Raw genomic sequence first — 144,179 nt, forward strand, 5'->3', positions numbered from 1 at the left:
TCATGAGGTAGTATGTGTTAATGGCCTCCCTGCTAGTTCCAGATGGAAGGAGGTACGGCTTGCAATGTCTTTCCTGGCGCTCCAAGTGTTCATCTAAGATCTTCTGTGACTAAAGTGAGAAACAAAAATAAAGAAACTGGAAACTCTTTTGTCTTCCCTACATTCCCCACCAAAATCACATTCAGTTGCCCAACATATACCTTATGAAACACAGCAAGATGGTCCATGGCCTAAGCAGCACTGATCTGTGTTTTCGTTTTAGTAGGTTGAGATGGTTGGATATGTAGTAGCAGCAGGAGGAAACATGCCATGTCACTGTCTCACTCTGAAAGAAGTCAGACAAAAAAAGTTAAGACTGGCTGTGTCCTCCTTGTCTCCCCCCTGAGACATTTGACTTTAGTTTGGGTTAAGACACTGAGTATAGTGAATGACCTGATGAATAAAATACTATTACCTGGTTGATAGTCTGATGATTGACCGGTCTGATTTCTGGCAGACCTCAGCAAACTCTGGAGCACAGTGGTGTTTGTAAGGTTCTCTGCTTCTCGAACCACTACGGAGCCATTTACATACATTCTTAAGATGAGCACAGTGTGTACAACAGCTGCAAAGTTTCAAACAAAGACATTAACACATACCAAGCCTTTTATGTTGAGAAATCTTGGAAACATGGAAAGTATGTTGTGCGATTATGGGTTGTGGATGACGATGTCTGTATTCAAAAATCTCCTTCATCTTCTGAAATATGATTTCTTGATCATTGGTGTGGTTCATTAAGGATTCGGCCTCTTTACAACAATCCTCATCCAACTGATAATTAGTCTGATGCAGCTCCCTCTCCTGTCTTGGACATGAAGAAATGAAACATGGTCTCCATTTATAGACTCATTAGAAACCCGATTTAGCCTGTGATCGAATCCCACAATAGCGATTCTTAATTGTTCTTTCTAAGCAATATTATTAATACTGATTGGGTCTCTACAAGTGTGTAACTTGTATTATCAATATCAATGTTATTGATATAAATTGATTGTTTCTCTATTATTATTTTCTGTTGTATTATTAAGTCTTCCATTCTGGGTTGCAGCTTTAAGATCTTGGTCAGGAATTTATGTATTTATATATTTTATAGGCAGCAACTGATTTCTTAAGGGCTCCCTGCACCAGTTAATAGGGTTTTTTATTCTTCTTTGACCTTTGGGGGCCCTTACGTTCCGATAAGGGCTTGTATGGTTGACTGATAATGCCTGGCCTGTTGGGTTACCTGGACAGTGGGGTCCTGTCCACTGCTCTGTTCGTGTCTTGAGTTTCTGGTGCGGTGCTGGCTGGTACTCTTGGGTGCCCTGATGAGTCTACTGGGTAGATTGGGCCAACTAAGACTGGACGTACGGATCCTGGCTGTGAGTCTGGCGGGCTTGGTTTTGCCCCCTTCCTGGTTTCTCTGTTGCACCACCTCTTTCTGGTTGCTTTCTTGCTATGGGGCTATTGGGGGGGATGTGGAGTCCTCCGTGTGGCTGTTCCTAGTTTATCGGTTGCTTACTGCTCCTCTGGGATGTCCTTGGATGGATCCTCTGGGCCTGCCTCTTGCTCTTGCCGGCTCCTCTTGGTGCTGGGTGGGGCTGTGAGAGTGTGGTTTTGGGTTGGTCAAGCTGGTTCTTTCCGACTTGGCTCTCTGGCTTCCTCTCCTTCCCTTCTTTTCTCTTTTCCGTGATCTGCCCCCCATGCGTTGTGCTGGCCTGTGTGGTGCGATTGGGTTGGGTGCCCTTTTGCTTCCGGGATTGTTGGCAGTCCAGCAGTGAGCCTCATTTGGGGCTGGTTGTCTTTTGTGCCTTTGGGGGTGGGCCGTGGCGCCTGGGTTATGCTGTCCGTTGCTTGCTTCGGGTGTGTTCACTATCACTCAGCATCTGCAGTGTTCTGGGCACTTCTCTCTGGCTGCCCTTACTACATCTGTGGGGCTGTGCTGGTTGACTTATACTAGATCTTTGTTTTAGCTTTGGACACTGGCGCAGACTTTCATGCATATTTCTCACACAGCACGCTGATCCCGGCTTCGTGGACTTATGATTGGCTATTGGTTCCGTCCAATCTTTGGCTTCTGGGTGTTCCCGTGATTTGGGCGAGCTTAATGGGGGTGGAGTTGTTCTTACAGCACCACAGTACCTGGTGTTATCTACGCTTGTGCACTCACTGTTGCCTGTATGTTTGGTTTCTGGGTCTCATCAGGGTGCACTTTTAGGGATGTAGTTATTGTTCTAAAACTCCCCAAAGCTCCACATAGTTTAACCTGCTTACAAACTTGCTTTTGTGTAAATCTTAAAGAAATGTATCCGACTTATCACTGAATATTCAGACCAAGTATTGGATGTCATGTCTTAAGAAGTGATTTTTGTGATGATGATGTGAGGCGACGGTGCTGCAGGTTGTATGCGCAAGCTAATATGTTGGCACATAAATTTTACATGTACACCGATGATGTTAAAGTGGCACTTTATCAGGCCTCTTGTATCTCTTTTTTATACGCCTCATTTGTGCTGTAATTACAGTAAAGCCATAATGAAAAAAACTGACTGAAGAGTAACAACAGTAAGAGCTTTGACTGTTACAAAACATGGTGACACAAAGTATACGTCAGACTTTTATAAACACTGGAACAGGTGTCTGTATATTTTGTGATAGTTCCATCTTTGATTTTTGTTGATGATATGGACTAATTCTGTGTAATAGAGCTAATATTTAAGAATAGGTTTTCAATTGAATAGTGAGTTCAAAAGTTGAAAATGAACAGTGTGAAATCTAAAGATTCACAACTCTATTCACTGTTTCAGTGCATGATGACATCCTAACCTCTCTGGCTGAAGAACTTTGAAGTGCATCTTGATCCCTTCCTATTTGTTTGTATGGTCTCGACATTTCACCGTCACTGCTACCACTAGACACAGACAGCAAAATCTTACTGGAAGAGGACTGTGAAGTGGAGGGGTGATGGCTGGGATGTGCTTGAGTCTACAAAAAAGAAACACCTATGACATACTGTGGATTTAATTTTAGAGTTCAACAAAGTTCATGATCCAGCTGAACCCCTGAATGAACATTTAGGATTAAAAATTAAATTGATGGTGAAATTGTACAAACAGCCAACATTTGATCAGAATCAGAATCCGAAGACTTTATTTATCCCCAAGGGGCAATTAACAAACAACAGAGAAGCATAACGTTGAAGATAAGGACAATAAGAACAGGCAATAAGAGTGAAATAATAAATACACCGATTGTAGCATTGTGTTTGTTATCTTAAAAGGATAAAACAGAATTGTGTCACCTCAGGGGAATTGTTCCAATTTGGCAACATGTGATACAGTCATACAATATAGGAATGCAGCTGGTGGATATGCAGTCGTTCCCTTTCTGCCCGCCAGGTCTGGAATTTTACATACTGCTCTTCACACTTCTTATGATGACTGCGATATCTTTGTATCCTAGCAAAGACACGCACTGACAAAACAAAATAATCCTTTTATGTCAGCGACGTAATTGAGTCGCCCATATCCCAGACTAAATATGTCAGGTGCACCAACACAGCTCACTAATATCTCAGAGGTAGTTCCAAACACTAAATACATTAGTACTGTTTCTTTGTGGTTAGATATATTTCTATCATCATTTCAATAGAGAATAACCTCTCAAGAGGACAAAAAATGAACACCAGCCTTGACATTCGCTTAAAAGCTTTCATATACTAATATATTCAAAATAAATTTGATGAGTACAGATCTACTTAATATGTTAATGTTTGAGTTTTTGTCACGATCCTGTGTGTTTTGACCCAGCACTTTGAGTTTTACTTTATTTTGATGTTTATGGTTTATGTTTAAGTTCATTTCTACTCTGCCTAAGTTGTCCGCTGTTTTTTAGATTCTCCTTGTGTCTTCTACCCCTGTGTTTAAGTTTCCCTCGCCCTTTATGTGTTTCCTGTCTGTGTGTCTTATGTTGTCAAGTTCGTGTTGTCACATGCTGTTTCCTGTTTTACTGTGAAAGTCCCTGTCCTGTGTGCATTGTGTCTAGTTTTGCTTCCCCTTGTCTTGTTAGGTCTGATTTGTCCCAGCTGTGTTCCCACCTGTTCCCCATACTCCCATTCAGGGTGTCCAAATTCATAGGCTGCATCCTTGTGAGGACCGGGCCTTCGCAGTCTACATGGGCCGGGTCCTCCCAAGGCCGGGTCGGCCGGAAGTGAGGGCCTGTGAAATTGGACAGTCTAGCCTTCAGTTTTGCGTCACCAGCTGTCTCGGTGGAGTTTAATAAACTCAGCCGTCTGCTCCTTTCTATCCTAAATATAACAGGACACTGGAGTAAATTCTCGATCATCTCACACTTCTGTTTAATCAGTTTTCTGTTTGACGTTTATTCAGCTGTGTGAAAAGTATAACTTTAATCTCAGCCAATCCGATTTACTCACAAACAAATAAAACACTGAAAACAGCCAAACAATAACATTTTTTAGTTATCTAAGTGACTTATATATCATGTTTAACCTGAGTAGTGAAAGACCGCTGGGGGTTTGAAAACAATGTGCAGGGAGTTCGCTGTTATCGCCCCAGCTACCATCAAGCTGGTGGGTAACTGACGTCTCTGAAAATGTCAGAGCGCTATTGCAAATATGTGATATCTTGATAAACCAAGCAGATATTTGAAGTTTACACAGCTACATTCTCGCCTGAAAATATCTTAAAAGTTTATTTTGTGACCCAGAAAGAGTAATAAGAGTAATATTAAAACTTAGTAGCGCCCACCGTTGTTGAAAACTGGAATTGGCAGGGCCGTGCTATGAATTCTGGGATATGGTGGGCCACGAAGGATACACCCGATCCATCCTTCAAATTCGGGGAAAAGGAGGACTCATTTATCGGCTGCATTTGGAGGAGTCTACGAATTTGTACAGCCTTTGTGTGAACGTAGGACGTAATCGGCCTACAAGTGTGGCCTCAGGAGGATGCAGCGTATGGAATTTGGACACCCCTCACATCTTTCTGTGTACTTAAGTCCTCTTTTCTCCTTTGTTCGGTGTCAGGTTGTCTGTTGTTTCTTGTCATGTTTCCATGCCTCCACGCCTCTAGTATTTTCCATGTTCAGGTTTTCATCATGTTCAAGGTTTTGTTCTTTGTCTTTTGTGTTCAGCATTTAGTTTTCCCAGTTTAGTTCTAGTTAGTTTCTCCCCAGTGTGCATCTTGGGCTTCAGTTTTGTCTTTTTTCCCCCAAATTTTTCCATGTGCATTTAGACCCTGACCCTATTTTCAACCGATTCGCACTACAACCTGGTTTGCCTCTTATCTGTAGTTATTTATATTTAATTTAAAAACTGTACAGTACTCTGTTTATAGTAACCATTGTCCATTGTAAATATGTAAGAAAAAATTGTGTATGTTTCTGTTCTGTGTCCTGTGTACTGTTTGTTTGTATATGTGTCTTTCTGGCTGCTGTTACAACCAAATTTCCCCTTGTGGGATAATTAAAGGATTATTCTATTCTATTCTATTTTGATTCTTATTGGACTGTCAGAACAATCTAAAAAACTTAAGAGCGCACAGACTTCCTGTCCTATGATCTAATGTGTGCAAACAGGAAGCGCACTCCTTGAAAGCCTGAATCTCAGTACTAACAAATACTCTTCATCTAGAAAGGATTGGTTACATTATAAATGAATAAATGGAGATTTTGATCAGATCTGGAGGCCACTCTGGAAACTACGGACAAATGAGAACTATTAAGTGGACTTTATTCTAGGCCAGGGGTGTCCAACTCCAGGCCTCAAGGGCCAGTGCCCTGCAGGTTTTAGATGTGTCCTTGATCCAACACAGCTGATATAAATGGCTAAATTACCTCCTCAACATGTCTTCTCCAGACACCTGGTAATGAACTAATCATTTGATTCAGGTGTGTTGTCCCAGGGTGATGTCTAAAACCTGCAGGACACCGGTCCTCGAGGCCTGGAGTTGGACACCCCTGCCCTAGTTTATACCATTGTGATAACACCCTTGGGATAAGGGATTTTTATTTTTTTGTCTGCTCTTCTGGGTATTTTTTACTGTCTAGGTGGTGTCTTGTGGGGTTTTTTCTTGGTGATAAAAATATCAAAATGAAGCATGAAAACTATGCAAAACTGTGCAAAACATGAATCCCCCAGTTTATAAACTGTAAAGATTGAGGTATGACGTGTTTTCTAGGTATGTTTATAACTCTGTGTTATTGCACATATTCTGTGTTATACATACTATTCAATCCAGTCTTTTTTGCTACTTTAAATCTTTATTAAACTGTTATTTTTGTTGCAATTTCTGCTGCCCTATTGGCCTGATCTCTCTTGAAAATCTATGAGAATTTGATATTCATAATGAAAGGATATTTAAAAGTTTACTGCCAAAAACTTCCTGCACTTCATAACAGAAATGTACTAACTGGCTTGAAATAGACTGATATGATTTACGAGAGATATGTTTGTCACATGTTTCACAGACAATAGGCCAACAACTCATTTACAACCTTTTCAATGTCGTAAATCACTTTTTGGACAGCGATCACTTTTTGGCACAACATCGGCTCTGATAACAGTGAAAAGCACATTGAAAAACTATTCTTTGATGATGGACTTTTTGCATTAATTGTCATTATGAATGTCAGATGTCGATCTTCATTTGTTGTAAACTGTTGTGTTAAGATATACATCGGGTGTACTCATGTTGCAGAAAGTGTTGAACTGCATTATGGTTACTGATGTTTAACAGAGAGACAGTACTTCAGTTGTCACCACAAGGAGGCACTGTTTTCACTGTAAGGGCACGTATGCTGCGTCATCACGCCCAAGAGAGAGAAAGTATCCCACAACAAAAATGGCACCCGTGAGAAAAGGTTTTGCCGCGTGTTAATGTGGAATGAAGTTCCCAAAACATTAAGGACATTTTTGCCTCCGTCGTCATTTTCCTTGGAGTTGATCGCTGTCGATGCTGCAATACTCATCATGGTGAATTAATGAGTTTTTTTGAAAAGCATTAAAACGACACACTTTGGCAATATATACATATATTTTTAAAAAGGATTAATAAAACAGTAAAATTAAGAAATATATGTTAAAAAATATGATAATTAGAGGAAATTTCTTTTGAATTAATAAAATTGTTTTTAGGCGACACTGGGAGTCATGGTGATGAGGATCACGTGTTTGAGCTGCAGGTATAAAAGCAGGAGGCAAAATTTCGAATTCGGGTTTCACATTTGAGCGCAAACAGGAGTTTTTTCCCACTAGTGCTGTGAAAACTCGGATTTTTCAAACTACAGCTAACGTTTGAAAATCTTCAAGAAGGATTTGCAAAATGACTTCTGCCAACTTGGATCGCGAGATGCACCTGCTCTCCCTTTTCATTGAGCGTGTGAAAGATCAACGCTATGGTAAGTACAGCAGGCTAATATGTCAGACTGCTAGCGAACAAAAACAACTTAGATTTTTGTCTTTTATTATTTAGTAGGATGTAGGATTTCACGAGTGTTAACATTTAGGATGAAATGTGTTATATTTGAGTAATGAGTACATTATAAAGATAGCGGCTGCGCCATGTTTTTTTTTTAAGATGCTGAAAAAAAAAACCAATTGGTTGCACGCGCCATAGAAACGACGTAGTCATTGGAGGACGCTGACGTCTGACGTCAGTGTGCGGTCCCGTTTTTGCATGTAGAGGGTTTGAGTTGACATGTTTTTGGCTGCTGGCGCTTAATTATACATGAATTATACATAATATACATGAAAAGCACGATGGAGTTTTAAAAAGTTCACCGAGTCGCTGGTTGAGTTTGAGATTGAAACAGTGTGCGCCTCCAATAAGGAGGTGCGAGGTTTCTCACCTAAATGTAGCTGCTTTATTCTCAACAGATTGTTGATCAACTAATATGAAAATGTTAGTCCTTAATGTGAATGCGTATTAAAACCTCAATGAGAGTCCATGCAGCCTTACACCACATGAAAACATTTACCATCTACCACGTGAAAAATGTGAAGGCTTTCATAAACAATGAGTTCTGCTGGGAGCTTCTTACTGTGTGTGGAATAACATATGATGATGTAAAGCCATGTCTTGACAATTTAAATTCAGGCTTTAATTTGTGTGATCACATGATTAATGTAGACGCATGCTTTGTTTCCTCGTAGCTGAGCTGGTGAGTCCAACCATTTCACGTCAGATGGTCGTCATTAACTTGAGGAACCGTCAACTGACCAACAGCCATCTGGACTCCATGTCCCACCTGGTCCTCACTCTATACTACAACCTGGTGACGGGGTCCAAGGACTTTCCTCACATACTGTTTAAAGGATTGTTCCACCGGGACCAGGTGACGACACCATTTGTCCATGTGAGGCTGAGCCGGAGAGAGAACACCACTCCTTCTCCTCCTACGGACTCACCAGCTGGGATGATGCTGCCGCCTGCGGGCTCCAGTTCTCATCCACGCTTCCTGACTCCAGTTCTTCCCGAGAAAGCGGATCTTGCTGTGCTGAAGGCAGACCGGAGGAACTGCGTCCGCACCCTGACTGTCGACGGCCTCCCCGTCACCAGAGTCATCTCCACTGTTTACCGAACAGAGGACACTGAGATGACGAACCGCTGGAGAGTAACAGACTACAGCGCAGACGGCAGAGTTCTCATGTCGGTTCTCTGCCGTTTTCTGAAGACGTCGGCAAAGGGTGCTAAGAGGAAGGCTCCGGAGGAAGAGAACAGCATCCAGAGCCCGACTCCACTGAGGAAGCGCTTCAGAATTTAACATACAGTGAAGCATGTCGAACACCAGCAAGCCTGAACAAAGTGGTAAGTAGTAAATAGTGTTTAAGGTTGTTTCTAAAATTCTGTCCCAAAATATTGAAAATCGTCGAGGTTTTAACTTTTATTCTTTGTTTTCTGCCTCTTGTTTCTAAAAGTCAGGAGAAAGAGTCACGCTGCAAAGAAACTCCACACAGAAGATTCTCCCTCATTAAAATGGTAAATATATTCATCTTGTTATGACGTTTGCTCACAATAACCAGGAGTGTTCCTGTTGTTCTGACGTGATTCACTCTCATTTTGTGTTATTTGTTCCAAAGACAACTGAGGGTCTTCAGAGCAGCGTGAACGGCAGTGACCTGAGAGCAAGAGAGTCCTCGTGCCTTTGTGGATCCCTCCAGGTACTCCGGCTTCTTCCCACGTCCAGAGCGATGCAGTTAGGTTGAATGTGAGTGTGAATGGTTTTCTGTTTCTCTGTGTTAGACTGGCCACCTGTCCAGGTTTTGCCCCGCCTCTGGCCCCATAACAGCTGGGATGACTCCAACCTTGAACCGGATAAGCAGAAGAAATGGATGGAAGGAAGGACCCAAAGAGAAACATGAAAGGCCCTCTCACCAAAAAAAGATAAGAATGCATTTTTACATATGAATGAAGAAATGTTGAAACATCCTGAAAGTTACTTGTTCTGTTTAAAAACTTGTTGAACTGTCGTTAGAGTTTGTTTCAACTTGTTGTTCATTTCTTATTCGGTTCAGCTGTGTTTGTATGTGTCCTTACTTCCCATAATCAGCCTCCTGTGTGTATATATTATGTCAGTCTCCATTTGTCCCTTGTCAGAGTGTTAGTCTCCATCCCCTTGTGTTTCCTTGCCTCAGTAGCTCTGTTTTCCTATAGTTTTCCCCCAGTATAGGTTTTGGTTTGAGTTTTCAGTTCCCTTTGTCAGTCTTTGTATTTGGGATTTCCTCATCAGTCTCATCACTTTCCTCTGCAGAGAAAACAAGGAAACGACCTGAAGAGACGTCTATGCAAACTCTCTCATTGTGAAAGATAAGTATACATCCATCTAATCTGTGACTCTGTCACAACTCTGATCAGCAATTCTTTCAGTTTTGTCTGTTTTGATGATGTTATTAATTGTTATTATCCTTTATCCAGTTAACTTTCAGGAAGGAGCGGAGGGAGGAGCGGAGGGAGGAGCGGAGGGAGGAGCGGAGGGAGGAGCGAAGGCAGCGTGCTCTGTAAACTCTCATTTAAAAAAAGATAAGTATATATTGATTTTATATTTTTATGACAGCTCCTCCTCAGTGAACACTTCCTCTAGTTGCTGAAATCATTTATTAACTTTTTTTCTTCTCGTTTGTCTTTTGTTTTTCAGAGAAAACAGAGAGGAGACAAGGTGACTTAAAGACCCAAGACAGGACGGACTGAACCATTTGTCCCTTAGAGAGAAGATGAGAAGAGTGGAGATCAGCAAGAATGAACAAAGTGGTAAGTAGTAAATAGTGTTTAAGGTTGTTTCTAAAATTCTGTCGTGAAATATTGAAAATCTTCAAGGTTTTAACTTTTATTCTTTCTTTTCTGCCTCTTGTTTCTAAAAGTCAGGAGAAAGAGCCAAGCTGAGAAGAAACTCCACACAGAAGATTCTCCCTCATTAAAATGGTAAATATATTCATCTTGTTATGACGTTTGCTCACAATAACCAGGAGTGTCCCTGTTGTTCTGAAGTGATTCACTCTCATTTTGTGTTATTTGGTGTTTGTCTTTGAAAGGAGAGGAGCAGTAACGACACTGGGAGACAAACAACAGGACGATCCAAAGACAACTGAGAGTGTTCAGAGCAGCGTGAACGGCAGTGACCTGAGAGCAAGAGAGTCCTCGTGCCTTTGTGGTTCCCTCCAGGTACTCCGGCTTCTTCCCACAGTCCATAGCAATGCAGTTAGGTTGAATGTGAGTGTGAATGGTTGTGTGTTTCTCTGTGTTAGACTGGCCACCAGTCCAGGTTGTACCCCGCCTCTGGCCCCATAACAGCTGGGATGGCTCCAACTAAATTGGATAAGCAGAAGAAGTGGATGGAAGGACCCAAAGAGAAACATGAAAGGCCCTCTCACCAGCTTTCATGTATTAAATTTGTCTTTACTAAACAATTTCTGGTGTCTATTTGCATTGATACATTGATAAAATACATGGAAAGGTTTAATGAGTCATCAGCTATTTCACTACAAAGATGATGTGATTAAAGGTTCTCATACATGTAGGTCAGAAGTTCTACATCCTGGATGTTCTGCAAGAACATAAAGTAATTAAAACAAACAAACAAAAAAAAAAACTAGCTGAGATGAGTTTGGAAAATAATTCAGATTTTAATTTGGAAAATATCTTTACTTCTTTTAGCATGCAGTTAGCAAAGTGTAACTTTTCCACACGGGGATGGAGATTTTTTTAAAGTTTGAAATAAGTGGGATGCTGGCTGTCGTTTAATTTGTTTATGAAAAAGTCAAGAAGAATATTTTCTTGTTTATTGGTGAATATTGTTGCACATTGCTCTTACACTTTATTTAAAACTAGAAATAATAAAGCAGTTGACGTGTTTCAGCCTGTGACTTTTAGTGTCTGTTGGTACTTCATCACTTATAAGTGTAAGTCAACACCAGGCAACACTTTCAGTCTTTCCTTAAAACACATGAACAACAGTCCATTATTAAGTGCCATGAAAAATAGAAATACAATTAAAATCCCTTAAATAAAACAGTATCTAGTTAATATGTTCTAAGTTAAAATAAATGAAAATTTACAAAAACAAAAAAAGTATTAAATAAGAAAATATCATAGAAATGCTTCAATATTGTAAATTCATAGACGTAGGTGAAATAAGGGAACATGCTTTATAAATCAAATCCAAAGTTGATTTGTTCTGAAAACTATGTGAATATGTGTAAACACTTTGGTGAAAATAAGAAGAACTACATTTGAAAATGAATGATTGGAATCCAGACTTTTGACTTTTCTGGTTTTCCTCAACATTCAATCCATTTAACATGTTTGTTTTTCAGCTTTTCTGGAGGCAAAATCTTTATTACATCAGTGCAAGAAATCTGATGGCCAACTTTGCTGTTAATACTAATTACTGCCAGTCCACTCAGTGTTTCTTGTGCTGTGGAAGGTCTGTGGTAGTTGTTTAAGTACACAGTGAAGGGCAGATGATGCTGCCGTCTCCCTGTCAGCTGTGTCCTCTCATCTTCAGAAGTCTGGACTCGTGAGCGAACGTGCCAAATAAGAACTATCAAGTATGCATGTACGGTCTCTTTACTTGGTACTGAGAGATGCCATCTAAAGGAATGGACTCTGGACTAAAGCAGTGTTTTAACCGTTTCATTGTTAGCCCCGCCCCCTAACTCTGATGTGTGACTTTGACAGATAAATTCATGATGCAGTGCATCACAGCAACCATGGAAAAAATTAATAATCAATTGCTTCTAAAAATGAATGAATGAGTTGGTTTGAAATGAATTAACAGTTTAATGATAAATTTAATACATTTATTTCCAATTTAACTCATGCCATTTAATGAATTTAACAATGCACTTATTATTTAATAATTGTTTATTTTAATTTTAGCACTCTTGACACTCCATAAATTACACGCTCAACTACTTGCTTGGAGGTGTTTTTTTTTTTTTTTTTACAGTCATCTTTAAAGGAGAGTGTTTCGATTTTAGTCTAAACTGTGAATGACTTTAACCCATCCTGTCTAGATGCCACCTAGAGACGCCGATCCATGCATTTATCACCTCTCGTCCGGATTACTGTAACTTTCTGTTGTTTGGAATTAGCCAGGCCTCCCTCTCACATCTACAGCTGGTACAAAACGCTGCTGCAAGATTTTTAACTGGTACAAACAAAAGCACATAACCAAGTTCTGAATCCAGTTTAAAATTCTTTTATATGTTTTTAAGTCTCGTAATGGTCTTGCCCCTCCTTATCTGTCTGAGCTGCTTCACCCTTACATGCCTCCCGTCACATGCTCTTAGATCAGCTAACCAGGTGCTTTTGAAAGTGCTTTAGAAATAAAGTGAAAGTGACTTCAGCATGTTCACGGGTCTCTGTCTTAATGATGGGGGAGTGCTCATGAATGCTGTTTTATTAAAGATGGTCCTTGAGTAATGCACCCTGACCAATGTTTTTAAAGATGTAAGGTTGTGTGAATTAAAGCACTCAGATACACTCTTTGATACAAACTGTATAAGGAGGAGGAAGAAAAATCGGAAGCAAGCATGTTAGATCAGGCAGCACAGTTTGAAGCTGTTCTCTCCATAATGGAAAAAAAAATACATTTCAGAACAGGAACCAAAACCGTTTGTATGAACTAGAAGACATGGAGTAAAAAAAAGACAAAGATCAGCGAAGCTTTTAGGGGTCAATCTTGCATCAGTTTCTGCATTTCTCTGCCATCTCACTCTGGCCTTGGTTTCTTCCAGGTTCCTGTTGGACTTGTAAATCAGCCTCATACATCGCTGCAGGTGTAAGATGTTTGAGATCAGTTTTTCAGAAGCTTGGTGGATGTCACTGTATTAGACACTGAAGCTGGCTAAAGTTAATTATGTTAGCAATCAGCTTTGATGTCCTCATGGGCCTTTCTTTCCTCAATGTATCGAGGGTGTGCAAATGAGAAACTGCTGTGAAATGCATCTGGAAATATTGAGCATTCAACTTTTCACTTTCTTTTGGTGGTGTTTTGTGTCTGTGTGTTGCCACAGCCACTCAACTATTTGTCCTTTTAATCAACCGTTTTTGGTTTTACCAAAACAAGTGAATTTCAAGTCCTGCTTTAAAGACGTTCCTTGTAAAATGTTGCAGTTTCAACGTTAACATGCTGAAAGAATTCCAGCAATTTTCCATGTGCCAACTAATTACGCATATATGGGAAAAGTGACAGTTTAAACCTTTGCATGGTGCCAGGTTTTAACCGCCACAGACGTTCATGAAATTCAGCAAATCTGAGCAGCAGTGCCCAAATCTTAACTGGTTTATCTCTACCAGTCAACATGACTATTGCTAGGACCACCATATCCATTCTTTCCTTTATGAATACTCATACATATCATATTTTTCATTGAATAATTATGAAGTGAGTGATGGGGGGGCGTTTGACTACTATGTCTACCAGCAGACAGTTTTGTAAGTGAAGCATTAAAGGCTTAAATAAAAATAATGACACCGATCATGATAATGACAGCACCACACAAAACAGGCTTGTGTTTTATTTAAAGACTTGAAATACTACAAGCTACAAATCTGTACAGCTGAAAGCTGGATTGGTGCAAACATTAAGAACACTGCTGCATTATCGAACGTAATTACTAAAAGGAAAAATGTGAAAACCCAGTAAAACTTCCTAAACTTAAACCACTTTTCTTTCTTTTTTTTAATAACTGAACTGACCTTGAAATGAAAAAAACTCTTAAAATAACACTGATGATTATAATTATTTTAATATGTGTGCAACTATATTCTAGGTTATTAATGAATCCCTCACTAAAGTAAATGAGTTGTCATTAAAAACAGGTAACTGCTGTCTGCATCAAGGCAAAGAATAACTCAAAGGAAGAAGAGCTTGTCTGAGAGCTGGATGGCCGGCTCTGAGTGGAGGTACTGGCCAGACAGGAAAGCCAGTTTGTGGGCATATTTGCAGGGTGCTGGAACACGAATGGTGCCGGGCCAGTTCCAGTACAAATGGCACATCTTGAAAGTCAACCTGGCAAGACACCAAATCAACAATGAAGTGTTTTTGAACTGTACACACATTCACAATAAATCCCAATTTGTGTGGAAGATACACAAAAAAGAAATCACAGCAATACTTTGGAAAACAATAGACCCGAGGTAAATACCAGTGAGGCTTAAAATAAAAGGGGGGTGGTTGTTAATTACTTGAAATTGCACCGAGTACAGTTCCAAGATATAAATGTGTACAGAAGCACTCAAACTCCTGACACACAATCTCTACTCACTTCTACTCCATTTGTGTGTTTGCATGTATGGTCTACTACACTGGCAACAGGAAGGTTTCTTCCTTTCAGCAGGAAGAAACCTTTTGGCAGTACTAGGCTCAGGGAGGCTCAGCCATCTGCCAAGACCAGTTGGGGGATACAGGTCCAAACTAAACAGTAGAAGTTGATGTTTGATTGTGCGTCTTACTGACAACTGGAGGTTGGACAAAATTTTGATATCAAAATGTACGATTTTGCTACATCTTGGGACATGATTGGCACCAAAAATCTCTTTTTATTAAAACAAATATCAGCTCTGAACTGACAAACCAGAGTCACTATTTATGACACCTCATGGTGACGCTATAAACTTATTGGAGATCTTAGAAATTATACTGATAGACAAATCTGAATGACATGTACACAACATAATACAGTGAATAAACACACACTTTGAGATTTTTACATACATAGGGCTACATTTTTCTTCTTCACTGTGTATCGTACACAGCTGTATAACAGAGCATCACAGACTCACTGTGTAGCAGAGTTATTTTGCAAACCATATAAAGATTATGATTATATACTGAATTATGACAGACCCTATGGCTCTTAGTCAGATACAATGCTGTTTTGTTATGACAGATGCTCTGCACAGTTCTGTGCGACTATCTTTACTTTTCTTCATGAGCTGCTCAAACTAAACAGACATCATACAGACGTCAACTTTAATGTTACATCGTATTCAGGAAACACTAACTGGAGATTTGATCATGAAATGTAATATATTTAAAGAAAATGTAAAAAACCAAAACAAAAAACAAGCAGCTTATGGGAGATGATATATTTACAAACCAAATGGAGTAAGCTTGTGAGTACTTTTGTGTATTTTCCCCTTTAGACAGAAGGAAGACCGCCCCAAAGATTTTCAATACTCTGTTTTAGTGGTTTGATAAAGGCTCTTGTTCTTACAGCTACAGTGATGACCTAAAAAACAACCTCATAATTCTTGTAATTATCAAATATTAAATCCAGATATTGCTTAGTGGAAAGGAAACTGGATCATACCTTTGCAAATGGTCTGGTGTGAGGTTTGCCGTGTTGTATAAAGAGATGTAGTGTGTCGGAAGTCCGCAGCCCTGACGAATGTGATGTGCCATCAGGTAGAAGTCCACCCTGAGCATGGGGGAAACAATCACTTCGGTTTGGGAAACTTTACACAATCGAAACATTTCCTCATCAAAGTACACATCTGCTACAGCTGCCAGTACATTCTGTCGTAGCAGTTTTGCTGTGCACATGTTTAAATTCACATTTCTCTCTCGTGTATTTTTACAAGATATTTTCATGAAATGCTGTTTACTAGTGCAGCTTCTGGAACAGCACTGAGATTCACATTAGCATCATCGCCTTTAAACTGAGCTGCCAGTGTAGACTATTAAAGCAGGTCACCTGTGCCCTAAGGCTGGACTCAGACTAAAAAAAAAAAAAAAAGCAACAAAAAGCAAACACACACACACACACACAAAAGCAGGAAGCAGGCCTCTCATCTTTAACAGCAGCACTGTGTTTACACATTTTGTAATCATTTCTCACATTTATAAAATGCTGCCTCAGAAACAAACTGACATCCTACAATCCTTCCAATTGGAATCAAACCACTTGCTGTTATCCCCCCGCCCTGGACTAACCAATCTTTCTGAGTGAGGGTGTGATCCACGACAGTTCCAGGAGGGGGAGTGCCAAAGCTGTTTGCAGCCCAGGAGTAGAGAGTGGTGTTAATGCGCTTTTGTACCACGATGAAGACCAGCTTGGGCTCGTAGCTGGGGAAAGTCTCAAAGCATTTGATCAACTGTGGGATCTCGTACTGCTCCACCATTTTAAGCTGGCCGTCTGAGACACCATCTCTGTACACCACAATCTTTTCTGGCAAGTTGTGGTTTACCTGTTAGACATGCGTAATCAAAGTAAAGTTATACAAATTTAATACAGTAAATGAAAATGCATTAAACCCAGCAAAACTTGATAACACCCAGAAACAAACTACACTGTTATTTTTATTATACTGCGTTCACTGATAGGTGAGAATTAGTGGTGGTTTACAGAGAGGAGTACTGAATCAGAACACATTTCTGAAATGCATTTGTACCTCATAGTATTTCTGCAGTGCAGCCAGTAAGCAAACCCTGAAGCCATGGATCAGTTCCTCATTGGGGGTCTGGAAAATTACTCTGGAGTACCAGCGGGTCAATGAGCTGTAGGCAACAACACGCTGCTGTTAGGACGCATGCATAGTGCATCTCACCAATTCAAGGTCAAATAATTTCTCATTTGTGCACTCATATGCAAAGACATGAAAAGGTTTATTTGTCAAGGTGATGCAAAAATGCTTGAAAAAAGTGAGTCACAGCATTGCTTTGCATTGTCTAGTAATGTGAAGTCAGTGTTTTGTGCACACTAACACTTTTTTGTGTGCTTCACATTAAATGTATGTAATAATTCAACTATGGAGAAAATATGAAATCTAAAGAACGACTAGACAAAAACAGGGAAAAATGGTAATGGCCTGTATTTGTATAGCGCTTTACTTAGTCCCTATGGACCCCAAAGCACTTTACACTACATTCAGTCATCCACCCATTCATACACTGGTGATGACAAGCTACATTATAGCCACAGCTGCCCTGGGGCGCACTGACGGAGGCGAGGCTGCCGGACACTGGCGCCACCGGGCCCTCTGACCACCACCAGTAGGCAACGGGTGAAGTGTCTTGCCCAAGGACACAACGACTGAGACTGTCGAAGTTGGTGCTCGAACCGGCAACCTTCCGATTACAAGACGAACTCCCAACTCTTGAGCCACGATCGCCCCTATGGTAAGGGAAGTTTACCTGTTCACGCTCGCGACAAACCCCATAACTGACTGATGAGACTTGCTGGGGTCGTGGTGGACATCAACTCCAACTACCATCAGGTTTTTCTGTTCAGGGGAGACAGGTTTATCATGTTCCCATGTTAAAAGTTCTGATTTCCACAAACCAAAACAGCTCTGTAATGATGTTACGATGGCACTTCTCAATTAAAATACATATGGCAGGGCAATCACAGACAACACATGATGCCACAGTCTAAAGGAACTCAAGTGAACAAGTGAGAAACATAGACGTTGACATCGATCAGACTGGGTTACAAGGCCATTTCTAATATTTCAGGACTCTAATTAAACATGCTGAGTGTAAATATGTCAATATACAAATACATAAAAATTGGAAGACTGAACCTTCACCCCCCCCCCGAACATCATCCAAAGAACTGCAAGCCTCAATCGCCTCAGTTAAAAATCAGTGTTCTCATTCAGTTTCAATTTGCAGGGATCATAAAAACTGGACTCTGGAATAGAGCTGGGCGATATGGATCAAAATTCATATCTCGATATTTTTTAGCTGGATGGCGATATAAGATATATATTTCGATATTTTTTTTAATCCCATAAAGTAAGAACAAAAAGAGAGTTCTTGGTCAAAGGTACTTGTCCCAGATGTCACACATGTAACTTTTATTAAGATACAACTGTAGATGTACATGAAAGAATTGTCAAAAATAAATTGTCAGCATTTATTAAATAATAATGCTCCATTTTTTTTCTTTTCATACATAACAAAAAGCTAAAAATTGTAAACTAAATGTAAAATGTAAACTAAATAGATGCAGATCTAAAATAACAAAGGCAACTTGCTCTTTAAAAAGTGCTTACACTGAAGTAAAGTTTTCTAAAGTGCTTCTTTGTGTGTATTCCTGAACAATCATCTGGTACTTTGTGCAAAAAACAAAACATGTAAACAGATTGAATGAAATTAACAAAATTCCATTCTTTGGTCAGTGGGTCTTTGTGCAAATCTCCAATGACAATAACAATATCGAAAGAACACAAACAATTGGCAAGGCCAACAACTGTACAGCTTACAGATTTTGTGCTAGGAAAACTAATCTGTCAACATTATCAGGCTTCAAGGATGCCCTGTGGCAGGTTACAATGTTTCCACTGCAACTAAAAATCCTTTCAGAAGGGGAGCTGGTAGCTGGCACACAAAGGTATTTCTTGGCCAGGAGGCTCAGTGCTGGATAGGCAACTTCATGTTCCTTCCACTATTTGAGAGGGTCAGCATCACTCTCTACACAAACTGACAACAGGTAGCTAGAAAATTCATTTTCGATTGCCTCCCTTTTTGTGAAACCAGTGTTGGTGGCTGTGCTGTGCTGGAAGAAGCTTGCCAGTGATCTCTTTTTCTTAGCTGTGTGTCCTACTGCTGCTTCTTCACGGTCTGCAGACTCAGGCACGGCTGGATCAGTCAGCTCAGACAAACACGTACCCTGATAGCTGAGCAGAGACTCTGCCTCCAAGATGAGTTTATGTTTTAGTGCATTAATCTTCTCACTTGGGATGTATTTCGCCCTGAACCGTGGATCCACAAAAGACGCCATGTCCAACAGGTCACTGGTGGATGGATCTGCATATTTATTGTTGAGGTAATCCACAATGCGGGTCTTGATGGATTTACACAGCTCACTATCCTCCTCTCCAGGTGCCAGGAGACTAGTGTTAAACACGTGTAGCACAGGTCTGACATATGACAGGGTCACATACTTCTCTCCTGAAAGTGCATCAGTGAAGTCCTGACAGTGTTTGAGAGCTTTCTGAACTGCTTCCAGGACCTCTATATCCTGCCAAGTAGGGACTAGAGGTCTGGTTTTCATGTCGACAGAGAGGACTTTAGAAAGTGTTCTTTCCTGCTCCAGAACCCTCTCTATCATGACAAGCCTTGATCCCCAGCGAGTTGTTGCCTCTGTGAGTAGCTGGTGACTTGGAAGACCCAGCTGTATTTGCACTTCAGCCAGCTCTCTTCTCTTCCTCCAGCTGTAGGAGAAGCTGCTGACGACTTTCTTACACAGAGAAATAGCCCGGGTAATGCGGGCATCATCCATAGCATGTCCTGTGACACACAAAATACAAACTTTTAAAATCACTTTAATTGTTATGTTAAGATGCAAATCACTCAAAGGCAAATTAATATCCATCTCAGTTGTATAGAATGTGATGCATAAGACTTCACAATATTTGCAAAATGTGTCGTGTATTGTATAACCTAGAAATGGTTCTAGTTAAACTATCTTGGTAAAATCACCAGCAAATGATTGGAACTTTTTTTTTTTTTTTTTTATACACCTTTTAATCTCACTATGTATTTAAAAATGTATCCCTGTCTTGTCTCAGCTGTGGTCCTCATTTAGTGTCACAACTCAATCTAATACAAGCACAAATACACCCCAATACGTTTATTGGATTTAATAGGGATAGTTTATTTATTTATTCAACTAACTTTCGATTTCTAAGTGATAGATGTATATGCTGGCTATGACTTATAAAAATATTTGTCTTGTGGTCCATAGGCATGTTTAGCTCTGCAAGTGACTCTATACACTTTTCATTTATTAGCATTTTTTTTTCCAAATCAACAAATTCAGTATTGCACTCACCAATGGCCAGATGAAGCCTGTGACCAAAACACTGGATCCTCGGCCACTTGTTCAGTTGAACCGCCTTGACAATATTAGCCCCGTTGTCAGTTGTTATAGCAACCAGTCCCGTTGGATTGAGCTTCCAGGTTTTGAGCACATCCTGCAGGGCTTCAGCTATATGCTCTCCGGTGTGCTCTTGAGGAAAGTAGCTGGTCTGGAGACAGGCAGTTTTCAGTTCCCAGTCTTCCATGAAATGTATAGTCACACTCATATATGGCTCGCACGTCCTGCTGGACCACATGTCGGTGGTCAGTGCGAAGTGAGACACTTTGGTGAGCTGGGCAGCGAGACTCTGTCTAACTTCAGTATACATTTTTGGCAGTGCTTCTCTGGTGAAGTATTTCCGGCTAGGTAACTGGTATCTTCGGTCAAGAGTTTTTAGCAGCTGTATAAAGCCCTCTTGTTCCACAGTTGAGATGGGGACCATGTCTTTAGCAATATGATAGGCCACTGCTTTAGTAATTTCCCCCCACTTCTCACTTTTTGTATCATATGGCACAGCACGAGTATATGAGTGTTGTAAGGTGGTCTGTTTCACGGCAGGAACCTCGGAAGACTTTGCGGTCTGGGCTACAGCACGCAGTTTCACACACTCTTCATACTGCACTTTATGGCGCAGTTGTAAATGGTGGAAAAGATTAGTAGTGCTCGAACCTTTCGTTGCGACGCTTTTTCGACATTCTCTACAGAATACATTATTCTGCTGCTCATCTGACACTTTGAACCCGAACCATCTCCAAATAATTGAGCCATTGGTTTTTTTTCCGACGAGCTCCTCTTCGCTAGCTCCTGTGTCCATCTTGTCGCCAACTGGAGGTGTAGCGATGGGGGAGGGGGTTTGTGTTCAGTGAGGGAGAGAGGCGGGGCAGACAAACCCAGACGAGAGAGAGGCAAAATAGCGGCTCCACAAGTGTAATTATAACGCAACATAGACTATATCGATACAAACGATATTGTCACATCTTATGTCTTGTATAAAAATATATTGATATTTTTTAAAAAAATCGATATATCGCCCAGCACTACTCTGGAGCAATTTTTCAAAAGTCATGTCTCAGATTTAACCTGCTCATAGTGATAGGCCCATCAGGGTGAGAAGAATGTTAGATGAAGTGATCCCATCACTCCCGTTCACTGAAGCCTTTGATTCTTTTTTGGGTAAAGCCACCTTGAGTCCCTTGAACAGGTATTGTATGAATCTAAGATATTGCCATTATTATGACTAAAGCCCACCATACAACCCTGTGAGAAAAACATTATGACCTGGTGTTGCTTCAGCTGGCAAGATATACAAATTAGCAACATTCTTTGCCTGAAAACTGAGGTCACCTGAACGAGACATCATTTCACACATGGATACTTCACCAGAGTGTAAACTTTAAGCCCACTGAGAATTCAAACAGTATAAATGGCATGTATATCTTGGTCTAGTAGAGTACGCGCAACAGCAATCATGGGAAAGACTGCTGATCTGACAGATGTTCTTTTCTTTCTTTTCTTTAACCTTTATTTAACCAGGAAGATCCCATTGAGATTAAAAACCTCCTTTTCAAGGGAGACCTGGCCAAGATAGGCAGCAGCGGGTGTCTCACAGTTACAGAAATTACTCAATTAAACACAGGCAGCAACAACACACATGCAAAAATAAAAAATAAAATTCAGTAAAATTCAAATAAAAATGTAAAAAAAAAATCAGTTAAAATGACAATTAATCTAATTGAAACAGTTACATGTTATCGACTTGGCCTCAAGGATTCTTAGTTTAGATTTGAAAGCACTTAATGAAATGAATTCAGTCTTTTTCTAGTCGTTCTGCAGTTTGTTCCAAGCCAAGGGTGCTAAATGGACAGAAGCTCTTTTACCAAATTCAGTTTGGGCAAATGGAACAGAAAGCAACAAGTAACCATGCAGACCAGCATGCTTCATTGCAAGCAGGGAACATATATAAGAAGGTAGCAACCCAAGTATTGCCTTATATATAAAACTGTATAAATGAGAGTTCCTCCGACTTTCCAAAGCAGGCCACCCTACCTGAGAGTACACTCACAGTGGTGAGTCTGAGATTTACGGTTAGTGATGAACCTCAGAGAAGCACGATACACAGTATCAACCATTCAAAGACATTGAGCAGAAGCATTCATATATAGAATATCCCCATAATCCAGCACAGGCAAAAATGTTGCAGCAACAAGCCGCTTCTTTGTATTAAAAGAGAAACACAACTTATTTTGAAAATAAAATCTCAGTTTTAACTTCAGATTTTTCACAAGATTCTCTACATGTGGTTTGAAGGTGAGCGAGTCATCAATCAAGATACCCAGATATTTATACGTGTAAACCAACTAGATTTTATTACCTTCAAGAGTGGTTACTGATGGGATTGTTTGGGCCCATATTTAGAAAACAACATGAGCTTTGTTTTGTCTGCATTGAGAACAAGTTGAAGCTGAAGTAATGAGTGCTGGACAGCAAAAAAGGCTTTCTGCAAGGAGTCAATGGCTTGGACAAGAGTTGAACCACAGCTGTAAATAACTGTGTCATCAGCATAGAAGTGCATGTTTGCATCTGGCACATTTAGACCAAGATTGTTTATGTAAATGATAAATAGAAGGGGGCCTAATACAGAGCCCTGTGGCACTCCGTTGTGCACTGTAACAAATTCACAACATAGACCGTCGGATTTTATGCACTGAGACCGATTACTGAGGTAGTTTGAGAATCATGCCACTGCTCTCTCAGAGAGTCCTGACTGGAGGAGTCTAAGTTTTAAAATACAATGATCAACAGTGTCAAATGCTTTTGACAAATCAATAAAAAGGGATGCACAGTGCTGTTTCTTATCAAGTGCAACAGTAATATCATTTACTACACTCATTGCAGCTGTGATAGTACTGTGATTTTTCCTAAAGCCTGATTGATATTCAGATGTTACTGACATGCTGCACAAGGAGGTTAGGCCACAGGAGGTCACTGCTAAAAAGGCTCGCTTTTGTGCTGATATGACCGAAACCTCACAGAGAATCTGTACGGTATTGTCAAGAAGAAGATGAGAAACACCCAATCCAGAAATAGAGAGGAGCTGCAAACCACTGTCAAAGTAACCTGGTCCTCAATAACACCTCAGCAGGCCCGTGAGCTGATCGCCTCCAAGCCACACCACAATGCTGATGTAGTGATTCATGGTAAAGGAGCCCCAAATAATTTTTTAATCGATCTGAGGAAATATTCTAACAATCCAAATTACTCCACTTCTGATATTAAACTGTTCAGCTACTGTCATCTTGTGTGTCATGACACTTACCAGAGGAACATTGACAGTCCACAGCTCTCCTCCTAACTTGCTGTTCATCTGCAGAAGTATCTTCTGTGCCACACTCTTCAACTTCTGTTGCTGGGAAATTGTGCGGACATTGATGGCCTAATGACAAATAGGCGAGAGTGAAACAAACTTTCTTTTTGGAAGAAAATATTTTCAAAATTACTAATTTATGCATTTGTTAAGTTCTAAACATTTCATTCCTTTCCTCTAATGCTGAAAGAAGAGCACAAACATCACAAACCTGGGATGGGATGGGATTTTTAACACAGCACAGCTTCTTGATGGCACTGTAGAGATCATCTCTGTTGCCAAAAATGATGCAAACTACAAGCTGCAAATTGGGCTGCACACAGAAGTGAAAAGCTTGAGTATAGTGATCTTAAACAACATCCACCAAACATCTCAGCATTCACTGGTAATGACAAAGAGGTAAAAATACAGGAAAGATACACCAGACAAGGCACTGTTCTCTTTGATAAATTTGAACGTTTTAAGGTGGAAGCAGTCATCAAAAGATGGGTGCAGGATGGTCATTAAGGGATGGGAATAAAATGATTCTCAGTTGGAAAGCAGTCCGAACTGTGCAAAGAAAATATCCACCACACTGTTACACCACCATCGCTATTAACAGCTGACACCAGACATGAGGGATGCTGTGCTTTTGCCAAATTTGGACCCTACCATCTCAATGTTGCAGCAGAAACTGATAACAGGCAACATTTTTCCAATCTTCTGTTTTCCAATTTTGGTAAGCCTGTGCAAACTGTAGCTCCCGTTCTTAGCAGACAGGAGTAGGACCCAATGTGGTCTTTGGTTGATGCAGCCCATCTACTAGAGTTCAAAATGTTGTGCATTCAAAGATGCTCTTCTGCACAGCTTGGTTGTAACAAATGGTTATTTAAGTGACTCCTGCATTTTTATCAGCTAGAAGCAGTCAGACAATTCTACTCTGGCATTCACCCAGAGAACTGCTGCTCACCAGATATTTTCTCTCCTTCAGACTATTCTCTATAAACACATGAGATGTTTGTGTGGGAAAATCCCGATAGATCAACAGTTTCACAAATATTCAGACAAGTCTGTCTGGCGCCAACAACAACAACTTCACTGTCAATGGAAAATTGTACTTAGTAGTCAGTATAAGCTTTTAATGATATAAGTTTAATTATGATAGAATACTGCATAATAACCTTTTGATGTCTTAGACTGTTGTTACTTGTTCTGTTCTCTTTTATCAGTTCCCAAAGCGATAGTAAGAGCTGAACAAGCAGTTCTGACTCCCTACCAGGAAAAGGAGCTGCTTCCCACAATCTCACACACACACACACACACACGTATCAACATTCCACTAAACAAATGTATTCATTATTGTATTACTTTTCTTGTGTATAAATAAAGACAAGTGCAAGAACAGAGCGCTGATCACAGGGCCCCCACTCTCGTGTGAGTGCTCTGTGACCGCCCTTGCAAGTAAAATCTGCAGCATGTGTGTGTCTTCACTCTTAGACTCTCAGCTGAAGAAGTGTCTTTTAGAATAAATCTCTTGACATTCACCATGGTCAAAGTCCCTTAAGTTACCTTTCTTCCGCATTCTAGTGCTCAGTTTGAACTTCAGTAGGCCATTTAAGTATGCAGAGATGATCAAAATGACCATGGACTCAGGTGCTGCTATGTGATTGTTAAAGTAAATAATTAATAAGCCAATCAGCTGAACAGGGGTACTTCACAAAGTGGCTGGTGAGTGTGTGCACTAGGCAAGAAAAAGTTGGTGTTTGATGTATTTGATAAAGACACGGAAAGTACAACTGCTTGTCTGTTACACTTTATTTGTCCATCATATGCAATAACTTCACAAGTTCTGGTAACGCCAAAGGATACACAAACCTTTTCTTTGAACTGGAATAAACTATAAGGGGTTGTCGTCTAAGGAGCTTGGAAAGAAAAGCGTCTGGACTTCTTTAAGTTGCTTGAAGACGTTTCACCTCTCATCCGAGAAGCTTCTTCAGTTCTAAGGTCAAATGGCCGGGAGTCCCAGATTTAAACCCAGTGGGAGTATCCCCCCAAAGAGGGACAAAGGACCCCCTGGTGATCCTCTATTCACATGAGCCAAGGTGTGAAAGCGGGTGTGGGACCTAATCAGCCAGGGTTTCGGGTGTGCCCATTGTGAAACCTGGCCCCACATTGTCATGTGAATTCCTGAGGTCAGATGGCCCAGGATGTGAGTGGGCATTAAGGCGTCTGGGGAGGGAACTCAAAACTGGATTATAGATGGCAGACAGTTGGTGTCGTAAACCACCGCCTCTGTTCAAAGATGGTCGCTCACAGTGGACATAGATGGCCTCTTTCACTCCTCTTTCAAACCATCTGTCCTCTCTGTCCAAAATGTGAACATTGGCATCCTCGAAAGAGTGACCTTTATCCTTAAGATGCAGATGGACTGCTGAGTCTTGTCCTGTGGAGGTGGCTCTTCTATGTTGTGCCATGCGCTTGTGAAGTGGCTGTTTGGTCTCTCCAATGTAGAGGTCTGGGCATTCCTCGCTGCACTGTACAGCATAAACCACGTTGTTAAGTCTGTGTTTTGGAGTTTTGTCTTTCGGGTGAACCAGTTTCTGTCTGAGTGTGTTGCTGGGTCTGAAGTACACTGGGATGTCGTGCTTGGAGAAAACTCTCCTGAGTTTCTCTGATACACCGGCTACATAGGGGATGACAACGTTGTTGCGTCTGTCTTTCTTATCCTCCCTCGCTGGTGTCTGATCTTCTTTTCTGTGCCTCTTAGGCCCACTCACATCCTGGGCCATCTGACCTCAGGAATTCACATGACAATGTGGGGCCAGGTTTCACAATGGGCACACCCGAAACCCTGGCTGATTAGGTCCCACACCCGCTTTCACACCTTGGCTCATGTGAATAGAGGATCACCAGGGGGTCCTTTGTCCCTCTTTGGGGGGATACTCCCACTGGGTTTAAATCTGGGACTCCCGGCCATTTGACCTTAGAACTGAAGAAGCTTCTCGGATGAGAGGTGAAACGTCTTCAAGCAACTTAAAGAAGTCCAGACGCTTTTCTTTCCAAGCTCCTTAGACTACGATGACCTGGATGACTGAGAACCTTCACAGACATATAAGGGGTTGTCAGTTATTCTATTGACAAAATGTGATACGTTTATAAATGAAAATATATCCAACATTAGTATATGTGATTAGTGTGTGTGTGTGTGTGTGTATATATATATATATATATATATATACACATATACATACATACACACACACACACACACACACACACACATACAGTGGCTTGCAAAAGTATTCGGCCCCCTTGAACTTTTCCACATTTTGTCACATTACAGCCACAAACATGAATCAATTTTATTGGAATTCCACGTGAAAGACCAATACAAAGTGGTGTACACGTGAGAAGTGGAACGAAAATCATACATGATTCCAAACATTTTTTACAAATAAATAACTGCAAAGTGGGGTGTGCGTAATTATTCAGCCTCCTGAGTCCTCCACAGATTCTCGATTGGATTTAGACACCAGACAGGTCAGAGATAAAGTTATTGAGAAATTTAAAGCAGGCTTAGGCTACAAAAAGATTTCCCAAGCCTTGAACATCCCACGGAGCACTGTTCAAGTGATCATTCAGAAATGGAAGGAGTATGGCACAACTGTAAACCTACCAAGACGAGGCCGTCCACCTAAACTCACAGGCCGAACAAGGAGAGTGCTGATCAGAAATGCAGCCAAGAGGCCCATGGTGACTCTGGACGAGCTGCAGAGATCTACAGCTCAGGTGGGGGAATCTGTCCATAGGACAACTATTAGTCGTGCACTGCACAAAGTTGGCCTTTATGGAAGAGTGGCAAGAAGAAAGCCATTGTTAAAAGAAAACCATAAGAAGTCCCGTTTGCAGTTTGCCACAAGCCATGTGGGGGACACAGCAAACATGTGGAAGAAGGTGCTCTGGTCAGATGAGACCAAAATGGAACTTTTTGGCCAAAATGCAAAACGCTGTGTGTGGCGGAAAACTAACACTGCACATCACTCTGAACACACCATCCCCACTGTCAAATATGGTGGTGGCAGCATCATGCTCTGGGGGTGCTTCTCTTCAGCAGGGACAGGGAAGCTGGTCAGAGTTGATGGGAAGATGGATGGAGCCAAATACAGGGCAATCTTGGAAGAAAACCTCTTGGAGTCTGCAAAAGACTTGAGACTGGGGCGGAGGTTCACCTTCCAGCAGGACAACAACCCTAAACATAAAGCCAGGGCAACAATGGGATGGTTTAAAACAAAACATATCCATGTGTTAGAATGGCCCAGTCAAAGACCAGATCTAAAGCCAATCGAGAATCTGTGGCAAGATCTGAAAACTGCTGTTCACAAACGCTGTCCATCTAATCTGACTGAGCTGGAGCTGTTTTGCAAAGAAGAATGGGCAAGAATTTCAGTCTGTAGATGTACAAAGCTGGTAGAGACATACCCTAAAAGACTGGCAGCTGTAATTGCAGCAAAAGGTGGTTCTACAAAGTATTGACTCAGGGGGCTGAATAATTACGCACACCCCACTTTTCAGTTATTTATTTGTATAAATGTTTGGAATCATGTATGATTTTCGTTCCACTTCTCACGTGTACACCACTTTGTATTGGTCTTTCACGTGGAATTCCAATAAAATTGATTCATGTTTGTGGCTGTAATGTGACAAAATGTGGAAAAGTTCAAGGGGGCCGAATACTTTTGCAAGCCACTGTGTATATATATATTATATATATATATATATATATATATATATATATAAATAATCTTCATATTACTGTGATGGCATTCATATATTTCTAATGAATATTTCTGTAGTGAACTAAAAACCAGTGAAATGAGATTTATGAAGATTTCGTCAAACTAAATATTTTCTACATCATACCTGACTCGTGAGGTGCGAGTGGATGGTCTTGACATAAGTCTCGGTCCGATCATCCCTCAGCTCCACATAAATGGGTCGACCCATCTGGACCCCAATAGGTGTGGCCACCTTGTTAAAGGTGGAAACAAGCTCTTCAGCCTGTGCTGTACAGCGTCGAGGGTAGAAGACGGCCCAGGTTTTCAAGGGAATCTAAGGGTAACATGGATTGTTTAATGAAAGAAACCAGTGGTGTAAATCCGCCATATTTGTATTATGGTAAAGTAACTTGTTCACACACTGACACTTTAGGAAGCAGTGTATTAACTGTGTATGCCGTTTTATTCTTTAACTACTTTCAGTTGTTGAGGTTTCGTCTCTTTAGATTTTTTTCATCTATTTCTTATTCCCCAAGTGTCTCCATTTCCCCCCAATCAGCTGTTTGTGTATAAACAGTCCCATCTTTCTCTTGTCTGTTGTGCAGTGTTCAGTGACAAAGGACAATCAGAAGTAGGACTTCATAAACTTTAGCAAACTACTGTCGCTGTTTAACTGTAAAAAGAATATTGCATTGTTTATAAGGCATCCTTAGCTTTATCACATTATGTGGGTACGCAACTCTTAGCAAGCACACATAAAACAAGCTGGCAGAACTACAGATAAAATGTCGCCGTATCCTCAGTCTTTTTTTAGTTTACATTCTGAGGGACATTTTCATGTCATATTTTAAAAACATAGTGATAACAAAATGACTCACTCATGATTTCCAATGTTTCAAATTCAGTTCCCAACTGAATGTAGCTTTTTTATTTTATTTCCAAATTTTCATCACAGAGAGGAGAACTAACAATGTTTGACCAAACAGTTACACGTCATTATGCTTAAACATTAATGGTTTACAGTTGTTTAATTGTTTAGCTGACTGAACACATCTCTGGTAACCACCAGACAAGATCTGGGATTTGAAACAGCACATTTATATAGAGCTCTACAGACAAGCATTCATAACACTTACAGAGCTGATTGAAGCATCCCTCACAACCTCTCTGGACCAAGACACATCAGCACCAGTGGCAAAGGATGAAGACTGCAGGCAGATGGTTTCAAAGGGAAGAGTTCTACCTTTGATCTGCAAAAGAGAAAAATATTCATACTATATTGGGAAAAATAGAGAAAAAGAAACGTCCACAAGGAAAAAGGGCAAACAAGGAAGGAAAACAAAAGGACAAGCTCTTACATCCACTTCAAAAAGAACTGTTTTTGTATGCATTATGTTTACTACCCAAAGAAATTAAACATGGCCTCAAGTCAGTCAAAATTTAGTACAGACATACTGAAAGGCTATAGCATGGCACTGGTTTAACTGCGCATTTCTCAGACAACCCTTGAGGAGAAAATAGCCCACGGGCACTCTGCATCACTGCTTTGAATGAAGGAGTTTTCTAAAGTGACAAAATTCCTACCATCATGATTTCTGTGCCAATCTCCAGTCCCCAACCACCAAGCTCATTCAGACTTTCAGGATTGGTGTTGATGTTCTTCAGAAGTTGCTTTATTGAGTGAGTATGCTGCTCACCACTCACGTTAATGTGCATTGTCAAGTCCTAGAACATGTTAAAAAGAGCAATATTCTCTTTGAGCAGTCAGGTTTCCACAAGGTATTTTATTCATTACCAATTACTTTCATGAAGGTTTTCAGACCAGAATTTGTTCTTGGAAATTTCCATTACTGACAATAATCATAAAACATCTTTGTTCTGACAGTTATGTTAGCAAAGCATTGCACTACCGTGTCGTTGTCAATGTTTACAATGGTCAGGCTCTTTCTCTGCTGTGTAGAAATTAAGTGTTTACACTCAAAGTTTAAACTAGCAAAATTTGAACATTTTAATATTGAACACTCTTAAGACAACTGATTTTTAAAATGCTATATGTTCTGTTTTCGACCAACATACACAGTGTGTATTAACACTAACATTAAATTAGATGGGCAGCTCCTAAGAGTAAGGAAAGCATACTGACACATTAAGCTTACTTTCATAGCTCTGAAGTCCTTCCTCATTTTCTCAGGAATTCCTGTCATGAAGGAAAGCTCTGGGACTAAAAGGATCTCACCAGTGATGATTTGCTGCAACAAATGAACAATTAGTTGTTATAAAATCTTTTAAACTTTCTTTTTTACATCTTCGGTACAACAAAGCACAAGAGTGCATACAGCTGTGTACAGCTCTGCTTGACATGCATGTATTAAGATAAAGTTTTTATTCATATTTTTATTGGTTTTCGCTTAGTTAGCTTCATCCCATCTCACACAGATGTTGAGTCTTACATGATAACTAATCATCCAGGTTGACTAACCTCTAGGGTTGGGCGATATGTAAAAATCTTCCAACAAACAATCAATCGCCGATGGGCGAAATATTCACGCATGCGCAGGCTTTTTGATGGCTGGAGCAATGTAATCATGCACGGACTGATTTGCGCGTTTACAACACAGAAGAAGTCCAAACATGGACGAAGTAATTTCCAAAAAAACATTAGGGCTGTCAGCGATAACGCGGTCATCACGATTAACGCGATTAAAATTTTTAACATGCTCAACCCATCTGGAGCACAGAATGAACAAACTTTGGACAAACTGCCCGAAATGTGTTGAAAGAGACATTTCAGGGATTTTGACTCAGTCTGCGCTCCAGATGGGTTAATTGTTAAATCATTAGTGACGGCGCGTTAATGCTGACAGCACTAAAAAAAAATAGTCGCCAATTTGAGATGAAAGAGGTAAACCTAAGGATGTAACCAAAGCAGTGTGCCAGCTGTGCAGACGTCTAGTGCGAGCAAAGTACTCAAACACGACTAACTTGCATGAGCATGTATGTGTCCACCATGCGGCTGAGTATGCTAGGCTATCACCAGCTTCTGCAGCTCCATCAACAAGCATTTGGGCGCACTCTGAGGAGGGTGCATTTGCTCGTAGATGAAAGAGGCACTATTATTTTTTTTTCTGTTGACTGCTTATGTTAGCTCCATCATTATTAGCAAACTTACTCATGGGCAAATAAATAAATAAATCGCCCTTGTAAAAACGATCGCCGATGGGCTCAGCCTATCATCGATAGTCAATATATTTATCCAATCACCCAACCCTACTAACCCTCTGGTAACTATTTGGACAAACATAAATTAAATAAACGTGAACATGAATGTGAAGGTGCATTCTTAGAAAAACATGTCAGATGACTGATCTACTTTATCGAGCCTGCATAAAAATCTGTCTTTGTGTCTTGAGCTTTTATTAATACTTGCGTTGGGCATGTGGAAATCTTCATTACATATTTAGTACCGACTTTAACAATATCTCCCGGAGACACAAATTGTGTTGTTGCACTGAACTGTTCAATAAAACTTTTTTAAAAACATAGGTGTTAACTGTTTGTGCAAAGTTCATACAGACATATACATATGCTGTGATAATTAAAATAACAGAAGAAACTTTAATTTAAAAAAATGATATGAGCCAACTGATGCTGAAGCGTTTTTACCTTCCCGCCCTGTCTGGACCTCTCCTTTGGCCGATGCAGGAGTAAAGGCTGGTCCATCTCTTTGATTGTAATGCCATAGTTTTTGCTGTTAAACAAAAAAACAAACAAACATGTAATGCAATCACATGAGCGTTGGAGAAGACGGAGAAAACAAAAAAAACAGATCCAACTGATCTTTTCATTGTTGGGTTGGTATGAAGATATTTCACTACACAAACACACACAAAAACAGTTTGCTGTAGTTTTGTTGTGCAGGAAAAAGCAGTCTAACCTGTAATAGTCCACAAAGGTAGTTACAGTGCCATCCATCAAAGTGAAGGTGTCTTTGGGTGATTTGTTCCACTCAATGGCATCGATGCGGTAGGTGCGGTTGTTGTAGCGGGTGATGACAATGCTGCCGACGAGTTCTTTGGTGCATTCATCTTGAAAGTTTTCCTTGCTCTGTTGGTACAACGTGTTCCTGGCAGACAGCCCAAAACAAGTACATGTTTTTCTTTTTTCACACTATGGAACGGCACCTTTATTACACTGTTCTGCTCAAGCCTAACAGGGAAAGCTTGGTCAAAGTTAATAATGCTCGATAATCACTAAAGGCCATTAGAAATGTTGCAAAATCATTTGTGGCTGGAGATACATTCACAGACATAAATCTATCTGCAGCAGCTCGAGCATGTTTGTATGCTGATGCTTTTTGTTGTGTAAACTCACATAACATCCAGCACAGAGTCATTCCGCAAGACTTTGTGAGAGACATCAATACACAGGTATAGGCCTCCATCTGTGCGCTTGATACCAGTTGAGTAGCCTGGCCAAACCTGGAGTCTAGAAAAACAGGTAGACTAGTGAATGAAACTGCGCTGCCTGATTTTAGCAGGTACCCTTTGATGCTACAACAAAGCTCACGACTTACCGGTGTTTTCCAAGAATGACTGCGCTTTCTGGATCATAATGGTTTCTGCCTACCAGCTTTAGTCCAATGATTTTCATCACCCTTGAAAAAACGAGAGGAACACTGTGTCATATCCTGTAATTTAAAGTTCCTTTATAACGGAGAAGGCACAAGGTGGAAAACAATCATTGCTGTTTAGGACTAAATGAACAAAGAACTCTTAACAGCTGTCGGGCTTATTGTGTTAAATAGAAAGGATATAATGTGTCTCTGACATAATAAATACCTCCTGAGCACCACATTGTAGAAGGGAATGCACAGATCTGAGCTTGGTGGTAAAATCTTCGTCATTTGAATTTTGATTTCTATTTCCTGATTATCGGTCCGTCTCAAACTCTTGAGAACAACCACCTGTGCAAAAATAGTATATATGTATATATATATTTATTTTAAAAAGAGCGTATTAAGTTTTAAATTTAGCACGGTGACTGTAACAACTGTGATACTCACATCTTTCAGTTTAACAGGAAGGTACAGTATCGAACCGTCAAATGCCACAACTTCACCTGTGGTTGGACGGTGGTCTTTCATCATGCCAAAACGCATCGCCACTGATTCGACATTAGGACTGGGTAAGAAATGCACATCACAAAATACACATTAGATATTAACACGGGTAACGATACTGAATGAACAAATTTCAAGTTTCTCTGTGGTTCTTCAGTGTAATTTAAGCTGATTCTACATTTTCATTGTTGTCTGGAAAAACGTTAAATCCTAGTAAACATTAAGATTTTCCCAAAATACCTGCATAATTTTATAGACATGGGAAATGGTGTTGGTAATAGGAGCTCTCTGGGTTTCATTAATTGCTCACTTATAATCAACGGACTAATAAGAGCCGAAAGTAGTAGACTAAAATCTGTTAAGGATCATAGACAGAGAATTAGTCCAAATATCACTTTAGTGTAATTTTCAGTTAGTTTGTTCAGACAGGAATGTTAGGCTGGATGTTGAACTGGAAACAATGCACTTTTTGTATGTCAAGAATAACAATATACTGAAAATCAAGTATTTATGATCTTTTGCTCCTGTAATTTTAATTCTACTGTATGTATGAGGCAGATTTGTATGCAGGTAAACCATCTTTATGGTGAACAAAACAGAGCATCTATAGTAAAAAACTGTCTACTGCCCGTCTGTGTAGGCAGTGACCCAGCTACCAGTGCCTACATTGTATCAGAACCAATCCCTGTATTACCTGAAACTATGATTAAAGCTTTCCAACATTTCCTCCAGTTTTTAGACATAAACTTTGTTTCCTTGTATGCAACAAGTGGTCTTGAATGTTATATGATACTTACGTAAATGTAACATGGTACTGATACACCGCTTCATTCTTGCATTGAATTTGGATGTGGTTTGACCCAATATTTATAGGAGCTCCTTTGATTCCAGCCTTATTCAGTGGCTCACTGACGAGCGGAGAACATACATGGACAAAAAGATCAGTTTATGATAAGTAAAACAAATGATCAGTTACTGACCCGAATAAAAGCTCTGTCTTGCAAAATGTTAGATTTGATCAATACAGAACCAATACCACAGTCTGAGCTAGATGACCTTTAATAAAATACACCATTATGTGCTCATAAGAGACAATGAGAATGTCAGAAGACATGGATAAGTCAGAGCTAATGATGTTTTAGAATGAACAGCTAACACCAGAACACTCTCTCTGACCGTTAAAAAGCCCCCAAACCACAACACACCTCATGTTGATTTGTTAGGACTCGCTAAGGTAAAGGAAATAGAGAAAAGCACACTCACCGAACTGCCTCCATTGTCAGCTCCGTCTTTGCAGCTGGACCAGTGGAAAGGTCTGTGGCTTCTTGAACGGTGTGCACAGGGGACACAGTTCCTTTACAGTATTATGCATGTCATTACCCAAAATGCATGTTTCTTCCCCCCACAAATTAATCAAATTAAAATAAAAAACACAATTAAGATTGTATTAGACACATGCAAAAGAAGATGCACATAATAGTTTACTTGGGGTTCCTACACCGTTCTTTCCCTTTCAAAATCACAATGTTCTCCAGTCTCAAGTTTTCAGACAGTTTCCAAATCTAAAATCTAGAATTCCTGCACAGGAATCCCCATCATGCTTCTTGTTTTTTCTTTTAAAAAGAGGATTAAAAACAAATTAAGGTGGTAAACTCTTAGTTTTCAATCCCTTTAAAATTTCATTACCTGTCAGAGAGGGCTGAGAGTATTCTGTTTGTGGCTCAGACATTGGAGAAACAAACACGTCTTGACCTGCAGGAAATGAAGGAAGCAAAGCACGGCCTCTGCCAACTCCAAGCTGAGGCATAGCTGCTCTTCCGAGGCCCACCATTTTCTGAGGGGACAAACCTTGGCCAAGGAAACTGAAAAAGGCAAAATCCACAGTAGGAAGAGTCATATAATGGTTGTTCAATGCAGATAAAATAAGTAAGTGTAATTTGGCATTGGCACTACTTTTTCCATCTCAACCTGGATTAAGTCATACCTTCATAAAGGTTAGAACATGTACTTTGTGCTTAACCTATGTACAATGATTTAACTTCATGGCCATTAGGTATTATATATGGATTTTTTTTTAATTGTCAAAAGTTAGGTGCGACAAAAAACATAATCCAGCAAATAATTTAATTTCCTGCCTGCAGATATTCATTGCTACATGTGGAATTAAATTCCGTGCGTGCAAATTCAACAACCTGCGTGTGTAAAACTCAGCAGCCACACACGTGTGAGAGTCTGATTTGGAGGCATTGCTGCACTTTCACACTCTTGCGGGTGGCTCTCTGTGCTCACAGCTGAATCCTACTCGCTCCAATCAACTGACTTTTGACGAAGGATTTAATAGTGTTCATAAAGCAAGAACAATATTAAAGAGCTGTTTCTGGGAGGTACTTCGATCTTTGATTATTAGTAAAATTATTTTTTACTGTTTCAGTGAACAACTGCTTTGATCAAATCTGATTATCAGCTTTTTACAGTTGTGGAAGAAGTACCTATCCTAAATCCTAGAGCTGGGCGATATAAGATTTTTTCATATCACGATATGTTTTTTTTTTCATTTCAGACGATAACGATATATATCACGATATAAACCAAATAACTATATTTGTAAGATTTAAATGTGCCGTTGCTCACAAGTAAAATGTGAAATAATCAGCAGCTTGTCTTGATTTTACTATTTATTTCCCATAATAAGGTCAACAGGGTAGATGTACTTAAGGAACATCAGACTTTTTCAGATAAATAAAAGGCAAATATTGCAAACTACACAAAAGGCAGCCGCTAAAGCGTTTAAGTTTCAAAATAGAACAAACAAAACAGACTACTAAATTGTCAATTCCACTTAGAAACAAAATATTAATTCTAAAAATAAATCTTAGTTTGTTTTACAGAAGAACAGACAAAATGACTAACTTTTGTCAATATCAAATAAACTGAGAACTAAAAGGAAATTTTCAATCTCTCCTTGTTGTATAGCTTTCTGAACTTTCTGAATCCTTTATCATCCGCAACTGAAAATAGTTGTGGATGATTACTATACCTTTCTAATGTGACATTGTTGTCCCTGGCTCTCTTTCTCTCTCTCTCCCTCCCGCTCTGTTCCTGTGCTACTGTGAGTGTAACTACCGCCCCTCCCCCCTCTTCCCAGCGCAAAGCGCAAGGTTCGTGTGCGGAGTGAAGCGGAAAAAAAGTGCGAGAGAGAGGGTGAGAGAAAGAAAGAAAAAAACCCCCCCACGGGTCGGGATAAGGAGCCGGCTCGCGTCGTTCACGTCAAAGATCCGGCTCTAAGAGCCATTTCGTTCGCAACCGACACATCACTACGAAATACTACTACTACTAATAATAATAATGTGCGGCTTGGCACTTGTGCTGTACGTAACAAGTCACGTGACGTGACGCTGCGGCTGTGATTGGTTCGGCTCTGCGCTACTTAATTTGGATTGGCTGTTCTTCTTTTCTTTTTTTTAAGAGAGCAAGAGAGAGATGAGGTCTATCGCAATAGTTTAATTTTTCTATCGAGAAAAAGTTATTTCGCAATACATATCGTTATCGTTTTATCGCCCAGCTCTACTAAATCCTATACATATATAAAAGTAATAATCCTACAGTACATATACATTCTGTAAAAATGAACTTTTGATGACATAAAAGTACAAATGTTATCCATTAAGGTATATTTCAAACTCTATAGAACTGATGAGTTATTAAAGTGTACGCTTCACAAAGTCATTAAAGCTACTAATTCACTGTAGCTAAATCACACCACAATTTATTAGTTAACTTATATTTCATATAAATCTAATTCTACTAAACATGATTACAGCTTTAAATGGACGGTATGTGCAATTACATGTTTGCTGCAGACTAAGCAACTTTTTATTGGCAGATTTAAATGATGATGGTATTTTGGTTATAAACGTACACTTCCGTTCCTGATTCTCATGAGTTAGATTTTTGTTTTTAATTTTTTAATAATGGTATGGAATATTGTACAACAATATGGGACAGCAGTGAAGATGCTTCAGAATGCTCTGGTTTTAAAGATTTCTTCATCAGTAAGGTAATTTAGTGACAGCTGTCAGTATTTCCACTACTACAGAGGAAACAGCAAGTGTTGATAATTAACTCTGCAGAATTAATTTACAAATATGGTTTAAAAACAGCGCTTATGTTGCTGCCTCGGTGTAACTCGATTTAAGTAAAAGAAACTGTCCATCAAAAGTGACCAATCACATTAGGACCCCTCTTCAAACAGTCAAAAGTCAGTTGATTCATGCGAGCAGCATTCAGCAGCGAGCACAGAAACTGCAGACGCACGAACAAAGCAGGCTCTCATTTAGTCTACTGCAGGTTTCATAAACTACATCAGGCTGAATGAAAATATCTCAGAAACCCTGTTAGTCGAAACACAACACAGTGTCACGCCTGTGCTGCTTACCTGCTGCCTCTGCCCATCATTTCTCCAGATGGGCCGATACTCTGTGGTGTGCTGATGACACCTGGTGGGGCATCTCGCAGTTTCACCTCTCCCACATCCCCAGCTGCTCCCCTACCTGCAACAAAATGTAACATGAATCCATATGATTCTTCTTCATATACATAAACACCAAAATGAACCAACATCTCGCCACTCTGTGGCTTACAAAGCTTTGAGCAGATGAGCACACAATGTGTTGTGCTTAGGGGAACAGAGACTGTTTATTTTCAGTATCTCTGGATTTCTTAGAATAAATACAGACCCAGTGGTGTTGCTCCTCTTCCCAGTGAAGTCGCTGATGGTTCAATGCCCATTCCTCTAAACATTGAGACCAGTGTTGATCCTTTAACATGTGGTGGCTTGCCAATCTGTCAGAAGAAAGCAAACCTGTGCAACTCTGTGTGGCAATTTTACCATTAAAATTAAAACATAATTTATTGCATTTTCTGGTTCGCACCTCTTCTTTTGTCAAAGTAGGGCCTTCTCCCATTAGAGCTGGCATCATTGTTTCACTTGGAGGTGTGGGTCCTTCATGTGGCTCCAGTCTAAGTATGCCTGCACTTCTCGCCACTCCTACCTTTGATTCAACTGCTGGGATGAGCAGCCCTCTGGCTCGACCAACTACTATATCCTGTTGCGCCAACAGCGCTCTACCTCTTCCTACCACAGGTTCAGTAATGGGGACAGCTCCACTTAGTCCCAGTGAGTTATCACTAAAAGTAGGGAAAGCCCTGCCTTGTCCTACAGCAGGTTCTTCTGTAGAGAGCAGCAGCCCTCTACCACGTCCTACAGCAGACTCCCCAAGCTGTAATCCTCTTCCTCGTCCCAGCCAATGGGCACCTATCTTCTCAGTGAGATCAGGAGGCTTGCCTGGATCCATCTGACCAACTTTTACCACTATCAGCTGTTAACAGCAGAGGAAAAAAAAAAAAAAAAAAAGTTTGTAGCACATTTCAATCATACAGTAATAAAGAAAATGTATGGCCAGGTTCAAATACACTTCAACTTTTCTGAATGCTGAAATAACATTTCAGTTAAACTTTTTGAGTGTCTGTTTAATTCAAAGGTGGGTTTTTTCTTCCGGTGCAAAATGAGATTATTATGCAAATTAATACCGTCCCTGTTATCAGTCTTCTATCAGACTACGACTGAATGGGGTCAAGTTGGCAATAACATGCAATCCATTTTTGACAATACAGCAATTAACTGTAACAACTGTTGAAAATCATATATCTGTTACTGTCTGCATACACAGAAATACATTTAGCTATTACATTTGCAGTTAGCAAACATGCTCAAAATGACCGGAATTCAAGAGGCAGGCAGTTAAGCAGCGTCCTCTCACAGTTTGTATCTCATTGACAAAGACTCTTCACACTGACAATTATTTGGAAACCTTCGGCAATCTCTGTGAGAGTCAGGGAACCTTGCAGCACTCTTGTTCAAAGTATTTTAATTTATTTTATGAAAAATAGGGTAATTGGTGTCGCCATAGAAAATACAAGGATTTCCCGCCACCCATACTGCAGAAGGATTTCAGTGATCAATAATGCTTAATGGCACAAACACCTATACAATACTGTACTTCATACGCTTTTCAAGGTGCAAGGCTGTTGCAAATAGAGTTAGTTTTAACATCAATGTCCACCATAGCTTTATTTAGAAATCCCCACACTAACAGAAACTATAGGCGCGCAATATTTGCCTCCTGCACGTGTACTTGTTATCGTCTTTAGGGATAAAGACAACGCTGACGATGTTCAACTGACAACTTGTAACAACACTTTAATATCATTTATTTTGGGTGTGTGCTAATTTTATCGAGCCAAAAATAATGGCGCCTCATTTCACTCGCTAGCTTTTTAAAGCAGCACAGGCGCTTATATTATAACATCTGCCTACTCATTTGCTACCGAATTTAGCTGCCAGTGGCTTGAACTGTATAACTGTTTTTAAAGAGTCATAATATAAACATTTTCCTACGCGCTCCTACAATATTATTGTAAAAAAAAAAAAAAAAAAAGCTAACAGCTGCTAGCTAGCAAAATCAAAAGGTGCTAGCTAGCTTAAACACGTGTTTAAAGCAAGTGCACAGCTGTCAACCACTACAAACTAAATAAGATTAAAAAAATTATCCCAGAAACCCCCGCTGTATTTCAGTTTCGTAATAAACGGAAAGATGGTGTTAGCTCTTAAATTTACAGCAGGAAAACTTACATTTAATTGACGAAAATGCTCCTGTCCTCCCTCACCTATCAGTCTAATTAACCGTCCGACGGAATCCAACGAGTGACAAATGGTGTCCGCCCTGCAGCATCCTGATTGGATAGTCAGTGCTGTCCGGGGCAGGGTATTGGTTTATTGATCCTGTCAATCTTTTATTGAAAGGCGACATCATGCCGACAATTAGTCTTTTCCTCCCCCTAGTGGTTACTATCTGCATACCTCACCTAAGTTGAATTAGAAAAACAATGCCGTTAATGTGATGTAATGAGCAAGTTAAGCTTTCATCTCATCGCATTTCATCTCATCTCATCTCTAGTATCCAGAAGGGGACACTGAGAGGCAGACATCTTTCCAAAGTCAGACTTATACTCATTGGCTGTGAAAGCAGGAGCTGTCATCAAGGGTCGAAAAACCACCTTCTACTGCAGCTACACTATGTTCAACAGGCAAAAATATCAGTAACCACACACAACACACACTAACAACAACAACAACAAAAAGCCTATTTCAGCACATATGATGTAACCTACACCAAAGAAAAGGAAATACAGCTCAATAAATTTCTCACAACCTTACAACAGTGTGTGAGACCAATAAAAGGAAATTCTCTGAGTTTTTCTCAGCTGTTTTTCAGGCTTGTTGTATTCTCTTAGAGAGGGAGCTGGGGAAATTCTATGGAAATAATACTGCATTACTTTTGCAGTATTTGTGCCAAGTTTGAGACATGCATAATTCATGTCTTTTTAAATTTTTTAAAATTCTTTTTATCCGACATCAAAATGTCTTTATGTTCTTCTTCTTCTTCTTATGATTATATTTTATAAAATAACGTTTATTTATTTATTAATTATTATTATTATTATTGTGGGTTTTTTTGTTTTTACAAAAGTCTAGCTTGTAATTTCGTTAACTAAAATATTGTTGTTTCCATCTAGTTTTAGCTCTGAGTTTAGTTTTAGTCAACTTTTTTCAGATGGTAACACAATTTAATCTCTAAGTTAGAGAATGTGGGATCAAATTCTCACACTTCTACTGTTACCACAAACACCAGGATATTTGCATGCATTCTCTCACCCCATTCCTGTTTTCTTATTTGAAAATACTTGTTTTTCAACGTCACTTCTTATTTAAGGAAGGTTAACACTTTGTTGTAAACATCAAGAACCAGGAAATAAATAAATAAATAAATAAATAATAATAATAAACCAAAAATACCTGAGACAAACATAATAAATACTTTTTTGCGGCTAAACAGAACTGTCTTTTACAAACTAGACATTTAATTTTAGATTTAAAATGCACATTAAAAGAAGGCGGCTAAGCAGTCTTAAATATATAAAAGCCCACAGAGGTTTAGGTTTTCAGGTCACTGGTCAGACATATTGGCAATTAGTCTTAAACTAAATTGAAATAATCCCAAAAATGCTCCCAGAGCGTGTGAGGTGATGACTTTGTGCTCACACAAATTATTCAGTGTTATAGAAAGTAGCAAGTTTGTCCGCTCCTTATATTTGCTGCTATAATCTTAAAGTAGATAATCACATAGACAGAAAAAAACCAGACACACATCTTTACGTTTTAAAGGATGTGATGCCATCTATCGACGAATGTAGGAAACTGCAACATAGAAGAAAAGAAGTGACCTTCCCTCATGAATGTAAAAAACCAGCTCCCAGCATTTCCTCCTGTAGGCCAAACTGACAGCTGAATGAAGCAAATCTGACAGGAGGAATTCTCATAGTGTCTGTAATGTTGCAAACATTGCAAAGTAAAAGAATGAATGAATAAATAAATGCAACATTCACAGTGCGTGCTGCATGTTTACTCGCCTTTTCACTGTTTGCCTCTGAAAAAGAGGCTCAGCAAAATGTCAGCGTGAAAGAAGTGGTGCTTATAGCAGTAAGAGGGCTTTGTTATGTTCTAATTAGAGCAATTCGGCCTCTGATGTGGGCTAATCCGTAATTGCTGGCCTTTTGAGAGGAAACTCTCCAACCCAGAGGAGTTTGAGGTATTTTTGGGTTTGTATTCACACTCAGGAGTTATTATTACTTGATCTACTTTAATTAGATGCACTAAACAAGCCACCTTCCCTTTTAGCTGTTCAAGAAGTCATAAGCAGAAACATGTGGTGGATTGTGGTGTTGCCCAGAAAATAGTACAGATAAAACTTAGGAAAGCTTTCTGCCACGTCCCAGGTGTGGACAAACTCTTATTTTTGCTTGATTTTGTTTTGATTTTGTAACATAGTAAATTAAATAATCTAAACAACCATTGTGCAAAATAATCAAGGAGAGCTGAGTGGTATACTTTATACTTGGTCTGGTCGCAGGCCAACTGGTTGCAGCAGATATCCGCCCCTGCCTGAGCCGAGTTCTGCTGGAGCTTTCTTCTTGTTAAAATGGATTTTTTCCTTTCCACGGTCACTAAGTTCTTGCTAAAACTGGTCATTTAATTGTTGGCATTTTCTCTGTATTGTTGTAAAGCCTTTATCTTACAGTATAAAACGCCTCAAGGTGTCCGTTGTTGTGATTTGGTGCTAAATACATAAAACTGAACTGAATTAATGTGCTAGACCTTTAATGCTGACACATAAATTGAGGAGAAGGGAATACCTAGAATGTGTCAGCTGTGTTTTGAGTGTATCTGTACTAGTGCAGATGCACATTTCTGTCTTTTTAATATGGTCAATATAATTTAATCAGCAGTTAATCCTTTTTTAAAGCCTCACTGGTATTTACCTCAGGTTTATTGCTTTCCTAACTATTACTGTCATTTCATTTCTGCATGTCTTCCACACAAATTGGGATTTATTGTCAGTATTTGTACAGTTCAAAAACACTTCATTGTTGATTTGGTGTCTTGCCAGGTTGACTTTCGAGATGCGCCATTTGCACTGGAACTGGCCAGGCACCATTTGTGTTCCAGCACCCTGCAAATATGCCCACAAACTGGCTTTCCTGTCTGGCCAGTACCTACACACGGAGCCGCCCATCCAGCTCTCAGACAAGCTCTTCTTCCTTTGAGTTATTTAAGCAAACTGCTGAGGTCACAGCAAAACAAACTGCTTTTAACATTACTGGAAGACCAGAATTAATATACATACATATCTGAATTCAGCCTGCAAGAAGTTTCTTACTGTTAAAAGTGAGTTTTTCCTCCCCACTGTTGCCAAGTGCTTGCTCAATAGCGGTCATTTGATTGTTGGGGTTGGGTCATTACCTTACAATATAAAGCTCCTTGAGGTGACAGCTGTTCTGATTGGGCACTTTGTAAATAAAACTGAATTGAATTGAACTGCTATGAACTGGTCACCTGTCACAGGCTGTTTCACAAGAAGGTCAGGTGCGATAGGCTTCAACCACTCTCTGACGCTAGAAGGATCAGCAGGTAATAAATATGGATCCATTAAGTCCATGAGGTTTGGCATGTCAAAAAAGAAGGGGATCCAGGTGTATTCTGGCACAGAGTTGCATGCTGATTTGCCAGCATTCAACTCCCAGAGACTCTTAACAGCGTTGGCTGCAGATTTGCACTAGAATGAGGAGTAACTTAGACTAATTTTTCACCAACTGAGAATGAATGTCAGGTCATGAACCTTTTTTTTTGTAACTCTCCTTGAGTTATTTTTAAAAATGACTCGTGGAGTAAGCTGCTAATAGCAGCTGAGAGTAAAGGCCACGTTTGAAGAGCAGAACACAAACCCGAGAAGCTCCGACTGTTGTTTGTTCAGATGAATACGTATCAAAGCAGTGATTTTACTTAATGGGCTTTTTAGGATGCTGCTGCAACTCCCTTTTCTTTCTTTGACTGAAATATGCCCTTAAATGCTTATTCTTGCTTTCTAGTAGTGACCTAGATTACATCCAGATCACAACACACACTGTGAGTGAAGTTCTTTTAGCTATTCAAATCCTGCTCGCAGTGCTGATCAGTTTTTATGTTTTACTGTTTCAATTATTCAGATGTAAACGTAGACTGAACGAAGCTGCTGTATTACTGAGATGACACCGAAACTCATATGCATCTAACGTAGCGGTGCTTACATGTGGGGCCTGCTCAGCAATAAGGACACTCTGTTGTTTGTTGGTAATTCTTTTGGCCTTATTTCTCAAACAAATGTGTTTTCCTGCTCTGCTCCTCACTTACATTTTCTTGTCGTGATGAAATTACCCGCTTCTTGCCCGCTTTCTGCCCGATTGTCTCAATTTATTAAGGTCATGGTCGCAAATCTTCAATTTGCTGCCAGGAAAACCAAGATAAACAATGTCTGACTGATGAAGAGGGACAATCTCCACCTGTCTGCCTTCAGCCATAATCTACATCTGAAGAACAGATGTTGAGCTGACTGGCTGATAGCATTATGCTTGTGCATTTCAGAGGCACAAGTGAATGCCAAGTGCAGTGCGCTTGGACGAGATCGGCGGGGTTACTTTTGGCAGCATGATTTTAAAAATAACTGGCGAGCCGGTGAAATCACAGGTTAAAGTGTAAAAACCTGATGGGCCGCCGAGATTTTTGCCGTGAAAGGAGCATGCTTTCTTAATGTTTTGGTTTCATTAAAGTTCTTACAGCACAGCTAGAAGGGATCCAGCAAAAGTCCCACGAGCTCACGTGGGGGTTTGTTTATCGGACAGAGTCTTAGTCTTTATCTGACATCCAAACAGGCCACGGGGGGATTGTTGTCAGGATGAGAGATCAAAACAAGTTTTGCATTTCAAAGTCACCTTCCATAACTGGTGCAAATTATACATTTGCTTTTGCACTTTGAGCTGTTTTAATGTTGTATCCTGTTGCACCAGGTTTACTCTGGACCTCAATATACGTTCAGTTGTTGGAAGTCATGCAGATTTATCCATGCAAATAGACTGATGCATGGATCCTTTATTGAAGAAAAGCACCAGACCAAAACCTCTTTTGGAAATGGCAGTAAATGTTTCTTGTTGGATAGTGAACTGAGCAACTACAAAGTGACAAAAAAAATAAAAAATAAAAAATAAATAACAACTCCTCTCAGTGCAGGACCTTGAGAGGGGTTCAGACAAACAGTGACACATTGACAGCATGCCTTGCATAAGCTGGAAACCCTGACATCTGCACTAATGTCCTAAGCACAAATGGGTCAAATTTCCCTGACAGCAAGAGGTCTAGCAGAAACTGCCAGTGGTCACTGGCAATAATCTGGTGTGACAATCATTCCTGACCTGTCACTCAGGTAATGGTGAGTAAAAGGCCAAGGCTGTGGTGGTCTGCACTAGGCATAAAAGTGGTTGTGGGGAGGGGACAGCTATGACAGCACAGGCCCCTGCACAGCCAGAGGGGACAAACACACCACAGCTGCTCCTGCTGCCTGGACGGTGATGCAAGCGGCCAAAAGTCCTGGGAAGCTTTCCCACATCCCCCCAGTGTCTCCCAGCGTCATCAGCATTGCTGGATTTTCTCTTTTGATTTGTCTTTAGTGTGGATGCTTTTCTCGGAGCCATGGCAACCAAGAAAAGCATCAGCACAAAAGCACACTGGGAGAAAATGTACCTTTTGTTAAGTGGTTTTGCATTTTGAGTGTCTAATGTGTCCTACTATTAGAAAACATGTTTTTTTTTTGCATGTCGGAGGCACTAGAAGAATGCCCTTAAGTTCATTTCCTGTTTCTTTTTCAGATTTAAGAGACATGTGGGGATGTCTGTCATGCAAAATTTACTGCAGTTTTTTTCTCCCTCCATGAAAGACTGGACCGTTAAGAGCTTTAAAATAAGCAGCTGGGTTTCAAGTCAGCTCTTTCTGAAAGCAATATTGTTTAGAAGAAAGTAAAGTTGCATTGTTTTCCAAACACGAACTCAAACAAATTCTGTTCATAACATTTGTACATCGTGTCTTTTTGAGGGGGAGCCCTGTGGCTAGATGCACCAACATGCACATCACTAATAAAGGTTTTTCATGCTCTAACCTCTCTCAACCCACCGCGAAACCACTTCTGTAGGCTTATGTCCATATGCGTCAAGTTCTTAGGCTGTCTCTGCGTCCTAGCACACGCGTCACATTGATAGGTGCGGTTTGCGCATCGCAACTCCCCAAAGAGGCAAGTCCATATTTGTCGAGGTGATGCACTGAGCAGCAGGCATTTATGGAGTAGCTATATTTAGATTCTGCAACTTTTTTCTGCTCCCTTCCTGATTGATCATTTTGGAGAAGTTATATTTCCCTATAGGGATGTACCACGTGTCCGCATAGCACTTCTTGAGACGAATCATTGATAAACAGAAGCCAGTTAAGAACCCTGTTGAGGTGCTGGCAGCTCCGATGTGGTGCAGCTGCAACACACTCGATGTAAAACCGCTGGATAGGAACCGACAGCAGGTTACACACATCCAAATATGCGCGTAACTGGAGTGCTCTGGCGAGGCCACCCTTGCACCCCTATCCGGATAACATTGTCGTGATGTTCAATATTTCGGGGATTGAGCCCACTTTTAACAAGAAGGAGGACAATTCCGAAGTTATCAATGGCTCTCTGCAGCTTCTTCTCGTCACCATCAGCCCCACAGCCATGTGGAACGAGTCGTGCGGGGAGCAGCTGCTGGATTTCACTCGCCCGGAGAAGATCGTTATCGGGGTGATGCTGGCGATCATCACGGCGGTCACAGTGATGGGAAACACGCTGGTGGTGATCGCGGTGTGCGTGGTGAAGAAACTGAGACAGCCTTCAAACTATCTGCTGGTGTCTTTGGCGGTGGCTGACCTGTCAGTGGCCATAGTAGTCATGCCGTTCGTGATCGTGACAGATCTCACCGGGGGCAAGTGGCTTTTTGGGGAGGTGTTCTGCAACATCTTCATCGGCATGGATGTAATGTGCTGCACTGCCTCCATCATGACCCTGTGTGTGATCAGCGTGGATAGGTAAGTTTCCAAAAGTTTTCAAAGCACCGTATCAGAGCTGCTTTCGTTACTGCTTTGATGACTTTCGTTATGCACAGGTACAAAAATTACGCACGCAGCGCGCAGCGCGTTAACTGAAGCCAGGAACAGATCAAGCAGCAAATGAAGTAATGATCCACAAGCGGAGCGAATGAAATAACGGTGTTGTTCTGTGAGACATTCACACGCATTTGCGTAGTTATTTGTGCAGTTGAAGCCACTGGAGCAGAAGATGAGTTCATAGACTGTGAAAGATGTACAGCAGGTCTTATTAATTTGCTTGACCGGACCACGGCAGCAGCATTTCCTGTATGCTTTGAGGATCAGCGCCCATTGACCTTACAGCGGCTATTTCCTTTATAGATGACTTACCAATATCCTGCATGTCTGCTCCAGTTCATGTAGGTTGCCCCTTCTCACTGTTAGTCTTAACAACAAGAACAAAGCAGCGGGGAAAATTCCCTTTAAGTGCATGCAGCAGTACACAGTGCAAATTTCATATTAGAAATCTGAACTGTTTTTTTGTCACACAAAACACACAAATATGATCTTTCAAATTCATTTTTTTGCCCATTTTCTATTTGTCCCTATTCATGAAACTGAATTCCCAGTTAATTCCTTTACATTCCACTTTAAAAATGGGGAATGTAAGACCCGAGCTCTCATCCCCACACACCAAAATCCCACTGCGCATCTCAGGTATTGGAGTGACTGCTCACAAAACCTGAGCTAACTCTGCTAGTAAAGAGAAATGAGAATTTTCCACTGCTCTCAATACAATCCACACTGTGATAAACATCAGGTGATTGATGTAACCGATCTGCCTCTGTAACCATAATGAAGGAAGAGGCTCATGGTTGTATTGATTAACTGATTATTTCCCTTGACTTTCCAATCAGATGTTATTACCTCAGGGTATTATGCTCAGAATTATGCATGTTTCCTGTGTGTGAATGAGTGAAGCACGTGGGGCTTAAGTACGCTTGATAAGCTAATGATATTATGGGAGGAACTGGCTCACAGATATCACACTGTGATACTGTGATTGCACCAGTCAGCTGTAGTAAAGCTGACAGAAGTATGAATGTGTTTTGGGTTGGTTGATGAGTTTGGACAGAGGCTGAGGGTTATGTTTGGCCACTCAAATCCCATTTAGGGCTTGAGCAGGCCCCCTATGGAACCACGTGGAACCAATAACATGTAATATTGCTCAAACGTTTGAAGCCACTTTAAATAGTTCTTATTTTTGAAAAAAGAAAAGAACTATTGAATGGATCAAGGCATTCCAGTTTCTTTTTAAAACGGAAGTTCTAAAAAAATGTAGGCCCTTGCCAAAAACCTAAAAATTTGACGCAAGATTGCATCCAGCGGTGTAAAGTACTCCCCTGACAGAACTGCCAACCTGCACAGCTGAGCAACAAGAGAAGTAAAGCATATCTCTGGTTTAAGAAACAGATGCCTCATAGATTCTCAGCTCTCAGAGGCCTCTCTTGGATGCTAAGTTTGACTGCAGAGCAGTGAAAATAGGAAAACAAAAAAAAGTGCCACAAAGAGGAAATATTTCAAACATGTCAAAGAACACAGATATGGGACAGGTGGTGAATGGAGGTTTCAGTTTTTAGACCAGGAAGAAGAACATCTGTGAGATGCAGAACCAGTGAAAGGTTTGCTGTAGGTGCTTGATGTCATTTGTCATGTCCGCTGGAAAAAAATGGGATGCCTTGGTGGCACATGTTTCCTCCATTACTTTGCCATATTCTACGAACATGACTCGATAAGAGCCGATCTCTCCCAACAGTACAACAGTACGCTCATGCAAAGCACAGCTCTAAATATGAAGAACTCTTTAGAGTAGAGGCAGTTAGCCTAACCCTATTGAGCCGTCCTGTGAACAGCCTGACTGTTTGGTGCATATGAACTGCTCAGGAAACCAATTCAGCAAGTAGGAGGTACATCAGGAAGCATGGGGTTAATGTCTCTAGATTACCTCAATGAAAACAGAATGCCAAATGTCTGCTGGACTGTGGTTTCTGCAAATGGAATGGAAATCCTTTGAAAAAAGCAAAATTTGAAGGACAAAAAAGAATGGTATTAGAAATCATAACTGCCTTTTACAAATCATTTAATGACTAAAAGTATGATTAAGAAATTTTCTGTGTGAACTCAAACTTGTACATGACACAAACTGAACTCGTCGGAGCCAGTCTGAAAAGGATCAGAGAGACTGTGGCTAAAAGGCTTTGCTGATCTTAGCCACTTGCTGTGATTATAAATGTGGCATGCTCATACTATACACTCAAAAAGGACAGATGGAGCCACCTTTGAGCAAGCGTGTCTGTAAAAACACAGTGTCTAATTGAATCTGTAGCCGTGAAATCAAAACCAAGTCACAGAGCCACCAAGACTGCTTTCTGCATCTGTCTGACCTTCCCCTAACAAACGGCTGAAAGAGAATTTCAGCTGACGTTGTATCAGTTTAGGTTTGTTTTCATCCCTAACACCAGCTCTACAGGCAGTTCCCCTGAAGTGTTTGTGTCGATCTCCATGAAAACAGAGTCAGTTTAATTAAACAATGCAGTGTGTGTTGGGCATATGATTCACAACAGGAAGTGTAGAGATCACTCATTAGGATGAGAATTACCAATTAGACGCATGATTAGCTGTAATTAAGGGTCTCTCGCAGACGTCTCAGAGTCCCAAGGACATGCTTTCTAAAAAAAAGAGAAGCTCAAGAGCAGTGCTGCAAATTGACCAGATGTGTCTGCAGCGATTATATGCTCCCTGAAGCCTAGGTGTTCCACAACAGAGAGGACTATTGATTTTCTCTCAGAGCTCATTTAGATTTAAAGGGGAGAGCGTGCGATGTATATGCCAACATAGAAGGACTGTCTCTAGTGTAAGTGGTTGATTCATTTATGATCCTGGATTTGACAGAGTTCAGTGGTGGTGTTTAAGTGTGATCGCTGTCATCCTGGTGGAATACAGTATCTCCATAAGGTCTTATCATTCATCCTGTTAGAACTGTGGCACAGGAATGAAGCTGTGCTGAAAGAAGAATCAGACAGTCCTTGAAGCAAACTTAATGTCACATATAAAAACAAAAGTGTGTCCCTTTAATAATTCTTAGCCCGATCAAAGGCCCATGCTATTGTATTTTTAGTCAGTAAGGCAATTTACTGGTGCACATTCATAAAGAAATATGTAATTAACTAAATTACCAGCCAGCAAATTAAGCCTCGGTCTAACTCTAAGGTCTCAGTCTCTCACCACTGCAAATTGTGCCTTCTAAAAATGACTTGACAGACATGACACTTGAGCAGGAAGCATTTCCTGTTTCAGCGAACAATATGAGAGAAAACGTTCTCACTGTGACTTCAAAGGGTTTCAGTCTTCTCACATTAGCACAACAACATCATGGTGTTAATAAAATGACCAGATAGGAACTTTGTGTGTGTGTGTTTTCTCATCTAATCCAGCAAGTTAAATAAAAAAAAAAAAAAAAATCAAACTACTAGAAAAGTTTTAGCAGCAGACAATCTGGCAATCAGAATTGCAGTTTCAAGGCAGAGGGCCAGTAAGAGACAAATAAGGGTTATTTTGAGTTGTGGCTCATGCAAAGCTACATTAACAGAGTCCAAGAACAAAAATAGAGAGCTGGAAACGAGCACAATAAAACTACATCCATGATGTGTCACTTCAAATAATTAGCTCTGATCTTCTTTGTTTTTTCTTTGCTATTTTTCTCCTTTGAGTCTCTGCTTCACCACAAGTGACTTATGTTTAGATAAAACTCATTTACATTTCATTAGGTACATCAGTTCAACTGCTCGCTAGTACAAATATTTAATCAGCCAATCACATGGCAGCAACTCAGTTCATTTAGGCATGTAGATTTGGGCAAGTTGACCACATGTACATACCAATTTGACGATCAAATTGAGCATCAGAATGGGGAAAAATGATGATTTAAGTCATTTTAAATGTGGCATGGCTGTTGGGGCCACACGGCCAGAAACTGCTGATCTGTTGGGATTTTTCACATCTTACAGAGAATCTGAGAAAGAAAATCAAACATCCAGTGAGCATCAGTTCTCAAGGCAAAAACACCTTCTACGATGCCAGATATCAAAGGAGAGGCCAGACTGCTTTGAGCTGATAGGAAGGTAATAGTAACTCAAATAACTAATAGTTACAACTAAGATATGCAGAAGAGCATCTCTGAATGCACAGCACATCAAACTGTGAAGCTGATGGGCTACAGCAGCAGAAGACCACACCGGGCGCCACTCCTCTGAGTTAAGAACAGGAAACTGAGGCTATAATTCACAGAGACTCAGCAAAATACAACAGCAGAAGATTGGAAAAATGTAATCATAAACAACATGAAAGCATGGATCCATCCTGCCTTGTATCAACAGTTCAGGCTGGTGGTGCTGCAACAGTGTGGGGATATTTTCTTGGCACATTTTGAGTTACCTTTTTCATGACCACAGTGTACTCATCTTCTGATGGGCACATGCTGGTTAACACATACCCAGCAGGATAACACCATGTCACAAAGCTCAAATCATTTCAGAGCAGTTTCTTGAACACAGCAGTGAGTTTGCTGTACTCAAATGTCCTCAACAGTCACCAGATATCAATCCAACAGAGCACCTTTGGGATGTGGTGGAACGGGAGATTCCCATCATGTATGTGAATCTGACAAATCTGCAGCAACTGTGTGACAATGTCATGTCACTATGGACCAAAATCTCAGAGGAATGTTTCCAGTGTCTTGTTCAGGCTGTGGCACAAATAATAAAGGCAGTTCTGAAACCGAAAGCTGTCCAACCCAGTACTATCAAGGTGTAACTAATACATGAACTGGTGAGTGTATTTGATTAGTGCCACCACGAGGAGTCATGTTTTAGAGACTCTGGTGAGTCAGGTATGTGGCACAATCCTTTAGGAGCACCTATATACAACAGTGTAATAAAACATATTGATATTTGGTGCTAAAGTAACAATAATTGTATGTATATTGCTCTATCAATATATGGAAATATATCAAAACCCTCATTATTCCATTGACTGCACTGAATTACTATAATTTAATTAAGAAATTATTATTAATCTTTCTAGAAAGATTTGACTTTCATTTAAAAAAAGCACCGTCCGTTGTTAATATTTCTGTTCTAAATATGTATATTCTAAACAAACAACCTGCTGCTCTACTCCCAAAATACCCAGTAATATAAAAAGCTTCAGTTAGTTTGTACTGTTTGTGCAAATGGAGACTTAGAGTTTGACTGTAAAAGCCCGTTCATCACCTCCAGCCTCTTTAAATGGAGATTCAGTAGTGCAAATCGAAGCTAACACACCAAAGCATGACCCAGTCACAGCAGAAGAGTCAGTCTCTTGATGTGTTGTGAAGTGAAGAAAAGTGAAGTTACATACCCAAGGCCTCCTGCCCGAACTAATGTAGGCCTGCTCCTTCATACAGCGTTCCAGCATGCACTTTCAGTAGCAGCCTTCATGCCCACTTCCCTAAAAAGTTAGTATCACTTTAGGCTACATTCAGTTTTTACCTTCACTGAGAGTAATATGTTGTACGCTCAATAATTCAAAAGTCAAAGATGAATGATTTATTCACAACAGTGGGAAGCGAGGAAAGTCCTTTTTTCTGTATAGTTCCCCAGAAGTCTAAGAAAAGACGACTCTGAAGGAACGGAGGAGTGGGGCTTGTTAAATTTGCAAATCAAATGGCTTAACTGTCAGTGAACTTGTCTAAGACGGAGGGGGATGTAGGTCAAGAAAAAAAATATCACAGGAATGCAGCGAAGTAAACTTTTCCATCAAGGTTCAGTCTTAGTGCAACATAGGTGTGATCACACCTGTAAGCTCCTGCAGGGAGTGCGATGGATGGGGGGAAGTATGTCAACCGGTTCTCCGCAACTGATAATATTTTTTGTGAAGGAGGCGTGCACTTTTGTCCCAGGAGAGACTTCCTTTTCTTAGAGCAGCTGGGAAATGTCCACCTGCAGCACCACACACAGATGACTTGACCTCTGTGATGTTTCCTGTGGTAATAAGCCACTTTCCCGGGCACTGTCCGCTCCCCGCTTGTTGGCCACCTCTCCAAAATCTGAAGGAACAGACATCTCAGACGAGGCCTGTGCAATCAGATCATGCCCATAAAGATGTGCTTAATCAGTAAAGAAAGTGTGTTTTGGGATTAAACAGGATGTCACAGTGAATTTTTAATTCCTGTGGACCCAACCAGGTTAGAGAAAGTGCTAAATTTGAGAGGTTTTAGAGACCACACGAGACCCACTTCCTGTTACAAACCTCTACAGCTTTTCTTTTACTCCGAGAAGATAAACCACTCTTGTGTTTAAGAGGAAACAGTATTTACTTTTAAAATGCATCACTGTTCCTGCCCTGTAAACAAACACTTCTTCTTCTAAAGCAAACTGCTGTCAGTGAAAAACATTTCAGAGCAGCATTAAATAAAAATACTGGGAGCAGGGTTTTTTCTTTCTTTCTTTTTTTTTTTTAGATCAAGTTAATCATTGATAAATCCTGCTTACACAACGCACCATAACCATCCTGTTTGACGGTCTGTTTGAGTTTTATTAGAGGGGCACGCAAAGTGAAAGACAAATTGCACATTGATCATGTGACAGGGTGAGGTGTGTGTGGGAATGGACCTGTAGGGGTTTAAAATAACTGAGAACAAAAAAAAAATCAAAGAGAAGAGAGTGAAATTATAAAAATGATCACATTGTTGTATTGCTGTTTGAAGGCTTTATTTTTCAGCACATGATGCAGGCAAACATTATCATTATCCTTCTTGTTAGTTATATGCTTTCCACAGCATGTCTTTTAGCCTGTCTTCCTTCTCTCATGGCCGCCCCTTCCTGAGCCTGGTTCTGCCGTAGATTTCTTCCTGTTAAAGAGAGTTTTCCCTCCCCACTGTCGCCAAACTGCTTGCTCATAGCGGGGTCATATGATTGTTGAGTTTTCTCTGTATGTATTATTGTAGGGTCCACCTAACAATATAAAGCCCCTGTGGCGACTGTTGTTGTGATTTGGAGCTGCATAAATAAAACTGAATTGAATTGAATTGAATTATAGCTAAGTCAGGTCCAGTACAGGTCAGTCACAGTGTGTCATGTGCATTCATAACATTTGGAAGTTACATTAATGAAGAGATTTCAGTTTGTTGATTGAGATTTGTCATTAAATGCACTTAAAAGCAATAAGGACTGATTTCAGCATTGTTTCAGGATTGATATGAATTCATAAATGAAGAAATTAAAACTCAAAACAGTGGTCCAATACGAGAATATAAGGGAGACTATTGCAGTGACAGTGTCTAATTTTACTGTATATACTGTTGAAAACTGCACAAGCCACACATATGAAAAGATGTGAAACATGAGTGGTGGTTGAGGTTGAGGCAAACCTAACCTCAAAATCTGGGTCTTTACAATCTGCACGGTAGCGTGCGCTCTGCGCTTTACCCTGATCAATCAGATCAACCTGCAAGCAAACAAGCTTATTAACAGAGAATGCCACTAAAAGAAAGTGACACAGATTATACCAGCCTGACCCCATCACTATCATCTGACATTTTACAGTTTTTGTATATTCTTTGATTTTTGCATAATACATTTAGCAGGTGGTGTTACCCTTTTCCCTGGGGTGGAGAGAAGCAGACTGCCCCGACTCGGCAGCAGCAGGGAGGCCCCACATTCCACACCCCAACTCCTCCTCCTAGCCCCCCCGCTCCAACAGGCTGCAGAGAACGGGGGTGTAGGAAGACTCCAAATTTTTAATGCATTTAAAACCCTGGAGGGCATGGAGCTACCTGCCAGAGAGCAGCAGGTAAGCGCATAACCCCTCCTGATAGCCCTCAATGTCTACATGTATTTAAAATTGAGAGGTGGGCAACGACGCCAGGGGTGAGGTGTACACCCTGATGGTCTTTTGGATTCCGTGTAGCGTGCCCACCCCCAAGATCCTATATGTATGTGTTATGAGAGTGTGAGTAATGTGAATGTCTAAGTTGTGGGATAAAATTGAGGCACAGGCAGCCAGAAGGGAACAGAGGGGGGGATGCCTCCCCTGCACCCTGGTGACACACCTTTACCCCAAGGCCCTGCATGTGTGGGTGATTGTGGTGGAGCGGGAAGAGGGAGGCAGCTGGAGATGGGGAGGGAAGGAAGGGAGGGGCAGTGACCCCTCCCTGGGGCCAGCTCCCCCGCTGACCCCAGTAGGCACCCCCATACTCTGCAACCCGCCAGGGAAAGGGGGCCCAGGCCCATCCGGACCGGGGCCCAGTTCAGCACAGCCGCCTGGCCCCACAGAGCCCGGGACCGCCCACCCGACCCCACCACAGAGAAAACTGCACCCACCCCGTCATCCACTCATCTTCCAGACTACACAAGACAATAGACGCCCAGGCTGAGATTTTCCTCCACCTCTCCTATATCTCCCCCTCCTGCAGAGTGAGTTCCTGAAGAGAGGAAAGCTCCTGCAAGATGTAACAGCCTCCCCCACCAGTTGAAGAGCCCCCCAGGTGGCTCGATGCACTGGCGGCACCCTGCGCCAGGGCTGGGCCCCCATACACCCACCCGTCCACAACCCTGGCAACACACCAACCAGGACCCAAGCCCCTGAGGCCCGGCCAGGGCCCCAGCCCAGAGACGGAGCACCCCCAGAACCCCATGCCCGTCCCGGACCCACCCAGGGGCAGCCAGGCTACCAGGTCAGTAACCCACGTCCGTCAGCACAGACCCTCCCCTAGCCCCGCTGCACGCAGCCATGAGGAAACCGTCACCTAAGAGCCAACAGAGCCCCTAATAGGCCATGACCGCAACCCCGGGTTGTGCCCCCCAAGGAAGATGCTCCTGGGGAATCCCCCGACGCCCCAAGCCTGTCCCTACCCCCACACCAATCACAACAGCGAAGGTGGGACCAAACTATGACCCCCCACCCCCACTAGGTGATGGAGCTGATCAAAGGAGCCCAGAGCAATTGATCTGATGTGGTGGCAGAGGCTGTATCAAGACTAATGTAATCTAATAGATCATTTCTATATTGGTTAGAATTAAGATTATTTTTATTTTTCCAGTTCATGAGGACTGTTTTCTTGGCTATGCATAGGGCAGTGAAAACCATATGGGCTATATTCTTTTCTGAAGTGACATTATCTAAGCTGCCCAACAAACACACTAAAGGGGAAGTTGGAATGTTACATTTCAGACACTTCGATAAGTCTTCACATGTGTCACAATCTAAAGCCAAACTCTTGTTTATGTTCTGTGCAAGTTTTTTGGAAAACCAAACCTGGTTATCAATATCATTTTGAACTCCATGTTCATGATGCCGAGTAACAGAAACAAGCGTTAGCATCCTGGATGTTTTATCTGTTTGTTGATAACTCACTTGAGAAAACTGTGTATTTTGGGTAAACCTTTGTGGGAAAAATAGCATACGTAGCGTCTGAAAGCAGTAGCTTATCTTGTAGTTACCAAAAATTGGATGTCAGTCCACGAAGCATTGTGTATCAAAATACTTTTCTAATATAGTCTACCTGGTAAATGAGCGAAGGAGACCTATATACCATTATAAAGGTCACAATATAGTTGTGACCTATATGATGGTTTGAACACATCATGCAGATTTAGTTGATACAGCAAGTTCTTTTTTTTTTTGTTTTTTTTAATCCCCTTAAAAATAACTTAGCATGCAAAAGGGATCACAGAAAGCTTCTGAATGATCTGCATAGCTTATTTCTTATTTTAGTTCTGCATTTCAAAGTATGTATTTAATGCATAATTTGTGCTTATTTTTAATCAAATCTTTATGTAATTTTAAGTATTTCAAAGAGATCGGTACTGGAGTTTAGCTCAGGCTATAAAGGCTGTGGTATGTGTCACGGTTTAGATTACACAAATAAAATGGGATAAATAAAACACAGACATGTTCCACAGCCAGTGGATATTACTGAAATGTAAGATGGACTTGGTCAGGGCCAGTAAAAGTGGTTCCAGAAAAAAAAATCAAACACACTTTGATTGAGGAATGACCACAGAGACACACATGGTGCAGAATCTTCTTACCCCTGTCCTGCAGTCTGCACGCTGACTCTTCTCGCTGGTGTGAACAAAATGTGTGGGCTGAGTGTAATTACAACTCTGTCAAATAACTGATACTCTGAAGTTGTTAACATGAAAGTTAAAAGGAACTTGGAAATCTGAAAAATCCTCCCAGTTCACAAATAGCTCAAGAGCAATAAGCAAAGGGGATCTATGTAAGAATTAACTAAATGTATGCTTAAACAGAAATAAAAAACATCAATTGAGGACAATAATTTTCAGATTTTGATGTATGTTCTGTTGGCTACATGACTATGTTTTTATTGGAGTGAAACTACTAGGTTATAGCTAAGACACAGGAAAGTGCTGAAGTCTTTAAGATACCGACACCAGAGGTAAAGCAAAGCACAGAAATGTTTTTCATGTCCTCTAAGGTCAACCATATGGAAAATCGAATTTTGCAAAAAAAATCAATTTTATTGCTAAACTGATTAAATTAACAGACATTGTGGCATACTCGCTAAACAAAAGGAGCTAAATTATTCCCATTGCAAACTATGATTCATCTGAAACTGTGTGTGTGTGTCTTTGGGCAGGTGCTTCTTAAATGCCTGAAAAAGCACACGTGGAAGCTTTGTGATTTATTGTTAGGTAGCTTTGGTTAGAATAGTCCCAGAAACACGAATCAGACTTTGCCACATTTAAAAATGAATGACATGTTCCGAAAAAAAATTCAAACTGCCCTAAATAGTTTGTCTGAAGTCAATTTGGAGACTAAAGAAACACTTCGATTCAGGGAGAAACTGGAACAAACCACTTAATAAAAGTTTTGTATCAACCTAAATACATGCTCTGGATCTCAGAATTATGGGTTCCTTTCCAAAAGCTCATAACTTGTCCAAAGCTTCATTTCTTCAGTTCTTTATTCACTTTAACACCTACATTGAAAAAAACATTCAATGCACCCGCTCTCATTCCTGTCTTTCATGAAAATGCTGCACGAGTTTGAAAAGCACAAAGATTCATGCTTCACGAACATGATCGCATGATGTGTCTGTTTGATTTATTGTGTCGATTTGGAGGTTTTCTATGTTGGAGCCTCCTAGTCATTGAGCTTTAAAACCAGATTCGATCTCGACCGCCGGCGTTAATACAGAAGCAGCAGTGCAGCTTTCATGTGCAGCGACACAGAGGATGATAGATCGCTAACCAGACCACGGATAGAGATGTGAGTTTATTTTGCTATTCTTGGTCTGTCACCTTATTTACCCAGCAAACTCTGGGGACAGGATGCAGAAAAGGGCAAAGTGCTGAGTGAATTTAGTGTGGTATAAATCATGCTTTGTGTTATTTGGTATAACAAAGGTGGGGTCCATTACTCATCAAGGCCGAACAAAGCACCAACAAGAATTTACTAAGCAGTGAGATAATGGGTTTCTTGTTGATGGAGCTGAGAGACTGCAAACATACACGCACATACGCGCACACACACACACACACACACACACACACACACACACACACACACACACACACACACACACACACACACACACACACACACACACACACACACACTGTGGATTGCAGATAATATATTCAGGACATCAGGACATTTAACATATTGTTGCTCTTGCAGAATAACTCAAGCTGACATTCAGTTCATTTGTGCATGTGAACTGAATATTTATACGGTCCACTAAATGCAGCAGTATTAAAGATCCTACAAACAGTGATTGAGAAGTTATCTCTGATAATTCAGTGAGCAATCGTGTGCATTACTCTGTGTATAGTATGTTGCATGTCTAAACGTACTGTCTGCATTGGAGCATATACTGTAACGCTGCTACAGGTGACAGCTTTTAGCGGCAATGTCTTCAGACATGCAGACTTTAATTAACTCCTGCATGTTACTTTAACTGATACATCGTTCTTCATACATGCTCACTGCTGTGCATCATTAAAATATACTTGTCAGCTAACAATCCAAGAATGTTTTATGATGGATGTGCTTATTGGCTATAGTTCAATGTGACTTTACAGCAGATTTGTTTTCCCTGTTATTTGGGTCAGGTAAATGCTGGGAAGTTAGTGATTTAACTCCCGGCACTCGACAGAGTTTGTATTCCAGCTGTGAAATAGCAAACTGAGTTATGGCACACCCATCACTGCCAAACTGCCCTTCAGCAAGACACCGAACTTTAGAACTGACAACTAACTGGGTCAGTGCACTGTGTGCTGAACTTCACTCTTTGAAATGTCTAGTGTGGAAAAGGGAAAATTCTAGCAAGAAGCAACTGCAAAAGTTTAAAAACAGCAGTAAACAGAAACATTACCAATACAATGTTGCGCTCTTAGCTGATTTTGAGTATTCAGGATTGCTCAGAAAAACGAGAATCTCAACACTGACAGATTAGCCTGGCATACAGAATAGAAAGCTCCTGTAAGCTGACAATCAGAAGGCATTTCAACATACAGCGAGACAGATGTGCTGACCACATAAATTCTTGATTCAACTCTCTCTAGATCTGTAGCTTCAAATCTTGCAGAAAAACACACTGATTCTGAGTACTGACAGTTTAGTCTACACACAAAAAGAACAAAAACATAAAATGTAATTATACAGTCCCGAACAAAAGTTCAAGACCACTTGAAAAATGGCAAAAAAAAAAAAAGAAACCATATTTTGCATGGTCGGATCTTAACAAGGTTCCAAGTAGAGCTTCAACATGCAACAAAAAGAAATGGGACTGAGACAGAACATTATTTTTGAGCATGCAATTTATTGAAAACAACGCTTAAACTGAAACAGGCTGTTTTACAGCTGATCAAAAGTTTAAGATCACACCTCCAAAAAAACCTGTAAACCACCCCCAAAACAGAAATCAAAATTTCAAACATGAACTCAGTAATGAGTAGCTACACTATTGTCCATTTTTGTAAACTTCCCTTGCCATCCTTCCCCAAAGGTTCTCATTTGGATTTGGATCAGGGGAGCATGCAGGATGGTCCAAAAGAATGATGTTGTTCTCCTGGAAGAAGTCCCTCGTTCTGCGGGCATTGTGTACTGTAGCGTTGTCCTGTTGATAAACCCAGTCGTTACCACACAGATAACAGCCCTCAGTCATGAGGAATGCTCTCTGCAACATCTGGACATAGCCAGCGGCCGTTTGATGCCCCGGCACCTCCACTGAAGGAAAAAGCAACCCAGACCATTATGGCTCCTCCTCCACTGTGGCACATAGAAAACATCTCAGGTGGGATCTGCTCGTCATGCCAGTAACATTGTAAACCATCAGGACCATCAAGGTTGCATTTTTTCTCATGAGAGAATAAAACTTTCTTCCACCTTTCAATGTCCCATGTTTGGTGCTCTCTTGCAAAGTCCAAACGGTCAGTTCTGTGGCGTTTAAGGAGATGAGGCCTTTGAAGATGTTTTTTGTTTTTGAATCTCTTCAGTGTCAGATGCCGTCTGATGGTTACGGGGCTGCAGTCGGCACCGGTAACGGCCTTAATTTGGGTGGAGCATCATCCAGTGTCTTGATGGACAGCCAATTGGATCCTCTGGCTCAGTGCTGGTGAAATTATTTTGGGTCTTCCACTTGACCTTTTTTGTTCCATATCCCTCAGGATCATTTAAAAAATTCTAAATTATGCTTATGCAATTCAACAACCCGACCACATTCAAAAAGGGAACGTTTCTTTTCCTTTGCCATCAGAACATCATGACAGTGTGACTACCTGATAGAAAATGACAATGAATCCACATTTTTACACAGATTTGGCCTTTTAAAGGTGTGTGGTCTTAAACTTTTGATCAGCTGTAAAACAACCTGTTTCAGTTTGAGCGTTGTTTTCAATAAATTGCATGCTCAAAAAAATGTTTTGTCTCAGTCCCATTTCTTTTTGTTGCATGGTGAAGCTCTACTTGGAACCTTGTTAAGATCCAACCATGCAAAATATGATTTTTTTTTTGCCATTTTTCAAGTGGTCTTAAACTCTTGTTCGGGACTGTATATATAGGGTCACTCCTTCTCACTCTGCCTTGTTCCCAAACAGTAGCAGCGGTGTCAGTATAATATAGCTGTCAGGTAATTATCAGAGAATGTTGTATGATGGATGTCCTCAATGGCTGTGACTTTATAGCAGATTTGTTTTCCTTGTTATTTGGGTCAAGTGTTATTAGATGGTTATGGTCCGGTACTATAAATCAAGTTCGACGCACCCCGGATAGTTTTTATCTTATTCAGTTAAGATATGTACACACATACACGGGTGTTTTTTATATCAGCGATTTTCTGCTTTAATTAAAACAAAACAACTTAAAAATTGGAAACAAAAAAAAAAGAAAAAAAAAAAAAAAAAAAAAAGTGTTGTTAAGATTGTGCCAAAGCAACAGGCGGTGATATAACAATCAGAGGATCAGGCAGGTGCACAGGCAGGCATAAAGCAGATAAAGGCCCACACTGCTTTTTCTTGTTGATGCTGATAGTAATGGTATTCGTGGTAGCCAGAAGCTGTTTACGATGAAACATTTGAAACATTTGTTTGTGTCTTTTAACATGGTTTGCTTCAAAGAGGTAAAAGACCATATTTATCTCACATTTGTGAGGAAAACTTTTTTAAAAATGATATCATAATCATCAGTGAGTAAGAAATGTGCCCCTGATTATAATGACTCACGAGCTTGTAGGTGCTCAGATCAGCGGTTCCAGTGTTCATGGATTGAGTGGGCGTGTCTGTGAGAGCACAAAAATATACATCACCTGTAAGAAAACAGATTGTGCGCTATATTTATTGCTGCTCTATGCTTAAGTTCAAAACTGCATATGGTTTGTGGAAGTTGTAGACACCTCTTAGAAAGAACCACAGTTTTCCTCCTTTAGCTCAAATGATGGAGCTTAAGCTCGGCATAACACAGGAAGGATTTCGCTGCCACTCAGTTTCCCAAATCTGATTGAATAAACCCCAATATGAATAATTTCATGATGCAAATGAACAGGACGCTGGTGCATATGCAGTCAGTCTACATTAAAAAACACACCGTAGCTGAATAAGCCAGCTTCATTGTTCGTACACATTCCTCGCTGCACAGCACTTTTTCTTAGAGTGACAGTTTTTCACCTATAATTATGTGCACTGCTTCTGCAACACAATGCTAACCTCTATTTTGCCAGATCACTATTATCACTGTTATTACCTTGTTGTCACAGCTGTGTTTTCTCACCTGCAATGGCATTTTGTCTGTCTGTCTTTGAAATTAGGCCGCGCTGAGACTGGGGATGTACATGGATATGTACAACTGTGATTAAATATGGGTTTTCAGCAAAAAGTTAAGACAGCTACTGGTTCCATAATTGCAGGTAAAAGAAGAAAAACATAAACATGAATAAGTGAGACCTTGAAAAGAGGATCATTTTTCAAAAACTAATGTAAATTTATGAGGAAAACAAAGCTGTGAGGTTGATTGTGAAGCTCCTAATCAGAGTACAGCTTACTTTGCACTTCTTTTTTTTTTTTTTTGCAGTGTATTTAGACAAAAAGAAGTGAGGATGAGGTGACAGCTTTTGTGCATTCAACACAATGGACCCATGCAAGTACGTTACTGGTTAAATCATCAATATGGCTCCGTACTCGGCTGTCACAACAATTTGATCCAGTCTTGCAAAGTGAATCAGTGGCAAAACACTCCACATTTTTGGGAGTTAATTAGTGCTTTTATAACATCAAATACTATTCAACATTTTTTCATAATGTACCACTTTGTTCCCAGAAAGTATCTAGTTCTTTAATATAAATGTAAATATGTGACATTATGAGTTTTTCCTTGGAGTACGTGTAATTAATTAATTAATTAATTTTATTACATTTTTATTTTGTTTTACCCTAAATTTCCCCAAAAAGTGCCATCAGACGCAGGTGAATAATTGATATTTTTTCCCCCTCGCTCGCCTTAGATGAGATTAGCAAAATTCTTGCTATAATGAATATTCCTGTCATTAGTCATTTCTTCATCTCTGGGTAGTGCACTGAATTTGACCTCCACGTTTGATGTTCTGATGTGTGTCATCCAGTACAAAATCAAATTTAATTCATTGCTTTCTTCTGCTGGAAATTATTAATATCAATCTTGCTGAACTCATGTCCTATCTTTGCTTATGTCATTACCTCTGGCTGAACATACTTTTGTCATTTATTTGATCAAAATTTTTCTGTAGATCCACTGAATCGTTTAAAAGATTACAATCCCCCCTCAGATCTCCTGTGCTCCTGATTGGGATGAGAAAATGATCACATGAATAAATGAGCAACGTTTGTACATAAGATTCTAAAAAAGAGAACACCTGCAAATTTTTGTTTTACCAATCATGCTTCGTGTTTGAAAGCACACAGATGAGCTATTGTTCTATATAGATAAAAATAAAGGGAGAAGCCTTTAGTGAATGTACTTGTATAGCTCCTTTTAACAGCAAGGTCATTTGAATTTTATTATATGAGACAATCAAAAGGAACAATAACAACACAGGACTGCAGAAAATACATATAAAAGACTTTATATAGCTTACAATATGTATGTATATGTATATATATATATAAAGTTTGATTTGGTACAGTGATGGTAAATAGAAAGTACACGCTGTCAGTTCTGAAGTTTTACATATCAGGAAATAATAGAATCCTTTACCAGGTTGTAACCTTATTTAAATACAACCTCAGATACACAACAATATATGACATACTGCACTATACCACTGCTACAACAGAAATGAAGCCAAAAGGAAAATGCAGTGTGTGAAAAACTGAGCACTGCCCATGATTCAATAACTCGTAGAACCATGGAAAAAACATGGAGTAAATGTTTTTTTTTTTTTTTTTTTTTTACTTTATCAGTGTCTCACATTGTTGTGGAAGACTTTGGCCCACTCTTCTTTACAGTGCTGTTTCAGGTGAGGTTTGCAGACATTCATTTATGGACAGACCTCTTGAGGTCCCACCGCAACATTTCAGTCAGGTTGAGGTCTTGACTTTGACTGGGTCAGCACAGTGATTCTTTCTTTTTCAGTCATTTTGCAGTTTATCTGCTGCTGTGCTTGTGATCATTGTCTTGTTGCATGATCCAGTTTAGTTCAAGCTTCAGCTGTTAGACAGATGGCCTGACATACAGACGGGTTCATGTTTGACTCGATTACTGCAAAGTGCTCAGATCCAATATCTGCAAAACAAGCTCAAATCATCACCCCTGCACCAACATGCAGACAGCTGGTGTGACGTATTTGTGCTGGTTTCTTGTGTTTAGTCTTCGCCAAATGTAGCACTTTGCATTGTGGCCAAACGCTGATTTGGATTCGCTCTTGTCTGTCCAGAGGACATTGTTCCAGATGTCTTCTGGTTTGTTCAGATGCAGTTTTGTAAACCTAAGCATGTATATGTATATATATATTTTTTTTGAGAAACAAGACTTTCTTCTTGCAACCCATCCAAACAACCCATATGTGTTCAGTCTCTTTATAATTGTACTATGATGAACATTAACATTTCATATACTAATCGAGGCCTGAGGAGGCTGAACTGTAGCACTTGAGTTTTTTGCATAGCATTCATAGCACAGTCTGACCTTGGGGTAAATCTGCTGGGGAAATAGACAACTGTCTTGAATGTTTCCACTTTTTAAAATCTAAGCTCATTGCTGTTGTCTTCCCTCCTTGGCATTGTGTTATAACACACACCTGAATGCTCCAGACCAGAAAAGTGCCAGAACTTGTGGTAGTGCTTTTATAAAAGTGCTCACACATGCATTTGATCATTATACCTGGCTGCTGCTTACCCTCGTAATCCTTATGGAAGTGATAAGACTGTACTTGATCTTTTTTTTTTTTTTAAATGACACAGTGTAATACATCATGTTCTGTTGCTCATCTGAGATTGTATTTACCTAAGAACCAGATTATTTTTTTAATATATGTAAAATCTTATAATTAATTTATTTTTACAACAACTTTACAATGTCTTGTTTTCCCCTCACATGGGTTATAGCCTTTAAATATATCCTCTTGCTCTTAGCCGAGCTTTTTAATATCTCTGATATTTTCATCTGCCCAAAATAAAAGGTCAGTAAGAGGATAAGAGATTGAAAAAAAAACAGCACTCAACAGTTGCCTTTATGTTGCATGGTAGTGTTGTGACTCTGGAACAAGTTGGCTACAGCTCCTCCTCACTGTCCTTTTCCATTTGCAGAGGCATGAAATGATGGCGTATAATGGGGCGCGCAGCTACTTCAGCTATACCAACTGCTGGCTAGATGCCAAATTGGAAAAAAAGTGAGTCGGTTCAAAAGAGGAGCTGTCTGTGGTATCCTTGGTAACTAAAATTGCTTAACATTTTTTCTCAAAGGTCAGAAGAAAAACGGGAAGAAGTGGAGACTTGGATTCCTCCCCCACATCTGAGACTTCCTTTAAGCTTATTTAGTTTTCAAGGTGTCCTTTGAGAGGGAGAGCGACAGAACCAAAGGGAAGGTGACAAAGATGGAGGGGCTCTTCACCCTGGCTCTCTCTCATCATCATGACAGGGAAAAAAACGGAAAGGAAGACAGATTTGCTGGCACATACTTATTCACCTTCCAGTACCAGACTTTACTCGTTGTATAATAATGAAGAGAAAATGAGTACACTCTTTAATATTTAACGTAACATTTTGGGAGCTCGCATTTGAGACTATTAGTGAGATGCTACTCACAGCTGAAAGTGTATATTTAGGTGGCCAGTAAGCGCAGCACAATGACAAGCATGCACATGTACAAATGTAATTTCCTTTGGAGAGCCAAAAGCCTCTAGAGGCTTTGTAGCTGCATTACAAATCAGGTCGCCATGGCTGCCACCATAAAGGAACTCCATTAAATAATTGACAGGGAGCAGAAAATGGCTAAATGCATAACAAGCAGGCATAAATCCATTCAGGAAGGAAAAGTAGATTGTGTGACAAGATGGAGCGATTTACTAATGTGACAGAGAAGAGAGAATGGTCTCATTTCTAACTAAAAAACACAACATTGAGGTAACTGAGAAAAAGTTTTTGTGGACTGAGGAGCTTCCTAACAGTGCTGGTCCAAATCAAAAGGCTCCATGCATACATAAATTCTGTCTTAACCTCATTATTTTTTACTTACATAATAGTTATTTATAGGTGAGGCTGTGCAGCTGAAACAAATTGAGACCAGTTTGCCTCTGTTACATGAATATTAATTAAAAACAGAAGAAAGACATATGATCTGAACCAAAAATTTATGAGACTGCAAAACAAGTAACTTAACAGCGATCACTTGGAGAGCAACCACAAGGATCAGAAGGTAATGTCATAACAAATACCACGATTGTTAAGTTCTAACGCCAGGTAACAAAGTTATCACTAAATTGCTTCTGAGCTGTGAAAATGCAATTGCCATGGTATTAACAAAACAGCAATAACTAAAACATTGCTACAAAGGTAAGCCTATTAGCTGCTTAACACCTAAATGTTGTTAAACAGCTAATAGGCTGTTAGCTATGTCAGCGGTCTCTGTCAGCTAGCATCTATTAGCTAACAGAGGTCACACGTGCCGCAAACTGTCTCATATGTGTATTAAAGTCACAATTATTGCAGACATGCTGAACACGTAATTCTAAATATTACAAATGATACCAAAAGGAACCAAAAACTGAAAGATAAGGAGGACTTTCTGCTTATTAAACAGCTAACAGACTAATTGAACCTCGATGAAACCAAAGCTTAGATGTAATTTGTCTAACCTCTACCAGAGATTTTAAGTAAATGCAGTACGACAGATAGATTACATGGCCATAAGTACAGGGCCACTTAAACATTACACTGACAGGAGCTGCTTAGCCTTGGAAGCTTACAGCATGAAGCTCTTGGTACACAATTTCTGTGCTGATGTTAATGTGAGACAAGTTACTGAGTCGAGAGAGTTGGACACTTTTACACATTATGGACATTAGCACGTGGCAAGCCCGTTCTGTAACTGTATATGGTCTGTTGCTGAGTTGCTGTGGTCCCTAAACTCTTCCATCCATCCATCCATCTTCTTCCGCTTATCTGGGGCAGATAAGCAGGGGCAGCAGCCTAAGCAGAGAAGCCCAGACCTCCCTCTCCCCAGCCACCTCCTCCAGCTTGTCCGGGGGAACATTCCCAGGCCAGCCGAGAGATATAATCTCTCCAGTGTGTCATGGGCCTACTCTGGGGCCTCCTTCCAGTGGAGCCCGTTCTCACTCCCGAGGCGTAACATCCCGACGTTTTGTCACGTCCTGCGGCGTTCCTGAGGAACGCGAAAGGTGACCTTCCACGTTGTTATGGTACGCGGCGGTTTCCAGCCCTGTACTGCAGCCCTAAACTTAACCTTATCACTAAGCCTAACCATAACCTTATGCCTAACCTTAACCATAACCTTATGCCTAACCATAACCTTATTCCTAACCTTAACCATAACCGTATCCCTACGCCTAAACCTAACCTTATCCCTAAACCTAACCATAACCTTATGCCTAAACCTAACCATAACCGTATACCTAAGCCTAAACCTAACCTTATCGCTAAACCTAACCATAACCTTATTCCTAACCTTAACCAGCACTTTAATGAGGTGAAATAGTGTTTTCTAAAGCGATTTTAAGGGAAAAAGCGAAGATGTGTAGATTGAGTCCAAACGGTTCTCATGTGTCCGCAGTTTTCCGATGTCGTGACGTAGGAACGCCTTGGGTGCCCGAAAACGTAATATGTTGACGATTTGTCACCTAGCGTAAAATGTTACGATTTGGGAGTGAGAACGGGTTGTCCAGTGGGACATGCCCGGAACATCTCACCTAGGAGGCTCCCAGGAGGCATCCTTATTAGATGCCTGAACCACCTAAAATGGCTCCTTTCGATGTGGAGGACCAGCGGCTCTACTCTGAGCCCCTCCCAGATGGCTGAACTTCTCACCCCATCTCTAAGGGAGAGTCCAGCCACCCTTCGGAGGTGCTGATTCTCATTCCCAGTGCTTCACACTCGGCTGTGAAGCCCCCTAAACTCTTCAACTTTGTGAAATTACAGCTCACAGTTCATTTGGTTTATCTATTTGCTTGATTTTGTACATCTGTTGCAATGGGGTTGAAAACACCTGATATCAAAGATTAAGAGGTCTGGCCCACTTTTTTCCATATAGTGAAAAACCTGTGCTGTGTGTTGTTTGAAATTTTTTTTTATAGCTATTTGTATTTTCTTTTCAAATCAGCTTCTTTACCCAACAGCCAAACAACCAGCAACAGAAATTTCTGAGCCATACATAAAATGTCTAGTGTGTGATAGATTGACCAACAAGCCATGATGCACAGAAAGATGCTTGGGAACTAGCCCGAGGAGCAGAAGAGCAGAAACAAGTCCTCTTGGGGCTCCATTGTCAGGAAGAAGAGATCAGAAACACTGGCAGGAGGTCGGAGTCGTATGATGTTGTCGGGGTCTGATGGGACGAAGAGTCGGAGGAGCATGCCGAAAACAGAACCGTGTTAAATAATGTGTGTGATGGGAATTGCTTGGTTCAAATAAACTGCAAATACTGCACTATGGCAGTAGAGTAATGTAACAGTATAGATAAAGGCAAGATGTAAGTGGTGCGTTAGTGCTTGTGATGCAGCACTGACCAGAAATAGCAGACAGCAACAACATCAGCAGCAACAGAAAATGGTGGCAGCAGTGGTTTAAATCAAATAACGTGACATGACAGGAGCAGCAGCAGTGAGAGACACATGAGGAAAAACATAAATGGTATTATTGACCTTGAAAATGGCGCTTTAGAAAAAAAAAAACTAAAGGAAGTGGAGCTTGTTAGTTATTTGTTATGTAGCACTAGCGGCAGGTGTTGGTGAATTAGTCGAAACAGTCTGACTTTTATTCATTCATTTTTTAAATTTTACCCAAGTAGGTGCTTTGGACTAGAAATTTGCAACATTTTGCTCTGAAGGCCTTTGAAGAAATTAAGAGTCACTTTTCCGTACTTTAGTTTTATGTATGTTTTGTTGCCACGTGTTTCTGCATGTAGAGCAACACTGATGTTGGATTTAGGGACCATGCAGTGCCTCCTACATTTTCCACATTTTTGTATGGTCACTGACTCTCACGCCCTCATTATAAAGGGAAGATCATCAAACTGACTGAGACTAGCTGGAACACCAGTAAAAACTTGCGTTGGGATGCGTATATTCCACCCTTGAGTCTCATTGGTGCACTTTCCTCAGATACTTTAATCCCAGCTGTTTTGTTTTGTCACCGTTCTGGTTTAACTCAATGCTTTTGTGTTGCAGATTTTTTTTGCCCAGCTTTTTAATTCTCCTTTATTCCTGTACCCTATTATCTACCCCACTCAGCTCTCTTCTGTTCTCTGCTTTTTTTCCTTTGTTGTCCAAGGACACCCAGCTCTGACTGGGAAGGACACAATGACTGTTGGAAGTGGATTTCATTTATCACTGTGGCACTAATAGCTGCCCATCATCCCTATTGCCGTGAGAGCCCTTAAACCTCCAATAGTGACAGGTGGTGAGTTGTGTAGGAAAGGCCATAAAATATCCACTCAGAGGGTTTACAACAATTAGGAGGAAGTAAAACAGACATAAAGGATTTAAAGTCTGATGAGGGGAAGTGCTTTGTGAAGCTAGGTGTGTCTTGTAAGTATACAGGATGACTCTGTAAATAGGTCACCAATAGAAAATGGTTTTCATTGCTACATAATTAACAAAATAGAACAAATCCAACAGATTTTAAAGGGTCAGGGATGTTATCGGTGAGCACTGAAAACCAGGATTGTTTTGGGACCCCAAAGCAGGCCTGAAGTATTGAATGTTGAGAAGGATTATAGATCACTTTTGTCTCAGATCTGTCCTTGAGCTGTGTTCAGCATGCCCACATTTCCCCGTGGTGCCACATGGATAGTTAAGTGCTTACAGGACAATACAGTAGTAATCAATCTCTGTTAAAATCTCCCTTGTTCTGTGGAAGGTGGTTCCAAAATAATATTTTTCAGACTTGCCTACACAGAATAATTCAACGTTATTCCCGCTTTATTCTGTGTTTACTGTGCTTTTTCAAGTTAGCGCTTTAATGATAACATAACTTTGTGCTATAGATAGCAGTACCAGTCACAAGTCTGGACATGGGTGGTACTGTATACACATGTGGGTAACAGTTTGATTGCAGCTGTTGCAATATTATAACATGGGTCAGTGTGGCTCCTTCTAATGCAGCTGAACTGGAGAAAAAAATAAATGCTAGAGGGGTATAAGTTTAACATTCAGTCAGATTAAATGAAGTTATATAGAATCACTTACCACTTTATTAGGTACACCTGGTCAATTGCCCCTTAACACAAATATCACAGATATCTACTAGCAACTTGATGCATTTAGGCATCTAGACTTGGTCAAGAAGACCTGCTGAGTTCAAACTGAGCATTAGAATGGGGAAGAAAGGTGATTTAAGTGACTGTGAACATGGCATGGTTGTTGGTGCCAGATGGGCTGGTTTGAGTATTTCAGAAACTGCTGATCTGGTAAGATTTTCCCACACAACTATCTCTAGGGTTCACAGAGAATGGTCCACAAAAGAAAAACTAACCAGTAAGAAAAAGTTCTCAGGGAGAAAATGCCTTGTTGTTGCCAGAGTGGTCAGACTGCTTCAAGCTGATAGAAAGGCAACAACAACTCAAATGACCACTTGTTACAATGCAGAAGAGGAATGCAGAAGAGCATCTCTGAATGCACAACATGTTGAATCTTGAAGTTGATAGGCTACAGCAACAGAAGAGCCAACACGTTCTCACTCCCAAAGCGTAATATTTTACGCTAGGTGACAAATCGTCAACATATTACGCTTCCGGGCACCCAACACGTCCATAAATGACGAGATCAGAAAAATGAGGAAACATGATAACCGTTTGGAATCAATCTACACATGTTCGTTCATTTTACTTAAATCGCTTTGGAAAACACTATTTAACGTCATTAAAGTGCTGGTTAAGGCTAGGGATAAGGTTAGGGTTAGGGCTGGAATACATGGCTGGAACGTTTATTACCGCGGGACCATCATTCTACTGGATTTCACCCATAACCCGGCGTGTAGCATAAGAACGCAGAAGGTCACCTTTCGCGTTCCTCAGGAACACCGCGTGAAACATCGTCGGGATGTTACTCGAGAGTGAGAACAGGCTGGAAGACCACATTGGGTGCCGCTCCTGTCAGCTAAGATTAGGCTACAACACAGGCTCACCAAAACTGGACAAAAAAAAAAAGACTGGTAAAACCGTGCCTGGTCTGATGAGTCAACATTGAGATGGGGTCCGAATTATATCAACAGTTCAGGCTGGTGGTGATGGTATAATAGTGTGAGGGATGTACTTTAGAACCAACTGAGCATGGTTTAAGTCCCACATCCAACTCTTTAAGACCACAGTGGGCCCATCTCCTGATGGCTGCTTCCACGAGGATAACGCACCATGTTACAGAGTTCAGATCATCTTAAACTAGTTTCTTGAATATGGCAGTGAGTTCACTCAAAAGGCCTCCACTGTCACCAATCCAGCAGAGCACCTGCAGTAGAAGTTCACATCATGGATGTGGATGAACTGTGAGATGCAATCATGTTATTATGGGAAAAAAACCTCTGAGGAATGTTTCCAGAACCTTGAAGATTGCAAAGTGTTAGGTTGACAGGTGAAATAGAAACTTGCGGGATAAGATCAAAATGTAGATTATTGTCAAAATGTGTGGTCGCAAAGAAACTATTAATGTGTAAAAGTTGTCTAAATGTTTCAGGTTGGACTAAAGCTTCAGTCCAGCATTGCCATCTTGTGTGTGTGTGTGTGTGTGTGTGAAATGCAAAAAAACAAAACAAAACAAAACTGCAGTCACCCCCTCAACACTTTTTTGTCTTATTAGTTTAAGAAAAGGAAAATTAAGGTGTTATGTCTGTTGTCAGTAATTATAAAGTTTGCATAAATTTGGCTTATCAACTTTTTTTTCTGGTAAAAAAAAAAAAATCATTGCCTTAAGTAGCAATTCCCTCCTCGATACGTTGGCTGAAATAAAATAATAGTTATTCACAGACTGGCTGGAGGTAATACACAAATCTGAGGGAAGAAGTGTGTCTGTCCAGGGATGACTCAGTTTGGCTTATGTAAGAGTCTAAATGTGATTAAAGAAACAGCTCTATTGTTATTTTACTCACTCATTCTCACCTCACCAGAAATCAGGCAAGAGAACAGAACCTGACCTAAACAGGTATAAGTGTGTTAGAACAAAAATACTTAATTGTGTGTAAAACCCGGAAAAAGACGAGGCTGCTCCTTTGCGTTCTTGTTGAAAATTCATGTCGTGCTCTGTCAGAAGAAAAGCAGCTCAATTTCTGTCTTATGGTGCTTCCTCAAATAGAGCTGAAGCGCTCCTTGAGGACTTGACTCGTTGTCAGATGTCGGAGAAATGTTCCAGAACTCTCACTGAACACATCCGTTGTGCTTCAGTTGAAGAAAGCTCAGAATAAATAAATGCATGTGTTGAACAACTGTACTCTTATTTTCTTCTTTATTTTATTTTTTAATTATTAATTTTTTTATCCAGAGGTCAAACCTTACATTTGTTTAGAGCTAGTCCAGCTCATAATACCTTTATTACAACACGGTGTACTTAACAAATCAATAAGCAAACAAGCTTTTCTACGATATATCTTGCACACAGCTGACACTCGAGTGAACACTGAACTGTGTTTTCCGAGATCTTCCCATTTTCAGCACTCTCGTTCACTTTAGATAAATCAAACCAAGCGTGAAAGCGGCCAATACTCACAAAGCAATGAAGCTGCGTTTCTCAAAAAACGGTTTAATTTCAGGTGACGTCTGCACCTCTCTGTCCGCTCGCTTAAATCACACGCAGATGAATACAGAGATCTTCCAAAAACGGGCAACACTTAAAATTCTTAAACTCATGTTGAACCCCTCCCCTGCACATTTGTGCTTTGACATAAGAATTATAATGGCTTAGTGAAGGGACTTCTGTGGGAAAAAAGGTATTCTGACAGACACAGAGCTCCAAATTTACCACCCTGTCTCTCAGCCAATGGCTTGGATAAATATTTCACCATGTTTCCCCTCTCAGAAGTAAAAGGTTTGTGAGGTTCTCCTGGAGATGACTGACGACTGTTGCACAAGAGGGCCAGTTACAGTGTTTCAGAGCAGAAAATAGCACACTATATTGTGCTCTATGGGGTAGCCTAGTGGAGGTAATGGAATTCTCCATTAGCTTGGACATTCTGGTTGCCTATGGATGGGTAATTCCTGAGGGCCGCTGTATCTACCAGAGATGTGAATAAAAAAAATAATTTAAACATCACTGACTGTGTTCAGGTCACACTGTGTTATAGGAGGTGATTATAACCCACTGCCACTGTGTATTTAGCTTGCGCTTTCATCATAATGCAAGGTTCAAATATGGTATGCATTTTGAAAAATGCTCTAGATTTCTATTCAGACTTGTAGATGGTCCAGCAATATGTAAGTCTTGAGCCACCTCTTGTTTATGTTTTCCTATGAACAGGAAATAGATGCAGCAATTTACTTATAACATGCAAATGGAGAGGCTGTTGCTTGGGAGGTAAAGCAGGTCATCGTTTATTCAGAAGTTTGGTGGTTCGAAGTCTGGTTGCTCCAGTTGTCTTTGGGCGAGATCTTGAACCTGGAGTTCAAGATCATCCACATTCATTGGACTGTGAATGTTTTATAGAAAACACTTATATGAAGTAAAAAGCATGAATGAGACATGTTGTATAAAGTGCTTTGAAAGCTTGAGTAGAAAAAGCACTATATAAGAACCCTTTTAAATAACTGGAAATACAGTATATAAGGCACAGAGTTTGCACAATTCTAACTTGAAAGTCAATATTTGTTATGACCACCGTTATTCTTCAACACAGTCTGAACTCTCTGAGGAAAGCTTTCTTGTCATTTCTTTAAGGAGTCTTCTGGAATAGTTCTCCAGGCTTCTTGAAGGACATTTAAAGCTCTTCTTTGGATGTTTCTGCCTTTTGTTCCCTTTTCTGTTAAGATGATCAGGCACAGCTTCAATAACGTTGGGGTCTGGCTTCTAGGGAGGTCAGTCCATGACTGACCTCCTTTTAGTGCATTCACAGTGTGTTTGGAGTCATTGTCATGCTGAAAAAATCGATCTGTTCTTGTGTTATTAAGCATACCTTAGCCTTTCTCAATGCCTCCCTTCCTTAAGAACGGCTTCTTGACAGACATCCTTTCACTCAGACCATTTCTGATGAGGCTTCAGTGAACAGTAGATGGATCAACGGAAGGGCCACATTTATCTCTCAGGTCATGTGTCAGGTCTTTGCTGGGTTTTTTCCTATTTCTTGAAGACATGACTTTCAGATACTGTTCATCTACTGTAGATAGTTTTATAGGCCCTCCATCTATCCAGTTTGTTGAGATAAACTGCACACCATGGCGAGATATACCAGGTTTTTTGATAATAGCTCATTGGGAATCACCTTGCTGGTGCAAAAATACAATTTTGTGCCTGTCAAACTATGTCTGTCTTTGGCATTTTTTATAGATTCAGCTAAAGAAACGAGAACATATGATATATTTTTAAGACAGACTGCTAGTAACCAAGTGCATAAAATGCTATTTGGTTCTTGTCTGTCTAGAGACAACACAGGTTTATCCCTTTAGTTAGGTAACTTTTTGATGCTTGAATGAGTGACAGGTCAGTGTTAAGTAGCTTAATAAAAAAACAAAACAAATTCCAATATCTTGACTGCAAATTTGTTAAAAAGAAGCCAGTGTCTAAAGAAAAACTTTGAAAGAACACCAGGAAGCTTGCAAAAAAATAAAAATAAAAATGAAAGTCTGGGTCCTTGGTTCAAGACTTTTGCACATCCCTGTGTATGAAAATAAAATTTCTGCAATCAGTATTTTAATATCAACATTGGATTAAGTGACTGTGTGTAATGTGGGAGACATCCCTTGTAGCGATCCTGCTTGGTTTCTCAGCTCAGTTCTGTGGCACACTTATGTTTTTTGTCTCACACTGACAGTGCTCATAATGTGACAGCGTGTCAGTGCTGGGGACTAACTGTGTTCACCTGGTGAACACAGGAGTTAGTGGAGAGAGGGAGAAAGAACAGTATACTTTTATTTCTGAGCTGAATGCATGTTTCTGCCATATTAACCTATCACTGTTACGTTGTACGCGGCAAAGGGAAATACACTTACATGTACATGTTTTTTGCTGTTGTTATTGTTTCTTGTTACCCTGCCTCTCCAGGGTTAGTAAAGTTCAATTTTTAGAATGCAAAAATAAGAATGATTAAACCCACAGATGTTTGCATCAGCTCATCCTGCTGCAAGATATGCAAGAAGCAGTGTAATGAAGTGTTAAAATGCGTGCTCTCTTAGCCAAACCGGCAGTCATTTGTCTCCAGAAGGACGATGAGAGGATTGTGTGTCCAATGAGAGTGTGCCTGGAAACAGCTCTGCCTTCTAAAGGTCTGAAGATGAGTCATGGTGGCAGAGAACTGCCCTCCACCCCCCACTGACAAACAAATATCCCCCCAAATAAGCACCACAAACACCATCTTCATTACTGAGTAATGGATTCAGAGAGGAGTGTTGCATTACTGCGTATCTATTATGAATTCCGTAGAAGCATGGCATGTACTCATCTTGGCTCTGTTTCATATTTATTTGACATTGTTGTCTGTGTGTTTAGTCTCCCCTGTGAAACTTAAGTACATTTTAAGTGAGGGGTGTAAACTACTCAGATTAGTGGAGGGATTAGAAGAATGAACACAAAGTAGTTGTTATATAACGTCCACTGAGGACGGATAACCTGAGCTGAAGGATCTTGGAGTCTGACAGTGTGATGGTGTGTGGCACATGAGTTTACATGGAAACTGAAAAGTTACTGTCTCGTATAACCAGTGACAAAGGTAACCTACACCAACGCAACTATCAGTCGCCAGTTGTAGCTGTATCTTTTTCTTTCTTTCTTTAGTGTCGCAGTATTTTATGCCACCGTCAGCCCACAAGACCTGCCATGGGCGACAACATAATGACACCTGTCTCAGATAAACGACTGACGTTTCATTCGGCGTGGCAGTTCTGATACGAGGCGTGTGAGGCTTTTTAAAGCCGATTAAAAAAAATCTGATCTGGGTTAGATGTCTGTGTGTGTGTGTTGGTGGTGAGGAAAGGGTATAATAAAGCGCTCCTAGCAAAGCGCTAGTTGTAGCCCCGGTGTCCATTCAGAGTCATTCTGATTTAGATCAATACCACTTGCATTATGTGTTGGCACTAGTTAATAGGCACCAGTGTGCATCAGAGGTGCTGGACTAGAGAGCATTTTGACATTTTGTATACCTTCACTCAGATGTGTCTTCAACCAGCATCTCTTAAAAACGCACTAGAAATGATTTCTGAGGAGTGTTATAATGTTATTTGACAGCCAAGTTTGTTAATGTCCATACTTAATCTGAATGTAACAGAAAATGAGCTGCAGATGGCAGCGAGCTCTGTAATATTTGTGACTAGCATAATACTAAGCTGTACAAACACTGGAGAAAATGTTTAGAGATGAAGTCATATTTTAAAACTACACCTGACTTGAAAGAGCTGAACTTTTAAAAACCTGTCAATAGAGTAAAGACCCAAGTCGAAAAGCACTGAATGTAATTTGACCGTGAATCACGGCGATCCTTAACATTTTTTTAAATGTTAGAATTAACAGCAAAGCAGAAATCAGATAAATAGCCTGGAGAGTGGAATATAGAGTTTTCATCAATGACGCATCTGGTGCTGATGAGTGCTGCGGGCGTACCGCCAAAACATGCTGTGTTGTACACACAGATTTATCATTTTGTGTGAATAGTGGCTATTTTCCCAGTTTTGTACAAATTCGAGCCTTTCGCACCTCATTTTGTCCTTATTTTTTTTCCCTGACACCTCCAGCTGCTATTTGAAACCACTGAGCTGCCTGTTTGATTGATAGCTCGTTCTCTACTTACCAAGCTCAAAGAGCCAAAGAAAAAGCAGCAAATAACCCTCCGGGCAATGACAGAGCTTAAGACCTTTCATTCAAATGTCTGTCTTTGAAATGAGTGGACGTTTCTTTGATGCTACCACACTACAAGCCTAAAAGGGTCCGGGTGGATTGTAAATGATAAATGAATAATAAGATTTTGTTTTTGAGATGACAGAAAGAATATATTAGATGAGGAGTTTAAAACAAGATGTCAATGTGACATCAAATGCTTTTAGTACTTTATAAAAAGATCTCTGCAACTGAGCAGTGATGCTTCATTTGTCTCCTTTTCTCGCAGGTATCTGGGGATCACACGGCCTCTCACCTACCCAGCCCGGCAGAACGGTCAGCTGATGGCCAAGATGATCCTGGGAGTCTGGCTGGTGTCAGCATCCATCACACTGCCGCCTTTCTGTGGCTGGGCCAAAAACGTCCACACAGCCGGTGTGTGCCTCATTAGCCAAGACTTTGGCTACACCATCTATTCCACAGCTGTGGCCTTTTATATCCCTATGCTGGTCATGCTGGTCATGTACTACAAGATCTTCAGGGCAGCTCGCAAGAGCGGCGCCAAGCACCGCTTCACCGACCTTTCACGACGTGAGCGTCTCGAAACAGTGGCTAACGAGGCTCTCCGAATGCAGGGCCTGAAGCCGCCCGGCGTGGCAGAGGAGTGTGCCGCATTGTCCCGTCTGCTGACCCGCGAGCGCAGAAACATCTCCATCTTCAAGCGGGAACAAAAAGCGGCCACGACACTGGGGGTGATTGTGGGCGTCTTCGCCGTGTGCTGGCTGCCCTTCTTTATCCTGTCCACCGCCAGGCCCTTTATCTGCGGAGTGGAATGTAGCTGTGTGCCCATCTGGCTGGAGCGCACGCTCCTGTGGTTAGGTTACGCCAACTCCCTAATGAATCCCTTCATCTACGCCTTCTTCAATCGAGACCTGCGCTCCACTTATCGTGACCTTCTCCGGTGTCGGTATCGCAACATCAACCGTCGGCTTTCCGCCGTGGGTGTACACGAAGCTCTCAAGGTGTAAGACCGAATGGTTAAAGTTGCTGCTCTTGTACACTCGGTGCTTAAAGGGCGACACGTAAACAGCCGGCCTGCAGACAGACACGGCCTAACGGGATAAAAGTCAGTGTTAGTGGCTCGCTGCAGACAGCACAATCACTTCAGTGTGTGAGTCAGTCATTCTATTTTTGGAAAGAAAATCACAGAGCGTACTTGATGGACTATTCAAGTCGACACTGCTTTTGTGCATATGCCACAATTCCATCCTGTTCCAGATTTATGATGGAATAATGCCGTAACAAAGGAAATGACATATAAACACAATCAATCATTCTAGGGCTTTCAAAGAGACCATAAGGCAAGCAGATTTCTGTATATTAACAAAATTGATGTTTGATAACAAATAACGTTTGTTTCGTGGCTTTCTGAGCATCTCCCTCTCATCGTGTATCCACGCAAATCCCCGATGATTATTTTTCAAACGGGAGGTAAACACTTTGAGGGGTATTACAGGACTGAAACTTATATCACGCCATCTAAAGTCAGAGCCTTCAAGCTGGTCCTCCGACTGAATTTATTTTGAGCACCCTAGATGTCACCCAGTTGTTTAAAATCTGGTGATTCTAAGTAGAACAAAGTGGGGTGGAAAATGCTGATTTAACACAACATAGTGAGAACTTCTCAGTGTTTGAAGGTAGTTTGTTTTGTGTCTGCATGAAACATATTTTTCTTACATGCCACTGTATACATAAATCAAAACAGAAGTGGTGGCAGTGGTGTTTCATGGGTGACCCAGACACTGCATCGCACAGAAACCATGATACTGTGGAGCTTTTCACTTTTCTCCAGGCATACTTGGTAAATAGAGCAAACTAAACGTTTCCACTTTAATAGTTAGAATTTCCACGTTCTTAAGACTCGTTTTCCTCACTGGTTGTTGACAGTGTTTTTATCTCTCTTTTCAATCAGGATGTGTGCCCCCCCTCCCCCAATTCAGTACATTTCCTTTTGAACTCCTCAGTGACTTGTACGAACCCATGTCCGATATCATCAGTCGAGCAGTGTGTGCTTTTTTTCTACCTCGATTTTTTGAAATGCTCTACATTTCCTCCCCCCCCAAAAAGGTGTACTGCTGTATCATTTTGTATCGAAATGCTATTTTTTATTGTGTAAAGTCAATCTGTCTACAGCTGTGTGCGAGCGCTTTGAGCGACCACTCTGTTATTACCTTGAGAAAGAAGTTGGGGAAAGCGGTAAAAGTATTTCATCACTTTGTAAATAAAAAAACACCGAAAATGTCACTGTGGCCTAGATTAGTGTGAAAGCCATTCGTGCAAAGTCAGTGAAGTTCTTGTTCTTTGGACTGAGATTGCAGTGATTTAGGAGACAATCAACATGGGTCTTCTTGCTTTCTAGCCCCCACGGAGCATCCTCAAATGCTTGATGCACCCAGTATGTCATGCATAGAAATAAAGACCAACCTTTAAGCCCATTAGAAGTCTTTGATACATTTGTGACCTTTCTTAAAGCAGTATCGCCAAGACTGTTGGGCTACAGCTAAGATTCTTAAGGATGGTTGCCCCTCCCGTCTGCCCCAGAAATGCCTTTGTGTTAAATCTGCTTTGAGCAAATACTTTTATTCAGAGTCTGGGTGACAGCTGTCTGCTTACTCCAAGGGAAAAACAGTGACGAAGAAGAGTAAAGTAGGATGTGTCTTGTCTTGTGGTCAGAAGGTATGTCTCAGTACAGACATATTTGGGTTGTGTTTGTAGAGGAGTGTCACTGTATCACAAGCAAATCACCACTTCAAATATATTTAACACATAAAGACCAACTTAGAAGACCAACAACATGGCTTTCCAATCATATTATTAAGGCTGACACCAAACAAGCCTTTTTATTTTGCGTGTACTTAATATATACATATTCTTTCACTCACATACACATACATACTGTTTCATCAAAATTACTTTGCACATCACAGGTATGATACGGCCAAACTCATTTATTTAAAAAAATATTCCAAGCACTTGCCGATGAACCCCTCCCCCTATCCAGTGTATAGTGGTGCTCTTTATAGGTGTCTTTTGAATTAAACTTAGCGCTGCTCCTCATGAGCAGTTTGCCTCAGGAGACCATACCAGGGGCAAATGCATCATAGACAACATACTTGTGGGATCACTCAGACATGCAAACCCTTCACCTTAAAAAGGTCGGAGAAAGAACATAAAAGTAATACTTTTCATTTTGCAGACAGGTGCTAACTTACGATGGGTTTTTCAAAGCTCTCTCCTCAAAATAGTTACTTGCTTTGGTTGAAGAGCTGTTGTGGTAAACTGTGAATTGTAGCAACTTTGACACTTCCTGTCATTGTCCAATGCAACAAAAGTCATTGCAAGTTTTCCTGATTTTGCCAAGAGAAATTAGGCTAGTTTTATTTAGTCCAGAAGAATGCTGTTACTGTTCATCATGACACAACTGCAGCGACATACAATCCCAACACAAATGTGATTTTTCGAAATGTTTTCAACTGATTCCTGTATAAAATCTCTTGGACAACCCTTTAAATGTGCCGCTTTTAATATTATTACTGTTATTACATGAGTCCAAAAATAAGCCTTGGCGAGACATTTGGCCATTTCCTTGATTTCACCGTCTGTCAAATGGTTTGGTGGGATGGTACCCAAATCTAACATAAGGACATTCCTAATTATACTCTTTCATTTGCACTATGAGTGGCTCTCCAAGTCAGTTGAACAATGTTATGCAATTCAGCCCTGCTGACAACAAGAAAAACCCATATGATGATCACAGGGGATAAAATCTAGTTAACCGGCCCTTTGCAGACTAAAGTCTATTTAGGGTTCAGAGTAAAAAAAAAAAAAGACTTTCAAATTCCCTGGAGTAAAGAGCAGCAACACAGCCTCAACCCGCACGCTGACATTTTGTTTCAGCACACTAATAGGAGGCAGCGCTGGTGGATCTTGTGCGCTGCCCCTAAGACCTTCAGACTCTCGGCACCCATGTCAACGGGCGTTACTCTCGGGGAGTGAGCATCACTGCGCCTGCAAGGAGCGCCTGCCCTCTCGGTCACCGTGTCTGGCCTCCTGTGCTGGCGCCTGATGTGTGTCATCGCTGACGGTGAACGGGAGGAACTATTTTCATTTGATGTAGTACATTCATCTAAGGGAGAAGGATAGTAGCAGAGAGTCTTTCACATATGCTGCCCAAAGGCTCAGTTGCCAGCTCTGACAAGCTGTGGGGGTTGATGTGGGGACTATTCACTCACGCTTTGCTATTTTTAATCTGTCCCAGCAATTAAACGAGGAAGCTCTGATTAAGCATTGGGAAAAAGGAATTTAAAGTACTGTGATTTTGCTATCCTTCCATGTACCCTCTGCACATGCAAATAATAATAATAATAATTATTGATTAGGAGATAGTCTTTGATACTGCATAGGACAATTATGGTGACCAGGAACTTGTAGTATTAGCTTACATTTCTATTCAACTCACTTAATACATGATTAGTCCACATTTATTGTGTTTAAAATACAGTTTGTGTTTCTTTCAGTACATGACAAAGTCAAGTTCATTTATATACAATATGTTTTGTAGCTGAGGACACATCACATGTTAGTGCAAAAACTTTTGGAAAGTATGAGTCTGACTTTCAACAAAAAACGAAAAACAAAAAATGTGTGCATTAACATTTACACTGCGTGAACAGAATAAAGTACACAGCTGTGGTTTCCAACATGTCAACGGAAGGACTGGATGTCCTGAGACGATTTTAACCAGGTAAGAAATAAGAAATAAAAAATTGTAATAAACTTTATTATTATTATTATTTTGCTTAATTTTGTGAAATGCCACAGTTTCCTTCTTAAAGCCCCTAAAAACGGTGCAGGTGGTTCCATTAAGTATGGAAACACCTGCACCTCATACAAAATTTAAGGAGCCATGTGATATTTTCACTGAATGTGCATTTAGGCTTTCATTTAATATTTCTTAATAAAAGAAAGCATGCATTAAACTATTTTTCTGTTTTTGTAAGGTGAATGTTGGGTTTTTCATATTGTACATTGTTTAAGTGTGTGCTTACCTCTAAGCATCATCACAGTGAGCTTAATAGCATCATTGTCATTTGCACTGAAGACTCTGTATGTAACAAATAGTAAGACAGGGTAATTAGCACAGGAAGAGAGCTTAATTAAAAGATTTATTTTTTACAGTTATTCACTGTGGGAACAAAATAATTAATTTAAGAAAATCATACATTAAATATTATTAAATATTCTCCAATGCTTCCCTTCTCTAACAATAAGATGGATATATGGTAGTTGCTGAATTTCTATTAGAGTGCATTTACAATTTTCGATTTTTAATGTAACACACTAGTTATTTCTTTTACCTGTAACTTATCAAAGCCACTCTCAGATAATTCCAAACACACATCGATGTAAATCTGATTTCTAAGATATTTTGGGCACACGTGTACCCGGATGTTACATCCTCAAATATAATCAGGGCCATAAATGTAGCCTCGTTTCCCACCTTCTAATTAAAAAGGGAAGCTATAAATACACCAGTAAACATGTCAATTATGTGTTAATCCAATTTATGTGGTGCGTCCTGAAATATCAACTTCCTCCCACGGCCACCACCCATGGCCAATCACAGCACGAGAGTCTGTTCTTTGTCTATGGGACTTCCTGCGGGGATGGGCCCGTGGCAAATGCAGACAAGTTATCTAAGTGTCACCAAGAAGTTTTCTCCCCTCATTTTATTTTGTGGAGGCAGCAACCTGTAATTAGGTTTTGTCATAGAGCTGGAAGGTAAATGTCTGCTTTTTAAGGTTGCAAGCATCAAAGAACCTGCGTATGAGGGCAGCCTCTCCTGTACACTTCAAAGTGAACGAAGTAGATATAACCCTTCTTTTGCATAGCAGTTTTTTTTTTTAAACTCGGGTATGAGAGCATGGACTTGATGCCTTGTATTTGCACACATGTTCACAGTGCTGGCTGCCAAGAAGCCCTCCTACACGGCTTGTATCGGATAAGCCTGTCGATTGTTCTGCACTGCATCTTTGAGGCCAATCAGTAAGAGTGTGAATGTGTGTGGAAAGGCCCCCATATGGTCTAATGCTCCACGTTCCCTTAATATGTTAAGCATATCACAATAGTAGCACTTCCTAAAATCATCCGCTGTTTTTTGGGACTTAAAGACTTTGCAGACATTGTGATTAACCTACAAGCCCATTCACATGGAGGTCTGATATTTTTGCATCTTCCCATTTCAGTGCCAGGTTTTGTTTAAATGGATTTTCTTTTATAAATAGGCTACAGTATTTGTGGTGGTAAAAACATATTGCGAGCCACATTTTTCAGACAGACTTAATTTTCCAGAATTAAAACTCCCACTTGGAACAGTGTGACATAAAATAATAAGAATTAAAAAAAGAAAAAAGAATAGAACAGAATCTGCCACATAGAGTTATTATTAGGCTTACAATCTTATGAAATAACCTATCTCATAAAATATTTTAGGATGCAAAGAAATGTCAGCAATCGATTATTTAGTGGATGGACAGACTTGAAATGATTAGTAAGATTAGAATAAGTTTTTTCTTTTATCAGACTCACTTAAACATATTCACCACACATCAATTGTCTGTCGTTTTGTTCGTATACATCTCACACAGTGACCAGGAGAGGTCAGCTGCTTGTCATCTGCTCAACTAGCTTAATTGCTGTCTCGCTGCCTTTTGAGAACAGTGAAAGAAAACAGCAGTTTGGTGAGATTGAGGATAATGGGCTGCCTTTTGCAACCAGCAGCCTATGAAATGACAGTAAATGCCTCAACCTGCAAAGGCCACCATTTGGTGTGAATTAATTCTTTGTAATTGTGTGCAAGACGCAGATTTAAAATGCAGTTCCATTGTCGGACTGAGGAACATTAAGTAGCGGGCTTTTATGCAAGTTAACAAAGCACAAAACATTAGATATATTAAAGCCACTGTGAGTTGGTTATTATGCGTTCAATCAACTCAGTCGCTTTGCCATTTAGTTTCATTTTGTCATTATGGGAAGGAGGATTTTGGATAAAACTCCTCCATTTATCCAGACTTGGAACCGACATTAGAAGTGCTGGGTTGTGTCTCTTCCTGGAATCAAACCAGAGATCTTTCACATGCAAGGTGAAAGTGTTAATCACTATACAATGGAGCGACTAAATAAAGTTTATACACTGTAACAAAGAAAAAATCCATAGAATAGACTGAGGTCTGACCAGAAAATTACCAGTGCAATTTCTATTAACCTTATGGGGAATTCCAGCATTTGTAAAACAGAACATTTTATAATTTTAAAGAACTGTGAAATGTTTTATTAATCGTTTCTGTAGTTAATGGGCACTTTCATCTGTTCAGTTTTGTATCCTTTATGTCAATAATGGACATTTCCTTCACTGGTCAGAAAATTCAGTGTACATCATTAATCATATAAATTGAATAATTCAGCATATCTTCATCATTTGCCAGAAATGTACTTAGCACTAAAGTTTTATAATGACCTAATCTAGCCATTAGTAGCCCACAAATTGTGGTAAAAACCCAGTTAGTTTCCTCACCCTTAAAATCATATAAAAATAGATATAAATCACTAGACTAAAGCGCTATACAAATACAGGCCATTTAATAGAATATAATGCTTCTAATTACTAAACAGAAAGATGATCAAACAAAGTTGGGATATATAAAAACTAAACATGATTTCTGTGTGCATTGTATAGACATTCTCTTGCCTGTGAATATTATAGTTCTGTGCACCTGTGGACCACCTGAAGTAGCGCGTTAGTATAGTATACAGTCGATGGGTTTTTCTTTCATTTTTCTGAAATCTTGAATATTCTTCCAACCCTCAGCATATTCAGCATTATTTAACATTATATGGTTTCCTTTTTAAATCACGGGCATATTTGTATTCAAAAAGAATTTGAGTGAAATGCAACTTCGGGTGGCTGACGTGAGGCATCCGCTGAAAATCACGGGATGTAACGGGAGCTTGATGAATGTGACAGTACAAGTTTAATCTGCATTCTTCCACTAAGTGCACAAAAGTTGCTCTGTGTGACTATGTGCGAAGGCAGCCTGAGACTTGAGTGAAGTCGTGAAGTGTGGGTGAGGTGGGAACTAAATTGCACAGCTTGCCTATGTCAGTTTGTTAAGTCTCTGGCAGTGCAGCAGGGTGCAAAGTGAAGACTGACAGCAGTTGGTCTGTGAGTGTAGACTCAAGCACAGTCAGGTGTTCCTGTGCTGTCTAAGCCAGTTGGAGCAGCAGTCAATCTCCACCTGCCTCTTGTCACTGCACATTGTTGTTGATCTGTGGGGTCGAGCCCATGCAAGAATTTCTCATCATGACACCTTACCTGACTGCTCTCAAATCTTAGCTCTGTTTTCTGTTGTCAACTCCCCACAGTGTACTGCCCCACAGTCACTCAGATTTGCTGTCAGTGATGAGTAGCACAAACAGGACAAGATGAAGGACTCCAAGGAATTTTTCTAAATTGAGTCTATCAAACGGTTCCGTCCTGCTGGGAAGTAATATGCCAGATTGAGTACTTGGCCTGTTTTGTTTCTGAAATCATCCTGATCCATGATCCAGAGTCATGATTCCAGTGTTTTGTGTTTGTTTATGAAGGCTACTGTATATTTGTGATATTATCCCAGATCCATACATCCATTTTTTTTCATCGCTTGTCCAATTCAGGGTCGATCACCAGCCTATTGCCCATTTATGCTCCCATTCGTAGCTAACACCTATTTAGAATCATCAGTTATACTAACAAGAATGTCCTTGGACTGTGGAGGAAGCCATGCAAGCACAGGCAGACTGTACACACCAAAATGCCCCAGCGAGCTGGTAGATTCGAATCCAGACCCTTCTTGCTGTGAGGTAATGATGTTAACCACTGCACTGTTGTGCAGCCACCAGCCCAGATCTTTTCCAGAAAAAAAGATGCTGTTGCCGAAACAAATATGTTTGAGTGTCTTGGGTGGTGCAATAGGACCATCCATCCATCAGTCTTAACTGCTTATCGACTTCAGGATCACAGAGAGCTGGCAAGGCAAGAGACGAGTCTCCAGTCTGGGCAGTTACTTATACTGTATATACAACCACACTGCTAGCTCTGTGAGGTTGTATAACTATACAGAGATAGTTTGTGTAACAAAATGAACTTGTTAGCAGCAGCAGCAGCAACAGCTTCCATTCATGTCTTAAGGCCATGTCACCCCATGCTTTGGCAGCACTCAGATGCCCCCTGTAGACAAGCCATTGCAATGTTTCAACAATAAAATGCCTACATTAAGAACTTTATATGCTAATGTTCAGCAAGTAACATTCACCATAATTTTTGCCATCTTATTTCATCAATTTAGCATGCTAACATTAGCTATTTAGTACAAAATAAAACAGACATATGAGGTAAAGGGAATTTTGATAGAACAAAGTCCAGCTCAGTAGAATGTCTGTACAGGATACTGACACTGACTTTATTTTGGACTTGGAGGAAAAGTAATGATATCTGTCCTCTGGGTGACATGAATGAAATATTTGTGCTCAGAGAAAAAAAATCAAATAAAAATGCACAACTGGAATACCATCGGGAGAGATGTTATATAGGAAGCTCTCCATTTACAGTTCTCTAGATAGAAGGTTCTATTTGCGTGTACTCACATTGATGGATTGTAGAGATGGACCTGGTTACAGAATCAGAGCTCCAGTCTTGCTTTTGCAGTATGCACAAGCCGTGCTGTGCCTGGCAGGCTGCAAAAGTTGGGAGGAGCATGACCGATGTGCAGCCGTCCTTGTGCAACAAACAGAAGCATAAGCTAAGAATCAGAGGTAGTAGCCGATGTTATGCATGTATGTAAATATCCTCTAAAACACCAGTTGGGTAGCTGGAGGGATGAGGGACATTTATATCATTTTACTTTCTTTTGTAAAAGATAATACTCATAATAATACTTATTCACTTATTTTCAGGAGATGGAGAGGAGCTGGGGGATCAGTGCAGTGAGGCAGGGTATTTGAAGATTAATGCTTTCAGATGTGTCATTTAATGCAGACATTTTTCTTTATTGATTTTTTTTCCTCTGCGTGGTCCTATTCCATGCTGAGATATCACAGATGACACACTGGCTCTGTGATATTCGTATAGCATTCATGACCTTTATGTGGGCAGCAGTGCTTTGCAGAGGCTGAATGCAACTCAAGCAGCCCAAATGGCCTTCACGACACAAGCTTCAAACAGCATCACTGGTTGCTGCTTCCATCTTGAGATTTCAGCGCTCACTAACTCACTTCAGCCATCGAGTGGCATCTCCCACAACTGTTTCTTCTGTGCTTACTGATTTGTAAGCAATATCCACTCAGGATAATGAACATGATCGCCCTTTGTTTGGTATTTTTTTTCTTCTGTAAAATAACAGATTGTCATTGATTCACAGTCATGATGGAAAATCACAAATCGTTGCATCAAATAACATGCAAGTTGACAGTGTTTTTTTTCTCAAAATCAGTAGCGTTATAAGCCATTATCTCTAACACAGGCTGTATAGTTTTCTTTTTTCTGTGAAGTATTTTTTAAACCTTTTTATAATCCTTTAAAGTAATGCAGACATATATAAATTCTGAGTGCACTTTAGACTCTCATCACAATTCATAAACAAATCGGGACCTCTTACATAAATTCACTCAAGTATCTCAAATATGTATTTTTTGGATGATGAGGTATTAAAGGTACAAAGTTGTTCTCTGAATCCTGAATTTTTAATTTGTGGACTGTGTTTAATTATGCCATGAAAGAACACACACACACACACACACACACACACACACACACACACACACACACACACACACACACACACCTACACACACACACACACACACGTGTAGATATATATGTATATACTTGCAGATGTTCCACTTCCCAAACCTGACAAGTGTGGGGTAGGATTGTTCACACCCTTTACTCACAATATTCTCAGAAGTGAGGCCTACGCAGGGTCAGTTAGCACAGGTGGCAACTCCTATTTTTGTCCAGGTTAAAAAGTCAAAAAGCCCAGCCAAGCCATGCACCATTGTGCAATTTCAGGATTTATTTAGGTTGGAGTCGTTTCCATTCGCGACCCTGTCTGCATGCAGGCGACGAGTGAGATAGAGCAGATTTAGTAGTTCTCTGCTGATAGCTCCGCTTTTATTACTCATCCTCCAAAGGACAGCAGTACTGCTTGACTGGGTCAACCGACTTGTGCATAATGCATATTTGATAGACATCAGTGCTTTAAAATCAACTAATGTGAATCCTGTTATGTGGGAGGAATTAAACACAAGATACCATGGATACCACTATGCATCATTTGATTTTTTGATATCGCATAATCATTTGTTCGTCTTCTTAGAAAACGAGCGTTATTGTGATTAGCTTCGAAAATATGACAGGGCACGCATGAAAAGCTGGCCTTCTCCCCTTCATTTTGGTCCTTTTTAATATGCAAATAACATACTTACCAAAATATATCGCACAAAGGAAATATGCTAAATATGCACCAAGGGAACACAGATTTGCCTGGGGAAAGTCATGTACTCACACAAACAGGCTATAAAATGCAAAAAGGGAAATATCTGTGATAGTACGCACATATAGGATGAAACTATGAACGTTTGTGATTTATTCTCTGAATAATTCTGTCATTTTGTTATTATTAGTTTCTACTCCTTAACACGTTGGGTTTTTCAATTTTAAAATTGAAATCTACTTTTTCAGTCCCCTTTCTGCAACATAGGCTACCTGAATCTATACTGAAATGTATTAAAATTAATTCATGAAAAATACATGGCCTATAAATTATCATCCATGTTTTAATGTTGATTTATTAAAAAGAAATGATAAACTATCATAGCTTTGGTATAATGTCTAAACAATAGTTTTCAAACGTGTTCAAGCATGTCCCACTTCAGAAGTCAAACAAAGTTCACACCCCGCCCCCTGCAATTTATTATCATTCATGTGGAAGTGTAAAAAAAATAAATAAAAAATCTAAGTTTACCTGTATTTGAATAAAGGTTAATATCAGCAAGCCCTTGTTTTTTTTTTTTCCATAGAGAAATCTGATTTATTCTTCTTGGCTTCACTTCCTGTTTGCCCTGATCATCTCAGCTGCAGCTGCTCGAAGCCTGACCAGTGGCGTCCAGCCAACAGCTTGAGAGTCTTTAAAGGAATCAGGGGTGGGCTTTTTTTCTTTCCTGAGGGTCATATTGGCTTCGATGCAGTAATCCAAGGGTCACAGCCTGGAAAAGTAATTTGAGACATTACACACACAGTGCTGAGATATGTTAAACTGCATGAGTTTAGCAGCTATGACCGATAATTTGTCATTATTTGATTTCAAAAAGAAAAAACAGTTTTGCAATGATCAAAATGTAATTTAGCCTTTGACCACATGTTTACAGTCAGTGAATGAAGAAATGTCTATTCACAGACAACAAATATGAACACGGCTTTCTGTAAAGGAACTTATTTTCTAATCTTTTATTACTCAATTAACTGTGCGAGACTGCTTTTTGCTTCTGTGGATGAATGCCACTCTGTCATAAAATTGTCATTTGTTCTAATAGGAGCTGTTAAAATAGTCACCCCTCCTTGCAGGTTTGGCTGATGCCCAATGCTGAAATACAAGGGGCTTATTTCATTATCTGTAAGCTGTCAGTATGACTTGTGGTAGGTCATCCGAGAAAAGGTTTTGTTCACACATGTAATAGAGTCGTATACAACGAGCATCCACTGTCTATGAAGGCTTGGAAAGAGTGTTTCTTCAGGGAGCTGCGGAGTTTGTCCAGTGTTAATGGACTGAAAATTTGTTTGAGAGGAGTGTCACAGTGGATCTCAGTCAGTTGTAGTTACACATCTGGGGGGTGGGGGGGGGGGGGGGGGGGGGTGCTTTCTGGCCCCTGAGCGCAAAGCTCCAGATCTGCATGAGTTTTTGAAAAGCCAGTGAAATGCCAGCTGAACTCAGCGTGGAGTCCTGGATGAGTAATGGTATATTTGTGGATGTGACAGGGTGCCACATCAACATGGCGTTAGTTTGATTGCACGTGTGAATATCAGCTCATGCACAAATACATTCTTCGCCTGCATCTTTGGATTGAGGTCGTTCACTTGGCCCATTACCTCCACCCTGATTGCCACTTCACACCTCCAGTCTGGGTCTTACAACCTTGTAAACTCATTAGCTTTGTTGATATATTTTGCCACTGTGTGTTCTAGATGATTACCTGCAAGTCGTCCCTGTGCTATCAGAAGAAATCTTCAAAACCACATTTCATTCCATGTTTCATTTATATTCCAAGCTTACTTCTTAATTTTATTGTTTCAAAATAACAAAAAGAAAGGTGTCTGAAGTAAAAATATAGGAAACCTGGTGACACTTGGTGACACTCCCCATGGCAACTATTACAGTTTGGAAATGCTACTTGTAGGAGATGAAAGTTTTTTTTCTTTTTACAAAGGCCCCTTAGATCTTTAGATAATTAAGCTGTTGTACATATACTCCTCTTTTAAAGTCCAGCCATATATTTGTTATGATAATTAGTTCAGGCGACTGTGAGGGTCACTGTGAAACTTTGAGCTCGTCCTTTTTGAGACAGTGAAGTTTGAAGTCTGTTTTTTAATCCTCCTCCTGTTGTAGTAACTATCCTATTTGCAGTTAATGGGGATAGGTTAATTGGAAACTCTAAATTGCCCATAGGTGTGAATGGCTTTCTGCCTCTGTGTGTTGGCCCTGCGACAGACTGGCGACCTGTCCAGGGTGTACCTGCCTCTCATCCTAACACAGCTGGGATAGGCTCCAGCTCCCCCGTGACCCTGAGAAGGTCATAAGCAAAAGAGAATGGATGGATTATTTTCAACTATTCCCTAAACTAATGAATTATCCCTGTATCATTATCTGGTTGAAATACCTCCATGCTTAAGAATTACAAACAAACTTTCCACCCCAAAATACCTTTGTACATTCAAAAAGTTTGTTTTAAGCTCCTAAAATCCACCAGGACAATGGCCACTTCATACTGGACACATAACATTTTAGTTTAAATCATCTGGAAGCTTCACATTTTTACTGTTTATTTTATTTACAGCATGTTTTCACTCTTTTTTCTGCCCGGTGGGCTCACTTTACAAGTGCTCTTTAAATCACAGTAACTGTTACTATTTGTGCAAGAGACAAAATTCAAATGGTTTATTATATTTGACGAGCTTTATGTCGATACTCAGTGTATCACAGTGGCACAAAGGATTTCTCTTATTGCTGTAATTTTATTATGTTCATCTCAAACAGGTCTCTCTTCTAAATAAGACATTGAGTCTTTACCAACCTGTATAGATAAAAGCTTGCTGTCTGAACACAGACAAAAAAATTGTGCGCTTCACATTACTGTAACTCCTCAACCTTTTTGAGACAGAGAGAAAATTCCAATGGTTCCTGAAGGATGAGGATTATTTTGTAATTTTACAGCCAAAATTACAAAAAAAGTCCAGGCGGCCTGGGGGAATATGTGTACGTTATTAAACCACACGTTATTAAAACCACTGGATGAAGCACCGGATTACCACTGGAACATTGTCATACTTGATTTTAATCTGCTGCTGATTCTCTTTTACACTCTTGTAATTGCAGGAACACAGACACACACCAAGAATATTTGTTTCAATCAGTGAAACTGAGTTTACTTTGATCAGCCATCAAACCTTAAGTCATTTTCCACTTCTCCTTTATCATGCTGTAAGCTATAATGTTTAAAGTTTGCAAGTTCTGATGTGCTGCCATCACCTTAGAAATAAACAGCAGCATCGTGAGTGCACTGGGCCATAAACTAATTAACTTGAATTAAAATGTTTATTTTACCCCTTTGTGCACTAAATCACCAAATTAATGATTTTCTGCAACATTAATCTCTTGTCTTATTATCAACAGTCCTATATTCACTGTTATACTTTTTATGCTGCTTTGGAGATCAAGTTTTATCATTATTTTTATCACCATCATCTGATAACATCTCTGATTTTAATAGGCGGCAAAGATGGATCTTTTCTGCAGAAAAAAATGCCCCTTTTTATGTGAGTATTTACCAAACCCGAAGCAGAAAGGCCAACCTGACAGAGGAAGTTGATAACCGCTGTTGTGATACCTGTTATTTCCAGCTGGAGTTTTAGGTTTTGTCAAGCGAGCTAATGCGAAGAAAGCCTGGCTGTGTTGAACTCAAAGTACGTCCCTCAGGTGGACGTTAACTCCCCAGGCCATATGTCCAAAAAGAATTCAGTTTGTGTGGATGATTATTTGCAAAAAAGCTTTTGTTCTGATGACTTTGTCTGTGGTTGAACAGTAACATATTTGACCTGCTAAATTCTTGAAGGTCATTTATAGTGTTTAATTAGCCTTTATAGTAATCGTATCCTATTCAAAAGTTTACTTGGTCTTTGAGACTTAACTTGTAATTTCTCACATAAAAAACTAATAAAATGAGTGAAAACACATTGCTGTTTTCTAACTATCCTCCTCCTGCTTTGGCACAATAATGATGGTGCTAGGTAGCTGCCTGTGGCTGCTGGACAGACGGCCAAGATTAAAGAAGACATTTGTAAATGTACTGGCATTCATACGTGTATAGACAACTTAAAGTAACTGAACCTACAAGCCATATCCATCTTCTTCCTGCTCCCTTTAGGGGTCGCCATAGCGGATCATTGGCCTCCATCTCCCCCTATCCCTAGCATCTGCATCTGTCACACCAACCTAATGCAGCGGTTGAGTGGGTAATCTACTAATTGGAAGGTTGATGGTTAGGATGCTCCACTCTTCACACCAAAGTATCCTTGAGCAAGATACTGAACCCGGAGTTGGTCTCTGATGCATCCATCGGAGTGTGAATGTTAGATATTAAGCACTAATACGTAGCAAAAAGTATTTGGGTGAATGAGGCATGTTGTATAAAGCGCTCAGTGCTCTATAAGAACCAGTTCATTTACACTATGTAGTGCTTTATCTCTCCACTTTCAGTGGTTTAATATATTAAGATGTAGATCAAGCAGCAAGGGATCAAACTGCTGACCTCGGGACTAGTTGACAAACTGCTCTACTTTCAGGTCTTGTTTCTACTTAATTAACTGCTCACTGCAAAGAACATTTTGAGCACGAGAGCTCAGATTTTTGCACTTCACTTCACTTTCCTGAAAAAAGTAAACAAAAAGTTCTTCAAAGACAAGTAATCACATTTTAGACTCATGGTTAGTTTTGGAAAATTCCATCAGCGAGAAAATGTTAAGATTAATCAGCCAAATGCACAAATTTAATCACAGTGCTTAACATTTGTTAAGATCATTTAAATTCACCAAAAAATTAAAGCATATTTGATGCGTGTTTACTTTAAAGAAAAGATAATATCTGTTGCTTCCTGCTTTACACTGCTGAGGTTAATCAGCGGCAAGGACCAAGCAGCAACAAGCGACGTCATATCATGCCAGCAAAATGATGTCATGCCAGTCCACGCTTGAGGGCGTTCTGCTGGCATGGCAAGGCTGGCTTGCATTGTCTGCTTGTCCACTTAGAGGGACGGGTCACTTTGAATCAATATAAAGTTGTCCTAAGTGACCAGCTAAGCTGAAAGAGAGCAAGAAATGCCTGAGGGTCCCGGACCACTAGGGATACTGAAAGCCTTTGCTGGATATGAAGATGACTTTGCAACATCTGTCTAGCTTCTGGAAACTCAGTGTACTTCCCAGAATTTAAGAAGTTACCCCCAGCCCTGGACTAACAAATCCTAAATTTATGATATTTGTTATGATTGTGTTGGGACTTTATTGCATTCAGTTATTTACAGCAGCTGATGCTGCACATCCAGCTGTGTGACTACACAACATCTGGACTGTCTGTTTCTTTTTCTTCTTCTCTTTCTTTCTTTCTAGTGACCCATCACAGTAAGAGGTTCTTTGTGTCATACAACGCTGTGCACATTTTCCAAATTCTAAATTATCACTGAGCTCAAAGAGAACAAACAAAAACAGTTCTATGCAAAATATCTCAGGTTTCTACAGCCAAAAAAGTGAAAAGATTAAGAAAACAATGAGTTCTTGATGAGTTTGGAAGTCAGTCAGGCCACTCATTGTCACAGCAGACACTTAGGTACTTCATGTTACTCTAATTCTCACATTGTGTGCTCTCACTGGATTCACATTACAGTAACAGAAGAATATGAATTCCATTTTTGACTCTTTAATGGTTTTTACTGTAACTGCTGCCCCAGATTATTTAGTTACACCCATAGTAAACAGTGTGTGACTCATAAAGTTTCAACTCTTCAACTCTTCTGAAATGCAGAGTAGAAACAAACACTAAGCTCTTCGAGCGAGGGGTCGTTACCTCTCGATGAAACAGGCGAGCTCAGATGTTTGAGTGGAACATGTTGGAGTTACATCACGAAGAGACTCGCAGTCAGGTTTAAGTGCATTTTGCAATAAAGGTGCATTTAAAACCCAAAACAAAAGTGAACAAAAAGAAAGAAAACAACAACAGCAACAATGTTTTATAAGAGATACACAAATTCTCTTTTGATAGACAGTTTCCCATTCCTGATAGTGTTCATAGTTTTTACCATCTTTCTCAGAGTAGTTTTAAATCAAAAAGCCATTAAATGGGAAAACACAGGTGTCGTTTATTGTGAAGTAGTCACATGAAATACAGTGTGTAGAATTTATAAGTATGGTTAGCGAGCAATAGAGAGAAGACAGTGACACTTCTCACTCTTTCTGCTGTGTTTTCGTGTTAACTGGGAAACTATTGGCCACTTAAATTAGAATTTTGATAGTGCCAATGCACCAAGTGATCTGTTAATAACAAAAAGAAAACATCTATTATTTAGGCAGTCACAGAGCTGTCTAAGTTGTGTGCATTTGGTCTGAATGGGCTATCTGCCTGTCTAATTCTCCATGCCTAACGTGTATGTGTTCTGCTTGTACACTTTTTCTCATTCCCAGTTTTCTTCTACTATTGTTTTTGAACAGCAAAGATTTTTTTTTCCTGACACGCCTCCTTCCTGACACGGTAGTTTTTCTGTGATTGTCTGTGAAGGTTGTCAGTCATCCAGGTCATCGTAGTTTAAGGAGCTTGGAAAGAAAAGCGTCTGGACTTCTTTAAGTTGCTTGAAGACGTTTCACCTCTCATCCGAGAAGCTTCTTCAGTTCTAAGGTGAAATTTTGGAGAGTCCCAGTCCTATACAAATTGGGAACTGTTTATAATTTTTCAGATTTTTTTTCCTGTATTGGCATGATTTCTTTCAAATTATCTGAATAACCTAAGGGCCTTAAATATCTTAGCAGGATAACAGCACACCACTCAGGGACTTAAATGTTAGAGATTTAAATAAGACAGCTCCCATCTGTCATTCTCTCTATTGGTGTTGTGAATTTTAATCAGTGACAAATTTTGGTGTGTACTTACTTTTTGACTTCCACTTGTTTTTTTTAAAATAAATTACAACAATGAGAGAAAGCATACGATGTCCATACTTTTTCACACGACTGTATTTTTAGAAGAGACCCAGTGTAGGCCATGTCCGAGCCTATGCAGCTTAATTTGTGAATGTAAAATACGTCATTTCGTGTGCATTTATTCCTAAGATAATTAGGGCTCCTCGTGCGATGCAGCTTGGAATAAAACTTAATGTCTGTGGGTGAAACAGAGTAACAAAAGTAACATTTATTAATAAGCAAGAATGTGCAATTAACACTTTGAAAGAAGGCGCTACAAACCTTGGCCTTTCACTACTAACTGACTGATCCTGGTTCCACTGATTTGGAGCGAATGCAATACACACAATTATCACACAATTTCATGAAAAAAAAACAAACAACAAAAAACCCAACACCTCTCCGTTTGACACCCTCAGTTTTCACACTTTGTTGTTTGTAAGATTTGAAAGCAGCATAAAAGCCTCACAGTTGGTTTTCTCATTTGTGCATGAAAAGGTTTTCTTCCTCTCACATCCTACAGATATGGATATTGAAAATGTACAGATCTTAAAACACACGAAGAAACTGTCATGGAGAAAAGAAATCCAGTTACAATGAAGAGTGCAGTGGAAAATACTTAATTATGTTCAAAACACATATGCTAATAATTGATGAATATGAAAAAAATGTGTATAAATGCAATTCAGCTCAGCAGACTATCACAATACAAATACATGTTAGTCCTAAAAAACGAATTAAATGTAGCTAAATTGATGAATTGAACTGAAATTTGTTCATTTCTAAGAAAAAAATAGTTCATCCTGAGAAGAACTAACTATTGGTTAATACATTTATTCAGGCCTTAAAATTAAAATGAAACACACACCACTGCTTGACCAAACAATAATAATAACAATAATGGATTGCATTTATATAGCGCTTTTCTAGGCACCCAAAGCGCTTTACAATTCCACTATTCATTCACTCACCGGTGGAGACAAGCTACAGTTGTAGTCACAGCTGCATTGGGGCAGACTGACAGAAGCGAGGCTGCCATATCGTGCCATCGCCCCCTTTGGCCAGCACCAGTAGGCGGCAGGGTAAAGTGTCTTGCCCAAGGACACAAAGACCAGGACAGAGAGAGCAGGGGGATCGAACCGGCAACCTTCCGGTTACAGATGAGCTTCCCAATCCCCTGAGCCACAGTCGCCCCCAAACCAGTTATCACATCTTACCAAATCACGAATGCGGATGACCCACCACCTAAAAAAGACTTGTGTACATACTCTTCTACTTTATAATACGCCTTATATGTTCTTGTGGACAGCTTCCAGCAGCAGGAGCGTACATATTTTTTTATGATTGCAATATTAACAATGGAATTTTTGTTATTTTGACATCAGACACCATTTTAACATTGTGTATGATAAGGTTTTCTGTATTTAACAAATCTTAAATTGTTATTTATTATTTAGATTATTATCATTTATATGTGAGAATGAATTTTAAGTCCTGGTTAATCATGTCAACCATTCCGTTCATTACTCTCTAACTACTCTATGTGCTGTACTGTTGCTGGAAATAGTAGACGGGACAATTTAGGGCTGAAAAATGCCACCACATCCTCACTGCCCTGCCAGATGTTTCTTCATGCTGTTTCCACATCTGTTCATGGAATTCTTAGGCTCAGCAAGATCATGTTGTTTCCCACCAGTACACCAGACGTTTCTCAAGATAACAGCTCAAGATGAAGTTAAAAAAGCTCTGTCACAACATGTTTCTTCTTCCTCCATGTCCTCCAGTCAGATTTAATGCAGTGACTCTTCGAATGTATGAATAGAGCTAGACTATGACCTCACTTAGTTCTACAACATATTTTCATTGGTCAGCACAACTAAACACTTGTAAGTACTCTGTGTACATGAATGCCTTGAAGATATAAACATAGTGCACATACCATCATACAGCTTGCCTCCTAACATTTACCAGTTAAACCATTTTCTTGGTATAAGTAATAATAATTCATAATGGGATAAATTTGGAGAAACTAATCATTAATCATTATTTGTCCAGCGATTTGTTTGTCCTAAAAAAACAAACAAAACAAAACAAACAAATACATTTAAAAAAAGCAGTTAATTAAAACCCGGGTGGCAGGGTCTATTATAATAGCAGGGGGCTTAGGAAACACAAACAACTAAGGCCCTTAATTACATGCCAGAGAAAAACAATCCCGTCTAGCTGTTGGGCTTGCCAAAGCTGCGAGACTTTCTGATTTCAAACAATCTTTTGTTTGGTTAATTTGATTTAGAATAAGCAATCCAATAACAAGAATTGCTATAGTTTCCTGCTTCATCCCTTACTAGAAAAAAGTTTTAAGAATTAAAAAAAAGTCGTGACTGCATTAGTTAATCAAACCTAACAATCCTGATTATTTCTATTTCCAGCTGCAGCTGGCTGCTGCAGCCTATAAGCTGCCATCTGTGCAGTGATGCCTCAAATTCCTCCTGCAGTCAGTGTCTAAGAAGCAGTTTGAGGAGACGTTTGAAAGGGAAACAAACTAAAAAAAATGCTCTTATTAAAAATCTGAAATCCCACCGATTTGAAAAGACAACACTTATAGTTTCCATGGATCTTTTCCCCATAACCAGTATTGTTACTTTAAGCCCACTGAAAAGCTTAAATATTGTAAACAAAGAATGCTTTCAGAAATATAAATGATTGTTTATTGGCCCCAAATGTATTCTTGCAGCAGGAGAATGGCCCCACATGTCACAGGCTGGGTCTCTGACCCAGCGTTTTGAGTTTTATTTTGTAATTTTGAAGTTTTCATGTTAGTTTGGTGATTATAAGTTTGTATGTTATTCTTATTTAGGGTTTAGTGGAGGTTTAGGTTAGCAATTATTTATGATCTGTCTCCTTGGTTTCTGTGTTTGGTTCCTTGTCTAGCCTGTCATGTGTTTTAGGTCTGTTAAGCTTGTGTTATGTCCAAGTCTCCATGTTTCCTGTTTTATTTAGAAAGAGTCTGGTGTTCTTTGCTCATTGTATTTAGTTTCACTTCCCCTGTCCCGTCATTAGGTTCATGTGTGTCAGCTGTTTCCCCAGATGCCTCCACTTCCCCTGATCACCTTGTGTGTATTTAAGTCCTCTGTCTCCCTTTGTTCTTTGTCACGTCGTCTGTGTATCTTCCCCTCGTCATAGAACTCATAGTCAGTTCATAGCCGTCATAGTGTCTTAGTTGATTCATAGTTTTCTTTGTTAGGTCATGGTTTGTTTTTCGCTTTGATTTATGTTCCACGTATATCAGCCATAATAAAGGCTTGTCTTTTGTTTAAAGTTCAGTTCCGTCTCCTTGCCTGTGTCTGCTCCTGGGTCCACCTCACTCACCCCACCCAGGCTGCCCTGCAGACCGTGACACCACAGTCATTAAGAACTATCTTCAGGATAAAAAAGAACAAGCAGTACTGGAAGTGATGGTATGGCCCCCACAGAGTCCTGATCTCGACAACATCGAGTGTGTCTGGGATTACATGAAGAGGCCAAAGGTTGTGAGGAAGCCACATAAGCTCTGTGGTTAGTTCTCCAAGATGTTTGGAACAACCACCAGCCGAGTTCTTTTAAAAACTGTGTGCAAGTGTACCTAGAAGAATTGATGCTGTTTTGAAGGCAAAGAGTGGTCACACCAAATTTAGATTTCTCTTTTGTTCATTCACTGCATTTTGATGATTGATAAAAATAAATGATTAACACTTCTATTTCTGAAAGCATTCTTTGTTTCCAGCATTTTTTCTCACCTGCCTAAAACCTTTGCACAGTACTGTAAACCTTACGGTACATGACCACAAACTGGCATAAATCTCTGATCTGATGAGGACATCAAATCTTTCTTTTAGTGTTTACGTTTTAACATGCAGCTGACAAGTCTAGGTCACAGAACGCTTTATTTCAACATTTTTCTGACAACAGTGATTCTGCTGTAGATTCTACTGTAGAAACAGGCGCGTGTAGAAATAGAGGCTACAATGACACGAGGCTGACTGCTCTTCTCTGGTTTTGTTACTAGTTGAAAATCAAGGTTTGGCTACTTGGTTGGTCTGAATACACTCTGCTTTAGTGCGTGTCCAGGTCCCAGGTTATATGCAGCTAGCTTTGTGTTAGCATCTTCTTTGAAGGTTTGAAAGACATGCTGCTGTGTTAGCGGTAATGTTTGCAGCTGCATTCTCGTCCACATCTCTACTCCTCAAAAGCTGTAGACCGCTCGACACGTTTATTTCTTCGCAGGAACTAAATTGAGCTGATTTTAATGCAACTGTGCAGGAAAAGTGAATAAGTGAATAACTTAAATAATGCAAGGAATGACATAACTGTTTGATTACTTACTGTAATATTATTAGTGAATTTATCACAGTAAAGGTATAGAAAAATATGTAGGTGATACTTTGGAGCACTTAACATTTACAACAAATTTTGTGAGAATTTGCATTGTTAGACAACGAGCTGAGGGAGCTGTAAGTAAGCTATACTTACACCATTTGGCTGGAGCTTGAAATTTTATCTACAGTAAGTGGGTTTCAGCTTTGGAGGGAAGGACGTTTATTAAGACTTCTGCTTAAGCTTTACTATTTCCCTTTTCCAAATTCAACATTCAAGCACTTGTCAGGTAAATCCATCTTTCATTATATATAGTTAAATATTAAAATCCTAATATATTTTACAATCAACAATATGATAAGCAGACGCTGAAAGTTTCTCATTCATAAAAAGGGAGACAAAAGTACTGCGCTGCATTTAACAACCAGCACTTCTATCCTTAAGCCTTTACTCAGAAGGAAGAGTTTGTTAGCTCTGCACGCACGTAAAGCGTACAAAAAACAGCATTTTTATTTTGTTGACGCTTAGTTGACAAGAAGTGTGGGATTCAGACACTTGTTGTGGGTTGATGCTGCGAGCGAGCAGTCAACTTGGTCCACTTCATATACTTCACATCATGATAAATTTATTTCTGTATACACAGCCCTCAGCAGAAGAGTTTGGGTCTAAAATGAGGCATCCTTTACTTTGCATGAAAAACTGACACCTACTCTTGCAAAATTCAGGGTACCAGATCACCACAATTTACTGCATTGTAGAGAAACACTGAACTTCACCAGCCAAATAGATGTACAGTGAAATGTATTGGAAACAAGTATGTCTGTTCCATTTCAGGAGAGAAGCTTTCTCAGTATCTTTAGTCCTCTTGTCGGCATCCTCAACATTGACACTAATTCACACTTACATCTTAGTCATTTCGCAAGGCTCTTATGCAAAGCAACTTATAATCAGTGCTACTCAACTAGGAGAGCAGCTGTAATCACAATCACTGAAAGCAGTTATTAAAAGATGGGTCCAGGAAAATAATAAAATAACCGTATGGTTAGTGGTTATGATACTACATTTGCAGTAACAGCTGATAGAGCATGCGTGCCAAAAAAATGCAAAGTAGGATCATGCATTAAACAGATAATTCCCTTCAGGGTCCATGCGGCTTTTGTTGCAAAAATTCACATTATTTCCTGACTTAATAAGGGTTAACATCTGAGCGGCGAGATATGCAAATCCTTACCCCAATTGTCCTATTCATTTCCCAGGCACAATTATATTCAACTTGCACAAGAATATTCCGCTGAAGTCCCGAAGCCTAATAAGAAAACATGATTGAGGTGGCCAGGCAAGGTGGCACAAGTGACTGGAGGAACAGCTACTCTGTCACCAATTCAGTTCTGTAATCACTGCTGGATGATGCATTTCAATGCTTCAGGTATTATTTTGTGTAGGCAGAAAATATCAAACGGTGCACACCCAATAGAGGCATGGATTAAGTCTCGATTTGTGAGACAAAAATATCAGTACACTGCATCTCTGTGTGTTTTAGAAAATCAGGGGATTTATATTTAGTCAACAAACCCGTGTAGCTACTGATTGGTTATGTCCGCTTCACGTTATGCTGTGATACTGTAGCAAACAGGTCACAGGGAGGTAGTAGGGGTTGATGGTGGGTTGTTGGCCCTGCATGCAGTTAGGTTTACGCTCATAGTGACACCATGTTGTTGAGTTTTGAGGTGTGAGCGACACAGTTCACTCATGGGCCTTTGACATGCAACATCACACATTATTAGCAAGTGACCATAGCCTGGTTAGTCCTGGTTTATACAACTCCATGCCGAATCCAGTGTAACCTGAAACTATACACCGAGGCTGTAAACATATTAGATAAGAGTTGCAACCAAAGTCACAGAAGAAGTGAGCCAAGGGCAGTTTTCCCATAAACTTCTACACAACCAGAATTGTGTGATACTGTCAGTGATACACCTTCATGCTTGTCTATCCTGTGCTCCATCTTGGCCTAACGAGAGCCCATGAAACCTGAAATTCTTCACTTGCTCTAAAGAAATATCCTCTTTGGCAGCTTCCTTCCTTCCCGTGTTATTTTGTAAAACTACCTGAACCACGTTGTCACATAATTACCATTTAACAACATAAACCTACAGGCTGCAGTCACACACACCAACACAAATCCCCATCCTAATGGCGACACACATATGACCTTTCTCTTAATAGTTAAGTATGAACACAAAGTCAGCAACACAAAGCAAAGATGAAAACCAGCAGAAAGAGACTTCAAAGCGATCGCCGCAGTAATTCTACTTTAGCAACATGAACAGGTAGAATCGGAGGCTGCAGCTGGACTGCTCATTGCTGCTTTTGTTATTTGGTGAAGTTCAGTGTCTGGCGGCTGGGCTTGGGTCGGCATTCACTCAGCTAACATCACTGTGGGTTCTTGGCAAACTTTGAGTTAGGTTGTATAAGTAAGTTGTCTCTGTCCTGGATGCAGTTTCCACTTTACCATCACAGTTTTGTTCTTTTGTGCAGTAAAAATAAAAGTAATGTCCATATCAATGCTGTAGACTGTGACACTATTTTGCTACTCCAAAACACGAACTGAAATCAGCTGATTGTAGTGGAAGTGGAACCTGTAAGCAGAATCGATAGGCAGGTGTGAATGACAAGTGTTGAGACAGTAGCACAAAAAGTGTCTTTAAAAATGCAAAGAAAGATTTGCACATGTACAAATAATCTTTCAAGCATGGAGCCAGTGTTTAATACTCAGGGATTTACCTATCTGTACAGAAAAAGATTAAATAATGATATTGTAAGAAAATAGGTTCATTTTTCATTCACTAATTCACTAATATCATTTATTTCAGAGGATATATACAACATTAACATATGGGTATTCCCCAAAAGGAAAGATTAAACACACTATAAGCAAATTCATTCATACTGCAGAGTGCATTGGTTGTCAAATGAGCTTAAACATGGTCACAGACTGCTTGGAGGCTCCACATAGCTGAGACTGTAATAAAAGTGTAGAAATGTCTCCGTAGCATTTGAGTGTTCCATTTACAACGATCCTACTAGTCCTTAAGGAAGATCAAGTATTGCATTGGAGTGACAAGAGAGCCAAGACCCGGGAAGGGGAAGGATTTTTAGCTGCGTGCACATCATTTGCTCTATCTGACCATGAATGAAAACAATTCATGTGCAGAAAGCGTGCTAGCAGTAGAAGAATAAATCCATGCTCTTACAGCTGGTCACATTTAGGTACTGGAATGTTTCCTAAATATTGGATTAAATGCTTTTCCTGATACTGTTTTCATCATACTGTGTTCAGTGACAGCAGCTGTTTGAGTCTAGGCTGAGAGTTTCCCATCTGTTGTATCATGTACTACTTCTAAGCACTCAGCAATGGCAGTGGAGGGGTCAGCAGAAAACTGCTTTATGCTTTATGCTCAACGAGGGAAGAGTCATAGTCGACTTTCCCCACGCAGATTTTCTCAGCTGGTGTGGCAGTTCAGTTTTGACTGCCAACATCATCACAAAGCAGCAGAAAAACAAGTTTTTAATGGCAGAACATCATGTTTTTGTCATAATACAGAATGGGGGGTTTTCAATAAATAAAGAATAAAGTGTCAAGATTTAGCTAGACCAATGGTTTGACTAGCAAGCACAAACAAAGCTCCATTTAACCCAATCACACAGAAAAAAGCATAGCAAAAGGTCTATTTAACTGTTAACAAGTTGAATATACAGTGAGTTGTCAGTTCTGATTTGCAGAAATTCATGCAAAAAGACCACTGAAGAAACCAATGTGACCAGCACTTATTGTTTTTAGCTACAAAAACATGATTGGACCAGCATTAAACGTGGACGTCAGTCTTCAGAACTGTGTGACAAATAAAAATAAAAGGTATGTTTAAACATATTCACTCTTTATATTAAACTCTGCTGTGCAAAAAGCAACCAGGCAAGTGTAATTTTGATAGCACTTGCATGCAGTTCACTGACGTCAATTATGACATATTCTCTTGTTTCGGCTCCATCAAGGACATTTTATTTGTTGTGTTCTAGGTGTTGACTGTGATTACGCTTTCACAACGGCTGTGAGCAAGTCTTAAAATGCAGAAGTAATATTCATGCAGTGCGTCTACATTAAAGCGGGGAAAGGAAAGTTCTGTTTTTCCCATAGTTGAAATGCGAGAAATGTATTTGCATTCTCAGTTCCTTTTTCTATCAGAGTATAATTGTGTGCTCACCTGGACTTCGCGCAGGGAAGTGGCTTTTATCCAAAAGGTTGCCTCTGCAGTGGCACGATCCTCCACCCACACCTCTCGCCAAGGGGCCTCGCCTCAGGTTTTATCTGGGATGCCAGCCCCACTCTTCACACTGTACAAACAAGCACCGGCACACATACACTCACTCAGAGCTGTAATTACTGTCAGGGCAGCCAGTGCAGAGAAAACGGGCTGCAGCCAACTTGCTATAAAGTCTTTCCAGCTGGCTCGTTGTCCATGTGGATTCACTTTATTCCGGCTATTTTAAGAACAACAGGAATCCGCCTGATTGGAGATCTGTTCAGGGATTGGATTGTTGTCGCAGAAAAGCCTGTTATGACGTTAACATCCTCATTTATTTGTCCCATTTATGTTTCCTGCCATTATTAGGAAGTTGTTTTGCAACAGAGACATTATGTCACATCTCCAACTTCTGCATCAATCAGCCCTCTGTTTCTTTTCTGAGCACACCGGAAGAAAAACTTTCCAAAACACGGAATTCTGATTGGTGAATGAATGAGGAAAAAAATACTGGTTAATCTTTTTCAAGCTCACATGTCCAGTGGTACCTAATGGACAATTAATGATGAAGTAATGCTTTAGTACTGAGTAAGCACTCAATACAATGAACCACTCTGCTTCACAGTAATGATGAGATGACGATGATGAAGTGACGAGGGTCCACTTCGTTTTATATCTCACTAAACGGGATGCTCGAAAACATCAACACAAAAAAAGCAGTAGACATAGAGGCTTCACAGATAACGATGAACTGATCATTGGAAAGGTACTTATTAACAAGTCATCAATTCTCAAGGAGCTCTGATTAATTCCTAAGCAATTCCTTATCTTTAAATAACCATGAATATTTAATTTGAAGATACTTATTAACTAACAATAATTATCATTTGTCACTGGTTCCATGCAAATAATCACGATTTTGTCACTTTGATCACATAAAATTTTATTATTACACACTGCATGACCTGGTGTGTTCCCCCATCTTATAATGTCTCCCAGTATAAACCAGGACAGGAAACTCTTTTCTTAGAGAGATGACTGTGAGTGTCACATTTGTGTTATCACCTGGAGCACACAGAGAACGTGGCTGTCACAACTTCTTTCATCTTCATATTTCAGGTGATGGTCACTTTGCTTCTACTAGCAAAAAAAAAAAAAAAAGCCTGTCTGTCTTTGTGTGACAGCATAAATGACAGTCATAAGTTGCATGATGTGCACGGAGTCATAAGCTGTATGCATTCTAAGTTGCATACATTTTAACTACAAATTTTCATACTGGCATCTTTACAGTTAATGAAATCACAAATAAGCAGTCTGAAACTAGGATGCCAGCTTACAGCAGTTAGTTGTCATAGTTACACAACAGTCCCTCAGCAGTTATAAATAGTTACTGTCTAAGCAAGTGAAGAAAAGATTTGTCACTGTAAACAGACCTCAATGAAATGCTGACACACATCAGCCCTGATCGTAGTTTGACACACCTGAGTAACAGCAAGCCAAAAGGAATCAAACCAGATCTGGGTTACAGAATTTCCTGAAGAGTAGAAAACTTGCAGTCCCACACCAGAGTAACTCATCCACGAGGAGAAACACAGCATCCCTTTACTCCAGCTACTCGTCCACATTTCTTATTAAATGAATAAATCCATAACCACTAACTGCAGATGTGCTGATAATAACTCTGGAGTTAACATCAGCACAAAAACTGATTGAGTTTCCTTGTCTCCTGTAGGTGTAATGTATACGTTGCTCTGTACTTTTGCCCATGTAGTGTACGTTTTGTTCACTCTGTGGAAATCCTCTGTCTGACCACTTACATGTACAAATCTGTGATTACTCCATGCACATCAAACCTTATAAAGAAAGCATGTATGAGCTTCTTTGTGAAACTCACCTCACTTTTTTGTTCTCGATGAGTCGAGGCCAGAGCCCATACACCACACAGCAGAGTTTTTAGTGGAAGAGGAATTTAACTGACCCGGCTTTTTAGTAGTTTAATAAGTTAGATTAGTAAAAAGGTCCATACAGGAAGAATATTGAGGTGAAGGCAGAACCTGTTTTTAAGTGAATTTTATCCATTTGATCATATTTTGGCCTTTTTGCCACTATGAGAAAAACAGGCCACTCTATTAATTACACGGTACGCTGTATTGAAATATCATATAATCTCCTGGTTTTGGTTCAAGAATTCACTCTATCTCTGAGTTTATCTGAAAGGGCCAAGAAAAGTAATTCATTGATGATGTTACAGCTTACATATGGGGCACTGAATATATGAGAGTATTTGCCATGCAGTAAATTATATCTGCTCTAAGCTGAACAACCTTCCCTTGACGGCTTTGTAGAGCTGCAGGGCAGTGCACACTAAACCAATCAAAGTAATAACAAGAAAGAAAGGGAGGATATAAGAGGGAGGGAAGAAAGGAGATAGATACAAGCAGCTTTTGCTGATGAGGGTGAGCCAGTGGGCCGCTGGCTGTTTGTTCCACATCAGAATGTCAAGCAGGGCAGCAGCAGCCTGAGCTGAGTCACAGAAGTGAAAATAATGTTGAGTGTTGGAGAAGTTTGAGTCTTTTAAGACTCCCAGGACCCACAAGTCAGCCACAACTCAAAAGGAGTGCAGATAAGGCTGAGTACTGCCCACACTGAATCGTCACAGCTAGGATTTCCTCCTCCAGGAAATGCGTGTGTGCTTAGTTGAAATAAACCTTGAGTAAACAGAGCTCGATGCATTCAGTTCTTGCTTTCTGTGAATGTAGCCCAGTAGGCTACGGACGAGAGGCTGCAATAATGCTTTGGTGTTTTCACACCATAAACCATAGGAGGAACCAGCTGTCAGGTGTGATTTCAACGAGCACAGACACATTTACTGGTATGTGATACTCACCTTGTGGGAAAGTTGTAAAACTAAAGTTGAGCAGAGCAATGAACAGGAGCAATTATGTATCTGTTATTACTGCAAATCCTGCTCATTGCTACACCACCACTGGCACTAGCCTACAGCTGGCTCAGATCAGCCACCCAACAGCACGTACCGTTGCTGCTGTGGGTGGTGTGAATATTGTCACTCCTCAAGGAGTCCAGAAACCTGGACTGGATCATTTTTGTGTGACAGTATCGAGTCTCTCAGCAATCCATGGCAAAAGTGCCTAATCCAATCAGTCATTGTCAGCTCATATTGAGGCCTGCATTTGTAGTGTAGCTCCCAAGAACACCAAGTGAAAAAATCAGGCGACAGGGTGCATGAATCTGCATTTGTTGACACTGATGCAGTCTGAGTGCAGGGCTAAGGTCCTGCTGCTGGCTAAGCAAGGTATATGAAAAATAACAGGCATTTGTATGTTTTATATTTTAACAATCATGCTTACAGTATATTTAAACATGTAAGACACAATAGATGTCTTAATCCAGGATAAATCTGCATGCTAGCAACTTATGCTAACACTTTCCCAAAGAAAATGAGCATGTTGTCTTAACAAATTTAGCATGTATGTTTAGTACAATGCTAACATTAGCTAATTACTCCTTAAAGATATTACAGTTGAACCTTCTACTAACATACATGCTAAACATAAGACAAAGTTTGAAACAATGTGTGTTATTGTTCCATGCACAGTGCCAGATGTTGTGTTTTAAAGCATGAGTGCTTTGTCCAAATCTTCTCAAGGAAAGCTTTCAGTTTTCAGCCTCAAGCTTAGTATATGACAACGCTACCTCAACAAAGGTCATGGTTAAGTCTAATATGTTTTCCTCTGCAATGTCATTAAGTTAACTCAATGACAGGTTTGCATTGGTAAGGTAAAATGCAGAAGCTATAAAGCAATACATTAATTTCTGTGTTGGTTCCACCCTTGGGCTTACATGCACCTGTGCAACCTAAAGAGCTTCACATTCAGGTTTTGTGATAGTTTTATGGGTAAGTTCAATAAGGAAGCTCTACAGTCTCACAGAAGCACAGGCCAAGGGGGCGGTGTGGCAGCAATTTTTCACACCAGCCTATTAATCAACAAAAGACCAAGACAGACTTTTAATTCATTTGAAAGCCTGATGCTTAGCCTTGTCCACCCCAGCTGTAAAACTCAGAAATCAGTCTTACTTGTTATCATCTATCGTCCACCTGGGCCTTACACAGAGTTTCTGTCTGATTTCTCAGACTTTTTATCTGATTTAGTGCTCAGCTCTGATAAAATAATTATTGTGGGTGATTTTAACATTCATGTAGATGGTAAAAATAACAGCCTCAACATGGCATTTAATCTGTTATTAGACTCAATTGGCTTCTCTCGAAATGTAAAAGAACCCACCCACCACTTTAATCACACTCTAGGTCTTGTTTTAACATATGGCATAGAAACTGAACATTTAACAGTGTTTCCTGAAAACCCTCTGCTGTCTGATCATTTCCTGATAACATTTACATTTACAATAATTGATTACACAGCAGTGGGGAGTAGACTTCATCACAGTAGATGTCTTTCTGAAAGCGCTGTAACTAAGTTTAAGAATATAACTGTTAGCCACTGTTAGCATCTTCAATGCTCTGTACCAACATAGAGCAGAGCAGCTACCTGAACGCTACTCCAACAGAGGTCGATTATCTTGTTAATAATTTTACCTCCTCACTACGTACGACTCTGGATACTGTAGCTCCTGTGAAAACTAAGGCCTCAAATCAGAAGTACCTGACTCCGTGGTATAATTCTCAAACACGTAGCCTAAAGCAGATAACTCGTAAGCTGGAGAGGAAATGGCGTGTCACAAATTTAGAGGATCATCATTTAGCCTGGAGAAATAGTTTGCTGATTTATAAGAAAGCCCTCCGTATAGCCAGAACATCTTACTATTCGTCACTGATTGAAGAAAATAAGAACAACCCCAGGTTTCTCTTCAGCACTGTAGCCAGGCTGACAAACAGTCAGAGCTCTGTTGAGCCAACAATCCCTTTAACGTTAACTAGTAATGATTTCATGAACTTCTTCACAAATAAAATTTTTATCATTAGAGAAAAAATTACCAATAATCATCCCACAGATGTAATATTATCTACAGCTACTTTTAGTACCCTTGATATTCATTTAGACTCTATTTCTCCAATTGATCTTTCTGAGTTAACTTCAATAATTACTTCCTCCAAACCATCAACGTGTCTTTTAGACCCCATTCCTACAAAACTAATCAAAGAAGTCCTGCCATTAATTAATTCTTCAATCTTAAATATGATCAACCTATCTCTAATAATCGGCTATGTACCACAGGCCTTCAAGCTGGCTGTAGTTAAACCTTTACTTAAAAAGCCATCTCTAGACCCAGCTGTCTTAGCTAATTATAGGCCAATCTCCAACCTTCCTTTCATATCAAACATCCTTGAAAGAGTAGTTGTCAAACAGCTAACAGATCATCTGCAGAGGAATGGCTTATTTGAAGAGTTTCAGTCAGGTTTCAGAGCTCATCACAGCACAGAAACAGCTTTAGTGAAGGTTACAAATGATCTTCTTATGGCCTCTGACAGTGGACTCATCTCTGTGCTTGTCCTGCTAGACCTTAGTGCAGCGTTCGATACTGTTGACCATAATATTCTATTAGCGCGATTAGAGCACGCTGTAGGTATTACAGGTACTGCACTGCAGTGGTTTGTATCATATCTATCTAATAGACTCCAATTTGTGCATATAAATGGAGAGTCCTCTTCACACACTAAGGCCAATTATGGAGTTCCACAGGGTTCGGTGCTAGGACCAATTCTGTTACATTATACATGCTTCCCCTAGATAGGATCATTAGAAGACATAGTATACATTTTCACTGCTATGCAGATGACACCCAGCTCTATCTATCCATGAAGCCAGGTAACACACACCAATTAGTTAAACTGCAGGAATGTCTTAAAGACATAAAGACCTGGATGGCCGCTAACTTTCTGCTTCTTAATTCAGATCAAACTGAGGTTATTGTACTCGACCCTGAAAATCTTAGAAATATGGTATCTAACCAGATTCTTACTCTGGATGGCATTACTTTGGCCTCCAGTAACACTGTGAGGAACCTTGGAGTCATTTTTGACCAAGACATGTCCTTCAATGCACATATTAAACAAATATGTAAGACTGCTTTGTTCCATTTGCGCAACATCTCTAAAATTAGAAATATCCTGTCTCAGAGTGATGCTGAAAAACTAGTTCATGCATTTATTACTTCCAGGCTGGACTACTGCAATTCATTATTATCAGGATGTCCTAAAAACTCCCTGAAAAGCCTTCAGTTAATCCAAAATGCTGCAGCAAGAGTACTGACAGGGACTAGAAAGAGAGAGCATATTTCTCCTGTTTTGGCTTCAGTTCATTGGCTTCCTATTAAATCCAGAATTGAATTCAAAATCCTACTCCTCACATACAAGGTCTTAAATAATCAGGCTCCATCTTATCTGAATGACCTTGTAGTACCATATCACCCTATTAGAGCACTTCGCTCTCACACTGCAGGCCTACTTGTTGTTCCTAGAGTATTTAAAAGTAGAATGGGAGGGAGAGCCTTCAGTTTTCAGGCCCCTCTTCTGTGGAACCAGCTTCCAGTTTGGATTCGGGAGACAGACACTATCTCTACTTTTAAGATTAGGCTTAAAACTTTCCTTTTTGCTAAAGCATATAGTTAGGGCTGGACCAGGTGACCCTGAATCCTCCCTTAGTTATGCTGCAATGGACGTAGGCTGCCGGGGGATTCCCATGATGCATTGAGTTTTTCCTTTCCAGTCACCTTTCTCACTCACTATGTGTTAATAGACCTCTCTGCATTAAATCCTATCTGTTATTAATCTCTGTCTCTCTTCCACAGCATGTCTTTATCCTGTCTTTCTTCTCTCACCCCAAGCAGTTGCAGCAGATGGCCCCGCCCCTCCCTGAGCCTGGTTCTACCGGAGGTTTCTTCCTGTGAAAAGGGAGTTTTTCCTTCCCACTGTCGCCAAAGTGCTTGCTTATATAGGGGGTCATATGATTGTTTGTTTTTTCCTTGTATCTATTATTATACAATCTACTGTACAATATAAAGCGCCTTGAGGCGACTGTTGTTGTGATTTGGCGCTATATAAATAAAATTGAATTGAATTTAATTACAGTCTCACATCTGTCTGCTCCCAGGTGTTGCCGGCTAAATCTAAGCTTCACATCACTTCTACTTGTCAAGCTGTTTGTGACATCACTGGTCTAGTCCAGGGTCTCCTGCTCTAATCTCTTTCACAGGCGGGGTTCTGTTCCACCGAGACGGGCCATCGGCATCTAACCACCAAACATCTATATTTAAATTCTGTACATCAATAAATCTTGTTCATTCTTTCTAATGATGTTTCCTTTTTAAATTTTATCAAACGATGGAGAATTATGGGATTACATGTTTGGGAGTATTTTGATTACAGAAATGACAATATTGGGGGTCGGTATCAAAGCAAGGTCTGTTTGGACTTCATTTATGGAAATGGACTGGCTTCTGTATAATGCTTTTCTAGTCTTACTCACCGTAGAGTGAAAACCAACAGAATCATAAATTCACACAGTGCTTTATTTTTTGCAGTTTAAGGATTTTATCTACCCGACACTTAACATAACATGCATTTCTTTGTCGCTCCAAAACCCTTAGTTTTAGAGCAACATAATGTCTCCTTAGTGTCCTCAACCTTTTCCATGATCTCTTGATGTGTCCAGAAAACCTCACCTGGGATACATCCAGGACGCATCCTAGTCAAATTCTAGTAACCACTTCCTTTAGATGTGGAGGAGCATCAGTTCTACTCTGAACTCCTTACCCAGCACTAATGTTGAGTTCAGACACCCTTAAGAGGAAACTTTTTTTTCCCCACTCCTTGTATAAGTCATCCTAATCTTTCAGTCAATACCCACACCTTGTGGGCAGAGGTGAGGTTAGGAAAATGAATCAACCAGTAAATGGATAACTTTACATCAGCAAAGCATCTCTTGCTGCACACTAGAGCACCACAGTCTCAGCATCCCTGCTTATATTACACCTATCCATCTATCATTCCCCTACTTCATTCTTTCTCCCACCGATGAGCAAACCCCTAAGACACATGAAGTCCTTAAGGCAGGGGTCAGCAACCTTTAAGACCCAAAGAGCCATTTGGACCCGGTTTCCACGGAAAAAACACTGGGAGCCGCAAATACTTTTTGACATCTAAAATGAAGATAACACTGCATACATTGTTTTTTTTTACCGTTATGCTTTGTATAAACAACTATAGTGTGTTGCTTATGAAATTCATGAAGTGCTAGAAAGAAAATGAAATTTTATTTATGTAATGAACACATTTTGAACTCTTAAAAAAAATAACAAAAAAGAAAAACATCCAGTTGAAGGTCACTTTTAAATGAATTAAAAAGCTGAACTTAAATTATCCATATAGTCAACAAAAACTGAGCCGTCATCCTTATATCGCCTTTGGGCTTTCGGAGCCTGAATTTTAAAAATAATTGGAAAAAAGCACTATGCTTCTAAAAAATAAATAATAAATATTCACAAAATATTTATTTTATTATTATTTTATTTATATTTATTTTGGCCTGCAGTGCCGCTGCAGGAGATGTGGTCGCACCTGAGCGTCATCCGCACTCACGCCTCGCCGCCTTAAAGTCTGTGCTCTCCTTGCTGTTGTGTTATGTGTCGGGCTGTGTGCTGGAAAGCTAAAGCCAGCTGCATGCGTACAGCAACCGTGTGTGAAAAGTGGTCAATAAAGAGAAGCTGTAAAGCATGTTCATGCAAACATCGTCGGGTCTGCCGTGATATGTTTACAATGGGACTTCTGCTCCTGAACCTCTGCGCACAGCATCTGCAGACCGGGGCTGTACGAAGTCACTTTCATCTTTGCGCAGGACTGTAAGCTGTCGTCTGTGAGGCGTGAGCAGTTTTTGTTTTTAATCATAGTTCATGTTGGGGAATAGCTGCTCAAATACTTATGTGGATCAGAAGATCGACACTTCACAAATTAGCATACTGGTAGGCCGCTCTTGTCATAAGTAAATGCAAATAAATCTGCCCATGCATCATTAAATGTTCTGTTTTCTTCAGATATTTTTCTTTTCTTGGATTTCTCCATACTTGGCCTACCTGGGGTTGAAAGTCTCGATAAATGCACGGCGTTTCGGCGGGTATACCGGCTTCCACGAGTGTGACTCTTATTTTGAGTGACGAAAAATAATAAAATATCATTTTATTTTTATATTTCAAGATCACGATAATCTTCCAATTTAGAACTACAAGTTAAAAAAGAACTAACACAAATAAAATACACTTCAGCTAAATACTTTTACAATTTATTTTCCCAAACCACGGAGCTGCAGGTTGCCGACCCCTGCCTTAAGGCAATAACTTAATTCCAACTTAAACTGGGTGATCCACTCTTTTTGGTTGAAGACAGCGGCCTCAGACTTGGAGGCTCTTAACCAACCATTTCACACTCTGCGTCAAACTGATCCAGTGGCCGCTGGTGACTTGCTTGATGAAACCAACAGGACCACATCATCCTTGGAAAAAAATAAGCAGTTTTTGAGAAAAACATATGAAACACATATGAACAATGGTAAGACATGGACAGTCTGAAAATCCACCGGATGGGTCTATTTTTCCCAAAGAAGTCCTCACAGACAAAGTGCAAATGGCCACTCAAGTATCCTTTGGAGCTGGTCCAATGTCCTGTAACCAGATTGAAAATGTCTCCATGAGGAAACTTTAACGAATTCAAGGTGAATCTCATCCATCCCTGGATTCCTGCCACCAAGGAATTGTATTAAATACCTCTGTAATCATAACCCAATGATGAGCCAGTTGTTTCCCCAGATTCAGTTGTGTCTTCTCTTTTTAGGCCATCAACTGGATTTAGTAGATCGTCAAGTATTCTTTCCACCACTATGTCCCAAGTTAGCAGCACTACCAAAGCTGCACTCTGCTTTGCCTGTCGGTACCTGTCAGCTGCCTTCAGAGGCTTGACAGGACTCTTCATCTCAATCATTCCCCATCTGGCTCACTGCTTGCTGATGCAACATGCACCAACAACCTCACAGCTCAGTGCAGCCTCCTTAGCAATAAAGGTACACATTATGTATTTGTGTGCACCAGACCTGGTACCATGTTTTAAATAGGCCACTTCATTTTCAGAGTGCAGGCTTACTTGTTGTTCATAGACTTTTCAAACTCAGAATGGGACACAGCATTTTTAAATAGAAGGCTTTTCTCCCGTGTTACTAGATTTACTAGGGCTAAATCTTTAATTTTAAACAAGCTCATAGTTAGAGCTGGCTCATGTGACTCTGAGGTAGCATAGTCATTTGCACATGCATTTCAATAGATGTAAAGATCCTTACAATAATCTTTTGTTTTTGTTATACATGATGTGTTTATTCAAAATTCTAATAGCCAGATCTTTGATTTGACATCAATGTAGGAAACAAAAGAGAACAAAAAATGAGCATTTTAAAATTATATAAATCACCATTATTACCTTTAAGGTAGCAAAAGATCTTCCATTTACAATCATCAAAGAAAAGAGCCCTTACCTTAATAACACAGATTGTGCATATGCCTATTAATAATCATCTATAAGTACAATTAAATGCTAGACTGACTCTGGGGTCACACACTCAGTGACGCACCATAGACCTTCTTTGAAAGCATACAAATGTTTAAGTATATACACGTTGCTGTATAATTACAAACATTTGCAAATGATGGAAATACATATTCAGCAACCAGTGTCATTAACAACTGGAGCTGCTTTTACAGCCCCATCCTTTAAAATCCCTTTCAAGTACCCACTTGAATATTGATTAGTGAACCTAACTACTTAAAGTTGTTTGAGAAATCCCCTTCTTGTATTCATCTAGTTAAATGACTGCATACATGCGTAATTAACAGCGCCTTTGAATGTTACTGCTAAAGAAGACATGCAAAGCAGCTTATGCATACTGGGATTCAGTGCTTTTCCTGACAGCCCATTCTTATGCTTTGGACACAGAGCCTTGTTTGCTAAAAGCTGTTAAGGAGTCATTACACAAAGCTTTTGCTATAATTTATCTCTAAGTGCAGTGCCATTAAGTCAAAACGTTGTGATATGCAGAGCCAACCAGGCCTGCAAGTCTATTTATATCTTACTATTGTCTTTTTTATTATTGCTATTTTACTTGCGAAGGTGTAGACCAGTTGGCAAACCACAGAGCCTGTCAAACTGTCAGCAGTTATAAAAGCAACTCACAGCAATCAAATGTCAAGCTACCAGTAGGATAGCATAGAGGGAGCAGAAAACAAAAAAGAAAAGAAAAGGTAATTACAGTGCTGAACAATGCAAGATAAAAGTTTAATGCATTATGTCAAGAACAAAACTGTTTTTTCTTAAGCTTTTTAGTTTCTTGTGCAGCAAAATAGGAAGAAATTCTTCTAATGCATTATTTTTTATTGGGTTTTCAAAAGTGAAACCACAGTAAAGTTCTGACATGCAAAACAAAAGGAAGGCCACTGTCAATTTTTTTAATGCTGATATCTTGAGATCAAAAGTTAATAATATGGTTACGCAAGCTTGGAAAAACGTAACGCTAATTGTCATATCCTTATTAAAGTAAATTAGCAAAGGATAACCCTAATGCATGAATCATATATTAATACTTGCTACATTTTGAACATGATCCACAAAATACACAGAAAAAAGCATGTGTCCATATTTCAGGGGATTTCTCCTTGGCTGCTATTTAGTTCTCATCTTTCTGAGATATAACTCCTAATGTCTGATAACATTTCTTTGATGAATGAATAAAATGTTGACATTAATTCTAACTTTAATAATTGCAAGTTCTTAGCTTCCTTACAAGAACGCCTTTAAAAACATGTTATTGACCCAAGAGTGAAGTCAAAGGACAATAAGGTGGTATAGACTCATTGAAGCACTGCAGATCTGTCTGTTGCTGCTGGTACTGTGTACACACGTCTAACTTACTTATTGTGACAGTGGTACAAACACACACTTCATGACCCGAGCCTCATTCAGATAAAGGTCAAAAGTCTTTACTGAGCAATGATTTGGTACACAAAAATGTATTCTAAGGCTAAAGCAGAGCGAAAGCACAAGGCAAAGGAAGAGTCAAAAACATAAAAGCTTGATTCGGTAACCCAAGGAATACACTGGGAGTAATGGCTGGACCACCAGACTCAGAAGTAATAAGTTGACCTGGCACAGGGGAAGGGGAACAAAGAAGCTAAATATCACAATGAGGAGGATGACTGGCACAGGAAAAACTAATTAGAGTAGGGCAGAGATCCAAAAAGGTGGGAAATACAAGGATAAGGCAACGTATCTGAAACAAAAGTTGAGTAATTTAAAACAACCAAAAAAAGAATTAATGAAAAGCATAATCTTTTACAGCAGCATGCAAGAGCATGTAGCGCAAATCCTCTATATAGTAATACATGGGTGTCAAACATAAGCCCCAGGGGCCAGAATTGACCCGGCAAAAACTGCAATATGCCCTGCTGCCTGTCTTTGGAAAATGTGTAGGAGAACAGAAATTATGGACTTGTAATTGTATTGTCATGCATTTTACAGATTTTCCTGCTAATAAACCTCTCCCCTATGGCCAGTCATGTTACACCAAAGTAATTAAGTTATAGTTTTAACATTGAATCCCAAAGAGTCATGCTGACGGATTTCTTTCTGTTGAAATAGCACTTCAGTCGTTAAGATATCTCAGGGATTAAAAGTGTAGTTAAACTCCTGTACACAGACAGAAAGGGCTGGCCCCGCCCACATAAACTCAATGTGGTGGTCCGTGATATTAAAGGAGTTTGAAATCCTTGAAATAATGAACTTATATCTTCTGTACTTTAGTCTATATCTACACGTTATACGTGTTGTGCTTTCTGCAGATAGCAGAACTATACAGTTGTGCTCAGACAACCATGGGCATGAATGTCATGGTAATTTTGGACTTCTTCTTTGAAATGTTCCTTTGTCAGGAAGAAATGACTGCACAGTATACACCCTTAGTGACTTAAAAATGCAATAGTTTGAATTCATATAGAACTTTATCAGATCCACACATGATCAAAAACTAACATTCCTGCACATTATGAGTGCATGTGAGCTTTCTGACCACAGCTGTACCAGCCTTGGAAATTGCAGAGGTATGCTACAGGCTCTAGGATAAAATCTTGTGCATTAAACCAGACTACTCATTATCTACTACCTTATACTAAGGTATGCTACAATATTGAGCCATTACTAGATCTGCATTTGCATATCAGCAGCATCTGGTGAAATGAATTTAAAACAGAATCCACTGAATGTTAGGTAATTTAATGCCCATGAAGTCTTCCTGCAAAGCCTAGTAAATCCAGATCAAAACACAAAAGTTTCACCTGAAAAGTTGAGTTGATACAAGTAGCATAAAATGGAAATACTCTGCGCATTACTCGAGCTAATGCCATTGAAAGACACCGCTGTCTATCTTACATATAAGTAGAAGGTTATTTAGCATTGTGATATTCAACCTCACTTTTAGACACACTCTCCCTGACTGGGTTGTTGTGCCTACTGGTGCTGCAGAATCCAAAGGCTTCTCCCAACTCATGGCATGCTGTGTGAAAATCAGTACATTACTTACTAATGGACTGCATGTACACCATTTGGGGACCATGCAGGCTTTTCTCTAATAAGTGAGAATTATTCAAAAGCATAAAAACTGGGAACAATAATAATAATAATAGTTTGTTGCTTCCACTGCCTATAAATTTGTGTCTGAGTCTGTGGATTTTCGTGGGAACTTTTCTAACAGATTAACATGCTGGGCAATAACAGATGTTATTTTAGATATGCACAAGGGGTTAATTAATACAAGAGTTGCCCTGCTTAAATATTCCTTAAATACCTCTCTTTGAGAGGACCTCACACGTTTGGATCACTGGCTCAGACTTTTAAAAGGAGTCACGCTGAGAAACCCGTGTCTCACTTCATCTAGCTGCCTACTATGTGGAGATTTCAGCGGGAAGTGAGTCATTCCCTCCTGTTTCTGTGCTGCTGGTGAAGAGATGAGCTACACGACCCCGGCGCATGATTAATTAGTGATCATTATCCCATCTCCGCTCCTCTCAGTGGGTGGTGTGCTTTTGTCCTTGCATTTATTAGTATAGCTAGCTACACAACCAGCCGCCTTGGGCGTGACTGTGGGGCATGGGAATGTGCGTGTCACAGAGGTCTGGCAGAGACTGTCCGATTTTGCGATCATGCGCCTTTCTTTTATTTTAGTGTTGCGCTTTTCTCTGTGAGATCAGGACAAAGAGGGGAAAATGAGGAAGGAAGGGAGGAAGGAAATGTTCAATGGGGTGACAGCCAGGGTGTCATTAGACTCCTTTCAGAGTGGGGTGAGAGGCAGTGTTAATGCGCTTGAGCTAAAAAGCAGCTCATTCATTAAAAAATAAAACTGAACAAAGTTTCAAATGAATGTTCATTCACCCAAAAAAAAAAATAAAAAAATAAACATTGGCTTGGACATTTTGAAGAAATGTTGCTTGCCTTCAGTAAAGGTACTGGATACGTGCGCAATCAGGTGCCTCTTCTTTCTGTGCTGATTATAGCGCAGTATAATTCAGACTACTACTGTAATGTGACAATTCTGATGATTATTTCACCCAAATAGCTCATTTGAGTACGGCGTAATTACCCAGTGACATCATGGATACTGCACCCATATTCTGAAATGTATTCAGGATTTAAATGACTGGCTCACCTGGGACCAAGGCCTACAACGACGGCTATTACCTCAGCAGGGCCTCATTTAAAATTATTTTGCGCCTTACCTAAAAAACAAATGTGAAAAGTAAAGCCTGGATTCAAATTAGAGATTAAAAAGATTCTAAAACATACCAATTATAATGTTTTCATTTTGTTTTGCTACTGTTGATCTGCTCTTGCGTGTATTCTTCCACTGCATTCAGAGTTCACTGAATGTGTGCGTGCCTCTGTGGATCTGCTTTAGAAGATTAGATTTTTTTTAGCTGTCTCATGTTTTCCTCTAAGAAACAGTCTCATTAGAGTAGATCTTTAAAAGGGGAGAAAAAAACACAAGTAATTTTATAAATGATAGAAATTTAGTCGAGATTTAAAAGGATTAAAAGAGTGACTTCACTCCTGACTTTAGCTTTAAAATTTTTAGGGCAGGGTTGGAGTAGTGCAGCCTTGGATGGATTTTTTACCTAACTGAAAATGAATATATGTATAAAACATAGATATTTAAGTTACTGTGGTATTAACATTTATAGTGATTTTTGTACACTACGTCCTCTACAATTTCACTTATGGAAAAGATAAGCTGTGCCTCTAATTTGTGAGTGCTCTCAGTCCAGGGAGGGCTACTCCATAAAAGCAGCCCCGAGCCCTTAAAGCTGACCCTTCTCTTAACACCTACTCGGACAGACTGCACACCTTCTGATTACCTCTCATCTGGTGTGCTGTGGCCATCAGACTCTTCAATTACATCTGCTAATGGAGCAGCCTCTCTTCCAACCTGGCCTTCCATCTAGTTACGTGTGAGGGAGCAAATGTGAGACAAGAAAAAGCAAGATTGCTAGAATTCAGGAGAGAGGTACTTGTTGCTTTATAATACTCGTTTCCCCCGAAAAGGGATGAAAAAAAGTGAATTTGCAATGAAAAATCAGTTCACACAGTTTGGAAGATGGTTATGCACAGTTGTGACAAATAAAAAAAATGTAGATGCATTTAGACCCCTAATAGGAGTTTTGGTTTCCTGTTTGCAACTTCATGACCCTAAAAAAGCCAAAATATTTAAAAACAACATAACATATTTAACCTCCTAGGACCTGGTGTCCACATATGTGGACATCACATTTTGGGTTATTTAGACCAAAATACTCAATTTTGCTCTACAAGGGCCTGATATCCACTTACAAGGACATTATACTGCTACTGTTCTATTGAAATTTTAAACAAATATCCTCATATGTGGCTCTCATTTTTCTTAGAAAAAAAATCAGGTAAAAGAAAAATCTGGTAATTCTTTGTTTTTACATTCATCGGGCCCCAATATGCCCAAATATCAAAGAGAAATTAAAAATGCATGCCGTGGAAGAGTTTGGGTCTTAGGAGGTTAAAGATGTGAAAGGATATTAACCTGGTAATAATACTGAAATCATTCCTTTTCCAAAGGCAACAGCTGTGGCAGGTCTCAGCAAGACAAATCCAAGTGACTTACTTTCACAAATTATTCTGCAGTGACTCACCAGCATTTTCTGGTTACTCACTGGTAACCAGATTCACAATGTTGGCCTTTTGCAATATGCCTTGTGACTCTAAGTTGCTGCACTTGACCACAGAGGGCACTTTGAGTAAACAAATAAAGGCTGTGGTGATATTGAATCATATGCAGCAGTATCTGCTGTCATTGCTTTGACTGTACTTTTTGAACTGTCAAGTAATCCACACACGCCGAAGCTTGACATGATGTGAACACACAAATTGCTTTATTTGCTACCACTGCTTTACAGCATATTGGGTTAGAGGTGAGTGAGGCCCCTCCGGATAATGTCAGTGGCTTTTAACATGACACTGTAGCAGCACTCACGCAAATAATGAAACAGCCTTGCTCTGGGAGGTTAATATAGGGCCAAAGCTCTCGATGCGGCAGAGACAAATAACATGCAATATGCAGTTAAATCTTAAAGATCTTCTGAGTGTGTTCTGTAGACTCTGTGGATGCAGGAGCTCTACATACACTATTCAAAAACTAAATAAATAAAGGAATAGTTTGAAAACATATCAGATCTTAATGGGAAAAAAACCATGCTGGAAATCTACACTGATATGGACTGACTAATGTGTTAGGAATGAAAGGATGCTACATCATTTGACAGAAATTAAAATTATCAACCTACAGGGGGCTGAATTTAAAGACCCCCCCAAAAGCAGGTTTTATCCATTTTGCAGTTTTTGTTTGCAGCAGCTCGAAATGTCACTCAGTAGTTTGTATGACCCTGACGTACTTGTATGCCTGACAACTTCAGGACACACTCCTAATGAGATGATAGTCTGTGTTCTGGATCTCCTCCCAGATCTGGATCAGGACATCACTGAGCTCCTGGAGAGTCTGAGGTGCAGCCTGGCAGGATGGACATGCATAATGTTGCAGAGGTGTTCTTTACATTACAATGACAATCTTTTGCCTGTTTGCTAAAATGTCACAAGATCTTTGCTGTTAACCCTGATATATGACTGCAGGCTACTCTTTGACGCACTATCACATCACTAGCTAAAGAAAACCTGGTAAAACTTTGGAATATGGCAGGAAACAAATAAATAATTATATTTTAAGTAAGCAGCATAAATGCCGTATTATGGAGTGTTCTAATCCTCATTGTTTTACATCTTTATTTAACAGTAATTTGATGTGGATAATGGATGTTCTACTCAGGTGTTCTTTTATTACACCAATATAAATGTGATAAAGGCTGTTATTACAATCAAAATTTGCAGGACTATGTGACCTTATAATGACGGAGCCAAGTCGGACACAATTGTCTGTCTCTCACAATCACTGTTTAAACATAACTTTCAAAAACATGTGCAGGAAAGGAGTATCTCATTTCCTGTAAAATACCTGGAAGTCAGGCAAGGTTAAGCTACTACATAAAACGGCCTGAGCCCCAAAATGTATCGCGTTGTTACAATGTATTGTGGGGAAATATTGTGTGCTTAAAAAAAAATTACAGGGAAACTGTAATTTTCCCTGTAATTTGTCATAAAATTTATGAAGTTATGTGAAATTACTTCCACAATACTTAAATTTAATTAAATTATAATTATTTATTTGTTTCCCCCTTAATCCAGTGTTCCTATCTTAAAGTACTGGTAGGCAAATCTAATTACATTATAATTTCAAATAAAATACATTGAAATTCCTTTTAAAAACAGGGGAATTATGCCCATTTGTTGGACGGCTGTATTATGAAGTTTCCACAAAACCCCAAATTAACAAAAATCAGCACTGCACTGCTACCTTCTAGCCTCCCTTCAGTGCCTGTGTGGAGCTGCTCTTCATATGCTTACACAGTTTGGCTTTGTGAGTTATCTACTCCAGCTTTAAAACCCTGTGCATCTGCAGGCAACAGGATATCCTGCTGAGAAATGTGGCAGGATAACAGCTGCTTCTGATTTCTCTGGGCTTGCTCGATCATGTCCGATGGCAGTGAAGCTTTTAGAGGACTGTCACGGAGCAGAGTGGGGCCATTATACACTCTCTCCACCACTCTGATGGAAAAAGGGTTGAGCCCATCAGAGCGGTGCTGAGAGCCTCTATGCTGACAGACCGTGGCCAGACAAAGGGGAATCTATCTGCGTCCGAGCCCTCCACGGGAAGTCTTTGACATCCCCAGCCAGCTGTGCTGCGGTGGAGAGCTTCTTCCATCGTGTTTATCGACTGAGAGCTGTCCTCTAATTGAAAAGAGCTGGAATGGAGACTGTCACTTTGACTCCCTCTTCATGAATAACTCATCGATAGCTTTATGAATAACTAATCAATGATCCCGAATCAAAGATCAGACGCGCGTCCCTGCAGAACTTAGTTGGAGGAAAACACTCCCGACTTTGCCTCATTAGACTGAAGTGTAAATATCACCTTACCATCTGTCCATACAAGAGGCTGCAATTATCTACACTTAAAAATAGAGACCTACATAAAATGGGTTCCATCCAGCCACAACACCCATTAACCTGAACCATGCATTTTCATTAATACATGAGATTGCATGTTGGACGCCTGTGGCTACGTATCTTGGAGATGCAAGGTGAAAACACCAGCAGCCATTGCTATTGGTTAAAATCTACATTCCTTTAGATAAATAAACTTTACTCACTCGATTGTGTCAGGAGTTCCCAAACAATAGTCGGAGTTTAGGAGTTAAATACTACAGATGGGCTTGGCGTGACCTTTGCTGAACACTGCTTTGATATCATACATTCTGGTGAGTGAGTCTGCAATTGGCGTGAGCCGAGCAGAAAAAGGTCAAAACAGCATTCAGCTATACCTTATATTTAGGAAAGTGGATTGTTTCTTGGAAGTGAAAGGCTACTTCATCCAGCAGAACTACTCCACTACATATACACACACAAAAAAGGTTGAACCCTATAGTTTTTAGAGAGAACATTTCCCTGTTTTCAATATATGTTAACAACTATTTTAAAGGTTACTGGAATAAAAGGAGAATACATGAGAGTCTATTATCTATAGACTAAACTTGAGCTTCCTTTTATGCTTATTGTGTTTGGTTAGTGAAGAGTCTGGGAAGGTCACATTTAAATAAAAGATGTTCTTGCTAAATACTTCGCAGCATGTTGGCCCACATGTAGTTTGCTGGGATCTACCCTGGGTGGAGGGTATTTTGAGCACTGAAGAATGGATAGAGTCTGAGATTGTTCATGTCTTAAGTTGTAGCTTTGTGTAGTAATCATTTGTTTTTCAGTTCAGGTACGTCCGCTCACTGAAACATCCTTTCTTGAGCTACAGGTCTCTTATGACACTGAAATAGCAATGTCTTTAATTTTTATCTTATTCAATTTGATATGTGGAGTTACTTTATTAAGTACATCTTGCTCTCAGGCAGTTCTGATGGCATCTTTTGGCCTTACACTGTTACACAACCACCAGGAGCCGGAGCTGTTGATACAAGGCAGGATGGACATTTAACACGCACATTTAATGAGCTACATAATTTTGTAATTACGTCCATGTTTAAGTAACTTGACTGAAAATTCTATGGTCCCAGTTTCCTTCACATGGAGGAAAAACCAACTACACCTAGCCTGATTTCAGGTAAAACTTTAATCAAACTGTGTTTAATGGCTGAAGCCAGGAAAACCTCGACCAATCTATACTGTCTTTTCAGTTATAAAAATAATACATAAAAACTGCATGCTAACTTTAATAAATGTTTTTTTTTTAAATAAAACTCGTGACAGCCTCAGTAAGGTTGATGGCAATGTCATTACATTTGCAGGAAAGAAAGAAAGAAATGATAGTAGATAAAGATGTACAGGAGTATCAGTATTTTTAGAAATCATCTAAGGTACGTCCAGTATCTGCAGTAAAGTTCAGCAATCCATCAATAAGTGTCAAGAGATTTCACTCAAAACACAAAATGTCAGCCTCATGGTGCTGCTAAAAAAAGGTCAGGGCTACGTTTTAGGGTTATAATCCGGACGCCTCGTCTGGGAATGTGGCAATGCATCCATCCACTTCAACTCTGTGTGTGTGTGTGTGTGTGTGTGTGTGTGTGTGTGTGTGTGTGTGTGTGTGTGTGCAGTCTGAGTTCTGAGGGTGTCTAGCAGTGGGTTATTATGCACTAGGCTAGAGTTAGTGTAGCGCTTAACACAATCACTTGACAAGCTAAAGGTTGTCAACACAAATCCCATTTGGGATTGTGTCAGGAAGAGCATCCAGTGTAAAACTCTGCCAAATCAAACATGCTGTGCTCCCTGCTGTGGTGACCCCTTGAGATGAGAGGGCAGCTGAAAGTAGGATTATTATTATGTACTAGCAGCCATATGGAAACTTTGAAAACCTTTTATTCACTCACTGGATAAGATTTTGCATCGTATTCATATGTGGATAATTCCAGTTTCGTGACCTTTCAGAAACTGTCTGGACATCCATTAAAACTCAGATGTAATTTTAAAACTGTTTGGCTGTCAGAAAGTCCTGAAAAGTAGACTTATAAGAGATGCAAGGCTTTTGTTAGATGATGGCAATAAAGCTAGAGTAAACAGCAACAGAGTGAAAAGAGCAAGAGCTTGATTATGGCCAACAATGGCTTATTATTGCATGCCTAAAGGGTACAGACTGACTGGAACAGCCACAGAATTACAAACAGTTTATGATAATTCAGACTTCCAGTGAAGTACCTGACAAAATGTTATGCTTTTCTGCTCTTTGGATCATAAGAAAAAAAAAAAAGAGTATAAACAGTCGTCACTTGATAGATCTACGTCACGCTTAAATAAATTGTATAAACGCTTGCACAAAGTGACTAAATCGGGGTTTCCGGTAGGTTGACTGCTTTTTTGCCACGGTCACCAGATTCAGGTTGGGATGTCTGTCTGTATGTGTGTAGAGACAGGTGAAAGAGAGACACAACAAGATGAAGTAGACTCACACTGAGGTGAAAAGCAGCATTTATTTTATATTGCTTATGTTAAAAGAGAAAAACAATGGAACTGCTGGTTGACAACAGATATTATTTATGTTCAGGGTAACTAAAGATATTTTTCATATTCGGCATACACACATAAGACATGGGCACCGTTTCTACAACATGACTGACGAAGGATCTGCTGTGATATTGCACTAACGGAAAGAATTTGGATCGGCGCCACCTTTCTCCCCGAAAGGCAACTAAGATGCTCAAGCAGCACTGACACAATAACTGGTTCACATGGCAACATTTTGACCTTTAACTGTCACCTGAGGCGCTCCAAGCAAAAGCAACACATATCCAAATATCACTAGATAAACCAATGAGGGAGAAACAAACCAGTTTCCCCGTTTCATTGTACTACCATAATGTTATAAAACTGTTCTAAATAAAACAAGTCGGTAACAACTGCTTCAGTAACAGCATGGTGAAGATACTGTGCCACCATGTGGCTCAGTTGCAAATATACCCTGGCCTACTCAGACTGTGTGGGAAGGAGGTCTGTACGAGACCCACAGATAGATCAATAAACACATGCTGTGAGCATACGGCAAAAAAAACGAAGAGTTTGATACAAAGGGGAGTCAGAATAGCTTGACACAACTTCCTACTGACAGCTGATGGGAAGCATTTGGATGTGAAAACCATGCTCTCCATAAAGTAACTGACAACAGAAAACCTGGATGTGTTGTTCAGTGGATGAAAACTGCTGTCACTGTTTGATTAAATAATGCGCAGAACAGGACATGAAAATGATCACCATAACAGGATCTCACTAATGATAGTCCGACAAGTCTCACATTACCAGCATGAATGGCTAAATTAACCACGAGTAATCATCGTGGCCTTTTTTCCGGGTTGAAGAGGAAAAGATAAAAAGACATTAAAGCAGCATTAAAAACAGCATTGAAGGGGAATACATCACATTCAGCTTTATTCAATCTTGGCCTCAACTCCAACCCAACATTTTGCTTCCAGTTTTACAAACCACAGATCTACTGAAAAGGACGGAGTTTTGATCCAACAATTAAATAGATTCCTACTTTTATTTACAAGATGATGATTATTGTCATTATTCTTCTTTTATTGCTGCTCCTGGATCACATCACTCATCACTACAGCTGTATTTTCTATTACAGTGACCCTCGTTCCACATGAAAAGTGCTTTGCAATTTGCATTCAGACATGTCAGAGTCCCTTGTAAATAACAACACACAAACAAAGATTGCTTTTAGAGAAGAGTGAAGGTTGTGTTTGGGGTTCAGGAGCTCCAGTTGCTGGCGCTTTCTCAAAAGCTCTACAAAGTTTTGGTTTTTAAAACAACGCGATAACTGTGCCACTTGCCCTCAGCTACTCTTTGGACTGGCAGATCCAAAAGAAGCAAAAGTCTGTTTACTGAGGTAATATTGCCACCTGTAGGACTGCTCTAACAGTGCCACGAGAGATCTTTGTTGTCTTAGACTCGCGTTTCGTTTAGTCGTCTCTCCTCAGTGAGCAGGCTAAGGTTACCTAATTCACAAGAAAAGAGGTCAGGTAAGAGGAGTGGAGAAAGGACTGAAAAACAGAAGAGTGTGATGTTGGCGAGAAATAGTGAGGCCATGAGTGTGCTTTTAAAGAGGACCTATTATTTGTTATAATGCCACAGTACTGGATGAAAACATCAAACATGGCCATAATTTCAAGTAATGAGGTCAGTGTGTGTAGAAGCAATCCCCACGACCAAATGCTCAGGCATTTTCTTCACAAGAATAAAAAGGTCTCTTTTAGGCTTGAGTCTAAAAATTGTGCAATAACTGTTGTAAATGAATGAAAAAATATCCTAGCTACTCCTACTTTTTGGAAATGAAAACATTAAAATGGCTTTAAAATAGTTTTGCAACACTGTTGCTCAACACTCTCAGTTAAACCTGAAATTCTACAATTCTAATCACATCACCAGTGCTTTCAAACCCACTGTGGTGGTGCGCAGCGGCCAAATTACAAAATTATATCCCTAATTCCATCACCAAATGCCTGTGAACCTTACAGTTACACCATGGTTTGTTGCCATTTACAGAAGAGCTGATTTTACATCTAAAAACATGCAGTAGACATTTACATCTTAACGAATTTCAAATGAAATATTCTTCAAAATGCTCCTTGGGAGCAACAACTGTACATGAGTAATACATAACTACAGGATCAAATGAGGTATATGCATTCTCGTCTTACTTTCCAAGGTAAGAATGCAACCAACCACCTAAAAAAACAAAAACAAAACCCACAAAACAACAACCACAACAAAAAAAGTTAATTCGCCATTGGAAAATAAAATGTGAAATATGAGTATCAACCAAAACAAAGTGACAGTTACTTCCATTATAATCTGACAGGGATCAATAAAAACGACACAGGTTGCAAAATGGAAGTGGAATTGATTTCCAATAGTAAAACTTCAATCTTCTGTTTTAAAGAGTAATGCAGTAGAGCGTGCACAACTGTCTGATTCTGCCTCTTTTTCTGGACACTGCTACTCCTGAAGCTAAAATTCCTTGTGTTTGCTGGACACTTTGCTATCATATAAGAACTTTTGCAGAACATACGCTGTGTGTGACTCAACAGCATCAAAGTGAAGCTGAAATATTCCTTCCAGAGTGTTGGCATAATATGACTGTACAGTGATTTAGATGGTTGCTTTTTTTTTTTACTCCCCCAAAAATCAAAGATTGGTGTAAAAGCTTATTTGGAACTCGAAGGATTACCTTCATCTGAAAACACACAGTGAAGTTCCCAAACATCATCATCATATGGAAGTCAGTGGTAGGGTTATGTATGAATCCTTTACAGCAGGTAGGATCATTTGGTGATTTTAAAATGGTCTTTGCTTTGTATTCTTCTGAAACAAGCTGTCACAGTGCCCTTGCGTGCTTTTCAAAGGAGACTGACCTCATAACTCTAAATATGTTGTAACTGTACACATGACGTGTGTCCTTTAAGATAAGCATGCTCAGAATAACTCCCTGTCTGGGAAACTAGGTTTAAGAAAAGCATGTCTGTCTGCTGCCTTTTTCAACTACACCTCTAACACTCTCAGAGTCTCAGCTTGGCAAGTTGGAACGCACTGTGGACAGAGCTTGGAAGAATTATCTTTTCCTCAGTGGTCCACAGATGGTGTTTAATCCAGAGCAACCTCTGATACGATGGGTAGCATGAAGGTTGTGACTTTCTTTGATTCCTTCATCTTGTCCAGGCCGAAGAGGAGGTCCAGCTGAGTGACTGGTCGCAACCGCTCCTCATCCACAGGTCTGGAGCCAAGGACACAAGAGATCAGAGGTCAGGCACAGAGGCCTAATAGCAGGTTTATACTTCTATACTGCACACAGCGTACGACATGTACTAGAGTCGCAGGAGAAATTTTATGGATTTCCACATGAATATGACCTAAAGCATCAGATTTCCACACTAAATCCTAAAAGTAGAAAATTGATCTCTCACATTGGCACCATCAGGGGAAAACCCAGCAACAATGGTGTGCATGGCAGGGCTGCAAAGAGAACACTGCTGCCCGTCAGCAGTTTGCTAAAGATCACACAGACATGCCAGAAGGCTTTTGGAACAATGTTTTGTTGACAGATGAGCCCAAAATAGCATCTTTTGGGGCTCAAATAAAAACCCCCCATCTCTTCTGTCAGAAGAGAGGAAAACACTGCATTCCAACATAATAACCTAATTCCATCTGTGAAGCATAATCATCCTGTCATGGTTTGTGTCTGTTTTGCAGCATCTGGGCAATGATGAAGCAACACATTTTGAATTTCAATGTCAGATTGTAATGGAAAATGTCAGGACATCTGTCCGAGGTCTGAAGAAAAAGTGGGCCGCGCAGTACGTCACCAACTCTTAGCACGAATGTACTTCAACCACAGACTGGTGAAAGAAGTATAAAGTTTATGTTTTGGGACGGCCCGAATCCAACTGCATTCAACTTAAAAGACGTGGAAGGCGTCTGAGCAGCTGTGAGAAAACCACAACCCCGAGATGAAGCTATTTGGGGTGTTTGAATCGGTTCAATTTCCTCCAAGTGGAAGTGCAGGACTGACTGACAGTTACCAGAAATGGTTTGCTGCAGCTATTTTGAAGAAGGGCGTCATATCAAATACTGAAAGCACGCATACTTTCACCCCTCACAGATCTGTAACAGTGGATCATTTTCCTTAATAAATTCAAAAATAATTTGAAATGTGTTGTGTTTTTCTAATTTTGTGACTTTTGTTCAAATCTCATGTTTTAGGTCATGGAAAATTCCAAAGGTTTCACAAACGAAATGTAGACACTTACATATGCTCTCTTTGCTATAAAATAAAAAATAACTATAAAATGTTTTGTTTTTTTTGTTTTTTTTTTACAATACATACAGCTCAGTTTGAGCTGAAGTGGGCCCCTTTCTGTCAGTGTAAAGAAGTTTAACTGCACCTTTATTCCCAGAGATATCTTTATAAAGGGAAAAAAGGAAAAACCTAAACCCCAGTTTAACAGTATAGCTCTGTTTTTCTATATAATACAGAAATACTGCTGTTGAAGGTTAATGAAAGAGCACAACTCTTTGGGCTTAAACTGTATGAAATACATGTGTAAAATCACACTAAAATTTCTGATAGCTCATTCCTTTAATTATGAAGCAGAAAATGTTTGTTAATTTACAGAAAATCTCCTTTTATTATTATTATTATTATTATTTATTTATATATTTTTACTGTGGATCCAGTGTAAGCCCCCCACTCCCATCTGAATTCAATTAAAATTCAATTTAAAGTCCAAAATGTATGCTCTCCTTTACATTTCCCAAAGCCTTCCAGTGGGTTGGATTAGAGTTTGCTGGGCCAATTCTGCACCCCAAGGCCTGATGTTTCACTCTCTTGTTTCACAAAATCTGTCACTGATTGTAAAACATTTATCTTACAGGATGCAAACTGACTGAATGAGATAAGATGTAAACTTCTGGTGCAAACACACTGCATACTCCACGTACTAAGAATTAATGTGCACACTGAAACCGGAAGACCCCTACCATCCTGTGTGAAATATGTGATTTCACTATCGCAATGATTACTGAGAACTACAGTGATGCAGTTCAGAGCCTTCACCATTTGCTCTAACCTTCAGATTCTTCTCCTTGGTTTTATAATTGGAAAGAGCCTATCCATGAATGCTTTTGCTCAGAGTTCTCAACACTTAAAAGTTAAAAATACTCTTTCAGCAACAATGGCTTGCACCAACAGTGGTTTCAGTAGTCGCTTAGCAACAGCTGAACAAAGGCTTATCCAGATCAGATATTTTCACAAATCTTTTCTATAAGTCTTTTATATATGCTCAGATAATAAAAATCAGTCATCCATTTCTAACAGTGCCTAGTTTAATAACAGTACTGTGCGATGCTGACAGTTGTGTATGTAAGGAATCGGGATTAATCATTTTAATTAAGATCATCCTTCCTTTTATGTCGTATTATAATCACTACTATTGAGCGGTCTTGAAGTGTGAATATTTGTGAAGAAAACTGGATGTAATGGTATAGTTGTGGGAATATGAAGCTGAATGTGAGGCTGTGTACCAGTACAAACATCACTTAATGTAATATGTGCTTTAAAAAAAACCAAACAGCCTGGTCTAGTCACAAACTGTCACTGAAGCTCAGTGAACACAAGTGCTATGAAATCTTGTGGGTGTCTGAATATGAGTCATACCTTTCCTCCTCCTGGCAGTCCTGCAGCTGCTGAGCGATCTGCCTCATCTGCTCCTTGCGGACATAGTCCCGTACTCGGTACATGGCAGCGTCGCGGCAGAGCTCCCGGAGGTCACTCCCAGAGTAGCCTTCTGTCTTCTCAGCAATCTCCTTCAGATTGATTGCGTTGCTCAGCTGAGCAGAAAAGACGTCAAGCAATGTGAGATGATTATACAGAATTGAGCTGTCACTAATCTTTGAACTGTGCTTGTTGCTGCCAATCAAATGCCAACTAATCATGGGTGATCTGATTCATTTTAACGTGAAGTGACAGTGGAAATACAGGTGTGAAATGAGTCTATGATAATGGAACAAGATAACAGCAGAGCTGAACAATTTCTTCCGCTGTTGATAAAGATAAAAAGAAACCATCTTACGTTTTCTCCTGCCAAGATGAGTCTCAGGATGTCTTCTCTCTGCCTTGTGTTCTGCAAAGGAGAGGACAGTCGTTCATATTAGGAAAGTAAATTGCTGTCTAGCAGGGGGGTCAGCAACCTTTAAGACCCAAAGAGCCATTTGGACCTGGTTTCCATGCAAAAGAAAACACTGGGAGCCGCAAATACTTTTTGACATCTAAAATTACGATAACACTGTATATTTTTTTACCTTTATGCTTTGTGTGAACAACTAAGGTGTGTTGCTTATGAAATCCACCAAGTGCTACAGAGAAAGTTACATTTTATTTATGTAATTAACACATTTTGAACTCTTAAAGAAATATAACAAAAGGAAAGACACCAACATGAACTAAAATGATCCATGTAGCAAACAAAAACTGTTATGAGCCGCTACCCTTATATCGTCTTTGGGCTTTTGGAGCCTTGACCTGACTTTTGAAAAATAATTGGAAAAAAAGCACTATGCTGCTAACAAAAAATGAAAAATAGATATTTGCAAAATTCTGCCTAAATATGTATTTTACCTGGTTAAGGTGTGTGGCGGGGCGTGGTCTGCAGCGCCGCTGCAGGGGAGGCGAACGCACCTGAGCGGCACCCGCAATCACGCCTCGCCGCCTTAATGTCTGTGCCATCTATGCTGTTGTTGGTGTGTGTCGGGCTGTGAGCTAAAAAGCTACAGCCGGCTGTATTCGTACAGCAACCGTGTGTGAAAAGTGGTCAATAAAGAGATGCTGAAAAGCATGTTCATGGAAACATCGTCGGGTCTGCCGTGGTATGTTTACAGTGGGACTTCTGCTCCTGAACCTCTGCGCACAGCGTCGGCAAATCGGGGGTGTACGAAGTCACTTTCATCTTTACGCAGGACTGTAAGCTGTCATCTGTGAGGCGTGAGCGGTGTTTGTTTTTAACATAGTTCACGGTGGAGAATAGCTGCTGACATAACGTGGATCCGAAGATCCATAATTGGCCTACCTGGGGTTGAAAGTCTCAATAAATGCACGCCGTTTCGGCGGGTACACCGGCTTCCGCGAGTGTGACGCTTATTTTGAGCGATGAAAAAATAATAAAATATAATTTTATTTTTATATTTCAAAATCACAATAATCTTCCAATTTAGAAGTACAAGTTAAAAAAAACATAAAGAACTAACATAAATAAAATACACTTCAGCTAAATACTTCGAATTTATTTTCCCAAACCACGCGGATCGGCACTATAAGGACTAAAGAGCCACATGCGGCTCCGGAGCCGCAGGTTGCCGACCCCTGGTCTAGCCTATCATCATACATCTCCTGCATAAATTGAGGAATGTTTGCATGTGCTTCCTCTGCTGTTCTCCAACTTTGACAAGTGTTCATCTGATCCATTTCAAACCTGGCAGAGGTACAGCTGGAAAGCCGAGTAAGTGCAGTGTTGAGTTTGAGGTCTCCAGTGAATCCCTAGTGGATATTACATGCGCTGGTTTTTTAGGTACAGTACCCCTCAGGCTCCTAGTAGATTCTCCTGTGGTGTTCACAAGATTATCAGAAAGCTTGGCCTCTGGCCTTGATCTTGAGGTCAGTGAAATTCAAACTTGTCTGAGATTTGTAGTAGATGGACCTAAAGTTTGAATTTCAAAATCCTACATTGCCTTATTCAGAAATTATTGCACTCACAAACTTGGGTGTCCACCCTGCCTACTTGCCTGTTGGGGTGACAATTATCCCCTATCAGCCTTTTATGGTTGAGGGGTAATAACTGTAGACAGAATAAAGCCTCCTTGTGTATTTGCACACATCTTACTGGCAAGCCGATATGAAAAGTTGTGGGCATCCTGCGGAGAATGGCTGGATCCACGTCCTGCGGCCTGTTTGTGGCTCCCATCACCATAACCTAAATTTTGAGAATCACAGTTTTAATACATTATTTCACAGGAACTACCTGCTGCATTGCAATTTTTTCTGGTAATTGCATTACAGTATAAGAAAGCATTCTGGTTGTGTTACCTGGGTGGTTGATGAGGTGTCCAGGCCATCCCATAGGCTCATGAACTGGGCTTTCATCATGGCTGTGGCCTCGTGGTCCATGCTGGAGCGATTCCTTAGAAATGATTCTAACATGCAGCACATAGAAAACATTTACACAAGATTAATCTTGCTAATTTGGCCAGCTCTGCAGCAGTGACTATGACACAGTATGTGGGGCCAATGAGTGCCTAGGACTCGGCTAACGTATAATTTAAAGACAAGATTAACAAAAAGGCAAGATACATTTTAGATTCTGTTTAAATTACAGCTATTGTGGGTACTGCAATATCGATCACAGGGTCAAATCCACTTAGAAACCATGGAAAGAATGTAATGCATATTAAACAATATCTGTCATATCTGAATGAATGAAAATGAAGCTAGCTCACATCCACTAGTGCAATAAACTAACATTCTACACTTTTGACATGCGTCCTGCAAATGAAGCTTACCAATCTCATCGATGAAGATAATACAAGGCTGAATTTTGACAGCTAACGAGAAGACTGCCGCAGTCAGCTTTTGTGACTCGCCGTACCACATGTCAGTCAGCGTGGAGGCCTGAAGGTTGATAAACCTGCATCCCGACGCTCTGGCAGTTGCCTTGGCAATCATAGTCTTACCGCAGCCCGGCGGACCGAATAATAAAACACCTGTGAGGACGAAAAGTAAAGAATTAAAATACAGTGATTCTCATCACATCTTGTAATGTCTGAACAAAAACAAAACAGATTTTTACTCTCACTTCTGCAGTTTATAGACTTTGTAATTTTAACTTGACTCGTTTTAACCTTCACTGGCAACTGCACTGACATTTGCAACACGTGTATCAAATCTGGCTCGATCTCTTCCCAGAAGCATTTTTTTCCTTTTGGTTTGTTTTAAATGATGTGATACAAACAAAGCCTGAAGTCTAGAGACTGAACTTGATTCCCAAAGCAGCTAATTTTGGAGGTTGACTCATCCTGAAGCTATGTGTAAAGACTATCCACAGAAAGCAAAACATTCCTCTTAGTGATCCTTCACTGTCACGCTGCCAAGTGGATAAATCCTGCTTTTTTTGGCAGATTAAAATCGCAGTGCTATTCACTGGGTAGATATTTTGACAGTGATTAGGCAGAGGATGGCAAAAATACAAACTTAGAAAATTATAACCACAGTTTTAGAAGGTAATTTCATGTTAGCTAGTTTTTGATGCAAATCCACATTAATGTTCATGATGGGGAAAAAGGACATTTAAAATCTAACAGTAACTTTGTTCTCATTCTTACTTAAGGATCACCTTAAGGGTAATTTGAAGGTTTTTAAACTTGAAAAAACCAAATCCCATTCACATGGCTCAGTCACACCACAGCAGAAATGGGATGGCAACCTCCTTGCAACTAAGAAAGCTTGGTGTTTGCTTAATGACTACAGTGAATTTTTTAGCATTTGGGGACCAATTGCAAGTACTTACAGTGACTGCTTTTGATTGCAAGGGTTTGCTCAGGTCGCTTGGTGGCCGATTTCCAAATAATCGCAGTCTGACTGCAATCACTCTCCGAAAGATTGGCAGAAATGTGCAAATAACTGTGTTCTCATATAGGCTATAAAACTAGATAGACTGCCAATACTTTGAAACCAGTCTGCGCCAGTCTTCACTGATGAACTCAACTTGTCTGAGATGTGTCTCTCTGCATTAGGGGGTTTTGACTCAACTGCTTGCCAAATTGTCATTTTCTTCAACTCACACAGCAAAACTGAAAACTCACAGTGATAATCCATTATACTTTGGAAAATATCAAAACTCCACAGAGAATTTAATTTGATTTTACCTGAAAACAAAAATATAGCTCTATGGTCTCTTTTATTAGTCACTGTCAGTCCTCTCGCTACAGCAAAACTGAATGTCAGGAGGTGGAGCTCGGCTCTGTTAGTTAGCATTAACCAATGACTTACATAATGAACTAGCTTTCCACTCCCAAAAACTGATTTAAAAAAATTTATCTAATTTTAACTGTTTTAACCTTGTTATATTTTATCTCTGTATGTCAAATTTGAACCTTCTATGTTCCTTAAAGGGAACATGAAGATTAAATGTCTCTGCAGCTGGATCACAGACACTACTACAGTAGCACTGTATGACACAGTTAAAAATAAGCCTTATTTATCTTATACAGAATCTTGGTGCAGCCCCTCAGTTCATCCTTTGTCAGCACTTATAGCAGTATTTAGAGAAGTCTGAAGGAATGCTTGCATGTACACTGTCCTTATCGTCAACATGACAGGAAATAATACAAAGCATAAGAGTTCCTGTTTAAAGAGTCAGCGTAAAATCTGATCAGAACAGTTCCAGATTAGATTAGATTTTACGCTGCGGTACCTTTGGGAGGCTGAAATAGTTTGGAATTCGCCATAAGGTGTCTCTTCTGAAAGGGCAGGATGACTGTATCTTGAAGCTCATTGATAACTTCATCCAGACCTGCAATATCTCTCCAGGATACCTGCAGGAAGGTAAAGTTATTCATAAATCTCTGAGCAACATAAAAAAAAGACTGACGATTACAACCGTTACCTTCATAGTTTGTGGATCAACTAGATGAGATGCAATGTTCATCTCATATTCTGTAAGTCTGACCCCCTCAACACCAATCCTCTTCATCAGCTGCTCTGCCTGAAGGGTCAAGAAACACTTCTTAGCTGAAGACACAAAACGATAACAGACATTGTGCACAATACTGAGCCAATCTTCCTTTTTATCTCAAAGCATCTTTACATCATGCTTTGAATGTACAAGAACAGATAGTGCTCGCTGCATTATAAGCCAGGAAAAACGTCTGACCTTGGCAGCATTTCTGTAACACTGTTCAATAACAGCATCAACCTTGAGCTTACGGTATTTTACAGATTGCGTGTTTATAATGTGTGCTGATGCATGACATACCCTCTTCTTGGCTTGGTTTTTCTGTTTGGAGGTAGGATCCATTGCATCTAAGACCCATTTGATGCTGTAGTACGTGGCGGCACCAAAGACGGTCAACCTGAACAACATGCCAACCACTTCATTCCTAGATAACGGCCGCATCAGGGCCTCCCTGGGCAGATCTTTCAGCAGCATCTCTGATGGCTGATGTCAATCCATTGGCTGGATAACGAGGTGGAAATATACAAACGAAGTTATTACAACCACATAAGGTCAATTACAGCTCTCACCTTTTATAAGGCTAAACGTGCTCTCACTTGTATTAGGTTTATGATGCCTAAGCTAGGACTGCGGGTCATGTTTATGCAAACGCAATGTCGCTATTTCAGTAAATAAACTACATTCGTGATTTACATTTTTTATTGGAATAAATGAACTCAATTCGCAGGTTAGCTTCTCCGGGGAAGCTAAAGCTAACATGCTAGAGCTTCAACTTGAAAGCAGCAAACTGTGTTTGTAACATCGTGAAATTTTGACCTCACGCGAAATAAAACGTCTCACCCTTGCTACGTGTGCTGCTACGCTTAAACGTAACCTCTACTATAATATAAAAGACAAAATAGTGACACTTACAAAACGGGAACGTAACGAAAATGCATTCACGGTGCAACAACCTTTGACGTCCGGGTAGGAACAAACACTTTAGTTCCAGAAAGCACAATGAGGAGTTCACAGAGTTAGCCACTGGATGGCAGAACGTCCACACAGTTATTTCACGCGTCAGTACCATGGACAGCATTTACAGTGCTGCAGAAATAGTAGTCCTTATTACTCCCCACGGGAAAGGTAAGAGCCTTGAAATAACATTTATAGTTTTGACAAGTCAGTTGTGGACATGTTGATTGAACTGAGTAAAAGCTTACCTTTATAAAAGGAATAGCTTTACATATATTTTGTACAAAAATGTCAGCAGCATCATGGAATACTGTAGCTAACATAATTTATAATAACCAATCACATAATCTCTATTTTTCACGATTTTAAAATGCTTTTCTTTGTTTTTTTATGTTTTAAAGTCAAAGACTCTACAGTATTTTTTGCTCTTGGGTGAAATGCTTTTCTGTGGGTGTCTGGGATCTGTCAGAAAACACTGTGATTGGACACCCAAACATGTCCTGGGGTATGCTTCATGCAAATGTACCCTAGTAAAAGATAGGACAAATCTCAAGCCGTAATCTGTGTTTGGTCTCCACTCATCTTCAGCACGGTCTGATAATGGATAATTCAGTCTTCTAAACAGCAGTCTCAAAGATAAGGCTGTAACAAATGGCCTTCTCCTACAAGCAATTTATCACACATGCGCCTAAGGGATTGTTAATTGTCATGGAGTCCAAGCTAAATTTGATGATGCTTTTGGAGCTTTTGTACAAACGAATCCCTGTTTTTCATCACCGTATTACTACTAAGAAAAATATAAAGTATAAAAGTGTAAAAAACTGTTTTAATTATGTAAGAACTGCTTAATTTACAACATTTTACATCAAATGATTTATTGAACACCCAGATTTCTGCAAGACACACAGCTCCTGCTTTAACCTGAGATCCAAATAAACAACAGCCTGGCACAGCTTACCACACCATTTGGGCATGATTAGTTACATTTTGTATAATGCTCCAGAAAATGAGAATTTGTCTTTTAAAGTTACTTTTTTTAAATTCCCCATTTGAGTTAAGTAAAATCTTACAAAGCCTCTACCCTGTATAGACCAATTAGTTGCCCAAATTGGATGCAGAATTAAATTCTGCACGGTTACAGCTTTAACCATCCAGTGAAGTTAAGTCCACTTTTGTTGTGGAAAATGGCGCACAGGCTGCTATTCTGCACACCTTTGGCTGTGAAAATGCTTCATGAAAAGCTTCAATCCCCCTGTACTGCAGCAGCAAGTCCCAGGAGATAGCAGCCTGACTCGGCCATTTTGATGGGTCTGGGCATAAAAGCGCAGGCTTGTGTATCTGCAAAGTGCAGCCGGGGCTCTACATTCCCACAACGCCTTGCACCTTGCCCAAACAACCACTCTCAAGCGGGTGGGAGTACAACAAAAGAAGAAAAAAAAAAAAACGAAAGAAAGAAAAAACATATTCAGCTCCCTGTCAAACCTCCACGATGCGGAGGCTGAAGTAAAACTTAAAGCTAGCTGCTTGGAGCTTTCACATGCCAAAATTGCGTCCTTTGGAGAAAACAGTCTGGCAACTGATTGTTTTGCTGTTAGAGATATAAATCCTTGTCGAGTAATAATAGTTCTGTCCTTATGCTCCACCGCACTACTTTTTTTTCCCTCAGTTTATATTAGTTGATTTTTTTTTTTATGTGTGTGACAAAAGGATAATGGGATTAGTCTAGTTTTTTTTAAGTGCACAAGGTAAAGTGTTAAACACTTAAGTAAATGCTGGTCACACACAGTATTTAATTACCCTTCCGGTCTCAGAGGAAGAGAAATTACCTGGAGCTGCACAGGATAAGGAATCATTGGGGAGTGGATTATTTGCTTGCCAGCGAAAGGTTTTACACCAACATCTATCTATCTATCTATCTATCTATCTATCTATCTATCTATCTATCTATCTATCTATCTATGATTTTTGTTATGATTTTAGTTTTTAAAAAAAGACATTCTGGCATTTGTGGTCATAAAGAAACAAGATCAGCAGCCTGCTTCCTATGTGTAACCTTCATTTATTCTCTTTAATTGCAGTGCTTCTCTGGCTTCTGCTTGGCACCTACCCATTGATAACTGTTCAGGGACGTAGTATAAATGATTCATGTCTGTCATATGACAAATAAGCCGAGCATAGTCATTTGGCATGGATGAAAAGCAGAGGGATGAACAGACAAGAGACACATGAAAGAATGGATGTCTGGGTGAGACTCGGTTCGATACTGCTCAACAAAAGGATTTCACATGAGGCTGAGGCTTCCTCAGGCATCCCGCACTCTTTGTTCATTTTGCCAAGTTAACTCACACAAGTCGACAACCTGCCGACATTGCCAGAGAAGGATGATAACAGCTGTAGTTCCAGACAGACAACCCTATACTGTTTCCTCAAATCTGCAGGCCTCAGTGTAGTTACTCCAGCACTGGCGACACATAGAAAATACCCCCCAAAAAGCCAAGAGATAATTTGTTTTTACCTTCTCTTCCATCACCTGAGACAGGTGAGAAGACGTTCCCAATGGCACATCAATCCATGCATTTAGATTAGGCATTTAGATTCTGTCAGACATTCTGATGTGAAAATAACATTGTTTAATGGATCAATGCAGCCAGAAATTCAGGGTAAATATTCCATACATAATCTGCCAGTCAAAAGTTTGGACACACCTTCTCATTTAATGGTTTTTCTTTATTTTTAATACTTTCTACATTGTAGAGACATACTGAAGACATTATGAAGCAAGATATATGGAATTATGGAATAAGCAATGAAAAAATTGATAAATAACTCTAAATATGTTTTATATTTTAGATTCCTCAAAGCAGCCACCCTTTGCTTTGTTGACAGCGCTGCAAACCCTTGGCCTTCTCTCAATGAGCTTCATGATGTAGTCACTTGAAATGGTTTTCACTTCACAGTTGTGCCTTGTCCAGGTTCATTTGTGGAATTTCTTGCCTTCTTAATGGGATTGGGACCCTCAGTTGTGTTGTGCAGAAGTCAGGTTGGTACACAGCTGACAGCCCTATTTGACAACTGTTAGAATTCCTATTATGGCAAGAACCAATCAGCTAAGTAAAGAGAAACGAGAGTCCATCATTATTTTAAGAACTGAAGGTCAGCAAGTCCAGAAAACTGCTAAAACTTTCAATGTGTTCCCAAGTGCAGTTGCCAAAACCATCAAGCGCTACAATGAAAGTGGCTCACATGAGAACCGCCCCAGGAAAAGAAGACTAAGAGTCACCTCTGCTGCTGAGGATAAATTCATCCGAGTCACCAGCCTCAGAAATCGCAAGTTAACAGCGCCTCAGATTAGAGGCCAGATAAATGCCACACAGAGTTCCAGTAACAGACACATCTCTACTGTTTAGAGGAGACTGCATTAATCAGGCCTTTATGGTCAAATAGCTGCTAAGAAACCACAACTAAGGAAAAGCAACAAGCAGAAGAGATTTGTTTGGGCCAAGAAACACAAGGAATGGACATTAGACTAGTGGAAATCCAATTTTGAGATCTTTGGTTCCACCCACCGTGTCTTTGTGCAACGTGGAAAAGGTGAACAGATGGTCTCTACATGTATGGTTCCCACTGTGAAGCATGGAGGAGGAGGTGTGATGGTGTGGGGGTGCTTTGCTGTTGACACTGTTGGGGATTTGAACCAGCATGGCTGCCACAGCATCCAGCAGTGACATGCTATCCCATTCAGTTTGCTCTATCTATCTATCTATCTATCTATCTATCTATCTATCTATCTATCTATCTATCTATCTATCTATCTATCTATCTATCTATCTATCTATCTATCTATCTATCTATCTATCTATCTATCTATCTCTTCAGTTATATACCAAAATAACAGTAGTGACAAGATTAAAAAGACAAATAATAATAGTGTAACCGAATAAAACATTTAGGTATATTAACTGACATGTGAAAGCTTGACACAGTGTCTTATAAAAGGGAAGTTTTCTAGAGATAGCTAGCAGAACGACTGTAAGTTACTGTCATGGAGTGAAAGTTTGAAAATGGTAACATAAGCTGATTTCTGTCACCCGGAGACACGGATAGCAGATACAGCGCTATCACATGAGATGGATTTTCAACACTTTTTTTCTTTCCGTAAACGCAGACTTATAATGTGTTATCACCTGTCATCGGTGACAGGCTGTTGGGCCTGATTATCTCTTTCTAAAATGACATGCAGCGACAGTGTTTGTGGAGACCTCCGGGAGAATGTCACGGCTGCACGGGAATTACAAAGGGCAACATGCAACACTTTATACAAAACACACTGAACTTGTTTGCGTATTATTTTATGTCAATTTGAATTAACGCCTGTGTCAAATGTTTGCACATATATGTGCTAAACAGGGCTCTGTACACTGTGCAAACTGTAGTTTGGTGGGATAAGTCTTTATTGTTGAGGTGCTGAATACTTTTCTTTGCTTCAGTGTACTGCTGTCATACTGACTTGACACACTGAGACAGATCTAATTTAACGATGAAATAAAACCTGACAGTCATAAACTTAACTTCACTTTTATTTATTATATATTCCTCTTCTTCCTTTGCCTCTGACATTTGTGATATTTTCTCCTGAACATCCTGAGAAGGAATAAAGGCTACAATTCAGGAAGAGAAGTTCAGACTGATTTATCATAGTGAACTGGAATCCAATTTAAAGGGGGTGGGGGGTTGATTAGCAAATGTTCCCAGAAAACCTCACCACTTCAACAGGGTGACATCCTCACAGGAGAAGCTGGACCTGGTGGGTCCATAATCTCCACGTGACATAAAGCGGTGTGAATGCAGGAGATGAAATTGAAATGAGCACCTCAAATTCCTCAGGAAAACTCTAATAAGAAACGCCCCAGGGAAGTTAGATAGTGGGGGCTGGTGTCTGTGTACGTGTGCAAACGGTGGCTTCGAAAAAGCACAGAAGTGGCAAAGCTACTCTGACAAGGAGGACGTTTAAGTTCAGAGCATGTGAGACTTGTCCCGTCGAGTGAAAACAATTGGCCAGCCCCAGCTCCAATTCATCAAAGTGACAGCACTTGGCCACGTGGAAATGAATGAATAAATAAAGGAGAATGCATTCAGTGTGCAGATATAGAGTAGCCTGCTGGGTAGACACTGTCAGAGAGGACTGTCAGTATATATACCATTCAGCCCTCGTTGGCAAAATGACATCCTCCAAGAATGAAACACTTGCATGAGGTTTCCTGCTCCCTGCTACACATGACATACAAATGATTTGTGACAGTGGAAATAAAATTTAATCTCTACAATTCCCGTTTTGCTGTTCATCCGCTGATACCGTAACCCCTGCAGCATGGCTGCTGCTTGTTGTCATGTGGAGTAGTTGACCTCGGAAACTCAAGCATCAACATCCTCTCCTTGACTTTGACTATTAAAAAAAAGGGGTTACCTCACCCTATCTCTCCTGCTCTTGAGCTATGACCTGCCGCATATTCATTATTGATTATCACTTTCTGTTACTGCAGAGTTTCCACGGTTACCTATAGGCTTCTGTGATGGAATATGAAGCTCCCTTTGTGTGCAGGTCAAAAGAAATAGGAGTGTCTTTGAAGGGGGAGTGGAGTAGAAACACAGGGTTCTCCTCACAGGATTCCTTGTCTCTTCCATCTTCAGGGTAAAAAAAAAGTTCTGGAAATAAGTGAAAAACCAATCATATAGTTTTAGCATACTGCAGCATTTCAGGAAATATGCATATTTTTTCTTGTTTATGGTTAGATAAGAAAATAGTTTTCATAGCTTTAGGCTAAATCTCAAAGTATAGGCAGCAGACTCTCAGCACATGTGCCAGCATTACTTAGGACGTTCTGCTCAGTACGCTGCGTTCAGGTATGTGGCCGCTGTAGCGTACTGATGCCAGGATGCATCACAGTATCAATCTTCTCTGCTAACACTTTCCCATTTTCCCCATATTGCCAAACTATCCCCTTGTATAAGTATGAATGAAAACTCCATTTTGCAATGGAGGCCTGAGAATGTTTCTTCTGTGTCATTTGTCACTCAAAGCCACTTTAAATGCATCACTCAGTTCGAACTTTTTATGGGATTTCTTGGATCAATCCATCATCGCTCGAACAAAACAGATTTGAACAGCACAAGCAACTTTTTTTCCCTCCTCCCCCCACCCTTGTGCGGACAAAAAGGCTCTTATTTTCCCAATGAGCTGGGCTCCCTCAGCTGTGGCATATCATTCTGAGTGACACCTTCATCATAAATTACATACAGGCAGCACGATGGCACCCAACTTTACCCTGGGGTAAGCAGTGGGTGGTGCGCGAGTTGTGGGGGGAGTCTTGTGTTGCTTGGCTGCACAGGGAACAATATTGATTAACACTCATGTTTCTTTTGAATCAATCTCCATCACCTATCGGCCATTTTCTCCATTATATTTCATCGGGGGGAAGACGGATGGTGGAGATGGGTGGATGTGTGCAGGGAGCCTATCTGTTGCACTGCAGAGATTCCATCAGCAGATTTAGTGTTGTCTCCATCACCA

General features: G+C 40.0%; 3 protein-coding genes across 3 annotated transcripts; 1 reads left to right on the plus strand and 2 right to left on the minus strand.

Annotated features, from left to right (window-relative positions):
- Positions 1-14,344: 14,344 nt before the first annotated feature.
- piwil2 (piwi-like RNA-mediated gene silencing 2) lies at positions 14,345-46,330 on the minus strand. The gene is made up of 24 exons (XM_063489987.1): positions 46,226-46,330; positions 38,516-38,962; positions 38,321-38,426; positions 38,020-38,134; positions 35,271-35,446; positions 34,848-34,938; positions 34,382-34,492; positions 33,528-33,645; positions 33,304-33,428; positions 33,039-33,119; positions 32,837-32,950; positions 32,400-32,588; positions 32,129-32,213; positions 30,622-30,714; positions 30,050-30,190; positions 29,602-29,715; positions 28,611-28,799; positions 23,923-24,024; positions 23,664-23,780; positions 17,677-17,765; positions 16,935-17,040; positions 16,477-16,730; positions 15,854-15,961; positions 14,345-14,550 (listed from the first exon to the last, which is right to left on the minus strand). The coding sequence occupies exons 1-24, from the start codon at positions 46,268-46,270 to the stop codon at positions 14,394-14,396; spliced, it is 3,273 nt and encodes a 1,090-aa protein (XP_063346057.1). The 5' UTR covers positions 46,271-46,330; the 3' UTR covers positions 14,345-14,393.
- Positions 46,331-46,357: 27 nt separating this feature from the next.
- Positions 46,358-80,214, plus strand: htr7c (5-hydroxytryptamine (serotonin) receptor 7c). Its single transcript, XM_063489988.1, has 2 exons — positions 46,358-47,175; positions 77,676-80,214. Exons 1-2 carry the CDS (start codon positions 46,718-46,720, stop codon positions 78,412-78,414), a joined length of 1,197 nt encoding a protein of 398 aa, XP_063346058.1. The 5' UTR covers positions 46,358-46,717; the 3' UTR covers positions 78,415-80,214.
- Positions 80,215-126,783: 46,569 nt separating this feature from the next.
- atad1a (ATPase family AAA domain containing 1a) lies at positions 126,784-137,624 on the minus strand. Its single transcript, XM_063490088.1, has 10 exons — positions 137,570-137,624; positions 136,958-137,158; positions 136,589-136,687; positions 136,397-136,517; positions 134,487-134,687; positions 134,014-134,120; positions 133,811-133,900; positions 132,008-132,058; positions 131,593-131,765; positions 126,784-129,153 (listed from the first exon to the last, which is right to left on the minus strand). Exons 2-10 carry the CDS (start codon positions 137,129-137,131, stop codon positions 129,024-129,026), a joined length of 1,146 nt encoding a protein of 381 aa, XP_063346158.1. The 5' UTR covers positions 137,132-137,158; positions 137,570-137,624; the 3' UTR covers positions 126,784-129,023.
- Positions 137,625-144,179: the final 6,555 nt, after the last annotated feature.

Source organism: Pelmatolapia mariae, linkage group LG12 (genome assembly GCF_036321145.2).
Source record: "Pelmatolapia mariae isolate MD_Pm_ZW linkage group LG12, Pm_UMD_F_2, whole genome shotgun sequence".
NCBI classification, from domain to species: domain Eukaryota; kingdom Metazoa; phylum Chordata; class Actinopteri; order Cichliformes; family Cichlidae; genus Pelmatolapia; species Pelmatolapia mariae.

Coding starts and splice junctions, on each gene's coding strand:
- piwil2 (XM_063489987.1), bottom strand. CDS start 46,270: ATGGACATAAGCCTACAGAAGTGGTTTCGCGGTGGGTTGAGAGAG. Junction 32,589..32,836: donor GACTCTGTGCTGGATGTTAT/GTGAGTTTACAC, acceptor GCTGTCTGCCAG/GAACACGTTGTACCAACAGA. Junction 23,781..23,922: donor AAAATCCCATCCCATCCCAG/GTTTGTGATGTT, acceptor ATTTGTCATTAG/GCCATCAATGTCCGCACAAT.
- htr7c (XM_063489988.1), top strand. CDS start 46,718: ATGTTCAATATTTCGGGGATTGAGCCCACTTTTAACAAGAAGGAGGAC. Junction 47,176..77,675: donor TGTGTGATCAGCGTGGATAG/GTAAGTTTCCAA, acceptor CTTTTCTCGCAG/GTATCTGGGGATCACACGGC.
- atad1a (XM_063490088.1), bottom strand. CDS start 137,131: ATGCTGCTGAAAGATCTGCCCAGGGAGGCCCTGATGCGGCCGTTATCT. Junction 136,518..136,588: donor TTGATCCACAAACTATGAAG/GTAACGGTTGTA, acceptor ACCTTCCTGCAG/GTATCCTGGAGAGATATTGC. Junction 134,688..136,396: donor ACTATTTCAGCCTCCCAAAG/GTACCGCAGCGT, acceptor TCGTCCTCACAG/GTGTTTTATTATTCGGTCCG.